A 119,003-nucleotide genomic window follows, 5' to 3' on the forward strand; every position below is an offset into this window, starting at 1 on the left:
CCTCCAGGGAATAAGCGAGGACTCCAGATTTTCTGTAGGAGGGCTGTTGGGGTGGGGAATTCAGTCTGGGAGAGAAGGCTTCAATCCGAGTGAAGAGCCCTTTGCACTAGCCTGGGAGGAGGCTGAATGTCATCCTGCCTTGACTTACCACATTACCCTAGAAGTTACAGTGCCACCCTTCAGAGGTCTACCCTGTGTGCACACATGGAGAAGAGGCTTAGGTTGTTAAGTCAGCATGCTAAATAAGTTCCTGAAATGCAACTATAAACTAGAACCCAGCTGACTTCCCCCACAGCCATTCTTACCTATCTTATTACTGACTGATTGGCATAATTACCAGTGTGTAAACTCCAAGAAGGTGCTTCATCTTATTCCAGTGCCTAGCATAGGCATATGGTGCATAGTGATGGTTTTAAAAATTGAAGTGGGGCCAGGCACCGTGGCTCACATCTGTAATCCCAGAACTCTGGGAGGCCGAGGTGGGCGGATCACTGAGGTCAGAAGTTCGAGACCAGCCTGACCAACATTGTGAAACTCCATCTCTACTAAAAATACAAAATAAGCCAGGCATGGTGGCACATGCCAATAATCCCAGCTACTCAGGAGACTAAGGCAGAAGAATGACTTGAACCCAGGAGGCAGAGGTTGCAGTGGGGTGAGATCATTCCATTGCACTCTAGCCTGGGTGACAGAGTGAGACTCGTCTCAAAAAAATAAAATAAAATAAATAAAATAAAATGGAAGGGATGCCAAGATTTGCCTCATTTAGGGATGGATCTATTGTTATAATCAGATTTCTGAAATCAGTGCTGACTTCCTCTCACATTTCACAGGAAGCTAGATTTCTTAAAGCTTGAAGTCTCCTTGGTGGATTTTATTTAAATTAAAATAATTATTTTGGCCGGGCATGGTGGCTCACACCTGTAATCTCAGCACTTTGGGAGGCAGAGGTGGGTGGATCACCTGAGGTCAGGAGTTTGAGACCAGCCTGGCCAAGATAGTGAAACCCTGTCTCTACTAAAAATAAAAAAATTAGCTGGGCATGGTGGCAGATGCCTGTAATCTAGCTATTCGGGAGGCTGAGGCACATGAATCGCTTGAACCCAGAAGTCGGAGTTGCAGTGAGCTGACATCAAGCCACTGTACTCCAGCCTGGGTGATAGAATGAAGGTTTGTCTCAAAAATATATATATTATTATTTTACAGGAAACACTTCAAAACACTTTGCAACTTTGGGGTGAAAATTAAATAAAACACTCTAGCCCCAAATTTAGTTCCCACTGAAATGAAACTTTTGCTCCTTTAAAAAAAGCATTCCATATATAGTAAATAATGACTTCGGCGATTTCACCATTGTGCTAACATCATAGCATTTACTTACACAAACCTAGCTGGTATAGCCTACAGCACACCTAGGCTATATGGTATGGCCTATGACTCCTAGGCTACAAACCTGTACTGTGTGTTACTGTACTGAATCCTGAAGGTAACTGTAACACAATGGCAGGTATTTGTGTATGTAAACATGGAAAAGGCATAGTAAAAATACTGTATAAAAGATAAAAATGGGGGCTGGGCACAGTGGCTCACACCTGTAATCCCACCACTTTGGTGGCTCACACATGTAATCCCACCTGAGGTGGGTGGATCACCTGAGGTCAGGAGTTCGAGACTAGCCTGGCCAACATAGTGAAAACCTGTCTCTACTAAAAATTCAAAAATTAGCTGAGTGTGGTGGCACATATCTGTAATCCCAGCTACTCAGAAGGCTGAGGTAGGAGAATCGCTTGAACCCGGAAGGTGGAGGTTGCAGTAAGCTGAGATCGTGACACTGCACTCCAGCCTGGGAGAGAGTGAGACTCCATCTAAAAAAAAAAAAAAAGACAAAAATGGTATACCTATATAGGGATCACTCCATTATACTCTCATGGAACCACCATCATATATATGGTCTATTGTTAACTGAATTTTGCAGCACACGATTGAGAATGATTTACAGAAAGATCTTCAGCAAAATATCCCCCACCCAAGATATATGGGAGATGTTGAGATCCAAGTAATAAGCCATACATGAAAGGCATTACAGTTTCTGAAAGCTGTAGCACAATCATTCTTAATGCCAGTTACCTTGTCCCCATATCTCTGGGATCCTGTTTGAAGGGAGTTCTAAAAAGGTCTGTGTTCAAGCAGCCCAGCATCCCTAATTCCTGGGGTGGAGGGGAGACTAACCCCTCTCCTGTGTCAACTAGAGTAATACAGTCCTCAGTTTTTTCTCCAAACTTCAAATAAGGGGTCAGAGCCAAGGGTCAAGAGTTCAGGAAAAGCCTCAGAAATACCCTGCACTCAAAAGCAGTTTCAGAGTTTCACGTTTTCCCAAGAATGAAACAAATTATCCTCCAAATTCTGCTGCTTGCTTTCAATTATGGTGACACTGGCTATGTTACCCTACTCTTGATTTTTTTTTTTTTTTTTTTTTTTGAGATGGAATTTTGCTCTTGCTGCCCAGGCTGGAGTGCAATGGCGCAATCTTGGATGTCCACAACCTTGGCCTCCTGGGTTCAAGCAATTCTCCTGCCTCAGCCTCCCTGAGTAGCTGGGATTAAAGGCATGCGCCACTATTTCTACATGTTGGTCAGGCTGGTCTCGAACTCCGGACCTCAGGTGATCTGCCCGCCTCAGCCTCCCAAAGTTTTGGAATTACAAGCATGAGCCACTGCTCCTGGCCCTGTTATCCTTGAGTTTATTTTATTTGATTTTATCTTTTTCTTTTTCTTAAATTAGAGATGGGGTTTCTCCATGTTGGTCAGGCTGATCTCGAACTCCCGACCTCAGGTGATCCGCCCACCTCGGCCTCCCAAAGTTCTGGGATTACAGGTGTGAGCCACCACGCCCGGCCTATCCTTGAGTTTTTATCTCCACATACTTGAACTACCATCGTAGTTCTTCTTCCCATCTGACATCTACAATGTCTTCACTGGACCTGTACTCCACAGCTGTTTTACCACTTTCTGCAATAAAGTTAGCAAGGATCAATTCAGAATCTTTTTAATTCTAAAACTTCCTACATATAATGGTAGCACCCCACAATGAGACATTCTTTTGGTTTCTAAAAGCAGAAAATAAGAGCATTTTCCTGGAAGTATCCTCACCTCCTCATCTTACACTTTAATTTTTTTCTTTCTTTCTTTTTTTTTTTTTTTTTGGAGACAAGGTCTCACTGTGTCACCCAGGCTGGAGTGCAGTGGCGCTATCATAGCTCATTGCTGCTGGAATTCCTGGGTTCAAGTAACCCTCCTGCTTCAGCCTCCAGAGTAGCAGGGATTACACCTCTGTGCCTGGCTTATTCTCTTTTTTAGAGACATGGTCTTGCTTTGTTTTCCAGGCTGGTTTTGAACTCCTGGCTTCAAGCAATCCTTCTGTTTTGACCTACCAAAGTGCTGAGATTTCAGGCACGAGTCACCATGTCTGGTCTCACACCTCAGTTTTTAACATATATATTAAATATCAACTGTGTTTTGTTCAAAGGACTTTATGATCTTACAGATAGGAACTAAGGAATAGTAACATAAGAAAAAAATATGGAAACAAAAACGTTCATTGATAATATGATTAAATGGTAAGGCTTCAGGTAGGGGGGTCAAAGTAAGTTCAAATCTGGAATAGAGAACACTGAGGTAGTAGACACTTCACATTAGAAGCAAGGCTAGGTGTCTACTCCCTGAGAATCAAAATTACACCAGATACAATGAACAAAGCCTCAGAGACAGAGCACATTTAAACATTTTATTGGCAGAAAATTGCCCACATATATATAGGCAATACAACTTCCTTCAAGGCAAACTACAGCTATAAGGCTTTTGGTCTAAGAAGTTTTGAGAGTGTGCAAGGGGTACTTTTGCATACTAGGGAGAGGAAAACAACCCATACATTTGGCTTGTTCTTAAAGGTTGTTACTCAGACTTGACAGTTGATGACCAAGGAAGTAAAACTTTCACTAGAAGGGCTGCCCAGATTGGAAAGCTGAGAGCAATCAGGGCTACCTCCTACAAGCAAATAAAGGTCTGTGGTAACTTAATTAGGATCGCTAAGTCTCTCATCCTTCAGGGCTGTGAAGCCGAAGAGCGGTTTTGTTCAGGGACTCTTTGCTAATCATTAGATTTCCTTTGGGCACAGCCTGTAGCATTTGCGTCATCATGGAACTCAATAGGGAATACAAGCAATGCCGTTCAATAGCATGAGCACTTCTAAGGCTCACAGCAAAACAACTGATTATTGCATAAGAATCATATTTGCCCAATATGCCAGTGCTAGCGATGAAAGCTAGAACTGAACCACTCCCCCTTCTTTCTTTTTTTTTCTAGAACTGAATTCTCAATTCAGGAAACATAATCTAATAAACTCTTCAGCAGAGAGTTTATTCAGAGAGAAAACAATAATCACAATAGTAGTTGACATATTTTGTCTGCTTACCTTGTAAGTATAGTTCTGCGTTTTTACATTTGTCATCTCACTTACTCTTCCAATAGCCCCCATAAGGTTGACTGGATTACTAATCCCAGTTTGCAGATAAAGAGATTGCAGCTTAGAGATATTAAATATCTTCAAATCTCTCTGGCTATAAGACCTAAAATTACATAAAAAAATCTAAGAGACAGAGTTAGGTCTCATTCGTGTGTCTAAAGCTTATAATCACTATTCTGTATGATAGGCATGCAATTAAAGAAGACTTGGCTCAAACTTTTTCTGTGTGAATTGAGGCAAGCCCTTTTACATCTATAAACTAGGGACAATATGTGCTGTCATTTTTTCCACAAATGTCACAAAGAACAATTTTTTTTTTTTTTTTTTTTTTTTCTGAGACGGAGTTTCACTCTTGTTACCCAGGCTGGAGTGCAATGGCGTGATCTCGGCTCACCGCAACCTCTGCCTCCTGGGTTCAGGCAATTCTCCTGCCTCAGCCTTCTGAGTAGTTGGGATTACAGGCACACGCTACCATGCCCAGCTAATTTTTTGTACTTTTAGTAGAGACGGGGTTTTACCTTGTTGACCAAGATGGTCTCGATCTCTTGACCTCGTGATCCACCTGCCTCGGCCTCCCAAAGTGCTGGGATTACAGGCGTGAGCCACCGCGCCCGGCGCCACAAAGAACAAATTTGAGCCTGTTGCTGTGAAAGAATTTAGCATACTATGGAGTGTTTTAGATATCGATATTTTCATCCAATTAACTTTTCAAAGTGAGTTTATTTGCTTAGTACTGAGTTTAAGTACTTCAGTTTCAATACAGGATGGTGACCATCCTGTATGATGAGTCACAGTTGAGCTTTTCTGGACAACCAGGAAACTTCAGAAGGACTCTGAAGCCCTGGGTGGTACAGACAGTTGTCACTTTGGATAACCTTGCCACAGTTCTTGCTAGCAACCATTTCCTTTCATTTCACTGAAAAACAAATGAACAAAAACCAAAAACCCACAAAACCCTCTTAGATGCCTTAAGTCTTTCCTAGATTTTATTTTAAAACATTATCTTTTTTCTATATTTATGAAAAACAAAAGACAGGAACTAGGTATATGTGCTTAAGCAGAAAAGAACACTTAGGCTGGGCGCTGCGGCTCTCACCTGTAATCCCAGCATTTTGGGAGGCTGAGGTGGGCGGATTGCCTTAGGTCAGGAGTTTGAGACCAGCCTGACCAACGTGGTGAAACCCTGTCTCTACTAAAAATACAAAAATGAGCTGGTTGTGGTGGTGGGCAGCTGTAATCCCAGCTACTTGGAAGGTTGAGCCAGGAAAATTGCTTGAACACAGGAGGCTGAAGTTGCAGTGAGCTGAGATCGGGCCATTGCACTCCAACATGGGCAACAGAAGTGAAACTCTGGCAACAGAGAGAGAGAGAGAGAGAGAGAGAGAGAGAGAGAGAGAGAGACAGAGAGAGAGACAAAGAGAGAGAGAGGGAGGGAGGGAAGAAATAACACTTGAACTAGATAACAGGGGAGATCACATAGTAACCCAAGGCTCTATGTTCAGTAAATAAATAAATCTAATATGAATGCCTTCTCCTCTCACCTATCTATTGATTTGCAGAACATTTCCTTCATTACTCTATCAGTGATGAAACTGTGCTGTGAAATTCTCAAAACCTAAAGCTTATGAAATGGTCTTAATGCCCAAGGAGCACTAAAAACTCATTACTTACAAAATGATGCCAAGTAACTGTTTCATAATCTTTACCGTACCTTTACAATATTTGAGTGGTTATGTGAAATGGTCACAGGTTAGAAACAGATCATTGTCCAAGAGTTAAATAATATCTCACAGGTGATCATTTCAGTCACAGGAAGTGGAACCAGGATTGAAGAAGGTGTTGAACAGGTTATAGAAATGGAGTTAGAATACCTGGGTCATTACTAAGCAGAGTTCTTAGGTTTGATCAAGGGTAAATCAATGAGGAATGGAATACAGACAAGAACAGGCAGCAAGATTAGCAGGAAGCAGTCAGACCAAGTAACCAATCAGGAACTGAAATGGTCCTTGAAAAGGGAAAGGTGATTGAATTGAGGCATACAATGAGATACCACTCTGTAGTTCTGGGAAAGTAAAATTGGTTGGCATGTTAATATGGAATAGGATTTCTATAAGGCCGCTTAAAGAATGTTCCCAACCTCTGAGAACTGAAGGGAGTTCCAAACAGGCAGTTTGTGAGTGATGATGAACATGATGATGATGATGATGATACAGTCTCCTTTATGTAGCAGCTGGCAGAACAGTTGGTCACACTCACACATGTTAAATTCACATAAAAGTAAATATATGGCTGGGTATGGTGGCTCACACTTGTAGTCTCAGCACTTTGTGGGGCTGAGGTGGGTGGATCACTTGAGGTCAGGAGTTTGAGACCAGTCTGGCCAACATGGTGAAACTCCCATCTCTACTAGAATACAAAAATTAGGCAGGCATGGTGGTGTGTGCCTGTAGTCCCAGCTACTCAGGAGGCTGAGGCGGGAGAATCTCTTGAACCGGGGAGGCAGAGGTTGCAGTGAGCCAAGATCACACCACTGCACTCCAGCCTGGGCAACAGAGACAGAGACTCTGTCTCAAAAAAAAAAAAAAAAAAAAAAAATGGCCGGGCGCGGTGGCTCACGCCTGTAATTCCAGCACTTTAGGAGGCCAAGGCGGGTGGATCACGAGGTCAAGAGATTGAGACCATCCTGGTCAACATGGTGAAACCCCATCTCTACTAAAAATACAAAAATTAGCTAGGAATGGTGGCGCGTGCCTGTAATCCCAGCTACTCAGGAGACTGAGGCAGGAGAATTGTCTGAACCCAGGAGGCGGAGGTTGCAGTGAGCTGAGATCATGCCATTGCACTCTAGCCTGGGTAACAAGAGTGAAACTCTGTCTCAAAAAAAAAAAAAGGAAATCTACCTGGCTGGGCATGGTGGCTTGTACCTAGCTACTTAAGAGGCTGAGGCAGGAAGATTGCTTGAGGTCAGGATTTAGAGACCAGCCTGGACAACACAGGGATACTCTGTCTCTAAAAAAATTTAAAAAGTAAGCATAAGCAGAACTCTTCTGGTGAAGATTTCATTCATTCATTTTTTTTTTTTAATTTTTGACAGAATAGGGCTGATGACATTCATTCATTTTTTAAAGACAGGGTTTCACTCTCTTGCTGCAGTGCAGTGATGCAATCATAGCTCACTCCAGCGTCAAACTCCTGGGCTCAAGCAATCCTCCCACCTCAACCTCCCAAATAGCTGAGATGCTGATTTTTTTCCCTTCCTTCCTTTCTTTCCTTCCCCTTCTGCCCCTTCCTTCCTTCCCCTTCTGTCCCTTTTCTTTCCTTCCTTCCCTTTATTCACCTTCCTCCCTCCCTCCCTCCTTCCTTCTCTCTCTCTCTCTCTTCTTTCTCTTTCTGATGAAATCTCACTCTGTTGCCCAGGCTGGAGTGCAGTGGTACAATCCCGCCTCCTCCTAGGCTCAAGCAATTCTCCTACACAATCAATCTCGCCTCACTGCAACCTCCACCTCTTGGGCTCAAGCAATTCTCCTGTCTCAGCTTCCCAAGTAGCTGGAATTACAGGCATGCACCACCACACCTGGCTAATTTTTGTATTTTTAGTAGAGATGGGGTTTCACCGTGTCGGCCAGGCTGGTCTCGAACTCCTGATCTCAAGTGATCCTCCCGCCTTGGCTTCCGAAAGTGCTGGGATTACAGGCATGAGCCACCGTGCCCAGCCTTAACTTTATTTTGTTGTTGTTGTTGTAAAGACAGGGTCTCACTATGTTGCCCAAACTGAGATTTCTTAAAAAGGGCTAGCATAAAATAACATGGGGTTTAGCATCAGTAGGTTCAGTTCAACCTTAAGCTTCCATTTCTTGTCAGGAACCTGAAGCAAGTCACATCCTGAGTTTGAGTTTCTTCATCTGAAGAAAATAAAGAACTGGAAGATGAGCGTGGCAATGCATCTGAAAATATTCTGGAAACGAGTGCTGGACAAATGCTGACCTATTATTGAATTCAGCACTTCATTCCAGCAGAGTTAGGAAGTCCGTATTTGAAGCCGCCTTGACTGGAGATTTCTGAAAAAGCTGCTTCTGATCGCACGCCTTTTGGGCTCTGTGGGCAGCCCTTGCTGAATAAAACTTAATGACGGCCTAGAAACCAGGATGGGCCACTGCAGCATTTAGGAAGGCCGGACTGAACACAGAAGGCCAAATTTTGAAAACGCTGTGAATGCTTGTGGGGGGGAGGGTCCCACGCCAAGTAAGTGCATGAAATCTCACACCCAGAAAACAAAACCGCACATGCTCTCATGTTCCCCAAACCTTCTTCGCGAAGGCTGCGATTCAAAACACTTCCCACCTGATGAACAAGTGTTTTTTTTTCTTTCTTTCTTTTTGAGAGGGAGTCTCGCTCCGGCGCCCAGGCCGCAGTGCAGTGGCGCGATCTCGGCTCGCTGCAACCACCGCTTCCCGGGTTCAAGCGGTTCTCCTGCCTCGGCCTCCCGAGTGGCTGTGACCACAGGCTCGCCCCACGCCGCCCGGCTGATTTCCGTATTTTTTGAGTAGAGCTGGGGTGTCGCCATGTTGGCCAGGCTGGTCTCGAACGCCTGACCTCCCAAAGTGCTGGGATTACAGGTGTGAGCCACGCGCCCGGCCACAAGTTTTCCTCTGAAAACCCTACACTTGAAGAAGCACTAGAAGGTAAGATGTGCTCACGGCGGGGCGGCGCCTCTCTGGCCTCTAAAGGCCGTTGCGGGCGGCGGTCAGCTGGGGTCGCTCTAGAGCTCAGTCCCTCAGCGGAGGCTGAGGCAGGGCAGGTGCTGAGGCGGGACCCCGGCGCTCCCGGTCAGCGGGAGGGCGGCTGCCTCCATCCCTCCCTCCACCCTGGCCCCGGCTCACGCGCAAAGCCTCGACCGTGGGTCCTGAGCTCAGCTCCGACACTAGCGAGGTTCTGTCACCCTCCGTGGGAGCCGGGCGACCTACCAGCTCCGCCATCCTGCTTCACTGCGCGCGTCGCGCGCGCCTAACGTATGCGCCTGCGCAAGGCACGCCGCGGGAGGCGGAGGGAGGGGTGGTTGAGACGGAGTTTCGCTCTTGTTGCCCAGGCTGGAGTGCAATGGCGCGATCTCGGCTCACCGCAACCTCCGCCTCCTGGGTTCAAGCAATTCTCCTGCCTCAGCCTCCCAAGTAGCTGGGTTACAGGCACCCGCCACCACACTCAGCTAGTTTTTTTCTATTTTTAGTAGAGAGGGGTTTCACCAACGTTGGCCAGGCTGATCTCGAACTCCTGACCTCAGGTGATCCACCCACCTCGGCCTCCCAAAGTGTTGGAATCATAGGCATGAGTCACCATGCCTGGCCACTAATTTTTGTATTTTTAGTAGAGACAGGATTTTGCCACGTTGGCCAGGGAGGTCTTGAACTCCTGATCTCATGTGATCCACTCACCTTGGCCTCCCAAAGTGCTGGGATTATAGGCGTAAGCCGCTGCACCCAGGCTGAAAATATAATACTTTTGATAAATCTGAAAATCTGGGGCGATTTCTGTCACCGAGGGAAGGTGTGTCTTTCCCCTTCAACTAGGTGTGTGTCGCTGAGGAGGCAGAGGCCTCAGTTCTTCCATCCACCGCCTTCAAGTGTCAGGCGGCTTCTGCTCGGACAAGATGGCTACCCTGGTGGGCTGGCTTCCTCTCTGGTCTCTTTTTCTGTCTAAGACTCACTCCTTACTGGCCTGAGCTTGGGACCATTCTTTTGCTTCTCCCATCCTCCTACCCCCAGAGCTGACAGATTTAGCAAATAAAATTTACAAGATCCCATTAAATTAGAATTTCAGACAAACAACCACCGACCACACTGACTCAGGGGGGTCCCTCAGAGGCAGGTGTCGCTGAGCCTCGGGAAGCAGGAAGCTCCATCCCTGCCTGTGAGCCCCCTCTCGGGGTCCCCTAAAGGAAGGCAGTGGTTCCAGAAGGTGTGCTCCCGCCCCCTTTCACGGCCTACCTCTCTCCCATCCTTCTCTGACCCCGGGTTCCAGCTGGCCCAGGGATTTCTGGGTGGATCCGTAAAACGAGGCCATCTGCAGTAGAAGCCTCCTTTTCCTCCCACCTAGGCTTCACCCCTGCCCAACTAACAGCTCTCCATGTTCTAAAGAAGGAGGGAGTGCTGGGCCACACTCTTTCTGGAACCCCAGTTCTGTGATATTATCCATCTCCTGGAAATATGGAGGTTTTTTTTTTTTTTTTTTTGAAATGGAGTCTCTCTCTCTCACCCACACTGGAGTGCAGTGGTGCGATCTCGGCTCACTACAACCTCTGCTTCCTTGTCAATTATTCCTAAGCAATTATCCTGTTCCAGCCTCCCGAGTAGCTGGGACTACAGGGACACGCCACCATGCTTGGCTAATTTTTTTTATTTTTAGTAGAGACAGGGATTCACCATATTGGTCAGGCTGGTATTGAACTCCTGATCTCAGGTGATCCACACACCTTGGCCTCCCAAAATGCTGGGATTACAGGTGTGTGCCACCGTGCCTGGCCAATATGTGGGTTTTAATAAAGCAAATTGGCCAAGCATCAGGCAGAAATAGCAGCTGGGCCTGGAAGGACAGGTGACGTCTATGAGGAAATGGCCAGGCGGGACAGGGTGGAGAGCACTGGCTGTTCCCTTCCTTTCTGGGAACAGTACCACCTTTGGGGAAACTCCTTCCCTCATGGGGTTTTGGGGGGCTGCCAGTCCCGGGGCCCTGCCCCCCATCGCCCCCATAGGCATAGGAACTCTTGTGCGCCAGTCACTACATTTGTAAGTGGAAACTGGTGAGCTGCTCAGTTTCCAACAGGAAGCCCGTGTGCAGGGCCAGAGGGCACAGCCTGTTGGAGACGCTAAGCTTCGGTGAAGAGGGAGTGGAGTCTGGATGGGATTCCAGTCTCATGGTCCACCCTTTCTGGGACCTGAACACACCCTTCCCCTTCCTTCAATTCTGAGATGCAATAAATGTCCCTACTTGCAGAACAAGTTTGAGTTGGGTTTCTGTCACTTGCAGCCAAAAGAGATCTGCCAGTTACAGTCAGCATCCGGTCAACCATCTATGACACGGTGACCTGACAACCTGTTCCCTCCCTGTGAAGGCCACAACACCCCAACACCATTAGTCACCAAGGAATTAATCAAATTTGTACATCAAAATGATTGAAATAAATCCATTTTATTTTGATTTTTGAAAACTTAATTAATTTTATTAAAATTCGTAATTACAGCATTCAATGACCACCTTGTCAATGTAAAGAATAAGCATCACAATTTGTCTGAGGGCTAGACATGGATACAAATTTGAGAGTATTTAAGAGAAATTTCTACCAACCGTAGCGAAAAAGGGGCAAGGGAGAAAACATTTGTCACTGACGGCCCACTCTTCCCTCTGAAACAGGGCGGCAGGATCTGACAGATAGGACAAGAAGCTGCTAAGAGGGCAGAGCTGGCCCATGCCCCTCCATACTTCTCTTCCCAGCAGAGCAGCAGCACATGGCACCCTGGGATAGGAGGCCTGCAGGGGTGGGGGGAGGCTGAGCATCCTAGGGGCACCACTTTATGAAGAACCATTTATGGCCAAAAATCTACAGGGGCCTCAGGTGACCTGAATGAACTCGCCTCTGTAGCGTGAGACCCCTGGGCAGGAGGAAAGGTTTCCATAGCTCAGAACCACGTGCTGGAAATTTGGTCTCTGCAGCTTAAAATTTGAGAGAAGATGGTCTCTGCAGCATTCAAAGGAGGACCAGACGGAACCTCCACCCCTGCCGCCCTCCTCCAGCTGTGACAAACATGAGCCCTGGGTAGATTCCTACCCATTCAAAGAACTGAAAAACCCAAGCCTGGGACAGAAAGAAGCAGCGGACCCCAGAACCCCCAGTTTTCATATGTATTCTATGCTATGTCTGCATCTTATTGTTGGCAACTCACCTCTCGGCTCATACATTGTGACATTACAGCAAGAAGTACTAATATAAACAGCACAAAGGAAAAAGGAATCCATGGGATTTTATTTTATTAACTAGGTGGGCATTGCGAATGTGGAGGGTGGGAAATGATCGGGAGATGTCGGTATCCCATGAGCATCTGCTGTGTATCAGGCGCTGTGCAATGTTCCTTACATACCAGACCCCATGGAATCCTCAAAAAAACACTGCAGAGGACTATCACTGCCCTCCTTTTACATACGAAGAAACAGACTGGACTGGGCGTGGTGGCTCACGCCTGTAATCCCAGCACTTTAGGAGGCTGAGGTGGGTGAATCACAAGGTCAGGAAATCGAGACCATCCTGCCCAACATGGTGAAACCCCACCTCTACCAAAATACAAAATCTTAGCAGGACATGGTGTCATGCACCTGTGGTCCCAGATACTCCAGAGGCTGAGGCAGGGGAATCCCTTGAACCCAGGAGGCGGAGATTGCAGTGAGCAGAGATCACGCCACTGCACTCCAGCCTGGGTGACAGAGCAAGACTCTGTCTCAAAAACAAAAAAAGTGAGACTTAACAGTTGCTCATGGGAAGCTGAACCAAGAGTCAAAACAAAAGACTTTCGAGCCCCAAAGACTGCGCTCTTTCCACTGCACAAAGTTGTCCGCACTGTGAGCGACACAGGAGAGGAAAGGGGACTAAAAACAAAGCCCCCAAAACAACAAATAACACAAAATAAATGAACTGAGCATTCAACTCAAAAGTTATAAGGACTAGAAGGGAAACATTTCCAAGGAAAACAGGAAGAAGCAAAGCTTAAGAGTAAAAGAGTAACATACACATTTAATTGGATTCAGGGGAAACTGTGGGGTGAGACATTAGAGACGGAGTTAGGAAGTGACTGGAGACCTTGTGTATTACATTCCACTCACTATGGACCTTGGGTCCTTCTCTGTAACACTAATGTTGGGCTAAATTCTTCAAAGTTTCCTTGCAAGGACAGGCCACTCTGAAGCCAATGGGTTACCACCAACCAACAGACTATTACTGTTTAATAATGACACGGTAGGTAAATTACCCCAGAAGGTAAACATAACTGATTATCTCATAGTAGCGGGTTTTAACACCTTGTTGTCTCAGAAGCATTGCTATGGGCCAGGCACAGGGGCTCACACCTATAATCTCAACCCTTTGGGAGGCTGAGGTGAGAGGATTACTTGAGCACAGGAGTTCAAGACCAGCCTGGGCAACATAGTGAGATGCTGTCTCTACAAAAAATAAAATAAAATAAATTAGCGGGGCATAGTGGTGTGTGTGTATAGTTCCAGCTACCCGGAAGGCTGAGGTAGGAGGATCACTTGAGCACAGCAGGTTGAGGCTGCAGTGAGTTATGACTGCACACTGCACTCCCCAGCCTGGGTGACAGAACGAGACCCTGTCTCAAGAAAGCATTGCTAAACGCTTCCTTTCATAAATTCTATTCGGCCCTGAGGGAGGCCCCCCAGAGAGACTGTGAAGTGCCAATCCCTGCTGCTGGCCCCTGAGGGCAGCGAGCAAGGAAGGAGTATATATCTCTGCTCAGGGAAGTGCCAGGGAAAAGCCCCTAGATTGGGTCGCCGTGAAATGTAAAACTAGTGAAATACAAACATACCTTTGAAAAGGCAAATATGGACCTTAGTGAATGAGTCTGGGTAATGGCTGGACTGGAGAAATCCCAGGCTGAGCCAGCCCAAACACACCATCCACATAATTAAAAAAGGAACATGGCACCCCAATGTCAGCCCTGTGAGAAACGCATCTTTCCATCCAGCTAAAATCTGCCTGCGTCCATCCTCTCTGCTCAACCCCAGTCCCCATGTGTTGGGCCGCAGAGCACTGTACCCTCCTGCATGGAATGGCCAGCCACTGGGCTTCAGAGCCAAACAAACCTGGGCTCAGTGCCCAGCTCTGCCCCACTGTTGTGTAATGTCCGTGACAGTGGTGCTAGTATTTGACGTGTTCATCTGCCCCACCTCTACCTGTGTACTTGTAGCTGGTACATGTATAGTATATAGGTGCCTGACGACGTCACTGTATGTTCCAGGGTGATCATGACTGAGCTTTTTTTTTTTTTTTTTTTTTTTTTTTGAGACGGAGTTTTGCTCTTGTTACCCAGGCTGGAGTGCAATGGTGCGATCTCGGCTCACTGCAACCTCTGCCTCCTGGGTTCAGGCAATTCTCCTGCCTCAGCCTCCTGAGTAGCTGGGATTACAGGCACACGCCACCATGCCCAGCTAATTTTTTATATTTTTAGTAGAGACGGGGTTTCACCCTGTTGACCAGGATGGTCTCGATCTCTTGACCTCGTGATCCACCCGCCTCGGCCTCCCAAAGTGCTGGGATTATAGGCATGAGCCACCGCGCCCGGCCTTTTTTTTTTTTTTTTTTTTTTGAGTCTCACTCTGTTGCCCAGGCTGGCGTGCCGTGGCACTATGATGGTTCACTAAAGCCTCAAATCCCCAGCTTTAAGTGATCTACCTGCTTCAGCCTCCTGAGTAGCTGGACTACAGACTTGCACCACCAAGCCTACCTAAGTTTTTAAACTTTTCGTAGAGGTCGTTGGGTGGAGGGGGGGCTCTGTTGCCCAAGCTGGTCTCGAACTCTTGGCCTCAAGTAATCCACCTGCCCCAGCGCTGGGATTACAGGTGTAAGCCATTACACCCAGCTTCCCTGAGCCTTTATACAGGACTCACCTTTGAGTTAGTTTCTATTTTATATTCTAGTTAGAGCATTATATTGATTTTTAAGATTACTGTCATTCTGAATGAATAACAAATTGCAGTACATTCACACAATGGAATAGAACACAGCAATAAAAAGTAATGAGGGGAGGTGGGGATGGTTAATGGGTACAAAAAAAAGAATGAATAAGGTCTAGTATTTGAGAGCACACTAGACTGGCTATAATCCATAATAATTTAATTGTATATTTTGAAATAACTAATGGCCAGGCACGGTGGCTCACGCCTGTAATCCCAGCACTTCCGGAGGCTGAGGCAGGTGGATCACCTAAAGTCAGGAGTTCGAGACCAGTCTGACCAACATGGAGCAACTTCATCTCTACAGGCATTTTGTATTTTTACAAAATTAGCCGGGCATGCTGGCACATACCTGTAATCTCAGCTACTCGAGAGGCTGAGGCAGAAGAAATACTTGAACCCAGGAGGTGTAGGTTGCAGTGAGCTGAGATCACACCACTGCACTCCATCCTGGGCAAGAAGAGCAAAACTCCATCTCAAAAAAATAAACAAAATTAAAAATTAAAATAACTAAGAATGTATATAATTGGACTGTCTGTAACACAAAGAAAAAATGCTTGAGGGACTGGATACCCCATTTTCCATGATGTGATTGTTATGCTTTGCATTCCTGTATCCAAACATCTCAGGTATCCCAGAAATACATACACTTACCATGTACCCACAAAAACTGCAATTAAGAATTTAAAAAGTAATGAACGATTGGCACATAAAACAACTTGGATAATTCTCAAAATAATTATGGTGAGTGAAAGAAGCCTGACAAAAAGTACGCATTGTATGATCCGACTTCTAGAAAGCACTGTGATGACAGAAAACAGATCAGGGTGGGGTGTGGTGGCTCACACTCGTCATCACAGAACTTTGGGTGGCCAAGGTAAGCAGGTTACTTGAGGTCAGGAGTTCGAGACCAGCCTGGCCAACATCGTGAAACCCAGTCTCTACAAAAAATACATAAATTAGCCAGGCATGGTGGCAGGTGCCTGTAATCCCACCTGCTTGGGGTTGAGGCACAAGAATCACTTTAATCCGGGAGGTGGAGGTTGTCATGAGCCGAGATTGACCCCTGTACTATAGCCTGGGCAACAGAGCAAGACTCCATCAAGAAAGAGAAAGAAAGAGAGAGAGAGGGAGGGAGGGAGGGAGGGAAGGAAGGAAGGAGGGAAGGAGAGAGGGAAGGAAGGGAAGGAGGGAGGGAAGGAAGGGAAGGAGGGAGGGAGGGAGGGAGGGAGAAAGCAAGCAGATCAGTAGCTGCTGTGGGTGAGGGGGAAGTAGAAAGGGCAGGAAGCAGGATCACCAAGGGGCAACAAAGAAACTTTTTTGGAGGATGGATACCTTCACTATTTTGATTGTGATAATGATTTCAGGTGCATACCAAGGGTCAGATATTATTAAATTGTAATCTCTATGCATAGTTTATTATATGTCAATACCTCAATAAATATGCCTAAAATGTTTAAAAATTACTGTAATTATACAAAATATATTTTATGAAAAGGAAGTTATGGGTGGAGCATGGCTGAGGATCCCAGCATCAGGTAGTTTTCAGAAGTGGGGAAAAGCATCTCCCACTTCAGGCCAGCATGCTGTGCAATTTATCCAGTGGCCGCTAGAGGACAGCAGCGACTCAGGTACAGAAAGTGGGCGTTGCAGGGCTTCAATACTCAGAATTCCCGGCTCTGTGCTGGCTACCCTGGGAGGTGGGCGTTAATACCCCCACAATACACAGTTAGAGCTGAGACCTGGGCCTTGGTCTCTGGCTCCTGGTTCCACCTTGTTGGTCCCCCAACACTGGGAGCACAGAGAGGTCGCCCAGGCTGTAGTGCAGTGGCAAGATCTCGGCTCCCTGCAACCCCCACCTCCGGGTTCAAGCAGTTCTCCTGTCTCAGCCTCCAGAGTAGCTGGGATTACAGGCGCCGGCCACCACGCCAGGCTGATTTGCGTATTTTTAGTAGAGATTGGGTTTCACCATGTTGGTCAGGCTGGTGTCAAACTCCTGACCTCAGGTGATCCACTAGCCTCAACCTCCCAAAGTGCTGCTCCCAGATCTTTTAAAAAGGATGTCCTACTCCAGTGAAGCAGCACCCATAGTTCCCTGTCTGTTGCCTGCAGGGCTGATATGGAGGATTGCAGATGGCACCAAAGAGTTGTGGTTCTCAAGGTGACTTTGGAAGGCCTCCCACCTTGCCTGAAACCCACGATTATAAACAAGTCAAAGTTGCATTATCAGACGCTGCAAGTCATAGGTTAGCATGTCACTGAGAAAATGACGTGCAGAAGGGTCATTTTTATAGGAGAGAGGGAAAGGAGAGAAGGTTCAATTGAGGGGTCAGGGACATGATGGGGAGCGCCCGGTGGAGTGCCCCTGGAGTGCTGGGATGGACGCTTCCCAAAAAAAGTAATCGTGGGCTGGACACAGTGGCTCAGGCCTGTAATCCAGCACTTTGGGAGGCTGAGGTGGGTGGATCACTTGAGCTCAGAGGTTCAAGACCAGCCTGACCAACATGGCACAACCCCATCTCTACTGCAAATACAAAAATTAGCCAGGCGTGGTGGTGCGTGCCTGTAACCCCACCTACTCGGGAGGCTGAGGCAGGAGAATGGCTGAAACCCGGGAGGTGGTGGCTGCAGTGAGCCAAGATTGTACCATTGCACTCCAACCTGGGCAACAGAGCAAGACTCTGTCTCAAAAAGAAAAAGCAAAAAACAAGCAATTGTGAACATACATCGAGCCATCCCAGTGTGTGAGGTATGATGCTCAACACTCTGTGCAGGGAGTCATCTCAGCTTCATAGCACTCTTGTTTTATTTTATTTTATTTTATTTGAGATGGAGTCTTGCTCTGTTGCCCAAGCTGGAGTGCAGTGGCACATTCTCAGCTCACTGCAACCTCCACCTTCCAGGTTCAACCGATTCTCCTGCCTCAGCCTCCTGAGTAACTGGGATTACAGGTGTATGCCACCACGCCCAGCTAATTTTTGTACTTTTACTAGGGATGGGGTTTTGCCATGTTGGTCAGGCTGGTTTCAAACTCCTGACCTCAAATGATCTGCCTGCCTCAGCCTCCAAAAGTGCGGGGATTGCAAGCATGAGCCACTGTGCCTGGCCGACAGCACTGTTACTAAATAAACTGCAGAGAGGTTAAGAAATGCATAAAGGGCCTGGTGTGGTGACTCACGTCTATAATCCCAAGGCTTCGGGAGGCCAAGGTGGGCAGATCATTTGAACCCAGGAGTTCAAGACCAGCCTGATCAACAAGATGTAGACCCCATCTCTACAAAAAAAATTACAAAAATTAGCCAGGCGTGGTGGTGTGTGCCTATAGTCCCAGCTACTCAGGAGGTTAAGGCAGGGGGATCCCTTAGCCTGGGAGTTCGAGGCTGCAGTGAGCTATGATTGCACCACAGCCTGGGTGTGAGAGTGACACCCAGTCTCAAAGAAAAAAAAGCAACTGTGGACACACACTGAGCCCTCCCTGTGGGTGAGGCAGGATGCCAAACACTGTGTGAGGGGGTCATCTCATCTTCACAGCGTCCTTACTAAATAAGCTGCAGAGAGGTTAAGAAGCGCCCAAAGTCACAGAGCTGGTAGGAGGCAGTGCTCGGATGTGATGCAGATTTGACACTAACTTGTGGGCTAGCTACTGCTCTATAGTACCTGCTTAAAGGGAAAGGTCTTTCTCGATTACTTAGTTCATGCGTTAAACTGGTTGGTGTTGGTAGGAGATGGTGAGTACTGTAGTTCAGCCTTCTGGAGAAAGCTTGTCCGGCTTCAAGAGAATGTGAAGCATCTGTGATGGTCCAGGAGGGAGGTTCCCCTCCACCCCTTCACCACTTCACATTGAGCATTTACAATGTGTAGTGTCCGTGCTAAAGGTGATACTTTCACGATGACAGTATCTGAAGGGCAGGTGGGCGGAGGCCAGCCACAAGGAATCGAGGGGTCAGTGATGCAGCAATCCAGTGACATTGTTCACTTGCACTCACAGGGGTGTGTCATACGCAGCCCAACTCAACTGGAGTCCTGAGAGGGTGACCAGACCAGGATGGAGGCCGAGGGAACTCACCAGAGGTCCCCAGGCATCAGAGTGAGGTGGAAGCATCCTGATGAGCAGATAACACGTGCCCAAAGTTTGCGGGAGGAAGGCCTCCGGCAGTTTCTCTCCCTCCCCTTGGCTTTGACCCAGCCTACCTGGGACTACGCAGTTGAATCTCCAGGCCAGGTGCCTCAGGGAGGTGACCCTTCCTGCTCTGGGTTCTGCAGAAGCTGACAGCTCTGAGCTGGTGCCCATCAAGTACTGTTCTGCCCATTTTCACTCTCGCGGATGCATGGTGGTGCTGATACAGGCCCCGAGTTGAAGGCTCCATGGCTGCCCATGATAGGACAAAGCCAAAGAAAGCCAGAGTTAAACAGGCCCCTTGGGTCCCCTCCTTCATTTCATAAATGGCAAAACCAAGGTCTCGGCGGGGAAAGGGACTCAGCCGAGGTCACATACACAGCGCACTGATGGCCGAGCTGGGATTAGGATTCCCGGCGCAGTCTGTTTCTCTCATACTCCACAGCCTTCTCTAATAATAGATTTTGCTGCCGCGTTCTTCTTTATCAAGGGTTGGTCACATATTATCTCTCTGTCTTTCTTAAAACAATTATTCTTTAACATCAGTATATGGTCAGTCAGTGTTCAAATTTCCAACTATTTGATGTCAAAAAGCATTTTCTAACATTTGTATTAAATCAAGATCCAAACAAGATGCACACAATATGATTAGGTGATGTCTCTTAAATCTCTTTTAATCCATGGATTCCTCTTTCATCTTTCTCTTTTCCCTTTATTCTTTTTTATTTTTATTTTTCAGATGGAGTTTCACTCTTGCTGTCCAGGCTGGAGTGCAGTGGTATGATCTTGGCTCACTGCAACCTCCGCTTCCTGAGTTCAAGCGATTCTTGTGCCTCAGCCGCCTGAGTAGCTAAGACTACAGACATGTGCCATCACACCTGGCTAATTTTTGTATTTTTAGTAGAGACAGGGTTTCGCCATGTTTCCCAGGCTGGTCTCGAACTCCTGAGCTCAAGCAATCAGCCTGCCTCGGCCTCCCAAAGTACTAGGATTACTGGCATGAGCCACTGCAGCCGGCCCAGAAATGGTAATTTCCTAATTCTATCATCCTGTCTTCATTTATTAGCTGGATTACTTCTTTTTTTTTTTTTTTTGAGACGGAGTTTCGCTCTTGTTACCCAGGCTGGAGTGCAATGGCGCGATCTCGGCTCACCGCAACCTCCGCCTCCTGAGTTCAAGCAATTCTCCTGCCTCAGCCTTCTGAGTAGCTGGGATTACAGGCACACGCCACCATGCCCAGCTAATGTTTTGTATTTTTAGTAGAGACGGGGTTTCACCATGTTGACCAGGATGGTCTCGATCTCTTGACCTCGTGATCCACCCGCCTCGGCCTCCCAAAGTGCTGGGATTACAGGCTTGAGCCACCGCGCCCGGCCTTTAGCTGGATTACTTCTAAAGAGAAACCCTCCTTGTAACTATTCCATTACTTGGGGTCTTATCTCATCAATTCTGGGAGGATTCTTGGTACATGGGATTATCCTCACTTTCATGTTAGGCCAGAGGTCAGAAGGGCTGAGGGAGCTGTAGCCAGCAGATCTGGCTGGCCCCAGTCAACCAACTAAAATCATAATAAATAATTAAAAAGTGTGGGCTGGGTGTGGTGGTTTATGCCTGCCGTCCCAGCGCTTTGGAAGGCCTGAGCAGGAGGCTTGCTTGAGGCCAGGAGTCTGAGGCTGCAGTGACCCGTGGTCACTGCACTCCAGCCCAGGCAACAGAATGAGACCCTGTCTCTACACAAATTGATAATAAAGTGGTTGTTTTAAGGCCCTAAATCCAGCAGCAGCCCATGGGTGGCAAAACCAGGCCTGGGGGCCCCTGGGCCATTTCCTCCCTTCACAGGAGGTCACATCTGCACAGAGTCATCAAGAGCATCTAGTTTAGCCTCAAAAAAAAAAAAAAACAAAACAAAAACAAAAACAAAAACCAAGCATATTCACCATTACCCTTTTTCAAAAAATATATTTGTCTCTCTTATTATAAAATATATTGCCAATTTTTTAATGCAAAAAAGAGTTGTTCTATTTTTAATCTGGGGAAATGTAAATGCCAGGCTGATCATGTGTCTTGGATGAAGTCTGGAGTGTCCTGGCACCCACATGCCTCTTTAAACATCTCATCTGATACTCTTCCTACTGCCTCCCCATGCCTGTTCCCCTGCAATACAGTTATTATTATTATTGTTATTGTTATTTTTGAGATGGAGCCTCACTCTGTTGCTCAGGCTGGAGTGCAGTGGCACCATCTTGGCTCACTGCAACCTCCGACTCCCATGTTCAAGCTATTTTCCTGCTTCAGCCTCCCGAGTAGCTGGGATTACAGGCATGCACCACCATGCTCAGCTAATTTTCGTATTTTTAGTAGAGACAGGCCACCGTGTCTCTACTAAAGGTTGGTCTCAAACTCCTGACCTCAAATGATCCGCCTACCTCGGCCTCCCAAAGTGCTGGGATTACAGGTGTGAGCCACCCTGCCTGGGCTGCAACCACAGTTTTGCACTCCTCCAGCCTCTGAGCCACTGCAAATGCCATTCCTCTGTGGAACTGCCCTTCCTGCCCTTCCCGTCTGATCTGTCCCACTTACCTTCTCTGACTCAGTTCTCCTTGTCACTGTTCCCCCAGCAGGTCACACCTACTGAAAGTGGCCAGGATCACTGTGTCCAGGACAGAAGGAAAAGAAAGAGCCACGTGGGATGCAGTTAAGTTTCACTGCGTGACCACAAGCAGCCTGGTTTTACCTCTCACTTCTCTGTGGTCTCAAACAGTCCCACAGTGTCTGAGCTAAACAGGGAACCACCAACCCACCCAAGCTCTGTCATTAGGAGTTGGCATCTTGCTGCATTCCCTTGTTTTGACGGCTGGCAGTGAGGCTTGTGAACAAATGGGCAACCCAGAAGGATCTTTCTTTTCCTTTTTCCTTCCTCCAGGCTTGTTCTTTCTACTCGGGAAGCCAGATGCTTTAGAGCTTAATTACACCCTGCAGTTGGAAGCACAGAATGTCAGAGCTGTAAAGGAAGAATCTTATTATAAATAATAGCTACTAGCATTTATTGAGCACTTACTCTGTGCCAGGCACTGCGCCAGGCCCATTTCCAGGCCTTACCTTGTTTAACCTTCCCAGCAATTCTAGGAGGCACTTACCATCATCATCCCTGGTCTATAGAGAAGGAAACTGATGCTTGGCAAGGCCCCAGGGCATTTTCCAAACTGTGCTAAATTAAATGTAGTGGCACAAAGAATTAGTTGGTGTTGGCGAAAAGGGATTCCTTTGACAAATGCTGTATACTGCATCCCCCCGCCAACTCCCAGAGAAATTCACAATGTACATCCACATACTAAAGTCCCTGAGAAGTCCTGTAGCAGTGAAACCTGTTTAGATCAATGTCTCTTCTGTTGCAGACCTCACAGAACTGTTTATCCAAAGAGCACAGTTTGCAGAACATTGGTATTGACTAACCTTCTCATTTTACAGATGGGGTGCCAGAGGCCCAGGCAGTACTTTTGGGGTAGACGAGGCACAGCTTCTGGCTGTCTTCAAGCCCACAAGAAGCATAGAGCAGAAGAAGACAGACTAGGGCCCATTTGGCCCACTATTTGTTTTTGTAAATAAAACTTTATTGAAGAGGTTCTGATTAAGCTCCCATAGTTAATGGATGAACCAATGGAAGCCCAGAGAGGATGGTTGACTTGCCCAATATCACAGAGCCATTCAGGGACAGAGGCAGAAGTAGATCACAGATCTCCAAAAGCCAGGCATGCTATTGGGTTGTGAGTCCCATGGCACCTGGACCCCTGCCTCACTCTCCTGTCTCTGTGTAGAACATACCCAGGTACTGCTCCTTTTCTGCGATTGTGCAGGCACCTAACCTGCAAGGCATTTCTTTAAAATTTCTTAAAGAAACCTTGGCGCGAACTACCTGGGTGTCTCCCTCGGCCTTCAACCTCTGCAGGTAAACAGCAGGGGCCAATCTCGAAGTCTCTTAGGGGGCAAAGGCTGAACAGGGCAGTCTATGTTTAATTCTGTACCAGATGCAGTAAAACCTCATTAACTTTCCCACTGCCAGTTTGAAACGTGAGATCTGGGCAAACAGGCAGAAGGTAACCTTTGCCCGTTCCAGGAAGAGTTTGTCAAATAAATGAAAGGTGTAAACAGGGTTCTAGGGGGGTTGTTTAAAACCACTTCATAAAATAAATGATGTTCAAAGGCTCTTGGGCCTCCTTGAAGTACACTGTCATCCAGTGGCCATAGATTCACATGTTTCTGAAGGTGCGTGGGTCATTTACAGTTGAATATTCAAATAAAATCATTCTTATCTCTTCATTAAAATGGCTCATACAAAGAACACTTGTTGAAAATGTGAACAATTTAAAATCTCTGCAGATGCAACCGTTTTCCTTCTGGCAGGTTCATCCAGCAGGTGATACTAATTGGGAGCTTTTATTAACCTTGAGATCTGGAGGAGAGGGACTTCTTACTGACTCTGGATGGCCCAGGCATGGCAGAGGGCTAAAGGTTCATCCAGAAACAGCTGCAGAGACAGCAGGTTATAAAGCTCCGGGTGGCAGCTCTTCCTGGGGTAGCCGAACTGCCCAGATGGCCCTTCCAGAGCTGGGAAATGCAGACTTGTCCCTGAGGTGGAGGGTAAAAATAGTCCCGTGTGGGTGGCGACTGGGCCCAGAGGCACTGGCTTTCTTTTCTCTAGGGCAGGGGAAGGGAGCCAGTTGACAGACTCCCCTTAGGCTCCTGAGCCCCGCTAAGCCTGGGCTGGGGGGAGTCTTTCCCCAACATTGAAGCAGCCCCACCCCCACCCCCAACAAACACACACTATGCCAAGTGCTGGAAAGAGTCTGCGCTTGGTGGTAAGGTAACTAAGGATTTAAATCCTGGCTGTGCTATTACCAGCTCTGTGACCTGGGGCAAGATCTTTCTCCTTTCCCAGCTTCTATTTTCTCTTCTGTCAACTGGGGCTAATGATTTCTTTCTACAAGTCTTTCTGTGAAGAGTAAATTACAATAAGAGCTGATGTGTTTCACTCTGCAACCTCGCTCTTCTGTCCCTCTCCCTTCCATCCAGGGGCTCACTTTCTAGCACATTCTTCAAGAGTGACTCTGAGGCAAGCCAGCCGCCATGTCATGAGGACACTCAAGCAGCCCCATGGAGAGGTCCAGTGGCGAGGAACAGAGGATCCCCCTGCCAATAGCCAATGAGGAACTGAGGCCTCCTGCCAACAGCCATGTGAGGGATCACCTTGGAAGCCACTGGCCCCTCCCTAGTCAGGCTTTCACATGGCTGCAGTCCTGGCCAACACCTTGACTGCAACCTCATGAGAGACCTTTAACCAGAGCCACCCACCTAAGCTGCTTCTAGGTTCCTGGCCCTCAGAAACAGTATGAGATCATAAATGTTTGCTCAATTTGGGGTATTTATGATGCAGCAATAAATAACAAATCCCCTTACCTTTCAGGGTTATTATAAGAATTAAGAGTTAATGCCAGGCACGGTGGCTCAAACCTGTAATCCCAGCACTTTGGGAGGCTGAGACGGGTGGATCACAAGGTCGAGAGATCGAGACCATCCTGGTCAACATGGTGAAACCCCGTCTCTACTAAAGATACAAAAAATCAGCTGGGCATGGTGGCACGTGCCTGTAATCCCAGCTACTCAGGAGGCTGAGGCAGGAGAATTGCCTGAACCCAGGAGGCGGAGGTTGCGGTGAGCCGAGATCGCGCCATTGCACTCCAGCCTGGGTAACAAGAGCGAAACTCCGTCTCAAAAAAGAAAAAAAAAAAAGAAAAAAAAAAAAGAGTTAATACACATCAGACTACAACCAAACTTGCTGGGCCTAGAGGCTCAGGAAAGGGCAGACAGGGCCAGGCACAGTGGCTTACACCTGTAATCCCAGCACTTTGGGAGACCAAGGCGGGTGGATCACCTGAGGTCAGGAGTTCAAGACCAGCCTGGCCAACATGGCGACACCCCGTCTCTACTAAAAATACAAAAATTAGCTGGGCGTGGTGGTGGATGCCTGTAATCCCAGCTACTTGGGAGGCTGAGGCAGGAAAATCACTTGAACCTGAGAGCTGGAGGCTGCAGTGAGCCAAGGTTGTACCACTGCACTCTGGCCTGGATGACAGAGCAAGACCCAGTCTCAAAAAAAAAAAAAAAATAAATAAATAAAAACAAATAAAAGGAAGGGCCTACTGAAACCTCAGAAGGAGGAGGCACTGAGCGGGGAGTGGTTGGCTGGGTGCAGGCCAGGTGGGTTTCCGCTCCTGATGTGGATGGGTCTGGGAGACCAAATATGCAAATGGACAATGGCCAGACCACATATTAAAGTAGAACTCTGTCCCAAAACCTGAAGCAACAGCCCAGAAAGTCAAGGAACAACCCTGCAGCAATCAGTCAGCCCCTAATGGCAGGAGTGGATGGTAACTGACAGCTTCCCTAATTTTGTCCCCACTTCCAATGCAGGACAAACTGGAGAAAGCTAAATATGCTCTGCTAACCAATTACTTAGGATGCCCCTTTTCTAATTATCCCACCTGTAGCCTTCCTGCACCAACAGCGAGTACCTGGGTGTACCTAAAGCCTTCCCCTTTTTCCACTATAAAGCCTTCCCCCTCTGCCTGTCTTTGAGTCTCCATGAAAAGCAAGTGATGGTGGCCGACTCCCTTACTGTAGCAAGCTCTGAATAAATAACCGTTGCCTGCTCTCATTTGGGTGGTCTTTGTTTATGTCCATAAGCCCAAGCTCTCTCTCTCTATCCCCTCCTGCTCCTAGGTCAAAGATGTCTTTGTCCCTCCCCTTTGACTTCCCCAGGGATGATTGAAGAGAGGAGGATGGGAATAATGAAGAGCATGGCTTTGGAACAGGACAGATCTGGGCTGAGATCCTGGCTCTTGATGCTTAACTAGCTGCATGATCTTGAGTAAGTCAATTAAACAATCAGTGCCACTGTTTCTTCATGTCAAGGGGACAGTCCAGCAGAAACCCAAAGGCTAGTGTGAGAACTCAGGAAGGAAATACATTTAATGCACTGGGCATGTAATAGGTGCTTAATAAAGGAAAGGTCAGCCATCACATCAGCCTCCTCACAACTGGCTGGAGTGGACAGGCCCCCATTTCGCATCCTCATTCACCCCACCCCATTCCTTTCCGTCAGGCTGTCTGACTTCAGCTGGATGCAATTAAGATACGGACTCCAAGTCCAGGGTCAAAGCCTAGGGTTGGTTTCAAGCCAAGGATGGGCAAAGAATATAATTGAGCATTTCTCTACAGAAATCCAACTGGGCCAAAGCAGAGGACAGAATGTCCAGGCCAGACACCTGATGACTCCCTGTTTTGTCCTGGCTCTGAGGGATGATCAGTGCAGGGAGACTCCCGCCCAGAAAACTGCCTGCCTTTGTGCCAGTCCAGCTTTCCCAGGACTGAGGAGCATGTGTCAGGTTGTTTCCCAATCTGGGGAGTGTGTGTGTATAGGCATCGATGTGTGTGCCTCAGTTTCTTCATCTTTAAAATGATCATTTTGCCAGGCACGGTGGCTCACGCCTCTAATTTGGGAGGCTGAGGTGGTAGATCATCTCAGCCCAGGAGTTCAAGACCATCCTGGGCAACATAGTGAGACCATGTCTCAACAAAAAATAAAATAAAAAAATATGGTGGCACATGCCTGTGGTCTCAGCTACTCAGAAAGTTGAGGTTGGAGGATCACTTGAGCCAGGTGATCAGGCTGTAGTGAGTTGTGATCGCGCCGCTGCACTCCAGCCTGGGCAACAGAGTGAGACCCTGTCTCAAAATAAATAAAATAAAAAGAATTGTAATAGCTTACCAGGATATACAAACACGCTTAATGTTCTAATAATGAGTATCGGGATGGGTATGGGTGTCTCAGTCTGCTTTGTGCTGCTATAATAAGATACTTGTTATAAAGAGGGCAAGTTATAAATAGGAGAAATACATTTCTCACAGTCTGGGGACTGGGAAGACCAAGATCAAGTGGCCAGCATCTGGTGAAGATCTTCTTTCTGCATTATAACATGGCAGAAGATATCACATGCCAGAAAAGCAAGAGAGAGAGAGAGAGAGAGAAAGAGAAAGAGGGGTGGAACTCATCCTTTTATAAGGAATCCACTCCTGAGATAATGACACTAATCTATTCATGAGGGCGGTGCCTCCCCTCCCCCGTCCCAAACAATGGCAGCATCACGCCCCAACCTCCCGATACCTCCACACTGGGGATCAAGTTTCTAACACATGAACTTCAGGAGACGTATTCAAATCACAACAACAGGGGCTCTGAGATGCCTTTGTGTTGGGGTACCCTGAACCCCTTCACTCCAATTTGCCAAGCCCTTTCCATCCCCTTGTCTCCCACTTCACTGCCACCACCAGCATTCAAGTCTCCAGCCAGCATCTTTTGCCTGCATTATTGCAATAACAAAGTGCTTTCCTTACTCTCCTGCCACAACCAAAGCATGCAAATTAACACACACATGCAGGGATGGTGAGAAACAATCCCTGTCCTCGCTCCCCACTCAGGCGAAGACTTTCAAAATAATAATAACGATGCTGTGGGGAGCCCTCTTTTCCCACAGGGCATGATTGTTCACTGGTACATTTCCGGAGAGCAATTTAGTAGGAAATACTTTTTGATTCTAGAGGTCCATTTTTCAAAATATAATCTAAATAAAAATCACAGTTTCAGCACAAATACTTTCTTACAAGGCTCTTTATGGTAATATTGTTTCTGATGAAAAAGAAAAGAAGGAAGAAAGGAAGGGAGGGAAAGGAAGGAAGGAAGAAAAGGAAGGAAGGAAGGAGGGAAAGAAGGAAGGAAAGGGAGAAGAAAAAAGAGAAAGAGGAAGAAGGAAATAGACATACAAGGGGAAACGGTGAAATAAATTGCAGTGGTCCATACCTTAAAATGCCATTCCTTTACTACAAATGATGTTGTAGATCAGTAGTTTGTGCATCATGTGGGAGCTGTTGAGGGCAGGAGGTGGAAGCAATCTGGGTTTTAATAAACCCTCCAATTTTTCAGAGCTGTAGTTGTAGCTGACCATCGCTATGGAAAGTTACACTGTTAAGTGACGAAAGGTTAACGAGGCAGTAAGCAGGAACAGTACATCCCAATTTCTCTTATCTGGAGGAGTTTATACCCGGGTGACAACATCGACATTCTCTATGAAGCCAGATTATAAGATTTTAGAACTTTTTCATTTTTTCTAAATAGTCTACAATGACTACGTTTGTGTAAAAAGGAAAGGAAAAAAACCCAGCAATTTATTTTTTAATTAAAAAAAAAGTAAATGGGACCGAGTTGAGGGGAAGGAGCAGGGAAGGAAGCCGAGAGCCCGCCTCATCGCGACAGCTTTCACCCCGGGAAAGCTGGGAGGCGGGACCGCCCAGGAGACCCGGGGCCGGTGGGGTGGGCAGCGCCAGGGGTCCCGGCGACTCCTCTGAGGTCTAGCAAGGCTTACAAGGGCTTAAATAACGACAGAAGAGTCAGGGCAGACTTCCCGAATAACTTCACTGCTAAGGGTATCAAATCCTGGAACGGGCACCTTGGGGAGGTTTCCTAGCGCATATCGGACACCGGGTGCCAGGAGCCGGTGGAGTTTCGCCGGCCGTAGGACAGAGGCTGTCCGATCTCCCGACCTCCTCCAGCCCCGGGACTCCAGAGAGGCTGCGCCCGCGGCGGGATTCCCGCCCCCCGGAGACGCCGCGGGGAGACCGGCGGGGCGGGGCCGGGCCGTTGCTAGGGGAGGGGCGGCCAAGCGCGCGAGGAACCCGGCGGGCGACCGCGACGCGCACTCGGTTCTCCGGCTCCAGCTCCCGCACCGCCTGTTGCTCGCTCCTCTTGGCGGCCGCTTCCCGCCCGGTGCCCAGGGGTAGGCTGCCCGAGAGGTGCCATCGCGCGGGCAGCCTCCCGCCTTCGTCCCTTCCCTGCACCGCAGGAGCTGGTCGGAGGCGCCTGGAGCTTCCCCGAGAGCGCGGACGCCGGCGAGCAGCCCAGTGCGCACGGGACTGCGCGCCGAGACCCCCGGCGCTGCGTGCGCGGCGATGAACGTGACCTTCCTGAACCACAGCGGCTTGGAGGAGGTGGGCGGCGTGGGCGGCGGCGCCGGGGCCGCCCTGGGGAACCGCAGCCACGGCCTGGGCACGTGGCTGGGCTGTTGCCCCGGAGGCGCACCGCTGGCCGCCAGCGACGGGGTCCCAGCGGGGCTGGCGCCCGACGAGCGCAGCCTGTGGGTGTCGCGCGTGGCGCAGATCGCCGTGCTCTGCGTGCTGTCGCTTACCGTGGTCTTCGGCGTCTTCTTCCTGGGCTGCAACCTGCTCATCAAGTCCGAGAGCATGATCAACTTTCTGGTGCAGGAGCGCCGGCCCTCCAAGGACGTGGGCGCCGCCATCCTGGGGCTGTACTGAGCGCCATCTGGGCCCGCCCTCGCCAGCGCGACTGCAAGAAGGACCCAGGAGACCTGGACCCTCGCCCTGCTCTCCGCGCTCTGCCGCCGCCTCCGAGCAGGCAGCGACGTGCCTGGGGAGTCCTGGCAGGGACGCGGCGAGACTCTCGGCGGGGGCGCGGGAAGGGACTTGGACGCCGGCTTGGTCCTGTGTACGCTGCACCGTTGCGGGATGGGAGAGTAGGGGGCGAGGGTTCTTACCAGGTTTTTTGTTGTTTTTAAGACATTCGGGCCAGGATGGGGGTGGATACAGGGATGCCATTTGGGGCTGCGGTCGCTCGCGTGGGAGTTTTGTGTGTACGTTGGTGCGGGTGGGTTGGGAGCAGGGTGCAGGGAGAGTGGGGATGATGTGAAGCGTCAGAGTCGCTGAGCTTCTTGGCCTGATTTTGCGTTTGGAAAGAAATCTTGTAATAAAACTGCAGCCGTAGGGCTTCGGGCAGCTTCCCATCCGTGCCTGTGGGGTGTGTGTGTTGGGCGGCGGAGGGCCTGTACCCTTCTGGCGGACACTTTGAGCCCCTTGGGAGACATCCAGCCCCTGCGTGGACGCTTGGCTGGGGAGCCGACTGCAGGTCAGGGAACCTGGGGCTCCACGCGGAGGCCAGAGAGAGGAAAGGGAAAGGGAATCGTTTTCTAAGGCCAGCGGCGGAGAAGGCACGTCCTCTGGGACAGCCAGACAGCTGGTGAGGTTAATTAAATCACTGGATATTTGAGTCTTCTATGAGATGAAACAAAATCAGTGAGCTGAGTCCAAAATGGAGAAAACAGGAAAATTAATAGATCAGGGCAGTGAACAAGGAATTCAATTTGGCAGAGGGGGAAAACTAGCTCTAGTTAAAATTCTCATTGTAAAGCCAAAAGCCCCTTCTAAGAGCTTGCTTTGTCTCTACCCTTATAGCAGGCAGGATGAAGTAGGCTGGGAAGAAACCCCCTCTTTGCATCCACTGGTGGTGGTGGTGGTGGTGGGGTGGCAGCTTTGTGGTGATGAAGTCCCAGGATGTTTATCATGAAGTGGAGAAAATGGCCTCCAAGCGCAGTAACCTGCAGGGGACTTGGATCCTCCCATTGCAGGATGCCCCAGCTGTCCAGAAACACTTGTCTCCTGCAGGTGCTAACTTCCTGCAGCAGTGTGGGGCAGCAAGAACTGGATACTCCCTGGCAGACAGGGAGAGGGCAGCTCTGCTCTCTGGAAGTGGGGACAGGGGGACCTGAGGACACTGGAAAAGAAAAGACGGGGCTTTCTGGCCTGTCTCACTACCCCAACCTTAGCCCTAGTGCCAACCCCACTCCAGTGGTTCTTGGAAGACTTGGTTGGGGAGAGGCTCTGGATGCCTCTCTTCTCTTTTGCTATGGGTGGAAGTGAAGAAGAACAAGGAGGAAGGTGGCTGAAGTCTTAGCTGGTTTTAGCTAAGAGACTCGAAGGAAATGCCATCTCGTGTCTTTGGCACTAGTTTCATTAGGGAGAGGCTTGGCACAGGTTTGGGGGTGTTATCTCAAAAGCACAGATGGTCCCTGGCTATGAAGGATCCAGAGTCGTCCTGGCTCCCAAGTGCTCCTGTGCAGTCAGAATCATCATGACCAGGATGTGCCCCATCTCCCCACCCTGGTCGTTCCAGTCTCAGACCTGAGAGAAGTTAGGCCGGGCCAGGCCAGTGAGGCCAGGAACTGAGGCTCTTTGTAAAGTCTCTAGGGGCAAAACCCCAAATGTGGAAACTGTTCTGTTGATGGTTTGGTGTGACTCGCAGGAAGTCCAGCCTGATCTGGGGATAGCAGCCTTCAGTGACTCAGGCAGCCTGGATAAGTGGCTTCATCGTGTAGGTGGTGCAGTCATCTGGAGCCTGAGCTGCCCCCAGTGGCTTGGGGAATGCAGCTCAGGCAGCTACAGGCATTCTCATAAAATGAGAATGACCAGAAAATGGTTTCAGAAAGAACACAGGCTTACACACTTTTCCATCTTGCCAAGTTATTGCGAACACTACGAGAACTCTCCTCCAATAAAATGGGTCTGCTACTAAATGTGATTGGGGCGAGAAGAGAATGAGTCAAGAGTCAAATTAAATTTTTTTTTTTTTTTAAATTCAGACAGAGTCTTGCTCTGTTGCCCAGGCTGGAGTGCAGTGGCGTTATATAGGCTCACTATAACCTCTGCCTCCCCGGTTCAAGTGATTCTCCTGCCTCTGCCTCCTGAGTAGCTGGGATTACAGGTTCCCACCACTATGCCCAGCTAATTTTTTAAAAATTATTTTTAGCCCAGCGCAGTGGCTCACACCTGTAATCCCAGCACTTTGGGAGGCCGAGGCAGGTGGATCACGAGGTCAAGAGATCGAGACCATCCTGGTCAACATGGTGAAACCCCATCTCTACTAAAAATACAAAAAATTAGCTGGGCATGGTGGTGCCTGCCTGTAATCCCAGCTACTCAGGAGGCTGAGGCAGGAGAATTGCCTGAACCCAGGAGGCGGAGGTTGCGGTGAGCCGAGATCGCGCCATTGCACTCCAGCCTGGGTAACAAGAGTGAAACTCCGTTTCAAAAAAAAAAAAAAAAAAAAAAAAATTATTTTTAGTAGAGACTGGGTTTTGCCATGTTGGCCAGGCTGGTCTTGAACTCCTGAGCTCAGGTGATCTACCTGTCTTGGCCTCCCAAAGTGCTGGGATTACAGGGATGAGCCACCATGCTCAGAGAAATTTAAAAAAAAAAACTTTTATAATTTTTCTTTCTTTCTGTCATAGCTCCTTGTCAAAGGAAAGTTAACTGTTTTGAATTTGCTAAAAAGGAAAGCCTTAGTGGGGAAGCTTTGCAGGATTTTCCCTCTGTTTTAAAAACAGATAGTGGCCGGGTGTGGTGGTGCACACCTGTGATCCCAGCACTTTGGGAGGCCAAGGCAGGCAGATCACCTGAGCTCAGGAGTTCAAGACCAGCCTGGTCAGCATGGTGAAACCCCATCTCTACTAAAAAAAAAAAAAAAAAAAAAAAAAAAAAAAAAAAAAAAAAAAATTAGCCAGGCATGGTGGCAGGCACCTGTAATTGCAGCTACTTGGGAAGCTAAGGCAGGAGAGTTGCAGAATTGCTTGAACCTGGGCGGTGAGGGTTGCTGTGAGCCAAGTTTGCGCCACTGCACTCCAGCCTGGGCAACAGAGTGACACTCCATCTCAAAAAAAAAGAAAAGGTGGTGAAGACACGGGTGTACTAACATGTGTTTGGGTCCCCTGTGGTGTACAAGTGTGTACACGTGGGCACATGGCGTGAGTGTATGCTCACACATGAGGCTCACACACAGGCACAGGCAGCTCAGGCCTCAGGAGGAAAACAGCCAGCAGGAGTGGGGTCCTGAGAAGGGGTGAGGGTGAGAGGTCGCATTTGTAGATCATCCTAGTTCTCCCCGGGAGTCCTGAGGCTCGCAGGGTGTTTACTGGGCTGCCTTATATAAACCTTAGGGCCGGGGTGGGAACACTGAGGTACATAAGGTAAAGTGAATGAGGAACAGTCCGGCACAGAGCCAGACAGATCAGAATCCTGAGCCATCAGGGTGGAGGATAAAGAAGGCGCCTAGTTCTAGACAGCCCCACTCACCTGTAACTGCTGTCCATTGACAGCTCTTCCCAGGATGCACGGTAAATCTCAGAGGGTCTTGGGTTCCCAAGAAAGAAGGCCTGGGATCCTGGTCTTCAAAATCCTGGCTGCACTGCTTCCTAGCTCTATAACTCTGGGGAAGTAGCTTAAGCTCTCTGTGCCTCAGTTTCCTCACCTACAAAACAGGAGCAATAGGGGACCCACAGCTTTCACGATGTGATGTGTTTAAAGAAGCCGGCACAATGCCTGGTGTTTAGTAGACACTCAATAAGGACAATGAGGATTATTGTTAGTTTTATTTATTGTATGAACTCTTTCCCTAAAGTACGTTTGGTTCTCAGAAATGGATTCCCAAACATTTGCAATTTTCAAAGCACTTTCGTAAACATGATGAAAATAGCAGCGAATGCCTAATATGCCAAGCACTGAGCTTCCCCTACCCCATGAAGAAGGTTTTGTCACTGCTTCCATTGTACAGATGAGGAAACTGAGGCTCCAGAGGTTGCTTGAGGTCAGGCAGCTAGAAAGGGGTGGAGCTGGGATTCAAACCAGTTTCACTCGAGGTGACCTCCTTTGCTCCCCACAACACATTGGTAAGAGGAGCAGATGTTCCTTTAATTTCCTGTTTACAGGAGAGGAAATTAAGGTTCTGTTTACTGTTCATTCATTCCACCAGTGTCTACTGTGACTCTCCTGTGGGCTAGCCACTGTGCCAGGTACTGGGGGAACAAGGGATGGCAGACCTAGAGTCTGCCCTGGCCTGCAGCCCCCGAAACCCGGGCACTTGCTTCGCTCCCCAGGTAGCTAGTTCCATGTGTCTCCAGGCCTAGGTCAAACCCTTCACATCCTGTCCTCTGAGTTGGGGATGGTACTTCTGGGGTCAGCTGTGCCCTTACTAGCAACATGTCCCCTAGAACGGGGACAGTAGGGAGGGCTTATGTCACCACATCCACTTACTTTCCCACTTGCTTGTCTAGGCCAAGTTCACTCAGTGCACGGCTGTGGTTGCTGGGGGTCATCCTCCCCAGACCCCAACTCAGTAGTAGATAGAAGCCTTGAGCATTGCGGGTGGCTTCAGAGGGAAAGAATGAAGCAAGGTGGCGGGTGCAGCAGACGTGGCCCGCATCTAGCATTCCAGTTTTGAGGGAAAGGCATACATGTACACATGTGTGTTGCACGCATGCACACACACACATTTAAATAAAAAGAACTTAAGTGGGATTCCCAAGCAGGACTCCTTGAGTACAGATTCAAAGGATGCTACTCGGAAATCCCACTTAAGTCCTTTTTATTCGACACTTTCTCACCTGGCCAAGTTAGAGCTGACACTATGAGAAGTTATACATACCTAATAACCTTGACGTACGAGACCTGGGTTTGCATGTCAGTGCCAGTATTTATTAGGTGTGTCCTATGTCACTCTCCTAGCGCTGGGTTCTAAGGAGGTTGCAGAGATGAAGGCAACTCAGGCTCTGCCCTCGCGATGCTAACATGACTGCAGAGATGACCATCCACACGGGAGATTTAGTGCTGCCATTCTCTGTGCCTCAATTATTTCTTTTTGGGTAGCCAACGCCAGTCAGTGGGGTACAGGGTTTGGGGCTGCAGACCAGCTGTAATCCTGGATTTCTCCTGGGGCCGGCTTTGCAGGGGAGTGTCTGGGCAGAAAGCCCAGGACACGGAACCTGCATGTTGACAGTGATGCAGCCAGATGGGCAGAGGCCAACATCCGTCACCAACGGTCACATTGCGCGGACTGCTGGTTCCCTGTGAGCTGGGCCAGACTGTGGGAAGCTGCCAGACCTGGATTCCACCTTGTGCTCCAAAGCTGGGGTTCAGCAAGGGTTTGGGGGGCCCAGTGTGCAACCCTAATCCCTTTGCGGGGATCCTTTCCTGTTCCAGGTCCTCCTTCCACCTTGGCCAAGAGCCAGAGCTCCTTACAGGGACTTCTTCCCGTTACAGCTGGACTGGAAAGGAAGGAAGGAGGGAGAGGAGGAGGAGGAGAAGGAGGGGAAAAGAAGAATATGAAAGGAGAGCAGGGAGAAGATGGGAGGGACGGAGAAGGCAAGAGAGGAGGAAGAAGCGGGTGGCAGGAGAAGCAAAGCAGGAAGCCAGGGTCTCGTCTCCTGCCCCAGCCCAGCCCCACGGTTCTATCAACACACAGCCTGGTCCCACCACAGTAGGCTGTCGCCTCTGGGTGTCTCTATAGGAAAATAAAGCAGGGAAGCAGCAACACTGAGGGTGATTCTGGTTGAGACAGTTCCCTGTCTTGGGAAGGTCTCTCCCCACTACATGTGCCCTGTGCCCTCTGCCCATCCCACAAACTCAAGGCCCAGCTGTAAGTGTGACCCTTCCCCAGAGCCGGACCCTGGACCCCACCTTTCTCTCTACTTCCGAAAGCTTCACCCTCGCCGGGGAGGGAGAGGTGCCTAACAGGTGTGGCCCAGCACACAGAACAAAAACAGGTTAGATGAGTGGCCTTGAACCCCACACAGATCCTGGCAGAGCTGCATAGCTCCATGATTACATGTATGCACTTAATTCACTGTGTTACCAGGAGCTTTCCATGCACTTTCTCGCTTAAACTTCCTAACGACCTAGAGAGTTCAGCTAGAGCACCTCGCTTCACAGATGAAGAAACAGGCCTGGTGAGGTGTGCGCAGAGCCGCAGAGCTTGAGGCATAAGAGACAAGTCTTTGATTCAGGCAGGTCTGGGTGCGGGACTTCCCTGTACACTTCCTAGCCATCAGAAAAAGTTGCTTCACTCCCCAAGGCCTGTTTCTTCATCTGTAAAGCGAGATGCTCTAGCTGAGCTCTCTAGATCATTGGGAAGTTTAAGTGAGAAAGTGCATGGAAAGCTCCTGGTAACACAGTGAATTAAGTGCATACATGTATTCATGGAGCCATGCAGCTCTGCCAGGATCTGTGTGGGGTTCAAGGTCAGCAAAGGATGTAGTTAGGCCAGGCCAGGGTGGTGCGCTGAGTCGCAGAGCCCCCAACCCAGCACTGGAGGAGCCAAGCCATGCCGGTACCTTGACTGTCAGCTCAAAAGAGATTGCAGAAGCCACGGAGTGCAACCCTATTATATTTTTCCTTTTTAATTAATTTATTTAATTTTATATTTATTTATTTTGAGATGGAGTCTCACTCTGTCTCCCAGGCTTGAGTGCAGTGGTATGATCTCTGCTCACTGCAACCTCCACCTCCTAGGTTCAAGAGATTTTCCTGCCTCAGCCTCCCAAGTAGCTGAGATTATAGGCGCCCACCACCACGCCCGGCTAATTTTTGTCTTTTAGTAGAGACGGGGTTTCACCATGTTGGCCAGGCTGGCCTCAAACTCCTGACCTGCATCAACCTTCTAAAGCGCTTGGATTACAGGCATGAGCCACCACACTCAGACTGTTTTTTTAAAGCAATGATACAAGTAATTAACATAGCGACAGAAGAAAAATATTGGCAAAAAGTAGCCGTATTACTTCAACTAGAAGAAATCACTATTAATCCTTTGACATGCAGCGTTTCATATTTTAGGGGATCGATAGAATTAGGTTTGAGATTTTTTTTTCTGCAGAACATGTTAGTCTAGCATATGCACAATTTTGAACATATACTGTGATACTGTTTTTTCTCTTACCTGTGTATGGTGATAGAGGTTCGTGCCAGGAACTAATATCCATATGTGCCATCCTTCTCAGGCCTGCACCCAGTTTTTTTTTCTTTTTTTTTTTTTGAGACGGAGTTTCGCTCTTGTTACCCAGACTGGAGTGCAATGGCGCGATCTTGGCTCACCGCAACCTCCGCCTCCTGGGTTCAGGCAATTCTCCTGCCTCAGCCTCCTGAGTAGCTGGGATTACAGGCACACGCCACCACGCCCAGTTAATTTTTTGTATTTTTAGTAGAGACGGGGTTTCACCATGTTGACCAGGATGGTCTCGAACTCTCGACCTCGTGATCCACCCGCCTCGGCCTCCCAAAGTGCTGGGATTACAGGCTTGAGCCACCGCGCCCGGCATGATGGTGATAGTTTCTGTTGCTCCAGTGGTCCCCGCATGGAGGGACACCCCAGGCAGGGCTTTAGGATGTAAGCATGGGAATGAGTCACACATTTGTTGGGCTGGGGCAGAGAAAGGATGCAGTGCTGTGAGACAGAGTTGGGGCATTTTTTTTTTTTTGAGATGGAGTTTCGCTCTTGTTACCCAGGCTGGAGTGCAATGGCACGATCTCGGCTCACCGCAACCTCCGCCTCCTGGGCTCAGGCAATTCTCCTGCCTCAGCCTCCTGAGTAGCTGGGATTACAGGCACGCGCCACCACGCCCAGCTAGTTTTTTTTTGTATTTTTAGTAGAGACGGGGTTTCACCATGTTGACCAGGATGGTCTCGATCTCTTGACCTCGTGATCCACCCACCTCGGCCTCCCAAAATGCTGGGATTACAGGCTTGAGCCACCGCGCCCGGCCCCGGGGCATTTTTTTTCCCTGATGATTCAGAAACAAGAGGAGAGCTTCAGGGGTGTCCACAGTGGGGAGGGAGAAGAAGAGGCTGAGTCTGGAATGGAGGCAGTTGGAGGGGGGAGGTCTCTGGACGCCTCCTTCCGCCTGGTTTCTCACTCAGGGGTATTCACTGAGCACCTGACTGGTACAGGGTGCTCTATTGGGCTTGTCGGAGCTGAAGAGAAGGAACAGCAGTGAGGGACATACAGGGGTCTGCATTGGGCCATGCTGTATGCCCCAAGCTGAAGAAGCCCTCTATCCCAGGATGGTCCTCTTCCTGGGGCCCCGATTCTGTAAGAGCACTGCCACTGTCATCTTTCCAGCCACCTGGTGGGAAACCATGTCTGACTCCTTCACCAAGCCTGGCAAATTCCGTGTTCAATGCGGCTCTCCCTCTTGATCACCTCCCTGCTTAAGCCCTTAACGTTTTTGCCTGGGCTGTGCTACAGCCCCCAAACATTCTCTGTGCCCCCTACCTCCCTCTTTCCTTATCCCTCCTTCACTGCCATCAAGGTGATTTGCCTAGTACACAGGTGGCACCACGTTGCTTCTCTCCAGTAGCCTGCAGTGGGTCTCTGTTGTCTATAGAACTGTCTAAATGCTTAAGCCAGTGTTCAAGACCTCCTGGGGTCTGTGCTAAACCTTCTGCACCAGTCCATTTCCCGATATTTCTCTCCATGTTCCTGTGATCCAGCCTCCATGCTCTACCTACAGAACGCTGCAGAATTCACACTCCATGCCTCTGTTCCTGCTGCTCTGCTTCCCCTAAATGCCTCTCTTCTCTTCTGCCCTTTGAGGACCACTTATCCTCCAAGGTCAAGCTCAAGTACAACCTCACCCATGAAACAGAATCATAATAGTTTCTCACGTATCTCCTCCACACAATCTTGTGCATCTTGGTAATGACAGCTAATGCTGATTGAGCCTTTCTATGTGTCAGACTCTGTTCATGTATTAACTCTCCTAGGAGGAGGCTTCTGTTACCATTCTTTACATTTGAGGAAACTGACGCCCAGCAAGGTTAAGAGACTTGTTTGAGGTCGTGCAGCCAGTAAGTGGCATAGCTGGGATCCAGAGCCAGGCAGACCAGTGTCTGAAGTCACACTCCACACCAGCAGGCAACATGGCCGCAGTGCATGGCGCGGGTCTTACTCTGCATCCTGCTATGGTTAGGTTCTCACGCCCATCTTCCCCACAACACTTCCCATGAGAACCAGAACTGTCTTCCCTGTGTTTGTATGTCCCACAGCACCCAGCACAATTCATGGCTGGAAGGCCACAAACCGTTGTTGAACACACAGCCCTGCTTTCAAGGGACTTCACACATCACAGAAATCAAAGATATTTAACCAAATAAGCAAAAGGAGGAGGGTGAGCACTCTCTCTAGTCAGATTCAAATACAATTTCATGGAAACAATTTCCCTTTGAGGTGCTAATAAGCATAATGGCCATTTAGAGAGGGCTGTTCACATGCCAGGAATGGAATGAAGCACTTTTCATAATTCTTTCTGATTTTTCTCATCACCCACATCAAATAATTCCTGCAAGGCAGATGCCGCTGTCATCTCCACTTAATGAAACAAGGCTCAGATTGCTTAGGTCACTGATCTGAAACCACAGCGAATAATGGATAGAACCAGAGTTCAAATCCAAGTCTGAGTTCAAAAGGTATTTGCAGGTCAGGTGCGGTGGCTCATACCTATAATCCCAGCACTTTCGGAGGCTGATACAGGAGGATCTCTTGAGCTCAGGAGTTTGAGTCCAGACTGGGCAACACTGTAAGCCCTCGTCTGTACAAAAAATATAAAAAATTAGCTGGTGTGGTGGGGTGCACCTGTACTTTCAGGTACCCTGGAGGCTGAGGTGGGAGGATTGCTGAAGCCCAGCAGGTCGAGGCTGTGCCACTAAATAAGTCATAAGGAGGCTGGGCACGGTGGCTCACAACCCCATCTCTACTAAAAATGCAAAAAAAAAAAAAAAAAAAAAAAGTAGCTGGGCATGGTGGTGAGTGCCTGTAATCCCAGCTACTCAGGAGGCTGAGGCAAGAGACTCGCCTGAACCAGGGAGTCGGAGATGGCAATGAGCCAAGATTGCACCCCTGCACTCCAGCCCGGGCAACAGAGACTCCGTCTCAAAAAAAGAAAAAAAAAAGTCATAAGGATGATGTATCTGACGGCCTTGAAGAGGTGTGAAGAGGTCACACAATGGGCCATGATCGTGCCATCACACTGTAGCCTGGGCAACAGAGCAAGACCCTGTCTCCAAAAAAGTTTGTTTGTTTTTTTGGAAGGTACATAGCTAGAACACTTCACGCTTTCAATTATATTTTTTAAATGAAGCCATGCCTTGATTTTTCTGTCTCATTATCTGAGATGCTGGTAGAACATTTTTGTGAGCACTTCTTACTTTGTGATGATCCCACAATCATGGAATAGTACTACTGCTACTGGTGATGATGATGAAGATGAGGAAGAGAGAAATGATCCATCATTAGACATACTATAAGTTGATTAGTACATGGTTATGTATAGACCATACAAAAGTAGAGAAAGAAAGAGGGTTATGTCAGGATGGTGGGCTAAATACTCCAGCTCTGCATCATTATAAACAGCAGGACATATTAAAGAAAATTCACAGAAGTCAGGCATGGTGGCTCACATCTGTAATCCCAGCACTTGGGGAGGCCAAGGCAGGAGGATCACTTGAGCCCAGGAGTTCAAGACCAGCCTGGGAAACATAGTGGACCCTGTCTCCACAAAAAAACAAATTTAGTCCCAGTTACTCGGCAGGCTAAGGTGGGAGGATCAGTTGAGCCCAGGAGGTCCAGGCTGCAGTGTGCTGTGATCGCACCACTGCACTCCAGCCTGGGTGATAAAGTGAGACCGTGTCTCAGAAAAACAAACAAACAAACAAAAAACAAAAACACACACACAAAAATCAAAGAACAAAGAGAAGGCATAGCATTGCTAGAAAACAGAAGGGGTACCCTGGCTGGACCGGAAACCATGGAGATTTCCCGGAAATTGGGTGGCTGAGGGGGATGGCCACAGTCCATAGACCAGATAAGCAAGGTCCACCACAAAAGCTGGGAACTGCTCCAGGGCGCCATAATCTGGGACACAGTGGACAGGGAAGCAGGAGGGGCACTCCCAGGGTGCCACAGAAATTGTAGTCAAAATGACCAGCCTTCTCTCCTTGCCCCAGCTCTTCTCATTAGCACAGGCAACATTCAGGCTTTGTCATGAGCAAGGCACTACAGAGGATGCAGAAAAGGAGAAATCATTTGTGCCCATGGGAGGCTGAGACGCACTGAGCTGTAAAGATTGGGACAGATTTGCAATTGCAATGAGAAGGCAGAGCTGCCCCCTGGGTCCTTTCACTATGCCCTGGGCCCTGCCCACCCTAGAACATGCCTTATTATTCTCCTGACTGCAGACTTGGATAATGAGATACTCCACTTCTAAAAATGTGATTTTATATTAATGTTTCTGGGATACACATATGGGCCATCACACATGTACTTATTAGAGGGTGAAAAACTCCAGTGAATTGCCATGGAGATGAAACATGGAATCAGGTTGCCATGGTAACGAAATTGTTTCTGAAAGGCCACATCACCTTGGAAAGTAGGAAGCTCCTGTCAAAGCACTGCAGTCAGAGCCCAAATCACAGACCTTCCCATCAGGGCCGGGTGCTCTTTCCATTTCTTTGATTTCTCCTTTTTTCTTTTCTTGTCATTTCCAAGGACGTGATTTTAATTTTAGAGACCTTAATCAATGTCTGGCTGTGCCCCTAATGTCATGGGCACCAGGTATCTGAGGGCCTTGAAGAGGTGTGAGGAAGTAGGCTGTCAGCCCCCATCTCTGGCTCTCTACTGATTTGCTATGTGACATTGGACAAGTCACTTCTCTCTTGTCCTGGGTCTCCTCCCATGCAAATCGAGGAGGCTGGACCGGGCGGTCTCTCAGATCTTTCCCATGTTTTCTTCTCTCTTTCATGACACTGTCTTGCTGGACAACCAGCCTCCCTACTTCCCGCCTCCCAAGTAATAGGCCGGTGAAGCTGTCCGTGGTGCTGAACACTTGGCTGTTGTGCTCCTAGGCCATGTTCTGTTCTCCACAGGTCCTGGCTGTTTTCAGCACTCTCAGAGGCTGCTGGTCTCAGATCACCTCCATTAGAAGCCTAGAAATCTGTCTGCAGCTGGAGAGGAGTATCCAAAGGGCCTTGAAGGTCAGAAAGCCCTTGAGGAGGAATCCAATGTGCCCTATCCTGATTCTGACACTCGTTCTCAGTGGGTTTTTGATGAAGCCACACCTCCTCTGTGGACTTTAATTTTCTTGTCTGTGAAACTGAGGTAGGGACAGATGGTCCCTAACACCTGATGGTCCCAGAAGAGTCCTGGAAGCTTGCCTTGGATACGGGGAAAGGAGAGCCCATACCAACTCAGCCTCACTTGTAATCCTGGCGCTTTGGGAGGCTTAGGTGGGAGAATTACTTGACGCCAGGAGTTTGAGATCAGCCTCGGCAACAAAGTGAGACCCTCTACAAAAAAAAAAAAAAAAATAAGAAAATTAGCTAGGTGTGACGGCACATGCCTGTAGTCTCAGCTGCTTGGGAGGCTGAGGCTGGAGGATTGCTTGAGCCCAGAAGTTTGAGGCTACACTGATCTGTTATTGTCATTGCACTCCAGCCTGGGCAACAGAGCAAGATGCTATTCTCTTTAAAACAAACAAACCAAACAAACAAACAAACAAACAAAAAAGAAAAAAAAGAAAGAAAAAAAAGGAGAAAAAGAAAAAAAGAGATTCAGCCAGTCCCCACTTGTCCAAAACTCAAGCTTCTACAGTGGTGACTGTGGGTGAGAAACAAGGCACACTCCCTTGTCAAGAACATGTGTTCTTTTGTCTGGAAGAAAAGACAGGCAGTGAGCAGATGTAGCATTTACATTTTCTCAAGTGACAACTGAACACTGAGGATGATTAGTGCTTGTTATGAAGTGTATCCAAACTATAACAAAATCTCCAACTTTATATTCTCTGCCTTTTTTTTTTTTTTTTTTTTTTAAGACCAAGTCTCACTCTGTCACCGAGGCTAGAGTGCAGAGGTGTGATCTTGGCTCACTGCAACCTCCATCTCCTAGGTTCAAGTGATTCTCTGCCTCAGCCTCTCTAGTAGCTGGGATTACAGGCATCTGCCACCACACCCAGATAATTTTTATATTTTTAGTAGAGATGGGGTTTCACCATGAAGGCCAGGCTGTTCTCAAACTCCTGACCTCAAGTGATCCACCCACCTCGGCCTCCCAAAGTGCTGGGATTACAGGCGTGAGCACCACACCTTGCCATCATCTGCCTTCTTATTTGATCATCTTTATAAAATCCACTTTCTGGCTGGGACTACAGATGCACACCACCATGTTCCAGTTATTTCATTTTATTGTTTTTTGTAGAAATGGGGTCTCACTGTGTTGTCAAGGCTAGTCCTGAACTCCTGGCCTCAAGAGATCCTCCTGCCTCAGCCTCCCAAAGCACTAAGATTACAGATATGTTTCTTTTCTTACTTCTTTCTTTCTTTTTTTAATAAAGACGGAATTTCACCATGTTGGTCAGGCTGGTCTTGAACTCCCAACCTCAGGTGATCCGCCCGCCTTGGCCTTCAAAGTGCTTGGATTACACGTGTGAGCCACCGTGCCCAGCCTCTTACTTCTTTCATATCCTCTACTAGTTTGAAAGTTATGCATTTTATTTGTCTTTTTAGTGGTTACCCTTCTATTTTTAAAAGCATCCTTGTCCCAAAGTCTGAAATTAATAAATTAATCAATATCTTTACCTTTATCCTTGACAAAACCAGAACTTTAGATGTTTAAATTCTAATTATCTCTTTCATCTACCAAGTTATTTTTGTCTAATATTTTATATCCACCTTGTTTTCTAACTCTCCCCAAAGTAGTCAATATAAATATCTTTTATTTTTATTTCAAATTTAGGGTAAAATTTACTTTTTTGACATAGAGCACTATAAATCCATCTGGCTTCTCACACTTATCTTAATGCACCCATGTTGTTTCACACAGCAGTAGCTCATTCCTTTTTCTTGCTGAGTAGTAATATTTCATTGGATGGATGTATTACAGGCTTTTAAGTATATATTTTCAATCTGTCTTCACAGTTGAAAGGATATTTGGGTTGTATCCTGTTTTGGCGATTGCAAATAAATCTTTATGTAGAGTTTTTTGTTGAATGCATGAACGAAAGTTTTTATTTCACTTGGGTAAATACCTAGAAGTGAGATTTCTAGGTCACATAGAAAGCGCATGCTGAACTATAAGACGCTGCCAAACTGTTTTTCATAGTGGCTGCTTCATTTTGCATTTCCACCAGCAATGTGTGAGCATTCCAGGTGCTCCATGTCCTCATCAGCACCTGATATTGTCAGATTCTGTATTTTGTTTGTATGTGTGCACTTGTATTTGTACACTTTCTAGCAAGTGTAGTGGCACTCATTGTGTGTCTAATTTGTCTTTTCCTAATGAATGATGATGTTGAGCATCTTTTCACGTTCTCAGGTGCCATATGTATTCTTCTTTAGTAAAATGTCTTTTGCTTTTTTAAAGTTGGGCTGCTTGTTTTCTTATTGTTGAGCGTTGAGAGCTCTTTATATATTTTGGATACCAGTCTTTTGGTAGATATATTATTCAGGAAATGGCATTCTGGTTGCCCATCTCTGAATCTGGTTAGCCTGAATCAGTACTAAGGGGCTGGGAAAGCACCCGCTGTTTAGCCAGGTAGGGAAGGAAACGTCCAAAATAGCTGAGATGTCTCCTTCCTTGGAGGAGTTAGGAGAAAACTCTGCTTCTCCAAGCTCCTGTGGTAAGGCCTGACGGCTGTCAGGTAACCCCAGAAACAACCAGGGGCTTGTCTCCATGTGACGCTGTGCTTCAGTGGTCACGTTCCATGTCAATCTCATGATCCAATTCTCCACTTGGTTCCTTTCTTCTTCTAAGAATTAATCAGTAAAAGTAACGTAAATCTTAATGCCTTTGTAACAAGTATGAAAAAAGTGCTGACACATTTTGCCCCTTACCTCATCGCGGCTACGGAAAATTCCTGAGCCCCTACTTGCATGACACATGATGTACTTGACCCCATCCCTGCCACACTCTCTTTTACCCTAACCCCAGTTGCCGACCACCATGTCCATGCCCTACCTATGCTCTACCTTCCCTGCCTCCAGCTTTTATACTCAATAAAAGTCAGAGTGTGCGGACACTCGGGGCCACTGTTGGTCTCTGTGATTTGGTTAGCAGTGGACTCCTGGGCCCAAACTTTTTTTCTCTACCTCTGTGTTTTGTGTCTTTTATTTCTACAGTTTCTTGTCTCCAAGCCAGCGGGGGTGGGGGTGGGGCTCACAGAACCCTGTAGGGCTGGACCCTACAGGCCACTCTAAAGTCCACCCCATGATGCCCTGTTTCAGGGTCCAGCCTGAATTCCTCTAGATGGGCTCTCTCCTGGATCGGCGTTCCTGCTCAGTCTAGGAGAGGGAAGAGTTGGCTCCAGTGGTGGGAAGAACAGCTTCTGAGCACCTCCAGGCATGGGAGGACTTTCCATGGTTAGGGAGACAAAAGGGAAGAGAAAATTTTGGAATAGAGTGGGATGACAAAGAAAAGATCTCGGAATAGGAAAAAATTCTCAGGAAATGTCCTACTGTAATCCTTTCCCACCATGGGAGTTGGTATGAAAAGTTCTGGGTGCGCTCTTGAGGAAAAATCACGTGGCTCAACAATTGTAATAGTCATAAGTGCTCGAGAATTTTCCCAAAAACCTGGGCTTCCAAATGCAAATGAAACCTGGTAGAACTTTTTTCTTTGCTCCAGAGATAAAGTCTTAGTACCCAAAAGACAGATGAAAAAGCTCTCCTTTCTCAAGTGATTTTAAGGCAATCTGAGCTCTAAGATCTGAAAGGTAGCCAATGGCTTTTGAGTACTACCAGACAAAAAGAAATACACTTAAAAGGATGTGGGCGGGGAAGGAGGTTGGATTTCTGTTTCTCCAAAAAGCAGAATGCTTTTCCTTTTTGAGCCAAACGTCTTTAAAAATGTTTGTAAACTGGAGGTTACACACTCTGCCGCCTGTTCTGAGCTCACAGTCAGTCTGTCCATCTGTCTGGCGGTAGATACAGGTGACGCTTCTGCTACTAAGCCCCACCTCCCATCTTCCCACCATCTCACCAGTAATACTACCTGGCCACATTCTAGGTTCCCACTACAGTCTTTGCACTGACTCTCACTCAACCTACGAAGACTCCTCTGCTTGTTAAGGAGAGCCTTGCATGCAGCAATCTTTCTCAGGGCACTCTTCATGGCTGCACTGAAACCTCTTGTCTTTGCATTGGCCGTGACTTTGATAGAAGCATTTCCCATGTCATGCCATTCACTCAGCCTTGTAATAGTTCTTGGAGTTAGGTTGTACATTTCACTGTGGAGGAAACTGAGGGGCTATACAGCATATCTGGCAGGGGAGCAGAGTAGGCTAGGGCTCGGTTCTCCTAACCTATGTCATGTGTGAGCTTTCTATGGACTGGACTCGGTCTTCAGGCTGACTCAAACACCCTAGAGTCTTTGACTTTGCAGGAAGTTGGCTCCATCTCTCGCTGTGCCCCTGTGAGGGCCTCTGAAGGCCAAGGAAAAGTCTTGTCCATCAGAGGGGGTGGTGGGAAGGCGATGCCCTGATGTCCCATCCCTCTCCCCTGAGCTGGCACATCCCACTGTGATGTCCCACACCCAGGCCTCTAAGTAGCTCGAAGGGAGCTCACACAGACATCTCTAAGGTTTCTTCCAGATCCTGCTTCCAATGGCTCTTGGCTTAGTCAGGCTGTGAGACACCTTGCTTCCTGCCGTCAGCACTTCCTTCAGTTTGAGAATAAAAGGAAGCCATTCTCTGAGCCCCCACACACGTTTCCCACCCCCAGTCTTCTTTGCTAGCTCCTGCTGTTCAACTGTCAGGACTGGATTTTTGGGTAATTGTTGCCATGGAGATCCTGTCTTGAATTATTGTGCAAATGTGTCCCATCTTCCTCCTTATTTGGTGTGCAATTTGGATGCCTGTAAAATGTGAAGGTTGAAGGCTCCACTTTTTTCCCCTGCCTTCCAAGTTGGTTTGCCTGGACCAAACCTTCCTGGCAGGCCTGCTCCCCACTCCCAGCATCTCTGAGGCCCCCTGGCCAATCGCTGCCAATGGAAAGGAAGTCCTGCACAAATGGGGAGAGGAGACCCACTCTCCATGGATTATGGGTGAGGTGACCCCAGGCCAATGACATGTGGCAGCAAAGACTCCCAAAGCAGCAGCCATAAGCTCCTTGGTGAGCATGAGCCAGAGCTCCCATTATCTTTCTCCAAGAGACAGAGCCTTTCTAAAAGTTAGGAGTCGCTCAGTCAGATCTCTGACCCCCTCCCACTTCCATCACCATGCTAGGCACACTGATCCCTGCTGCAGCATCCTGGGTGAGTGCCTTGCCTCTGTTTCCCCTGAGTACTCATCCTCCTCCACGGAGATGTCTGGATCATTTGGACTGATTATCATGTCTCTCTCCTGTCCGAGATCTGGCCCATTTCCCGATCGCTTCTTCTACCAAACTGTGTTCAACCTGCATCCAAGGGCTTTCATCAATTTCCTTCTCTTCACCAAACAAACCTGCCTTTGTGTCCTCTCTGCCTCTCCCCTCCTCCTCCTCACCTGGGCTTCCTGCTGTCCAGGGTTCTTTTTTTTTTTTTACTTGAGATGGAGTCTCACTCTGTTACCCAGGCTGGAGTGCAGTGGCACGATCTTGGCTCACTGCAACCTCTGCCTCCCGGGTTCAAGCAATTATCCTGCCTCAGCCTCCTATATTGCTGGGACTACAGGCACCCACCACCATGCCTGGCTAATTTTTGTATTTTTAGTACAGATGCGGTTTTATCATGTTGGCCAGGCTGGTTTCGAACTCCTGACCTCAAATGATCCTCCTGTCTTGGCCTCCCAAAGTGCTTGGATTACAGATGTGAGCCACCGTGCCCAGTCTGGGTTTCTATTTTTGTTTTTGAGGCAGGGTCTCACTCTGTTGCCCAGGTTGGAGTGCATTGCTGTAAACTCAGCTCACTGCAACCTCCATCTCCTGGGCTCAAGCAGTCCTTCCACCCCAGCTTCCCAAGTAGCTGAGATTACAGGCACGTGCTACTGTGCCTAATTTTTGTATTTTTTGTAGAGATAGGGTTTCACCATGACACCCAGGAAGGTCTTGAACTCCTGAGTTCAAGCGATCCACCCGCTTGGACCTTCCAAAGTGCTGGGACTACAGGCGTAAGCCACCGTGCCCAGCTCTCCGGAGTTCTGATTCAGTGGTCAGCAGGTAGCTTCGCCCAGCTTGCCCCAGCCACCTTTATGCAGCTACTTTTCCTTCTGCATGGCTTTCCCTGACTCTTCTGGGAATTCATCACTTTCCTCAAGGCCCTCCATTAGCATCCTTCCTCGCCACATGCTCATTGTGGAGCTGCTGTTTCAAGGATTTAGTCTTCGGGGGTGGTGAGGGGACTCAAAGAAAGGGCAGTATGCTGCAGACAGCAGATGGTGGTGTCCTTTCCCGCCAGCACTGGCAGCCACACAGGCTACTCCCATCCAACACGAGCCATGAGACAGGAGACACATGGCCACCCCCTCGTCGTCTACTTGTATTTGACAAGCTTCCCAACAAAAGGATTAATCATAACACAACAGTCAAGGAACAAGAGAAATAAGAAACACTGGCAAGGGCTGGGCGTGGTGGCTCATGCCTGTAATCCCAGCACTTGGGGAGGCAGGTGGATCGCCTGAGGTCAGGAGTTTGAGACTAGCCTGGTCAACATAGTGAAACCCCATCTCTACTTAAAAAAAAAAAAAAAAAAAAAAAAAATTAGCTGGGGGTGGTAGTGCATACCTGTAATCCCAGCTACTACGGAGACTGAAGCAGGAGAATCGCTTGAACCAGGAGGGGGAGGTTGCAGTGAGCTGAGATCGCACCATTGCACTCCAGCCTGGGGAACAAGAGTGAAACTCCGTTTAAAAACAACAACAACAGAAAAAAACCTGGCAAGGCAGAATTCTTAGGCGGGTAAGGATTTCTACATCAGAGGGGATAGGATCTGAGTTAAACCCTTGCAAGTGTCGTTGAATAACAGATTCTGATCCAGAACTAGCCTATGTGCTGTGAATCAGTTTTTCCGTGAAGTAAGTAAGACAGATCTTTCTGCTCCTGGCTGCCCGCTTCCTCCCACTCTCCATCTCTACAGGGGTCAGTCTCGTATCTTCCTGTCTTGCCAAGGAGGCTCCATGGGGCATGGAGAGATTGTTCCCAGTCTGATGTGAGGAGAGACAGTATCTGGATCCCAATCGAATAAGGGATTAGAGTCCTCACCCTCAGCGAGTTGCTAGTCTGATGGTGGAGACACAGCTCTTGCTCTAGGGAGTTCTAGAGAGTCACTTGGTAGGGGTGGGGTGGGGGGAGTGGGTTTGGGGTGAGAGAGATGAGACACACACACAGCTATACTCACTCATGGAACCAAATACTGCTGAATCAAAGTGTTAACAAAAGTGAGTGTTCACAAGGTAGTTGGGATGGAGGAGTTAAGACCTGGTTTGGAGGGCTTCCTGGAGGAGATGAGTGCAGAGGAATGGTTTGGTGAAGAGGAGGTAGGATTCCAAGCCATGCACTGCTTCAGAGGTATGCTTGGCCTGAGATCTTCATAGGGAGTTAATGAGTTTTTCCTCAATGAGTCTAGTTCTGATGTCAAGTCTTTTCAAGCCTTTATTAGACTCTTGTTAAGAATTGGGAGGGCTCAGTCATTTGAATGAATATTGTGTGGCAGCTTTGCATCTAGCATCTCATGCGGCGTAGCTTGGGAGAGGGGAACAGAGACAGGGAAAGACATGGGTTTGGTCTTGTGGAGGGCTGCATTGAGGACTTTCACTGAAAGAGATGGAGACCCAGTGCAAACCTGCTTAAGGAGGAAAGGGATTTATTGATTGGCTTTCCAAATTGGGAAGTTCTGAGGCTTCAGGCATGGCTCAATCCAGGGGCTTAACCGATACTGCCCTCTCTCTCTCTCTCTCTCTCTCTCTGTTTTGCTTTCTTCTTGGAGCACTTCATTCTCAGGTGGCCTCTCCCATGGCTGGAATAAAATACTTCAGGGTACGATGCCTCAATCTCAGCCATCAGTGAAGACTGGACTATAAGGAGCCGTGTTCCTTTTGAAACCCTTTCCCTGAAGTCTCTCTCAGCAACTTCTGCCCATATCTTATTGACCAGAACTGGGTAACATGACCCCACCTGCAAGAAAGTCTAGAGGCGCAAATATCTCCAACTGGACTTCTTGCTAGATCAACAAAAATTGGAGCGTAGCTAGTGAGAACAGGGGAAGAATGGAGGTTAGTCAGGAAACCAGCAGTGTCTACAGGAATTCCAGGGAAGATTCTGATCAGCTCACCACACAGTCACGTGGTCACCCTGGATTGACTGCTGCAGGCTGCTGGCACAGTGCTGCATGGACCAAGCCTGCTTCAGGCGCTGACCCTGCTGGAGGAGGCAGCCCTCACTGAGCCCCGTGGCACAGGTTTTCCACAGGAAGGAGAGACAGTGGCACCAGCAGAAGCGGATAAGGATTCGTAGCAGGCACGATGCTGGGTAAATGACATACACCCACTATAAGAATTTTCTGGTATAGAAAGAAGATGCACCAAAAAAATAGCTTCAGGAAAAAAAAAAAAAAAAACAAGCTTCAGAAATCTCCCCTTCTCCCTGATGCAATAAATACGAAGTTATGCTGCAGGAACCCAATATAGCCACTCTGAGAGGATGCAGAGAAAAACGGGTTAGAAAGGAAGATTTCCTGCTGGGAGTGAACACGGACCTGGGCTGTGAGGAGGGGATGTCCAGAGGGGAGAAGCAGGGAGCCCAAAGCCCCAAGGGAAAAGCCAGACTTCCTTGCAAGGCTGAGAGCACGGCTGGTGGACCTAGTGGGGGAAGAGAGGGCCCTGCGTGTCCTCCCACCCTGGGGCATTTTTCCTCTCTGAGTGTACCTGGGCCCTAGCAAATTAGGTCTCCTCTTCCCCTTGGGTCAGTATCTGAATTTGGGGCAACCCTGTCAGCATGACCCTGGCCTGGGAGGTTGTGCAGGGAGAGCGGGGAAGATCTCCAATGCTAAGCTCCAGAGGAATGAAGGGGGTGGCCTCAACATGGGGGCAAAAGAAAGTCCCTGGGAACAAATCCCTAATCCAATTAGGAAGTGATTATATGGTCATTTTCAAGGGCTATGCCAGTTACCAGGCACCTCCCAGGAGGCTCTCTCTGGCAGCTTGACAAGTCACTGCTAAACCTGTGATCTGGAGACGTGGGCTGGCGCGGCAGCTGGGCGAGGAGCCCAGGCTCAGACAGCTGGGGTGGGAGTCTTTAAAGATGAAAATGATGGGTAAGGAGCTTGCTGTTGTCATGGAAACGGGCTCTGGGTGGATGAGCTCCAGTTCGATGGGTAACCCGCGGGGAGAGCGCCACCCCCACCAGGCTTCACTGTGGGCAGCCAGCCGGCACCTCTGGAACCCGCCGTTCCAGCCAAGCCTGTGGGCTGTGTCCACCTCTGTCTGCCTCCTCCTAGGGACAGCGTGGCCTAGCAGTGTGTGTGCCAGTTTGTGTCAATAACTGGGGGATATGGGGAGATGTCCTCAGACCGGAAAAGCCTTCGGTGTGGCTCCTGCCGCCCTGAGTTAGCTGTGCCTGACGTGAATGTGGTACAGTGACAGGCCACGGGTGTGTAGCTGGGGGGAGGGCCACAGACTAGGCTAGGACAGCATGGCACGGCAAGACTGTCCCTGGGCAGCAGCACTGGACTGGGAGTCGTTGATTTCCCCTGTGACTCTGTATCTTTCATCACCAACTGACTGGGTCACCCTTGGCAAGTCATCTCCCCCAGAAAGTCCGGCTTGGTGGTCCCCAAGACCACTTCTAGCTCCACTTTCTCTCCATTCTGGGATTTTGAACTAGATGGTTTTGATCTCATCAGCCCCATGTCTCACCCACTGAACCACCCCACTACAGCAGAGTGCTCTGATACAGACCAGTCCTTGCCCTCTTAGGCCACTGAGCAGGGACCCAGGCAGGCAAGATGCTGGGGCAGCCCCATCCTCTTGCTGCTCGGCCTTTGCTGCTCAGTGTCATCTCCCCCCAAGTTCACACGGTGGAGGTTCCCAAAGCTCATGACTGCCCTGAATGCTCTTGGAGACAGGCCTAATAAGCGGCCTGTTGCAATTACTCTTCCATTTCCAATAGGTGCTACTTTAACTGGGGCTTTCCCTGGGACAAGTGTGAAGGAAAAAGCAATTTGCAGTATGGGCTTTTGGCTCTGGCTCTGATCATACACTTGGCAATTTCATCTTCTCCCTCTCCATCTCCTCCTTCTTTTCCCTCCCTTCCTCTCCATCCTCACCCGCCCGGCCCTTGCACTTCCCCTCTGCCACCTCCTCAGCCAGCTGCCTCCTCCTTACCTACAAGGGGCAGAGTCCGCTCTCTCTGGGGACCAGTATGGAGGGAAGAGGACCCGAGAATCCAGCTGGAGGTGAGGGATAGGAACAAGAAGTGACTCAGGGGCTGCTCTCAGCCCCCGTGAACTCTTGCAGAGACACTGAAAAGACTGGAAAGGCAACAGCTGAGAAAGAGTATCTCAAGTTCCTAGAATATGAACGAGGCTTCTCCCTGTTTTTGTCCCATGCTGCCTCCAGGAGGCCCCACTGCCTCTCTTTGGGATTTGGTTTCCTCGCTTCAACACACACTGCTCGCTCCAATTTCAATCAATATTTATAAAGTGCCTACTGTGTGCAGAGGGCCAGGGAATGAAGGAGGGCAGGGAGTAATTAATCTGCTCTCAGACACCGGTGCCTGGCCCCAGCTCAGCTCTGCAGCCTTTCTTCCCTCCGCCACACCCAACCTGAAGCCTGAGCTCCCCCTACAGAACCCCCCTGCCCTTCCCAAACCACACCCCTTTGCTAGATGACTCCCTCTCCTGAGACCTTCCTCCCAGGCTCCACCTGCTCCAGTCTGACTCATCTGAGATTCAGCTCAAAAGCCTCCCCAGGGTCCCAGGGTGAGTAGATGCTACTTCTGCCGTGGCCCTAAGCACCCTGTACCTGCCTGATGGTTTGTGCACTTTCTTGCTGCATGTGAGTGTGTGTCTTCCAAGCTAGACATGGGCATGATTCAAGAGAAGTGCGGCACATTGCACTTTCCCAAAGATGCCATCCCACCTGCTCTTCTTAGACTGTGACTGACATTCCGCCTGCTGAGAGAAAGTTAGGGGCTTGTGACTATGTAGCTTGTGACCACCATGGCCAAAGGAGTATGGCAGAACAGATGCCCTATGACTTCCGAGGCTTGTCACAGAAAGCACACAGGTCCCACCTGCCCTCTCCCTTGGGATATTCACCCTTGGAACCCAGCCAGGGCTGACGAAGCCCTGGCCCCAGGGAGAAGCTGTGTGTAGGTGTTCCAGGGCATAGCCCCAGCCCAGCGACACTGTGCCAGCCACATCAGTGAACCTTCAGATGATTCTCCTCCCAGCCTTGGATTCTTCCATCTGAGGCTCCAAATGTCGCTGAGCAGACACAGCTGTCCCAGCCATGCCTGGTCCCCAGTTCTTATACTCAGAGGCTATGAGGTGTAGCAACTGAGAGCTACTGCCGTCAGCCCCTATGTTTTGTGGTGATTTGTTACACAGCAGTGGATTGCAACACAGGTGGGTCATGTCTGTACTGCAAGGCCTAGCCCCACGACTGGTACCTGGTGGGTGCACAGTTAATAGCTATCAAAAGAACGAATGAATGACCTTTAGCAGGTAACGAATCCAGACTGACCTGTCAATCATCCTCATCTTTCCTGCATCCTCCCCCCAGGGTTCCACTCCTCTCATGGAACCCAGACAGTCCCGAGCCCTAAATTAACCAGCCCTGCAGGCTGCTCCACATCCACAAGTTCTTACTACATAGGCTCCTTAGATCAGTATCCAACCCCAGCAGTAAGATTCCGCGATTTCTGGCACTCGCAGCCTGGCACATCCTCACTGACCTATGTGCTTGACTGGTTTTGTCTTCATCACGGTTCTGTGAAGTAGGCCATTATCATCATGCCCATTTCCCCTACAAGGACACTGAGGGTGGCAGAGAAAGAGGGAGTGAGTGAGTCCTGATAGGTAACGAAATGGAGATTTGAATTCGGGTCTTCTGATGCCAAACACGATTATATCCACAACATCATAGCTTGTAACAAAGTCTGGGAAATAACTGCAGTCCTTTCTTTGGGGATATCAGCTCTATACTCACAATCACACCAGCTGAGTAAGAAGGGGTCAGACCTGGGTCTTATGCAATGCTAATGAACAACCACAACAAAACCTCGGTTCCTGTCTTTCTATGTCCTGGGCTGTGCGGTAGGACTTTATAGGTATGGCGGCATGCACCAGCCACAGCTGCCCTGTGAGATGGGCATTATTCATCTCCAAAAGGTGACAGAACAGAGGTATGGAGAGGTGAGGTGGCTTGCTCAAGGTCCCACAGCTAAGCGGCAGAGCTGATCTTCACACTCCACCTGCCTGACCCCAGTCACTAAAGGTCTTCTCTCTCCTGACAAAAATCACTTCTAGGCCGAGAGAGCTGGCTCACACCTGTAATATCAGCACTTGGGGAGGCTAAGGCAGGTGGATCATCTGATCATCTGAGGTCAGGAGATTGAGACCAGCCTGGCTAACATGGTGAAATCCTGTCTCTACTAAAAATACAAAAACCAGCTAGGCATGGGGGTGGATGCCTGTAATCCCAGCTACTCAGGAGGCTGAGGCAGGAGACTTACTTGAACCCAGGAGGTGGAGGTTACAGTGAGTGGAGATCGCACCATTGCACTCTAGTCTGGGCAACAAGAATGAAACTCTATCTCAAAGGAAAAAAAAATACACTTCTAGTAACAGACAACTTCTCAGATACAGGCACTTTTTACCTCCACTTGAGGTAGCTGTTGTCATTCTCATTACACAGACAGGACGCTGAGGTCTGGGTGATTAGCCCAAGGTCAAGCTGCTAATAAATGGAAAAGTCAGGATTCTAAGCCATGGCTGCCATCCCCATCTGAATCACCATCTCACCACCCCCATCATGCTACACTGCACCTCAAAAGATCATGTCCAGTTCTTCCCAGGACCATGGGGCCTGTCCACACCCACACCAGCCTGACAGCTCCTCCAGCTCTCAGCATCTCTCAGCAGCATGAATGGAAGTTGTGGGGAGCTCTGATGGTGTTGGCAGTGACGGCCTCTGCCCGCCTGGCTGGTGGTTTCACCAGATTTGGGGAAGGGTGGGGAGGGAGCAGGGGGAGTTCAGGTTGCCGGGTGCTCCTGGGAGAGAGACTGACAACCCACAGCCCAGCACGTCCTCTCTCCTGCACACACACGCCAAAGAGGAGGCTGCCCTCCTTACTGAGCAGTAACTCCTGTGGCCACAGAATCCAGGACATGCACAGGGTCCTTCTCCAGCCTTCCTGGTTTCAGAGAAAGCTGAGGGTTCCTGCATCTGCATTCATGCCAGGGTCCCCTGCCTTCCTCCACACCCGCTCCGGCTTCACCCTAATACTTCCCTACTCTTCCCACAGTTCACTCCAAACCCAGCCTGCTGAGAACCAAGCTCACACTGCTGCCCTGTGAACCTGGCCCCTGACCTGCCTTCCCCAGGGGCAGCAGTCAGCTGCATCCTCCAGGCAGCCTCCTCTCATGCTGGGTGGGCTCTCGGCCCTCTGGTATCTACCCCACTTGCTTGGCACCTGACTGCCGCCCCGAGAGGTCTCTCATAATTTTTGCTTTTTAAAAATTGAAACAGAGTCTCACTTGGTCACCCAGGCTGGAGTGCAGTGGCACAATTGTGGCTCACTGCAACCTCTGCCTCCTGGGTTCAGGCAATTCTCTTGTCTTCTTTTTTGTTTTGTTTTGTTTTGAGATGGAGTCTCGCTCTGTTACCCAGGCTGGAGTGCAATGGTGCGATCTAGGCTCACTGCAACCTCCACCTCCTGGGTTCAAGCGATTCTCCTGCCTCAGCCTCCTGAGTGAGTAAGATTCTGGGACTACAAGCACGTGCCACCATGGCTGGCTAGTTTTTGTATATTTGTAGAGATGGAGTTTCGCCATGTTGTCCAGGCAGGTCTTGAACTCCTGGCCTAAGATGATCCACCTGCCTCCAAACCAAAGAAATGGTTTCCAGGAAGAAATCACCATGGACACTGAATTTATACCCACTCCATGCATATAGTGACAATAATTTGGACAGCACCTAGGGGCGATCAGGGGTTTATCTCCAGGGTTTTACCTTTTGACATTCACAACAACCTGGTGAGGTCCTGGGGGCAGTGGCAATTATTCTCCCCTCCTATGGAGGTCCCCGATCCCTGAGCCCTTGCCTCAGTCCCTGCACAGGCCTGGGGCACAAGAAACTCTTAGAGGAGGCCAGAAGTTGCCGGGAGGTGAGCAGAGCCAAGTGGTCTTGGCCGAAAGAAAGTGAATCCCATTGCCTGGGCTGGAAATAAGAGAGGAGAACTGCTCCCTTCTGCACAGCCCACACCTGTTCCTCTTGGAAGAGTTACCACCGGCAAAGATTCAACTGTTCCGAGCTGAATACAGACAGGAAACTGAGGCTTGGGTGATTAAGCCCAAGGTTAGGCTGCTAATGAACGCCAAAGTCACGTTTCTAAGCCACGCTGCCATCCCCATCTCAAACACCATCCCACCATCCCCCTTCACACTACGTTGCACCTCAAAAGATCATGCGCAGGTCTTCCTAGGACAGTAGGGCTTGTCCACACCCACACCAGCCTGACAGCTTCTCCTCCAGCTCTCAGTGGCATCTCAGTGGCATGAACTCAGGCCCCTGAGCAGCCAGTTTCCCAGCTAGAGCACAGAGGATGGTGCACGGAGGGTGCTGTGCTGCGGACAGCTCATCAGGCCTCAGCGCCCACGGCAGCCAGGGCTGGTTAGAGCTTTCTCCCTTCCCCAGGCCTCCCCTGCCCCTCAACTGCTCCTCTCCTTCACACACCCATCACCTTGCTCTCTCGCAGAAAGCTCTTCCTTGTTAATGCCCTCACCCCAACAGCCACACGAAGCTGTCACCCTCAACTCCGGTTGTCACAAGTAGACCCTGTCTTTCCAGCTGAACAAGGATAACAGCCCATTGCACCTGGGACACACTGAGAGCCGTGGTTCTCAACCTCGACCTCACAGGAGACTCCTTAGTTAAAAATTAAGGCTAGCCGGGCGCGGTGGCTCAAGCCTGTAATCCCAGCACTTTGGGAGGCCGAGGCGGGTGGATCACGAGGTCGAGAGATCGAGACCATCCTGGTCAACATGGTGAAACCCCGTCTCTACTAAAAGTGCAAAAAATTAGCTGGGCATGGTGGCACGTGCCTGTAATCCCAGCTACTCAGGAGGCTGAGGCAGGAGAATTGCCTGAGTCCAGGAGGCGGAGGTTGCGGTGAGCCGAGATCGCGCCACTGCACTCCAGCCTGGGTAACAAGGGCGAAACTCCGTCTCAAAAAAAAAAAAAAAAAAAAAAAAAAAAAAAATTAAGGCTGGCCACAGTGGCCATGCCTGTAATCCCAGCACTTTGGGAGGCCAAGGCAGGTGAATCACCTGAAGTCAGGAGTTTGAGACCAGCTTGAACAATACGGTGAAACCCCGTCTCTACTAAAAATACAAAAATTAGCTGGGCATGGTGGTGGGTGCCTGTAATCCCAGCTACTTGGGAGGCTGAGCAGGAGAACTGCTTGAACCTGGGAGGTGAAGATTGCAGTGAGCTGAGATCACGCCATTGCACTCTAGCCTGGGTAAAGAGCGAGACTCTATCTCAAAAAAAAAAAAAAAAAAAAAGTAAGTTAAAAATTAAAAAAAATTCTGAAGCCCAAGCCCTACTGAGACTTGGTAGCTCGGCCTCTCCAGGGGTGAGGCCCAGAATCGGGACTTCTAAATTCTCTGGGAGACTCCAGGAAGCAGCCCAGCTGAGGGTCGCTGCTTCATACCTCTGGAATCTGCCAAAAGCACTAGATGATTTGGGCCTCATGTCCACCCCAGGAAGGGACGTGGACAGGTGTTACCCCCGTTCTAAGAGTAGAAAGCTGAGGCTGAGAGGTGTGTGGCCCATGGTTGCTGCCACAGGGCTGGGACTGGAAGCCGGCTCTTTGTCCTGGGCTCTGGCAGGGCTCTTTACTGCAGCCTCCAGCCACTGTAACCAGTGCCAGCTGTGGAGGGCTGCCTGTCTCCAACTCCTTTTCTCTGCCCTGAAACAGCTACCATTGGCACTGGGCACGTGCCAGGGCTCAAGATGGAATAAAAATGAATGTCCCCTCTTGTACTGTCAGCCACTGTCTTCTGAGGAGGCTGGAAGACTTCTCTCCTGGGCTGGGCTCAGCCTCTGCCAGCTCTCCAGGAGCCACCATGTCACAGATGCCTGGAAGGAAGGGCTGGTGGGACCACACTAATGGAATGGCTAAGTCAGGAGTCGGCCTCCGAGAGCCTCCTCTTCCTGGGTGCCCTGCATTAGTCACGCCTGTCCTAGTCTTTAGCTCATCTAGGGTGACCATCAGACCGAGGGGATCACCAAGATTCAGGACTTCCGGCTTTAAAACTCAGACAAGTTGGTCACTCTGTTTCCCTCTGCCCAGTCCTGAATGACATGGTTTCCCTCACGGGGCCCCATGCCTCTCCTGCTTTACTGTGGTCATTGCTGTTGAGGGGCTATGAACACATGGCTTGTGGCAGCCGTGGCCTTGAACCTTCTGGCTTCCTCCTGGCCTGCTACAACAGTTTTGCTGGCCCACTGCACCTAGTGCTAAGCCTGCTACCCGAATGGGCTGGGTTCAAGGGCTCTCCTGCAGCCATTTGCTCGATGGCACCTGCACCTACTGTGTGCCCGGGATGCACAAAAGCCCCTGCAGTGAGGAGCAGCTCCCATTCCCCAGGAAGCGTGCAGTATGAGAGCTATGTTGGGGGCAGGCTTCTTGGAGGTGACATGGGATTGTGGGCGTGTCTGCGGCACATCTCAGAGGAAGCATCTTGTGCAAAGGTGCAGCTGTACTAAGAGTGTGGCACATTCTGAGACCATGCAGTCCAGGGAGGACGGAGCACTGGGTGGGGTGTGGAGGGGAGGGCTGGGGCTGCACTGCAGGGGCAGCGAAGGCCTGGCCTGGCACATCCAGGTGCTTCACTCGGCAGAGAGGGGTCAGTTAATGAGGGGCACCCACTGGCCACAAGGGATCTTGCTCCTTCCTGATCCAGATGGGAGAATTAGGCTTCTACCCCTATCCCCAGCTGTTTTTTGAAAGTGGTTCCCCCATGTGGCCAGAGGAAAGTGCATGGGGGAAGGTCTGGCCTTGGGTTGATGTTCTTGTACTAGAGCCCTCGGTCCCTACCCTCTGAACATTACAATCACCTTGGGCAACTCCCAATGCCCAGGCTGCACTCCACGCCAATAAGTGGGTGAAAGGAAGACCCGCAATGGGCTTTAAAGCTCCCAAGGGAATTCCAATGCAGAGCCAAGGTTGGGAAGCCTGTGCTCGAGGGACAGGGAGACAAGGCAGGGAGGGATGGCTCAGAGGCTCTGTGGAGGGGGGCATTTACCAACGGCACCTGGGGGCCCAGCACCCCTGCCCACTCCTCTCCCGTATGTCTTCCATATGAAATGAAAAGGACACAGAAAACGGGGAAGGAATGACACTCTGCTTTCCTGGCTTCTAAGTACAGCAGGCCTACGGTAGAGGGTTCAGGGCCCATCAGCTGCAGACAGGGCTATGCTGCCCCCTAGTGGCAAGTTCGGAGAACAGCTTTCACTACTCAGATTCCCCCACTTCCAGTAGGAAATCACTTCTGAACAGAGAACTTCCGTGGTACCATCTGAAAGGTCTGCACCAAACGCCTTATAGCTCTATACCCGATGCCGGCAGGCTGCACTGTCTCGGCCTCCTGCATACCTCTCAATCTCCCCAGACTCCAGCAGAGCATCCCACGGGAAGCGTGGGAGGTAAGTGGGCCCGCAGTTCCAAGCTAGGCAGTGACGCTGGCCACACGAGGACCCAGATCCTCCCGAACTCCCCGTAAGGCCTTCAGTCACCACAGCTTAGCCCTCTCCCCTTGTCTTCACAATAAGGATAAATGATGGAGAACGTAAGTCAGAGGGTTCGAGATTGGCAGGGATGGAGCCAGGAAAATGCCTGTCTCACTTCCACTAAGGCCTACAGGTAAGCTGCCTATGAAAGGCCTGGGCCTTCCCTTGAGCAAACGTCACCCCAACTCGCGAGGAGACAGTACCAGATGATGCTTCCTTCTCTGCTTTGGCTACTGGAGCTCAAAGCCAAATTATGGCTCCCCCAAAACATTTCTTAGGGCATTACAACTTGAGTTCCTTTTCCTGGTATGACATTCTACTCCGACCTCCTCTGTTCTTGTGCCTCACTTTGTATCTCACTGTTTCAGTTATTTCCTCAAAGTCTCCTCAAATCTTCTCTGGATTAAAATAGGATATAAACAGTAGGACTTTATTTTGGACTTGACAGGTTTGGCTCTTTACACAGTGTATGCTGAGCCAGTTCAGCATATTCTTTCAAATCTTTAGGACAGAAGCTTTCTGTCTAGGAGACAGTGGTTCCAAAATACATACCTCAGAATCACCTTAGAGGTCAGGTGTGGTGGCTCACGCCTGTAACCCCAGCACTTTGGGAGGCTGAAGGGGGCGGATCACTTGAGGCCAAGAGTTCAAGACCAATCTGGCTAAGACAGCAAAACCCCATCTCTACTAAAAATACACACACACACACACACACACACACACACACACACACGGCCAGGCATGGTGGCACACACTTGTAGTCCCAGCTACTCAGGAGGCTGAGGCACGAGGATCACCTGAACCCAGGAGGCAGAGGTTATGGTAAGCCAAGAATGTGCTATTGCACTCTAGCCTGGGTGACAGAGCAAGACTCTGTTTCAAAAAAAAAAAAAATTCACTTTAGAGACTTTAAAAAGGCCCTAATTCAGGTCTGGAGCAAGCCCCAGGAATATGTAATTTTAAAGTTTTCAAAACCACTGCTTCTGAAGCAGCCAGCCCAGCTCCTGGACATGGAGAAGTGTTTGAGAATCTCTGGCCTAGAAACATAAAAAGGGGGCCATTAGTTACAAAAATGAGTATCAAATTCCTTTACAAAGTATGATTTTCTAAATAAAATAAACCTCCACTTTATTCAGCTGATGTGCTTCAGAAACAATGGTTGTAAACCCAAATTCGCAAATCAAACCCATTCAAATCACCAGGGCAAAGGGTAAACAGAACACCGCAGTGAAGTCTTCTACAGAATCCAGACCCCCTATACTCGGTCTCGAAGTTTGGCTTTTCTTACAGTGGTCACTCCTGAAGTAAATGTCCACGTAAGAAAGAGATCCCAAGCTCCTCTTGGCAACCCACCTGTTTTAAATCACAATAGGCACACCCAACAAGGTCACAGAGGATGCCTACTGAAGTTCTTCCCATCAGCTCGACCTAAGAAGTCACCCCCGACTCCACTAGAGGGTGCTCTTTCCCTGGCCTGGACTGTTTCTACACTCTGAGGCGGTGTAGACTCAGTGTTAGACGGAGATCTATCTTCACCAGGCACTGAAAGCAGATGTGTGAGGAAAAGTGGTCATGTGACAACAGGCATTATCAGTGCTCCTGGGTCTCCAGACACACTGGCTGCTGTTCAGCCCCATGCGGTAAAGACCTACAAACCACCTCTGCAATTTTTATTCCAAAGTAGAGACAACTGGCTCGGAAGGTACAGCATGAGGGTTCATCAAAGCCAACAGCTGTCAAGTGTGGAAACCCACTGGTGCACACCACGAAAATGTCCTATCAGTCCATGCATGATGGGTGCAGGGACTTCTGCCTCCCAGAGTTCAAGTCCAAATGGCTCAGCTCCTCCTTGCAGACCTTCCTCCCAAGAGTGCTGTTTGGCAGGATCCTTGGTGCCTGTCGCAGTCTCAGAATCCATTTTATGGACTACCAAGAGCCCTGTGCTAGGTCCCTGGCACCGCAGTGGTGCTGGGTGTAATGGAAATGTCATCATGCCTCCCCAAAGCTAGAGCTGGGTCTAAAGATGCTGCAACCACTGGGTCCACACCACCGCCACTGCTTTCACACTGGCAGGGCCCCAGCCCTTTTTAGGAGTCACAGATCCTCCTTTCTTGGAAACCTAGGCCCCATTTGGCCCGGAGGGATACGAACAATGGAGATCTCGTCTGACCAAAAGTGTGAAATCAGAACCCAGGAAACTCAGTTAACAATCTGGACAATTGAGAAAACTCACCACAGGGGCTATGCCACAGACTTGCCTGAAAAGACCAACATGGCTGCAGAGCAGGTGGGAGGGGAACAAGGGAGGTGAAGAGGAACACAGACAAGAAGGGAAATAAGACAAGACAGTTCAAGTGACAAGGAACTAACAGAGCAGGTGGAGCAGCACAACCAAAGGGGGGTTAATACTGAGCAGGTTTCCAGTTCTAAGGGATTTTGAGTGTCATGTCTGGCCATGAAGCTACTGTGCCCAGGGCTGGCAGGGCTGGCAAGGCCTGTGGTAAATGAGAAAATACATTCACCAGGTCTTTCTGGGACTTCAGTGATTAATCACGTTAGATGGACTTCAAGATACACTGGCTTTATAATAAATTCCACAACACACCGGTATTGGTACAGCCTGAATCCAGGGCTGGTCAGAGAATGGAAAAGGTGGTAGTCGCTGAAAAGAGTGTTACAAGGACACATGCACTAGAGATGTCTCCAAGGTGGCATCTGCCCACACTGGCTGCGCAAAATGGGGGTCTGGCTGGTAAGTGCTAATATATTTCAGGGAAGAGAAGAAAACCAAAGAATTAGAGATGCTGAAACTAGGGCTGAGACTGGAATTGGCAAATCACAAATCTTTGCTCACAGCTCCTTTCTGAGGGGCAAAGGCCCCCAAGGCCTGATCACAGGTGCTAAGCCGCTGTCTCTGAACCTTAAAAGCCAACCACTCTATTAACAACTAGAAAAAATCAGCGACTAGGGTCAAGACTGAACACTCCCAGGGAGTAACACTGGCCTCACTTTAGACAGGAGAAACTCCGAACTGCAGTGTGGAAAATCTTACTTGTTATCGGCAACAGCACTGCCATCTTGCTTCCCTTAGGTAGCTGCTTCCAGGGAAAGGTGACAGGTACGGCAGTTAGTCATCTACACATCACTGGGGTGCGGGAGAAGTGGCCGAGCATGGGCATGACCTACTATTTAATACAATGGGTGTGAGAAAACGAGGCCTCTTTCCTCCTTTTCACCTTTTTTTTTTTTTTTTTTTTTTTTTGAGACAGAGTTTCGCTCTTGTTACCCAGGCTGGAGTGCAATGGCGCAACCTTGGCTCATCGCAACCTCCGCCTCCTGGGTTCAGGCAATTCTCCTGCCTCAGCCTCCTGAGTAGCTGGGATTACAGGCACGCACCACCATGCCCAGCTAATTTTTTTTTGTATTTTTAGTAGAGACGGGGTTTCACCATGTTGACCAGAATGGTCTCGATCTCTTGACCTCGTGATCCACCCGCCTCGGCCTCCCAAAGTGCTGGGATTATAGGCGTGAGCCACCACGCCCGGCCTCCTTTTCACTTTTGCTCCAGCCTACCAGGAGCTGGAGAGGCCGGATGGTGACAAGGCTTGAACTGTGTGGACGGTTCTGCATGCAGGCCTCACTGTGGGCACCTTCCCAGGGCACGAATCAGCTGTGTGAACAGTCACCCAAGCCATTCTTTCCCTCCCCCAGTTAAGAGTGACAGTGAGACGGAACTGGGACTTCTTCCATTCCCTAAGCACCGGGCATCCTGGTGGCACTAGCTCCCCCTCCAAGACGTCACAGAAAACAGAGCAGGTTGGCAACTAGATCACAATCGCTCCTGAGTGTCTTCACAGTTAAGACAGGCACATGTCTCAAAAGGTGGCCTCTGGGCCCCCCACCCCGTTTTCACGCACGCACACTCACACATACTCGCACGCTGTGGGAATGCTGTTCAGCCGCTGAGTGTGGCTGGCTCATGTCAGGTAGTGCACCACGAGGAACATGACCGTAAGGGTCACCAGCATCCCGCCGATCATGAAGTACTTGTCCTGGAAAGCCCGCTTCTCGATGAGCCGCATCACTGTGTTGGACAAGCCCAGCATGTTGGCAATGTCAAGGATCTTCTTCTGAGTGCCCTGAGGCAGAAAGAACAAACAAACAAACATCAAGTTGCTTTGCCAAGGGTGGGTGAATGTCATCAGGAGATGGAGCTTTGCCAACAGACATTTTCTTGGTCATGCCCAGAACACACAGAAAGCAATGTCAGCCAGAAATAGAGCCACTTTCATGTGGTCGACTGATGTTTGATTAAGGTACCAGAGCAGGCCGGGCGCGGTGGCTCAAGCCTGTAATCCCAGCACTTTGGGAGGCCGAGGCGGGTGGATCACGAGGTCGAAAGATCGAGACCATCCTGGTCAACATGGTGAAACCCCGTCTCTACCAAAAATACAAAAAAAAATTAGCTGGGCATGGTGGCGCGTGCCTGTAATCCCAGCTACTCAGGAGGCTGAGGCAGGAGAATTGCCTGAGCCCAGGAGGCGGAGGTTGCGGTGAGCCGAGATCGCGCCATTGCACTCCAGCCTGGGTAACAAGAGTGAAACTCCGTCTCAAAAAAAAAAAAAAAAAAAAAAAAAAAAAAAAAAAAAAAAAGGTACCAGAGCAGTGCAAATAGAAAGAAAAGTCTTTTCCACAAATGATGCTGGAACGACTGGCTATATATCAGGTATGTATTATATATATATATGTATCACTCTCTCTTTTTTTTCCCCCGAGACGGAGTCTTGTTCTGTTGCCCAGGCTAGAGCACAGTGGTGCAATCTTGACTCATTGCAACCTCTGCCTCCTGGGTTCAAGAGATTCTCCTGCCTCAGCCTCCCAAGTAGCTGGCATGACAGGCATGTGTCACCATGCCCGGCTAATTTTTGTATTTTTAGTAGAGATGGGGTTTTACCATGTTGGTCAGGCTGTTCTCGAACTCTTGACCTTGCGATCCACCTGCCTCAGCCTCCCAAAGTGTTGGGATTACAGGCGTGAGCCAGTGTGCTGGCCCTATATGTATCTCTCTTATAGTTATATGTGTAAAAGCTAAACCTCAATTCACATTATATATAAAAATTAATTTGCGATGGGTCAAGAATTAAACATAAAAGTTAAAACCACAATTAAACCTTCTAGAAAAAAACAGGAGAGTATCTAAAAACTGCAAACAGGCCAGGTGCAGTGGTCATCCCTGTAATCCCAGCACTCTGGGAGGCAGGGGTGGGAGGACTATTTGAGGCTGGGAGTTTGAGATCAGCCTGGGCAATGTAGTGGAAAACCCTGTCTCTACCAAAAAAAAAAAAAAAAAAAAAAGTTAGCCAGGTGTGGTGGTGTGTACCTGTGGTTCTAGCTACTTGGGAGGCTAAGACAAGAGAATCACTTGAGCCCAGGAGTTCAAGGCTGCAGTGAGCTGAGACCACACCACTGCACTCCAGCCTAGGCGACAGAGCAAGGCCCTGTCCCAAAAAAATACATATATAAATACACACTGAAAACAATGGTGTCATTAGTCAGAAGATAAATGAACGAATTATTGTTTACCCGCACCAATGGAATACTGCTTCACAATAAAAAGTACCTGATGGCCAACATGGAACAAAATACGTAACAATGGGAATGAACCTTGAAACATAACTAGGAGAAAAAAGCCACACAGAAGACAGTAGTATGAATACCTTTATATGAAGTTTGAGTAACAAGCAAAACTCATCCACGGTGAAATAAATCACAATAGTGGCTGCCTGGGGCAGAGGGGTCAACTGACTGGGAAGGGGTCTGAGGGATCTTTCAGGGGTGATGAAATGGTCTGGACCTTGATGGGAGGTGAGTTACAAAGGTGGATGCATTTGCCAAAATTCACTGAACTGTAAAATTATCATCTGTACACCTGTCTGTAAATTATCTGTATTTCTGTAACAAAAATACTTAAAATTAGAATATTTTATAATAAAAAAAGAGGCAACATAAAAAAACTTGTTCTCAGCTCTCGAGTTCCAATAATCCTTGATACCAACCTATTTAGAGAGTAGACTCTTTGGGGTTTCTTCTGAGTACAATGGGTGGGTTGGATCATATTTACAAGAGGGTCTGAAGTGGGAAAAGACAGAAAGACACCAACGCAATGACCTAAAACCCCTTCCTTTTTTTTTTTTTTTTTGAGATAGGAGTTTTGCTCTTGTTGCCTACGTTGGAGTGCAATGGTGCAATCTTGGCTCACTGCAACCTGAGCCTCCTGGGCTCAAGTGATTCTCCTGCCTCAGTCTCCCAAGTATCTGGGATTTCAGGCATGCACCACCACATCTGGCTAATTTTGCATTTTTAGTAGAGATGGGGTTTCTCCATGCTGGTCAGGCTGGTCTTGAACTCCCAACCTCAGGTGATCCACCTGCCTTGGCCTCCCAAAGTGCTGGGATTACCAGCATGAGCCACGGTGCCTGGCCCTAAAACCCCTTCTATAAACGGCATCACCCACCCACCAGAAAAGGGCATTGTATTCCTAACCAGCAGCCCAAACCATCCAGCCTGCCCTTCCCTACTGCTTTCTGATTTTCAGCTTAAAGCATGTTCAACTTATTAAGTAACAAGTGTCAGTGAATGCCAGGCAGACCCTGAGTCGCTCAGCAAATATCACCCACTGCAACGTGTATGGATGGCATCAAACATCACGCCTCATATCCTTTTTCTTTCTTTTTAAAATAAATACACATTAATGAGCAACCGAGAGAAGCTAGGGAATTGAGATCAACATAAGGCATCACGGACAGGAATCCAAACTCTACCTTCTGCCCAGACAGCAATTAACAAGCCTCAGTTAGAGAAATTACAAGTCAAACTTCATTGCCATTAGACATCAGAGAAATGTTTTTTTCCAAGATAGTGGTAATACAAATTAGACTCTTGCTAAAGTCCTGCTTAGCTCTGAATACGCAGATTATTTCATCACTGTATGAAGCTAAGGATTAACCTTCTAAATCACTTGAAAATGACAATAAATTTCAAAACATGTATTCATTCTCAGCCACAAATCGGCCCCAGCCAGAGTGCTTCAGCCTAGCCCCTTCATGCCTGCTCCTATGTTCCTTTCAAATGGTGTAGGTGAAAAATCCTGACAGAGATAGGGTGGGGGGCAGGTGGAGGGAATCAAGAGACAAACACCAAGTAGCCACAGGTGTGCAGAGAAAAGTGAATAGAAACCTCGTCTCAACCTCCAGCCACCTCCCAGCCTTCCCTTCCGGTATCAGCGCGAATGTCGAGAGATGTGCAGATGCCCCAGTGTGGCCAGAGTTCAGTGGGAAGCTAGTAGGTGCCTTAACAGGACACTCTAACCCCCACTGGCTCTTCATCAGTATGACGCAGAGTCCTAAAAGGCCTCTAGTGTTTTTCTGAGATATGAAAAGGAGAGTAGCAGTTTTCTAAAGGGCAGACTAATCAACACGTATCAGTTCAGATCACCACAGGTGGCTCTCATGAAAGGGGAGAGCCCAGCAGGCTGCTGGAGACCACCCTTCCAGGCCATCTGAGACACTGCAACTGTCAGCAGGAGGCGAGTGTCACTTGCAGCTTGCCTGACCCTCTCCCCCGTAGAGATGGCAGGGACTGTTCAGAAATGTACTGAAGTCCTGTGGAGCTGACAGGCTCAATGTGGTCCAACAAAAACCAAGATAAAGCTCACACTTCCAAGGGACTGTTTCTCACAGCTCAGTGGCTGGGAGTGCTTCATTCACAGGGGACCACACCCTGATAACAGACAGAGCCCACACCCTATTATCCATTAGGGCTGATACAGGAAAAGGGCAGAGGCTGAAACATCATGACTGACATCAGAGTCTGTGTAATGTTTCTGTAAACCACTCCCAGGGGCTGAGACTTAGCAGTGCCAACTGGTCAGGGCTTCTAGGAATACCCGAGGCTAGAGAGTGAAGAGTCGCTGGGATCACCAGCACAGGCTTTAGAAGCTCTAATCTACTGCAAACAACCAGGCGGCCCTAATACCGCACAGTGGGGATTCAGTTACTGAAATACAAAAGGTTTCAGTTATAAGGCAGTCAGTCCACAGTAGGGGTCCTAAGGGAAAGCCACCTTAGAGTGAGGTACCAAAGGACAGCCACGTCTTCATTCTTCCAAGAGTAGATTCTGTAACACAATTTCTCAGCCTGTGATTGGACCTCTCGTAGTAGCAGTCACTTTCATGGTAAGTTCAGTAAATGGGAAAAGACTTGGATACTAAGAGAGGCCACTTTATGGTTTCTTTCAAGCACTGGCAAAGGAACTGGGTACGTTCAGTCTCACAGTAACTCAACTCCAACAGAAAGGATCCCAAACTCAAGGGCTCTGTTGTGTCCTCAAAATGTCACAATTTGAGGACACATATCAAAACACAAACACAGGCACCAAACTGTTCGATGAGGCTATAACAACAGGCCTTCTCCCTGTCCCCCAGCAGGGACCCCACCTTCAAGGTCAGTCTCTGGTTCCTCAGTCCATCTAAAATATTGTGCCCATCTAAAATGAGGTCATCCACGCCGTGGTGAATTTTCTGGAGGGAGGAGTTAAACTGCAGTGAGTCGTCCATTGGTATGGTGGTGTCAGAGTCCTGGGAAAGAAACACAGGCACTTTATTAACTTTGCTTGTCAGTCAGTCAGCTCCTGGGGTCTGACTGCTCTGCCTGCTGGCCGAGGCCAAGCCAGACCAGCCAGAGGGGATGGTGCAAGAATCAGCGGAACGAACGGATAAAAACGCCATGCAAAGGCCTGGGGTGGCCTCTGTCCACACAGAACAGGAATTTCCTCATATCTGTCACTCTCCAAATGAGTTCCACTCCACAAGTAGCATTCATTCTTGCCTCTGTATCATTATCTCCACTTAGGAAGAGGTATTCCTTCAAGATCTCACTGGGTGTCTCGTAAAGGCTTTCTCTGACTACTTGCTAACCTAGCTAGCTCCAAATCTTCCTTTCCGTGGCTTCCCCTTAATGTAGTGTTAAATGTTTGGTTTTGTCCTTTAGCTATTTTATCTACAGTTTAGCTCTCCAAGTAGACTAAGGATAAAGGAGGTTGTGCTTCTCTGTTTTCTTTTTTTTTCTGGGACAGGGTCTCCCTCTGTCACCCAGGGTGGACTGCAGTAGTGCGATCTCAGTTCACCGCAACCTCAGCTTCCTGGACTCAAACAATTCTCCCACCTCAGCTTTCTCAGTAGCTGGGACCACAGGTGCATGCTACCATGTCCAGTTTTCCTTTTTTTTTTTAGTATTTTTGGTAGAGACAGGGCTTCACCATGTTGCTTGGGCTGGTCTTGAACTCCTGTGCTCAAGCATTCTGTCCGTAGGTCTCCCCATTTTACAGATGAAAAAATGCCCAGAGAGATAAAATGACTTGTCCAAGATCACAGAGCTGGTAAGAAGTCCAGCGGACATGGGAGTCTAGGTACTGAGTGCAGGGCCTGCCCTGTTATCCATACTGTAGAGAGAAACACCAAGAGCCATCCTGGTGACTCTACCCGTGCACTAAAAGTGACTACAGACAGGAGCCAGGTCCTCACCAGCTGTAAGAGTGTCCTGTCTCTTTTCCGCCAATCACAAACTTTTGGTTTTTTTTTTTTTTTTTTTTGGACAGGGTCTCATTCTGTGACCCAGGCAGTGCAGCCTTGACCTCCCAGGCTTAAGTGATCCTCCTACCTCAGCCTCCCGAGTAGCTGGGACTACAGGTGCACACCACCATGCCTGGCTAATTTTTATACTTTTTTTTTTTTATAGAGATGAGGTCTCACCATGTCCCCCAGGATGGTGAACTCCAGAACAATCTGCTGCCTTAGTCTCCCAAAGTGCTGGGATCACAGGTGTGTGCCAGACTGCCCGGCCCTACTAGTGCTGTTTTTACCCCTAAACCCCAGTTTCAATTGTCAAAAAAAAAAAAAAAAAGTTATGCCATCGTTTCTTTGCTGCTCAGATTCGGAATCATTTTGCACATGTGCGCTTTCAACTGCCCCTGCTAACAGGGGAGCTCCTCACAGGCAGGAGTCAGGTTTCTGAATTTCCTCATGCGTTTTACTCCTAGCGCCTGAATTCACTAGTGTTCCACATGCAGCTGATGCTCAGTGCGTCAAAAGACACTAGTGTTTCAAAGGCTCAATTAGAGACACCCCTTCAGTAATCTGACAAGCGCTTATGGAATGCTGCTCATATACAAATCTTCCTACCCTCCTATCTAAAACGGTATGGCTGATGGGCTATTATCTCTCAGAAAAAATGTATTATAGCTCCAGATGGTAGAATGACCAGGAAGAAGTGTCATCTGGCAAGTCAATGTTTATTAGGAACCGACTGTATGCACAGCATCACGCCAGCCTGGCAAAAAAGCAGAATTAATCCTGAGCGATTATCCTTGGCCTAAAAAAGGCCTGAATGCTACATTATAACAATGTAAAATCCAAGCAACATCTTTTAGTGTGTCTTATCACTCATTGTAATTTTTGAATTGTTAAACACTGTGACTTGACTGCTGCTTACTCTGGAGAAGCAACACTATGTAGACACATTCTGAAACACCTGAGGCAATTTGTTGCAAAGCAAGGATACAGCATTGAGGGTTACACATACAAAGCAGGAAATGATGTGAATTTTAACGACAGGCTTAGAAAGCTAACATCTCTTTAGAAAATAAATCTCTGTAAAAAACAAAATACAGAAAGCCAAAGCACACTTCACCTAGTGGAATATATCATATAGGACACAGAAAAGGCCAGTATGCTCCACAGCCATGCGCAGGAAATGATCCGGTTAGGGATAATGGGTTCTGAGAAATCAAACGTGCAAACCAACACACTTTCAGGCAGACTCACGCAAGCAGTCCACCTAACCCTAAATATCTGTTAACAAATTCCTCCAAATTGCTGCTCAGACTAGAGGCAGAAACATTTTAATGCACCTGACACTGGAACCACACACATACTCGGTACAATGGCAACTGCCCGCAGGCAGCTTTGAAATGCTGCCTTCTCTACAAATGGCCTAAGTTCTAATCATCTCTCTATCTGATCAGAAAAACGTTTCCACCATGTGAACTTCCACCTTTCTGTCTCAGACCAGTCCAACCAGGTAATTTTCACCTCTGCCTAATTCCCTTTCAATTTAACTGCTTCCTCTTCAGGTTTTTGTCTTAGAAAAAGAGATTCCTCTGTGTAGGGCTAGTCTCTATGGCAATGCACAAAGTTCCTGTCATTTCCAGTTGGTTTCCTCCTCATCAGTCTTCTTCAGACACCCTCTAAAACAGATGACGCTCAGAGACCTGAACTCTGTCAAGTGCAGGCCGACCCTCACCGCATGCCTGGCTTACGTTAGTGGTGAAGGTTCGAGACAGAAGCTCTTCTCGCTGCCTCTCCTGCTGTTCCCTTGCATGGCGCCGATGCTGGAAGTTTCTGAGAGCAGTCTGCAGGTGCTGGACATCATACTTTAACTGGTCAACCCGACTGGAATTGATGGAGAGAGAGATTAAATTCCAGGAACTCAGGTCAGCAGAATCTGAGGGGGCCAGGCTTTGTACTGAGGAAGACGGTGGTTCCTTACTTCTCCCTACACCACCCCATGATATACTCCCCCCGCCCCCCACCCCTGCAAGATCTGATTTTGATCAATGATGTTGAAAGTAAAGAAGTAATTCGTGGTTAAAGTGAGACGGTAGCACGTAAGATTCCGGAAGCTTGACTTCAGTATCTGCTGCTCTCTGATTCTGGATGCATGACAGGGAACAGGGGACAGGAAGCAGGCTTGCTGACCTCTTTCTGACCTTCTATGGATTATATCGCTCTCCTGGAAGAAGCCCAAGGGCATCTTTGAGGCAAAGCATCCACGGTTTCATAAAACTTTTGGAAACAGGCGCTGGGGGTGGAGGTGGAGAGGGTGGTTTCATTTTAATTTCATGGTGGACTATCAAACATTAGATCAGTATTTCATTATAGGTGGACTGATTGAAGTGATTTTTCATTTCAACCCAAGAAAAACCCAGCAGGAACCAAAGAGCAGAACAAAACTCCATGGCAACATTAGGCTTCAGGTGGCCATGGGTCTACTCAGAAAAACAGAACTGGAGGCAAAATTTCAAAATGACACCAAAGAGGTAAGGGGTCACAAGGCCTCTGAGTCACAAACCTCATAGGCTATTTATTTTGAGGGGGTATCACTCAAATAGAATTGTGGCCTTTGAGGGGGCTTTTTATTTGCTTAGTCTTATCTTTTCAACATGTACGTGGGTTCTCAGAATATTCTATCGCCTGCCCCTGCGAGAAAGGCCTGTCTTGCCAGGCCTGGAGTATGAGAGCCATGTCAGAGGTCAACACTTACAGTTTGGCATTCTGCCTTTTGTTAGGGGGCTCCTTGCTGGACAAAATCTCCAGGCGTTCTAGACGGCTGAATATCTGGTCTATGCTTGCTTGGATTTCGTTTTCTACTACTGCACAAAAGAGAAAAAAGAATAATTGCTGGAAAAAAGACAGTGAATTTAAATTAGAATGATAAATCACACATTTTTTCAATAACCAATAAACTCGAAACATATTTCAAAAGGAGAAAAATGGGCCGGGCGTGGTGGCTCAAGACTAATCCCAGCACTTTGGGAGGCCGAGGCGGGTGGATCACGAGGTCAAGAGATCGAGACCATCCTGGTCAACATGGTGAAACCTCGTCTCTACTAAAGATACAAAAAATCAGCTGGGCATGGTGGCACGTGCCTGTAATCCCAGCTACTCAGGAGGCTGAGGCAGGAGAATTGCCTGAACCCAGGAGGCGGAGGTTGCGGTGAGCCGAGATCGCACCATTGCACTCCAGCCTGGGTAACAAGAGCGAAACTCTGTCTCAAAAAAAAAAAAAAAAAAAAAAAAGGAGAAAAATGTATACACTAATGAATAACAGAAAAAAATTCAAGTTATGCTGTAAATGTTGTTCTGAAAAAAGTACATGTATATAGCTGTTAATGACATATAATGCCAATTTTTTTTTAAAGCTGAAGGTAAATCTGTAGAAATAAATGTCCTATTTTTAGAAAATAAACATGTAAAGGTTGTCCAAATAAATACTTTAAGCTAAACTTTCTGTTATAGGTCTCTTTTCCTTTGGGATTCTCAGACATGGATTATAAGTAACTAGTAAAAAGACTGCCAATTGAATTCTCTATAGTAATGAGGCTTTTTTTTAAATTTTTTTTTTTTAAAAAAAAGCATAAAGGAAGGGGAAGATTAGTATGTGAAACATACAGAGAACAGTTCCCTTAAGGCTTTCTGTAAGAATGGGTGGGCTGAGCAATGCTGACATTCCCAAAATAGACCAAATATCAATAGGAAAGGCCCAGGAAAGAGTCCACAGAGGTAAAGAGATATGATAACTATGGTCATTTTCCCTATCCCTTTTGATAAGACTGGCAAAATGACCTCTTTCCATTTCTAATCATGTAACAATGAGATTGTTGAGAAGGCAAACAAAGTCCGATGAACAAAGAAACGAAAATGTGCACAAAAGAAAGCATCCAGACTGCTTCTTGCCCCATAAAGAAGTGACAGCAGTGACACTGCCCCTTCCTAGGCCTTTGCGCCCACAGTGAACAAAGAGAGTAGAGATTAGAACAAGGTGGGGCACAGAACCAAGAGCAGAGCAGCTTTTGAAGCTGTGAAAGGAGACGTGAGAGAACAGGAGGAATGGGCCCGGCGGGAGCCCAGCAGTGAGGTGGGAAGGCAGCCCCCGCAGGTGGTGTCCATATAACCGACTCAGAAAAAGGACCTTTCCTTAGAATAGAAACCCCCACCCACCGACCGCCCCGCAGAAAAAAAAAAAAATCAGCATGCTTCTCAAAAGAAACCATGCTGTGGGAACTAAACTAATTAATATTGCTGTTCGTTTCTAAATAATCCTCCTAAAAAGCCAGAGTTCTCAGCTCAGAAGAAATGGCCAATTCCAGTTAAACATCTCTGAATTTTTATGGAGTACATTCCTCTAAGGACTAGGTAATTAGATTAAGACAGATGGAGGCAAGCGCTTCCATTCCCATAGGGCCATGTCAGGTTGAGTGGAGGGGTAATGGGGGATAAGACTTGTGGGATTCTAAAGGGCACACTCAGGGAAATCAGTGACTTTGCCATAGGGTTTTTCTGTCCACCCTAACAACAAAACTCATTCCATGCTGAATCATTAAGCCCCCGAGGCAGAGTACAGTCAGGAAACCCAGCCCATTAGCACCCTGTCATCAGAGAAAGGACTCTGGCCTCCACAGTTAATTACTCACAGTGCACAGACTGCTTGTCTGCGGTCTCCAGCCGTCCCATGCGAGACTGGATCTCATGGACCTGCCTATCAAAGGAAGAGGGAGGAAATGAGTGAGATGGGAGTAATCAACAGCGCTTCAGTCAGGAAAGACAATTTTTCTGATGCCAACATGTAACTGATTTAAATTGACAGCATCACCGAACTGTAAAATTTGTATGTGGCACTTTAGGCCCCATGTTTTGGCATGGTTTCTAATATCTTAACTACTACTAATAACAATGATAGGCAGATTGTGTGTGCTTACCAAGTCCAAGATACTTTGCCAAGTCAATAACCCTAATGAGGCAAGTACCACTATCATCCTCATTTTATAAATAAAACTCTTAAGTCCGGAAAGGTTATGTAACCGTTCAAGGTCACACAGCAAGTGATAACCCTCTAACTGGACCCAGCCAATCCTACTCTCTGTTCTATGACCCAGTGTGCTAAGCACTGGCCTGTACTAGGAAGAGTCAAAGGGCAAGGGAGATATAATCCTTGTCCTTCAGAAACAACGTAATTAGGAATGACAGGCTGGGCAGACATGAACAAGCCCTGGGAAGATTTACAAGAAAAGCAATACACATAAGTGTAAACAAACAGAAAGGGGGTTGCTCTGCACAGTGGTGTCACATGCAAACAGACAGAGGGGTGGGGCTGAGAAAGAGAAACCAGGTTCAGTTTTGCGGACGGAGAGAGTTCTGAGCATCACTTTTGAAGAAAGGAGGCATCATTTGGCGAAGGAAGATAGAAGAATGATATGCAAAAATTCATACAAGACATGTCATGTGGATTAAAAGCAGGGTGCGCTGCTTGAAAGAGAATCAGTTCGAGGGAGAGGAAGATGAAGTAACTCACTGCAGGAAACCATTCAGAGGAAGGTCCTGAAAGACAGGGACCGCCTGTTCGGTAAACATCCTTCCCTGACAATATGAATGAAAGAAGAACTGCCACCTCATTTGGAAATGCAACACTATACCCTGGATCTGAGTCACACACTCTGGAGGCTTCCCAAGCCTCCTCAAGACCCTTCCTAGTGGTCCTCCGTGATCAGTCCTTGGGATAGTGCTTATGCTGGGCACACCATCCACTTCCTGGTGCTTACCCAAGCTAGAGCCCACATGAAGGGGGCCTGCTGGGCTCTCACATCATCCCCAACCCTGGAGGAAAGGTCAGTAACCATTCTTCACCGTGAGTACTACAAACCATGACCCCAAATTTACCAGTGCCAGCCAGGCACCCAACTTTGGCTTCAGCTTGTGCCAAGTCTTTTCCAGGGCTTCCTTGTGGCCTCCAGACATGCCCTCAGGCACCAGAAGAAGCTGGGCGAGCTGTCAAATGGCTCTCCAGAGTGCTCCTAGGCCTGTAGCCCTGAGAAGCAACTAGAAATCACTAGTAGAGTCCGAGACCAGACCATTGCTTGCGGAAAGTGCGGGATATTCTGGGATGATGCAGGGGTGTGGAGGTAAGGGGGCTGATGGAGGAATGCCGCCTGAGGTAGCTGACATCTGAATCAGGGCAACCATGGGAACAGGTATAGGGGACTGGATGGTAACGGGAATGGAAAGGAGAATCAGGACTCTAATGAAGTCCTGATATAGGCTGAGAGATAAATTTTCAATGGTGACTTAACAGAAAAATCTGAAAGTTGGTAATATTACCAATAGAAACAGTGACATAATAAAAAGGTGGGAGAGGTAAAGAATAGCCAAGACCACTTTGAAGGAGGAGGAGGAGGAGGAGGAGGAATGACTTGTCCCACCCACAAGCAGCAACAATGGAAACAATATGGTGGCAGTGCAGGTACAGACCGACAAGGAAAGGCAAACCCGACACCTGACCCAAGACAAAAGAGAGGGCCAGACACAGCCCCATGTATTTGGGAGCTTTTGAAAGAAGGGACTACAATCAATGCCAACAGCTCTGATTGGTTATCCCTACAGAAAAAGGACACCTCAGGTAACACACAAAAATAAACTCAAGCTTGCTTAAAACCTAAATGGGAAAAGCAGAGCTTTCAAACTTTCTGAAGAAAATGTAGATGCGCATAAATGACCTAGGTTACAGAAGGATTTCTTATATAAGACTAAGACAAAAATCCCAAAACTGCCCACCCCAACAAAACCCACAGGCTGCAAAGGAAAAAACGGATACAACTGACGACATTAAAACAAAAAACTTCTGTACACCAAAGCCACAAAATAAAAAAATAAACAAATGGTACAGACTGGAGGATATCTACAGCAGATTAACAAAGGACTGATGTGTAGAAAATATACAGAGACTTGTTACAAATCAATAGGAAAAGTCAAACAAGCCATTTTGTTTTCTTAATGAAGAAAGGGCAAATGACAGAAAAGAAAACCCAAATGGTCAATCGACATACAAAATGACAATCAACTAGAAAAACACAAATGAAAAGCAATGAGGTCACATTTCTTTAGCGCATCAAACTGACAAATATTTTAAAGGTTGAAGACATATGCATTAATAAGGATATAGGAAAACCAACTCTCATATTTATAATCCAGCTGGATTATAAATTGGTAAAACACTTAAAATGCTAGCAATAACTAGTAGAATAAAGTATGTATCCATCCTATGGCCCAGCACTTTGAGGAGTATGTCCTAGAGATGTCCTGACATACACTGAGGAGATATGCATGGCAGGGATGTTCATCAAAGCACTTTTGTACAGGTCCATAACCCACTGACTTTTCCCATCCAATATCTATTTGTTTTGAACCAATTAGAGAAGATGTAGACAATAATACAATTCCAATCGCTACATTTCATGCTAAGAAAAGATAAATGTGAAACAACAAAGCAAGTACGAATGGTAAGGTGGTAACTACTGAAGTGGAAAATCTGTTTTAAACTGAACTGGCAATTCTGACAACACAACATGGCGACTGGAAGTCAATTAGAAACAGGTGATACACAAGCATGACTTGGGAGCATGGACATGAGGAAAAAGAAGTCTTAGCCCTCTCCAGCATAGGGTCCATGGTGGGCTTGGGTGATAATATAACAGAGCAGAGAAATAGTAGCAAATAAACCAAGGTCACTGCAGCTGTCTCTAAAAAAGGTCTACAGAAGACCTAGGAAGAATTTTTGAATGGAAGTGCTTTTTAAATGTTCATGAAACTACTCACCATCCCACCCCCACCCCCTGTAACCCTGTAATACACACCACTAAGCATCCAGGCTGCCTCTGACCACTGTGAGCATGAAAATGCTGTGTAACCTATACAGTATCACGTGTTTGTTGTTACTTTAAAGCAGTGGCAACAATCTGGTCATTTTCATTTCAGTCACTTTGCCTTTACAATTAGCTCATTAAAGGGCAAAATCTATAAAGAAAAAAATGGTCTTAAGGTAATAGTTCTTAAGCCCAACTGCTTATCAAAATCACCTGGGGGGCCTGCTAAATGTAGTGCTTCTTGTGCCCTGGAGATACTGATTCAGAATCCCTAGCAATAAGGTTTACGACAAGGGACTAATCTTGGACTACACAGGGGACAAATGTGGGCACCTTTACAATCACTGGGATCTCAAAAATAGAAGCTTGGCTATTAGCTCCTCTATAAAGTTCATCTAAATGAAATATTTAAGTGTAAAATGTTTATTCTGTTTTTCATCTTTTATTTTCATTCATTCATTTTTCAGGTAAGTTCAGGAGTTTTCAAGTAACTTGAAAATGTCAATCTAATTCCAATGTACTCAATGTATTCAGGGCCATGGCAAGAGATAGCCACAAACTGGGTTCAAAGTTCCAGTAAAATTAGTATGCTCAGCTACTGTTGTGTCAACTCAGCTACAATCCTTAATTTCTGCAGTTGCGAAAATTCATTGCTGGTGCTCTCCAGACTCCATGTGTTTCCTGTGAAAGTAATTCAGTCACCAGTTCTGTTATCAGGGAACTGAAAGGAGCCTTACAGTTTAACCAGCCCACACTATAATAGTATTCTAAGGATGAGGAAAAACAAAGGAGGTCTAGAACCAGAACTCCTACTCCTAGTGCAGCACTTGAGAAAAAAGAAGATACTGCAGCATGAAAGAAAGTAAACTCCTCCAGGGCAGGGCTGTGCTGCCAGCACTGAGAATGGTACATAGCACATAGCAGGTGCTCAATAAATATTCATTGAATGAATGAGTGTCAGGGTAATAGAGAGCCTAATAATTATGAGGCAAAGCTATACCGCTGCTTGTTTTGATAAACTGTACTGGAACACAGGTACTCAATTAGTTTACACACTACGGCTGTTTTCCCGATATAACAGCAGAGCAGTCACTGCAGAGACTGTACAGCCCACAGAGCCTAAAATATTTACTATCTTAAAACTGATCCTTAACAGAAAAAAACTGGCAAACTGCTAGAGTCCAAGGGTGCGTTGCTGAAGCTGGAGGCCTACAGAGTTTATCTACACTCCACACACCTTGTTTGGGGCACCATTTAGCATTCCTCTTCCAAGCTATGCAGATTTCTCTGTGATTAGCTGCACTGAAAACAGGTACAGTCTAAGACTCTCTAAACAAAATTATTCTTGACTATAAAAAGGGTCATGGCCTTCTTGGCAACATCTTTTAACTAAATTAACTAGATAAGACCATACATAACAGATTAAATTCAAGGCACTACTATGCTCATTGTGCCCTGCTACTGTAAAAGATCTGCCCTTTCTCAGTAACATGAACATAGTTTTGCTTCACTCTTTTTCTAAATGACTCAGAGGCTAGTTTAAGTCCCTTCCTATAACGTTTATGTGAGAATAGGGCTCCCCAGTGTAAAAGAAAAGTTCTGTCATTACAAAGTAGGTTCTGTATTTTCGCCCACCCAAATGAAACACTTCATCGCCAAAATAAAAGAAACCCATAAACTTAGAAAATGAAAGCGTAAGAAGATCATCATCCTCTTATTCCTAATCGTCAGGGCCTTTCATTTCCAGGCCTTGGGAGTGTCATTTTAAGTGTTTTAATCAACAAAACTACAGCATAAGTCTGAAAGTTCTTAATAATATTCTTAACAGGATAGGTTTTTTTCCCTAAAAAATTGAGAGGAGGAACTAAAACTTGCACATGAGAGTTCACAGCAGTTATTATTCTCAATAGCCCAAAGGTGGAAATAACCCAAGTGTCCATCAACAGATGAATGGATAATAAAATGTGGTAGATACATACAACAATTATTCAGTCATAAAACGGAATGAAATTCTGATAACAGGCTACAATACAGATGAACTCAGAAAACATTAAGTGAAATAAGCTAGATACAGAAGGAGAAATTCTGTACGACTCCACCTACATAAAATATCTAGAATAGGTGAATTCATAGAGAGAAGTAGAACAGAGGTTACTAGGTGCTCCGGAAGGAAGAAATGAAGTGCCTGATTAATGGGCACAGTTTGTTTGGGATGATGCAGAAGTTCTGGAAATGGATCGCAGTGATGTAAGTTGTGAATGTACTTAATGTCACTGAATTGTACACTTAAAAATTGTTAAAATAGCAAATCTTATGTTGTGTATATTTTACAATTTAAAAAATCATAAAATTCTGTTCTCCCAAATTAGAGTAGGTATGGCCCCATTACCATACTCAACTACGTATCTCAGCAAGTTCCAAAAGTGCAGGACGATGCGAATAAAGGACACTACCAAGGAATTTAAGTTGTGAAAAGCTAAACTAAAATTCGATTTCCTTAGCGATAACCTGTAACCAGATATGATTAACAAGTAGTAATAGTGAATGCCACATGGACAGCAATTTCTTTGTACCATAAAAATGTGGTCTTTAGTATAAATCAAGTAAAAACAAATATTTTCCCGTACGTGCCTTGACTCTCCAATTAAGCAGTACACTCCTACCGACCATGTCTCCCCTGGAGCTCTACCAACCCGGAGCACCGAGTTAAGTGCCGGACAAAGTTTTATAACCTGCAGGTGCCACTTTCCCCTCACCCAGTTTACCCAGTAGGTAGTCACGGGCTTGCAGACCCCAGGAGCCATCTGCCCCACGTCTCCAAGCCCCAGGCTGGACCGGTTGATCTGGGCGTCTCGCCAGGGATTAAGTACTTCGGAGGCATCCCCAGCAATGCCCTGGCGGAAAAACTCGGCCTCTTGGGCCCCAGAGGAAGTCCGAGGCCCCAGCTCCAGAAGCAGGCCTCACCTGGCCTAGCCTCGCCTAGCCCCCGCCCGCTCCCCGACGCGGCCCTCACTTGTGCGTTTGCTGGTACAGGGGGTCCATGTCGCCGGCCCCGCAGGCCACGGATGAGGTTCTGGCTTCTTCGAACACGTCCTCACAGCCCCACTTCCGGCTTCCGGCTTCCGGTCTCAGGACCCTCCCTCCCCGGCCGGCCAGGGCTGCCCGCACGCGCGCCTCACTAGCAGTGGTTGCGAGATCGGAGAAGGGGAAGGAGAAATGAGGCCGGCGATGGAAAGATAAGTGTAGTCACAGGCTCGGTTTCACGTGAAGACCAAGGAGGTGTAGGCGTTCGCAGACGGCTAGCCTCAGTATTCGGTCAGGCATTAGGAAGGACAGTCGCGGGATACTGACGAGAAGTCCTCAGAGCAAAGTTGCAGGCAAGCAGGGACACCTGCTCTTCCCTGCCGCAGAGGAACGGGAGGTTCTTGCTTGGCTTCGCTTTAAACCATTTAATCGGGGTCTGGAGATTTCGCTCTCCACTGGATTCCTTGGCGCATGCTTTTTCTGTCTCGCATTTGTCCACTCACTCTCCCGCCTCTCTACCCCCATTCCTATTTATCCATCCAATAAACCCACATTGAATGAGTGATTATTTTGTGCCATGTGTAAAGTGGGCAAAACCGGTTTCCTCCTGCCCTCAGAGAGGTTGTGGTCTGGAAAAGGAAATAAGATATGTATACTATCAAAAGAGAAAATTACAAGAAATGTAGTTATAGATCTTAACTAGCTATTTGCGATCCTAGCATCGGGCAACACCTTATTCTGTAAAATAGAGTATTCTGACGAGCTGACTAGAGGAGATTGTTTCCATAGGCAGAAAAGGGCTGGGAAAAAAAAAAAAAAAGCAGAAACAAAGAACAAGTTTCAAAGTTATTTTACTTGCATTGGTTAAAGCAGAAGGGACTTCCTTTATCATGGGGATATGGCTATTTTCCCTCTCCTGATTTCTCCGAAGGTCAGATGAACAGTTTAATTTCGGCTATGTGGCTTGGAACTTCAGCACGAGTGACTCTATTTTGGTTTGGTCTGTTGGGCCTAGTGCAGGAGCTGATTCCAAACCAATGGCTTTTTATAAATTTTATGTATCAAGACAAACATTGTACAAGAGATTCCAAACATTGCAAAGACATTGAGCTGAGCTGGGGGTCGTCTCTAGGAGGAGATTTAGGAAAGACCTAATGAAGGGGTGGCATTTGAGCCGGGACTGGGATTTGGACACTTCTCTGTCTCCACATAGGCTATCCCATTTCCATCCTCCCAAGCTTATCTGCTATTCCTCCCAAGGGAGGAGACGTTCTTTTCTTCAACAAGTTAATACTTCTGTTTTCCTGGATCCTGAATCCCACCCAGTTATGTGTCCCAAGAGACTGTCCGCCCATGTACGTTCTTTTCCTAAAATCATGTTTTCACTGATTCTGTCATTGAGCATCTACTATGTACCATGCACAGATATGGGTGATAGGAACAAAAGCAAGACACAGCCCTCAAATCTCTGATATCTCTCATGGTCTGTTGGGAGGACTACTCATAACTTCAAGCTACATTATTAAGTAGAATACATGCTACAATTGATACAAAGTACCATTTCCCTGGGGAGGAGCAAGAAGGGATCATGGGCCGGGCGCGGTGGCTCAAGCCTGTAATCCCAGCACTTTGGGAGGCCGAGGCGGGTGGATCACGAGGTCGAGAGATCGAGACCATCCTGGTCAACATGGTGAAACCCCGTCTCTACTAAAAATACAAAAAACTAGCTGGGCGTGGTGGCGCGTGCCTGTAATCCCAGCTACTTAGGAGGCTGAGACAGGAGAATTGCCTGAGCCCAGGAGGCGGAGGTTGCGGTGAGCGGAGATCGCGCCATTGCACTCCAGCCTGGGTAACAAGAGCGAAACTCCGTCTCAAAAAAAGAAAAAAAAAAAAGAAGGGATCATGGACAAAATAGCACACTAATAGGACCTTCAAGAATCACAGAATCTTAACAGTTTCTTGCATATACTAACCACTCTGAAAATATTTATTGTATGCAGAGATGAGGAGGGCATTTGAGGCTGAGGGACTAGCTTGAGCAAAGGCAAACAGAAGGAAAGAACATGAATCTCCTCTGGCTGGATTCAGGGTGCTTGGGCAATAACAATATTCCAAGAAAGGTTAGAGCCAGATCATAGGAAATCTCTTTTTTGTTTTGAGATGGAGTCTCTCTCAGCTGCCCAGGCTGGAGTGCAATGGCACAATCTTGGTTCACTACAACCTCTGCCTCCTGGGTTCAAGCGATTCTCCTGCCTCAGCCTCCTGAGGAGCTGGGATTACAGGTGACCACCACTACGCCCGGCTAATTTTTGTATTTTTAGTAGAGACAGGGTTTCACCATGTTGGTCAGGCTGGTCTCAAACTCCTGACCTCAGATGATCTGCCCACCTCAGCCTCCCAAAGTGCTGGGATTACAGGCTTGAGCCACTGTGCCCAGCCAGGAAATCTTAAATGTCAGCAATTGGGTTTTTATTTATAGATTTTTATTTTGTAAGTAGTTGGAAGCTATTAGAAAAATCTGTCAGAGGATAGAAATATTAAAAATTTCTCGAATAATTTTTATGCCTATGTCTTATTTTCCTTTGGGTCTTATGGCATCCCTGGGAAGTGGGTAAGGCAGATAAGGAAATTAAGTACAGAAGATCTCCCTCCTGCCTCTCAGTATCTTAATTCTTTGCACACATTTAGGTCTTCCTCTAAATAGGAAGAAACTCCACTCTCCCATCTTACTGCTTTTTTTTTTTTTTTCTTTTTTCGTGATGGAGTCTCGCTCTGTCACGAGGCTGGAGTGCAGTGGCACGATCTCAGCTCACTGCAACCTCTGCCTCCCGAGTTCAAGCTATTCTCCTGCCTCAGCCTCCCAAGTAGCTGGGACTACAGGTGCAGGCCACCACTCCCAGCTAATTTTTGTATTTTTAGTGGAGATGGGGTTTCACCATGTTGCCCAGGATGATCCTCCCAGCATGTCCAGGAAGTGAGACATGAAATCAAAGGAGATTATTCTCTAGCTTTAAGACAATGTTGTTTTCCATGTTGGGTTTTGGACTCACTTGGGACCATTTATCCTCCTTTTCTTGCCTAGTTTTCTCTTTTGGAATGGGAATGTCTATCCTATGCCTGTACCACCATTGCATTTTGGAAAAAGATAAGTTGTTTTGATTTTACAGGCTTGCGGCTGGAGGAATTTGCCTTGGGATGAATCATGCCATGAATCTCACCTATACCTGGTTTAGATGAGACTTTGGACTTTGGGCTTTTGAATTGGTGCTGGGTTGAGTTAAGACTTTTGGGACTATCGGGATGGAATGAATACATTTTTTATGTGAGAAGGACATAAATTGGGGAGGCAGGGGGAGAATTTTATGCTTTGAATGTGTCCCTCCAAAATTCTTATGTTGGAAACTTTCAGCAGTACTGAAAGGTGGGGCCTTTGGGAGGCAATGGGGCCCTAAGGACAGAGCCCTCATGAATGGATTGATGTAGTTATTATAAGAGTGGACTTCTGATAAAAGGATAAGTTTGGCTGCCATTTTGTGTCTGTTCCAGGTACTAACTTCTTCTGCCTTTCACTTTTCCATCATGGGATGAACTTCGCCAGATGATGGTGCCATGCTCTTGGATTTATCAACCTCTGGAACTGTGAGCTGAATAAAATTATTTTCTTTAAATATTACCCAGTTTGTGGTATTCTATTGTGGCAGCAGAAAATGGACAGCTGATTATACAGATAATGCCATTTATTTAACGCTGGTTACATCATTACTCATGATGCTGCACCATTCTTCACTCTACCTACAAATACTGGCTTCATAACTCAAAGTTTGTTCTGTGCCTCTTTAGTGATGACATCTATGGCAATTTTGCCTAAAGCGTGCAGAAAAATGTGAATAAAATTTCACTGATCAGAGTTTTATAGTGTATGTTTACAATAATATATCATCCAATCACATCTTCTCCTGAATTATTTAGGCTGTAATCACTGAATTCCTAGAGAGCAATATCTTTCAGTGTTGACCTCACCCCTGCCTTTCACACACTGAAACCAGCTGGCAGGCGATGGGGTGGATAGGCTAAGGGCCCATAGGTGGAGCAAGTAGAGAAGTTCCATTCATGTAAGGAACATCTGGCCCTCACCTAGAACAGCTTAAGACCAACCTAGTATCTCATGAGGTCACTATATTGATCAGAGGCAAGAGAGGACATTGATTGTAAATGCTGGTTGGCATTACAGCATAATGGTCTTGAATGGAGAAGATAGGCATGGCCACCTCTGGAGGATTGTCTGACACGTGGTGCAAAGCCTTGGAGAGGGCTGGACACCCTGCACCAGCTGGAGGTGAGGAACCCCAGACAGGGTAAAGGATACATCTATTGTCATTATTGTGTCATGCCAGGGGTGGCACTGTGGTCATAACTGTGGTGAGAGCCATGACATTGACCCACTCAGGTGGCTCAACCTCAGGGATTGGTGGTGAACTGTTAGTAGCCCAGAATTCCGAACTCGTATATTCAATGTGAATTACCCCACATTAGCAAGTCAGTACCATTTTAGTGGCCCAGTATTTTCAATGCCGTAAAATAAATATTTTCTTTTCTTTTCTTATTTTTTTATTTGAGACGACGTTTCGCTCTGTCACCTAGACTGGAGTGCAGTGGCATGATCTAAGCTCACTGCAACCTCCGCTGCCCAGGTTCAAGAGATTCTCCTGCCTCAGCCTCCCTAGTGACTGGGACTACATGTATGTACCACCATACCTGGCTAATTTTTGTGTTTTTAGTAGTGATGGGGTTTCACCATGTTGGCCAGACTGGTCTTGAACTCCTGACTTCAGGTGATCCGCCCGCCTTGGCCTCCCAAAGTGCTGGGATTACAGGTGTGAGTCACCATGCCCAGCCTACTCTGTGTTTTAGGAAGATCTTTTGGGGAACTTTGAAGAGGATGATCGAAAGTGGAGGGGTTGGCTGAGGAATGGTGAGGGCATTTCATAGTTTAGTAGGGGAAGTGGAGCATATACACAGCTGGCACCAACTGCGAAAGGTGGCATGTGAGCACTGGCACAGGTGGGACACACAATAGGGGGGAAGGGGGCCCAGGAGGAAAAATTATTGGAAGGTGCACTGAGAAGGAGAGTGACCAGGTCAGGGGAGCAGAGGACCCACTAATAGTTTAAGAGAAGGGATAATAGAATTATTCTATTACAGCCAGGTATGGTGACTTATGCCTGTAATCCCAGCACTTTGGGAGGCTGAGGTGAGTGGATCACCTGAGGTCAGGAGGTTGAGACCAGCTTGGCCAACATGCTGAAACATGCCGTCACCCCTGAATAGCCAGGGGTGGTGGCGCATGTTTATAATCCCAGCTACTCAGGATGCTGAGTCAGGAGAATTGCTTGAACCCAGGAGGCAGAGGCTGCAGTGAGCCGAGATCACACCACTGCACTCTAGCCTGGGCAACAGAGTGAGACTCTATCAAAATAAATAAAAACAAAAAAATAAATAATTAAACACAGAGTTGGTGCCTTGCCATGCTAAGCCTTTTGATGGCACCCTGGTGTCTAGAGAACACAGTAATATTGTCATCTTGGCAGACAGAGCCCTCTGTACTGGCCTCATCCCTGGTCATTCCCCCATCCTAACTAGAATAATTGCTCCTCTCCTCGAAAGGCCTTTGTGTCTTCCAGCCTTTGCATGCACTGTTCCCTGTGCTTCAAACACCCTTCCCTCCATCTCAGGCCTAAGCTACTTCCGTTCATTCTTCAGGTCCCACTCTGAATTCACCTTCCTTGGCGTGTGGCCCCAACCCTTAGGCTGGGCTAGAACCCCTACCCATGCTTTCTTAGCACTGGTGCTCCTTCTCAGAACCTGTCACAGGAGCCCCAATTCTCCATCCACCAGCCCGAGGGCAGAAGATGTGTCTTGCATCTCTGCATTTCCCGGCATCCAGCTCAGTGCTTGGGATGAGGTAGGTGCTTACGAACTTCCTGTTGCCTGGAAATGGACTCCATTTCATTAACTCATTCTTCTAAGTGTCCTGCCTGCTTGGCATTTCAGAAACCTAGAATTATTTGGAAGTCGACTTTTAGGCAATTAAAAACTTCCCGCAGCGGTGGAGCTATTCTTGGTTGAAGAGCTGTCACCTGGAATCAGTGCAGAGAGCCAAACGCAGTGCCTCCTCTTTAGGCACCGGAACCGTTGCTCGTCCTGTGCCCCAATCCGCCTCATGGGATGCAGCACAGGCATCACCATGCCAGTTTTCTAGACAAGGACACTGAACTTCAGAGAAATTAAGTCACCTGCCCAAGCTGACCAAGCTTGCTGGTGGCAGAAGGGGACTAGGACCAGGCTGCAGTCATAAACCACCCTTCAGGTAGCTGCTGTATCATCTGACCTTTGTGACCTAAAGAGGGTCCAGTCACACAGATAAACAGGACACCTCTGATGGCTTCCACTTTGGACAGCAACAATGACCCCAGTCAGCCCCACCCCAAAGCCAGAGAAACATCATCTTGTCACCTCTGGATTTCTTCTCATCCTCTTGGGTTAAAGCTGAGCAAACAGGTGAATTCAGAGGCTGCAATGAGAGAAAGAAGCTTCTGTGGCCCCCTCCAGGACCCACCAGGTGGAGGGGATGTTGCCCCTGGTGCTGCAGGAGGTCGGAAAGGGACTCTAAGGAAGTTGCCCTCCCTGGAGAGTCCATCAGCAAATTGTCTCATGTAGCCATAACAGCCAGGAGCAAGGCAGAGGAGGAAGGTTTTGTCTCAGGAAAGCCAGTGTATTGTAAACAGGATAAAAGGGGCTGGAAAGCCCCACTTATCACTGACTAATGTGTCCCCAGGTCATGGGGAGCTGGACCCCTACCAGGAGCCTTGAGGAGGGAAAGAGAATTCCCGATTAACCCCATCACCTGTGAGCCAGGCCAGGGCAAAGGTCTGGCTTTTTCTCTTGCTAAACGATTCCCATGGTCATTAGGTATTCACAGGGCTCAGGAGCGTTTCTAGGAACCCCCCCAGACTGAAGAAATGCCTTCTGCACCCACTGCTCTTCGAGGCCACACAGAACAGGGTGTAGGTGTGCACATCCTTGGGAGGGCAGGAGGCAGGGGTGGCGTGAGGCTGGGGGAAGCTGCATGGGGAGAGTGGTGGTCTCTTGGTCAGTCGGGGAGGAACAGGCTTGTGTGTCACATCAAGCGGTGGGGTGGCTTAGTTTAGACTTGAGGGGCTGGCTGCGAAATCAATCTCTCTGGACTCTCACTAATAATGATCTCATTCGTTCCGTATGAGCCCCTCCTATCCAAGTATCTTAATTTATATTTATTTATTTATTTTGAGATGGAGTCTCGCTCTGTCACCCAGGCTGGAGTGTAGTGGCACGATCTCGGCTCATTGCAACCTCTGCCTCCCAGGTTCAAGCAATTCTCCTACCTCAGGCTCCCAAGTAGCTGGGACTACAGGGATGCGCCACCATGTCCTGGCTAATTTTATATTTTTAGTTGAGACGGGGTTTCACCATGTTGGCCAGATTGGACTTGAATTCCTAACCTCAGGTGATCCACAAGCCTCGGCCTCCCAAAGTGCTGGGATTACAGGCGTGATTCACGGCGCCCGGCTATCTTAATTTACAGATGAGAACACTGAGGCTCAGTAAGTTTACGTGAAGCATCTTAGGCTATGCGGCAGGCAGGTGGCCAGTTGAGACCTCAGTTTAGGCCTCGCTGACTCCCAGCTTCGGCATGTAAGCAGCAGTCTGATCAGACGCACCAGGTCAGTATTAAAGTGAAGACTTCCGAGGGATGCTGGGATCATCTGAGTTCTACTCTCCCCTGAATGTACTTCACCCCTCCAGTGAGCCTTCTTCGGTTATCTCTGTCTCCTTTTGGGACCCCATTTTCCTGGAACATTAGGATGTGGGATAGTAGAAAGAGTACAGTATTTTCAGACACAGAGCCTGAGTCTGATTCTGCAAGCTGCTTTCTTTGGACAAATCGATTACTTCCTCTGGAACTCATTTTCTTTATCTTTAAGATGGAAGCAATACTGCCCATTCTATGTATTTCACTGAGTTGAAAGAGAATTAATTGATAGAGGGCATGAAAGCACTTTTCATTTTGAGTGTTATTGTCACAGCGATAATCACAGGAGCTCCTGACCATTTCCCTGCACCCACCTTCCTCTGCACCCACCTTCCCTCTGCACCCACCTTCCTCTACAAGCACCCTGCCTTCACATTCACCTGCCTCCACACCACCATATGCTTGTCATGCTCCTGCTCAGGAACCATCAGTGGCTCCCTGCTCCTGCTTCCTTAGCTTGGAATTCTGCCTTCCGCAGACCAACCCACCCCTACCTCTCAAACTCAGAGCCTCTGCTTCCCTGCCCTGCTTGAGCTGACCGTGGGGTCAAGTTATGGATCCTACTCTGGCTGCTCTAATACACTGTGCGTTTTCACACCTGTGGGGCCTTTGCGGTCTCCCTAAAGTGATCTGTTCCCTCCTCCAAGCTGGCTCAGATCCCAGCTCCTCCTCCAGCAGCCTTCCTGACCACCCAGCCTTTGGCAGCCTTTCCACCCTCTTGCCTTGATTGTTCTCGGCGTTCAGCTCGCTGGTGTGTTGACTTTCCACATGTAATCAGTCTCTGGGTTGGATCACATGCTTCTTGAGGACAAAGAGGTGCTTACATCTTTCCATGAATCTGCTCAACTACCCCAGACTAGACAGGTGATGGCTAAGAGGACATCTTCAGGAATGACTCCATTTCCATGTGGGGTTAGGATGCCTTGCCCCACTGTGAGAGCCACTGGAACAGTGGCACTTGGAGGATCTGGTGCACTGAAGGGCTGAATAAACATCGATGCGGATCACAAGGTCAGGAGTTCAAGACCATCCTGGCCGACATGGTGAAACCCCATCTCTGTTAAAACACAAAACAAGGCCGGGCACGGTAGCTCAAGTCTGTAGTCCCAGCACTTTGGGAGGCCGAGGCAGGCGGAGCATGAGGTCAAGAGATCGAGACCATCCTAGCCAACATGGTGAAACCCTGTCTCTACTAAAAAAAACAAACAAAATTAGCTGGGCGTGGTGGCATGTGCCTATAGTCCCAGCTACTCAGGAGGCTGAGGCAGGAGAATTGCTTGAACTCGGGAAGCGGAGGTTGCAGTGAGCCAAGATTGTGCCACTGCACTCCAGCCTGGCACCTGGCGACAGAGCGAGACTTTGTCTCAAAAAAAAAAAAAAAAAAAAAAAAAAGTTAGCCAGGCCTGGTTGGGAGGCTGAGGCAAATGCAAATTGCTTGAACCCGGGAGGCACAGGTTGCAGTGAGCCGAGATTGTGCCCCTGCAATCCAGTCTGGTGACAGACTGAGAGTCTGTCTTAAAAAATAAATTAATTAACTAACTAATTAAATAAATAAAAAATAAACATTGACGAATTGACTCCAGCTGCAGCAGGCCAGTGTGGAGGTGGAGGTTGTTTTTGGCAGGTGGCAGAGAGTGCCAACCCACAAGTCCTCTATTCTACAGCCCCACAGGGCTTGACCTGAGCATGCAAGACACCCTGTGTCATCCCGATCCCAACTGATCCCTGCCACTCAATGAGTCCTTGGGGTTTCAGGTGGAGAGTGGGAGATGGGGATGTGCTCACTTGCCCACAGGGAAATAGAGGCCCAGAGCAGGGATGTGATCAGTCCAATTGCACAGAATTTAAAGACCAGCTGGAACCTGCATGTCCTGACCCCCATCCCGTGCCCAGCTTTCTACTCTACACTGCCTCTCAGGTGACACACACAGCAGCAAGTAAGCCCTGCAGACAGAGACATTCCAGACCCCCAGGCTTGGGACCAGAGCTCAGGAGCCATCCTCTCAGCTAGATTGCCTTCAGCCTGCCAAAAGGAGGAGCAGCTCAGCCCAGACTGAAATTCTCCAAGGAGGAAGTTCCATCTGCTTCTCCATGCCCCCAAGCCCACGGTACCGTAGTCATTCCATCTGGAATTTTCTCCTGTTGAAAGGAAGGCACTGGGTGGGAAGAGGAGGGAGAGGATCAGGAAAAATGATAAATACTAGGCATAACACCTGACACAAGTCTACATATATAACAAACCTGCATGTGTGCCTGGATCTTAAAATGAAACTTAAATAGAAGTAAATGTGCTATTGCCATGACCCAAGCCACATTGTCTAGAGCTGTGCCATCCAGTACACTAGCTGTTAGCCACATGCAGCTCCTGAGTACTTGAAACGTGACCAGTTCAAATCGAGATGTGGTGTCGCTGTAAAGCATACACTGGCTGGCTTTCAAAGACAGAACCGAAAAAGGTCAAATATTAATATGCTTAATGCTTATGTTTATGTTGAAACAAAATTTTTCATCTGTATTGGATTAAATAAAATATATTAAGCTTAATTTCACCTGCTCCTGTTTTCATTTTAAATATGCCATCTAGAAATTTAAAATTAACTATGTGGCTCATACGAAATATCTGCATCTTGCCAGGCACAGTGGCTCACTCCTGCAATCCCAGCACTTTGGGAGGGGAATGTAGGAGGGTTGCTTGAGCCCAGGAGTTCAAGACCAGCCTGGGAAACACAGTGAGACCTCATCTCTGCAAAAAAAAAAAAAAAAAAAAAAAAAAAAAAAAATTGAAAAATTAGCCAGGTGCGGTGGTGCATACCTGTGGTCCCAGTTACTTGGGAGCCCAGGAGTTGGAGGCTCCAGTGAGCCATGTTTGAGCTACTACACTCCAGCCTGGGTGACAGAGTGAGGCTCTGCTGCATTTCTATGGTTCAGAGCTGGTCTGGATTGTAATCTTTGGCCTCTGTTGAGACTACAGGGTCCTGGAGGGCAGAGCTGCCTTGGATGGTACTTCTTCTACTGGCCTCACCTCTCCCAGCCTGACAGCTCAGGGCCTGCACATGCTACTGTACAAAGTGGGTCCTCAGTTTTCCAGACTGAATAACTCCTCCATTTGGGCTCCTGTGAAGTCCTCAGATCCAAAGAGTGGATCTCAGAGTGGGGTGTGAGGGCAGTCCAGGTGAGCTTTCTGTTGGAGGTGAATGGGGCTTTAGGGTTAGGGCCAGAGTGAGGCACGGAGGCCCCTAGGCGGCACTCACTCTCCGGAAGATGCAGGTGCTGACCCTGGGGATGTGGCCCATCTCCCCATGCTCCCGGCATGTCAGGCTTCAAGATGGTTCTTTCATTGGGAGTCAGGTGGCAGCCACATCTCTGCAGAAGTCCACAGCTGAGCTCACAGCAGTCCCGAGGGTGGTCCTAATAGCTCCCACCCCCTAGGGCAACCCCCTCCACAACATCCACCAAGCTAGCCTGTGCCCTTCCCTTTCCCACACCCAACCCCAAATAAGCCAGCCCAGTGCAGGTTCTCAGAAGCCAGGCACTCAGGGGCCCTCCCTCCCTTACCCTATTTTCAGCACCTCCAGGAGACAAGCTGCATTAAGGGTGATCATTTTGCAGCTTTGAAAGGGAAGCTCCCAGGACCCTGAGGCACAGGGTGAGAGGAGCCCTCTTGAGGAGAGGGCCAGACGGCAGGCATCTCAGAGGCCCCTTCCCGCTGCAGGCCATGGGGCCAACGTGTCCCGACACTGACAGGCTTCCTTGCACAAGCCAGACCTCACAGAGTGACGGGGGTGTGGGAGGAGGGGGACACAGAGACCGGAGGATTGGGGGCTCATCCATCATGAACCGTCAAACAGCAGGGCCATAGCAGCCTCTGCAGCTCACCCACCCTCCAAACCTTAGCCTCCTGGAATCAAGCGCATTCCACTGGTGGGGGATTAGGGGGTCGGTAACCCAGGCTGGGCTGGCCCCCAGCCGGCTCTCCCACCGTGCCGAGACTGAACTCCCCTACCCCCCATTCCTAAATGGGGTTGTGGTTAAGGGGCCCAGGGCAAAATAGAAATTGGTGGGGCCTTTTTGTCTGCCCCTGTTTTTAAGAAAATAGCACACACTCTGAGAGGCAATCTTTATCTTTTTTTTTTTTTTAAAGACAGGGTCTCACTCTGTCTCCCAAGCTGGAGTGCAGTGGCTCGATCATGGCTCACTGCAACCTCAAACTCCTGGGCTCAAGTGATCCTCCCGCCTCACCCTCCCAAGTAGCTGGGACCACAGGCACGCACCACCAGGCCTACCTAATTTGTGTGTGTGTGTGTGTGTGTGTGTGTGTGTAGAGATGGAGGTTTTACTATGTTGTCCAAGCTGGTATCGAACTCCTGGGCTCAAGCAATCCTCCCACCTAATCCTCCCAAAGTGCTGGAGCTACAAGTGTGAGCTCTTTTTAAAAAATTAAATTAAGGAGCTGAATTGTACTGAAGATCTCCAAAGCCTTGTTTTTGCCAAGAGCTGGGGCTGGAGGGAAAGAGGGGCTGCTCAGGTAAGAGCAGAGGACCAGCAGTCCTCTCTGCCGAGCCCCACACCTGTGCCTGAAGCATGATGGTCAGCTGGCCCCAGGTGCCCCAAGTACTCACTGCCATGGTCAACCCCTCTTTAGCAGGTGGGTCCAAAGCATGAAATTTCCACTTCCTCCTCCAAGGGAAGTCCTGCCTGGGGAACTGCAGTCCTGAGGACAGAAGGGCCTGGAAGAGGCCCCATCCTTGGCAGTGGCTCGTAGAGGCATCAGAAAGGCCATGTTTGAATCCTGGCTCAGCCCCCTGCTGTCTGTTGACCTCAGCAGGCTACCTGAATGATCTAAGCCCCTCTTTCCTTCACTGGCAACTGCTCCTGGGATACATATTCCTGGTGGAGTGGAAAGCTGTCTTGTCTTGCCATCAGGGAGACCCGGGCCGGTGACTGGCTGTGCATCCTCATGCAACTTAATTGACTCTTCTAACCTTCAATTTCCTTACGAGTTTTTTGTGAGGAATAAATGAAACCATGTATTTGAGAGTACCTAATTAGTGGGCTCCAGGCAGAAAGAACCCTGTGACAGTGCCTGGCACACACATGGTGTTCAAGCATGTGCCTTGGGAGGCAGCGTTTCATTTTTGTGCCTCTGGGAAGTGGCGTTGCATATTAGGTAATAGCCTCAACTCTCTGCAGCCTGAATGTAGATCTGGGCTCTGCTGCTCAAGAGATGAACGATCTTAGGTAGGTTGCTTAACCTCTCTGTGCCTCAACCTCTTCCTATATAAAGTGAGCATAATCAGAGCACCTTTCTCCTAGGGTTGTTATGAGGCTTATATAATATCAGTTCATAATTATAAAGGGCACATGATACATAGTGTAGGAGTGTTATATTAAATAAAATTAAATTAGCCAGGCATGGTGGCATGCACCTGTAGTCTTAGCTACTCGGGAGGCTGAGGCAGGAGGATGATGGCTTGAGTCCAGGAGTTGAAGGCTGCAGTAAGCTGTGATATTGCCACTGCACTCCAGCCTGGGTGATAGAGCAAGATCATGTCCCTTAAATTAATTTGATTTAATTTTAAAAATAAAATTTATTCCCCACCTTCCTGGCCTAGACATGCTCATCACCCGTCTGCTGGCCAGGGTTCAGGACTTTTGCAGGCGCTGTCCTGTTAGTTCAGGGAAGTCCTTTACAATCTTGTGACTATTTTTTGTGGGAGAGGTGAGGGAGCCATGCTCCAGAAGAGGCTGGGTGAAGACCTTGACTCGGCCTCTGGTCCTTGCCTCCTACCCCACCCGTCAGCCTGGTCAGAAGTCAGGACACAGAGCTCCTTCATGGGCTGGTTCTCTGGAGTGGGGGCTGGGCTGGGCCAAGAGAGCTGCTCCTCACTGCTCAGGAAGAGAACGACAGGCAGGGAACACATTCGTAACCACCCAGCGGTCAGCACAAAGGTGGCGCAGGAGGAGCTTCCTCTCCAGGAGGAAGGGAGAAGGTCGGGGCCCATATCCGGCCCTGCCCATTCCTCCCAGATGCTGTGGAAAGATGTACTGGCCACTCCGTCATTGCTGGGCGGGGTCTTTCCTTCACACTGGGGCAGGTCCCTTTGAGGACCCTGGTCTGCAGGGCTGGGCACACATAGGAACACAATCCCCTTACCCCATTCCCCAACACACACACACACACACACACACACACACCCCTGCACATCCCCCAACACACACACACCTGCACACACACACAGAGTACAGGGGCTGGAGGGTAAAGCAACTGATGAATGACTTGGCTATTTGTCTTCCATGGGGCTGTCCCGGCTGCAAGGCTATACCATATGATGTACACTGGGCTGTTGGGGAGGATGGCTTAGCTGTCAGTGCTCATTGCTCAAAAGGTCAAGGACATGGATCAATCCCTAGTATGGCCCTAGATTTTCTTCTCTTTCATAGCCTCAGATGCCATCCTGCACCAGGGCTTGCTCTCTTCTTTGTGTGTGACATGTGCAAAAGGGAACAACTTATGATTCGGCTGAAGGATGAAATGGCGTCTTTTTGCTGCTGCTCACTCTTGCTGGAAGTGACTTATTTCAAGCATGATCTTTAAAGCGGACTATAAATTCTGTGATGCAGGCTGTCTAAGAAGGTCATCTCGGCCCAGGAGGTGACTCATGTCTATAATCCTAGCACTTCCGGAGGTGGAGGCAGGTGGATCATGAGGTCAAGAGGGCGAGACCATTCTGGCCAACATGATGAAACCCTGTCTCTACTAAAAATACAAAAATCAGCTTGGTGTAGCGGCACATGCCTGTAGTCCCAGCTACTTGGGAGGCTGAGGCAGGAGAATTACTTGAACCGAGAAGGCAGAGGTTGCAGTGAGCTGAGATTTCGACACTGCACTCCAGCCTCATGATAGAGCAAGACTCCGTCTCAAAAAAAAAAAAAAAAATTAGCCAGGAGTAGTGGAAGGCACCTGTAATCCTGACTACTCAGGAGGCGGAGGCAGGGAGAATCCCTTGAACCCAGGAGGCGGAGGTTGCAGTGAACTGAGATGGTGCCACTGTACTACAGTCTGGGCAACAGAGTGAAACTCCATCTCAAAGGAAAAAAAAAAGAAGAACGTCATCTCACTAGAGACACTGCTGTTCTCCTTTATCCAGTGTAGAAACTGAGGCTCTGGAACAAGTGGAGACCTGCTTAAAGATCCCACAGCTGGTTTCTTTACAGTGGGGATGGATAGCTCCTGCTTTGTGTGTTGGGAGGCAGAGACCCGGGAGGCCCCAAAGAGTGCCTCATCTTCCACGGAGAAGCAGAGATCCGAGTGAAACCCCTGGCAAGGACACTGTTTCTGGGGTCTTTGTTGGGAAAGTCCAAGTTTCCTGTCAACTCCAAGTAGAGCACAGGCCTGTCCGTGTGAAAGCTTCACACAAGTCTCCTGAGTTTGTAACTTTATGCCTCTTCAGTCTACTTTAACTCAAATTGAGAATACAGTGAGAACTAGAAGAGCAGATGCTGGGATAAGGGAGATGGTGAGCTCCATCCACACATGCATTCATCCATCTACCCACCCACTCACCCACACATCCTCCCACCCACCTCCCCATCCATCCAGGCAGCCAGCTAGCTAGCCATCCATCCGTCCATCCCCCCGACCACCCACACCCATCCATCTATCCATCCAGCCATCCATCCAACCATATGTCCATCCATCCAGTCAGCCAGCCACTTACCACCCATGTACCCACCCACCCATATGTCCACCCACCTGTTGAGCACCCACAATAAGCCAGATTTGGTGTAGGGTACTGGAATTCAGAGAGGCGGAAGCCATAGTTCTTACCTTCCAATTACTTTCCAGTGAGAGAGACAGCATCAATCAGGATACGAGTACCTGGAAGCCCGACCTGAAACAAGAAGAAAAACTTATTTCACATAAGAAGGCCAGAGGTAATGAAGCTTTGGATTGGTCAATTGAGGGGCTCTGTCTGTCTTTCTGCTTGACCCACCCTCCAAGTGCCTGCCAGGTCAGCTCATGGTGCCAAGGGGGCTGCCACACATCTGGGGACTGCAGACCATTCCTGTAATAACTGACTTATAAGAGGAACAGTTTCTTCTTGCATCTTTTTTTTTTTTTTTTTTTTTTTTTGAGATGGAGTCTCACCCTGTCACCTAGGCTGGAGTACAGTGGCGTGATCTCGACTCACTGCAACCTCCACCTCCCAGGTTCAAGCAATTCTCCTGCCTCAGCCTCCCAAGTAGCTAGGATTACAGGCACATACCACCATGACTGGCTAATTTTTTGTATCTTTAGTAGAGACAGGGTTTCACCATGTTGGCCAGGCTGGTCTCAAACTCCTGACCTCATGATCCACCTGCCTCAGCCTCCCAAAGTGATGGGATTACAGGCGTGAGCCACTGTACCCGGCCCCTTCTGGAATCCTTTTTTTTTTTTTTTAAGACGGGAGAGCTTTTCTACAGTCTCAGGCAGAACTTACCTTCAGCTGTCATTGACTTGCACTGCATCACCTGCTCCTGTGCAAATTAGCCTCTGAAAAGAAAAAAGGAACAACCACACCTGGCTTAGGTGAGTCATGATTTACCCCTTAGCTGGGGATGGAGATCCCTTCCCTAAGGGAGAATGGGTATCTGATCAAAACCAGGGCTCTCTCTATCAGGAAGAAGAGGAAACTGACTATTGGGTTGGCTACTCACGGTATCTGTGGGCAGCCAGATGAAAGATCTGAATGTTTTGTATTTCTTCCTCACCCCAGAAGCAGCATGGTAAACTCATTCCCGGCTTTCTCAGCAACCCCCGGCCCAAGCCCTGACTCTGCCTGTTTGTTTTTCCCCATGGACTGACTGCTTGACCACAAACTTCTCCTTGTTTATTGTTAAAACTTGGCCAAGTGAGAACTTCCTGCCATAGTATTTTCTCTCTCTTACACACACACGCACGCACGCACGCACACACGCACACACGCACAATTCCTTTTTCTACATTTCAACTGAATTACTCTGAACATCTCATCTTATGGGAAAAGTACGTTTCAGCACATTGCACCCTCCCTGTCAGACTTCCCCTCATCTATTTCTGACAAGGTTAGCGCAAGTAGGCATCTATAAGCCATTTCTTCACAATCAATTTACAGCTGAAGGCTGGGCTTGACTTAAAGCAAGGGAAAAAGAAAACCTAAGCTCACGTGTACCACCCGGCCTTCCCAGAAGGAAGATGCTTTCGGAGGGCAGCATCCAGGGAGGTAAGGAGGCTGCTCGCCTCAATGGGTCCACACCAGGCACCAGAAGGAATCCCAATGGTAAAGATCTTGCGGCTGGGTGCCGTGGCTCACACCTGTAATCCCAGCACTTTGGGAAGCCAAGGTGGGCAGATCACCTGAGGTCAGGAGTTTAGGACCAGCCTGGCCAACATGGCAAAACCCCATCTCTACTAAAAATACAAAAATTAGCTGGGACCAGTGGCAGGCACCTATAATCCCAGCTACTCCAGAGGCTGAGGCAGGGAGAATCACTTAAACCTGGGAGGTGGAGGTTTCAGTGAGCTGAAATTGCGCCATTGCACTCCAGCCTGGGCAACAGAGTGAGACTCCATCTCAAAAAAAAAAAAGATCTTGTTCCATATATCCCAAAGATAGTAAAAGGCAGCCAACATCATGGGGGAAACCAAAAAATGTGTTGCGAGTAACTCCACCCTCACTCAATGCCTTAAACATGAAGAGACATCAGACTAGACCTATTGCTTGGGATTCTGTGGTTCTCTTTAGCTTCTTTCCCATTAGAAGGCTAGAGAACTTTCCTATGCCACCTACTGAACTGAATACAAAAATCAAGTCCCTCATACAGACCTGCTTGCTCTATGTAACAGGTCCCTGCCTTTCTCATGGGTCTTACCTTGTATCGCTCACCCTGGCTGCCCCAGCTCCAGCCACATTAGCCCTCTTGCTGTTCTTTAAATGTGCTGGGCTAGGCGCGGTGGCTCATGCCTGTAATCCCAGCACGTTGGGAGGCTGAGGCAGGAGGATCACCTGAGGTCAGGAGTTCAAGACAAGCCTGGCCAACATGGTGAAACCCCATTTCTATTAAAAATACAAAAATTAGCTGGGCATGGTGGTGCATGCCTGTAATTCCAGCTACTTGGGAGGGTGAGGCAAGAGAATCACTTGAGATCATGCTACTGCATTCCAGCCTGGGTGACAGAGTGAGACTCCATCTCAAAAAAAAAAAAAAAAAAAAAAAAAAAAAAAAAAAAGTAATAAAAATAAAAATAAATAAATAAATGTGCTGGGCTTATTTTCACTTCGGTTCCCTCTACCTCAAACATCTTCCTCCTGTCTTAGCTCAGAAGCCAGTTTTTCAGAGAAATCTTCCTTGAATGCCTATATAAGGCAGTCCTTTCCCCTTTATTTGATTAATTTCCATTGCGTTACAGCTGATTGGGAAATACATTGTTTTTGGCTTATTTCTTTCTTATCCACCTCCCCTTCCCACTAGAATGTAAGCCTCATGAGTGCCAGACCCTGACTATCTTCATCCCCACTCTGTCTTAGGGCCCAGAGCACAGAGCTTGGCTTATAGATGGTGTTCAGTAATGAATAAGTTAATGGTATCTCCAGGCCAGACCACCTTTCTGGGATGGCATGGAAAGAATAAAAACCATACATCTGCTGCCAAAGTGCCTAACAGAAATTAGCTGGTATTATAGTCTCCCCACTATAAGTTGCAAGTGACTCCACCCATTACAAGTTGCAAGCATGTACTGCACTGCTGAACACAGCGGAGTAAGTTGAATGCAAGAAGCAAGTGTAGACTCTTTCCTAAATGCTGTTCTTTCTCCTCACTCTTCACCATCCTCATCCTCTAAGGGTGATTGTACTTCCAGGGAGCTCCAGAAATAGAAAAGGGCCAGGCATGGTGGCTCATGCCTGCAATCCCAGCACTTTGGAAAGCCAAGGCAGGTGGATCACTTGAGGTCAGGAGTTCAAGACCAGCCTGGCCAACATGGTGAAACCCCATCTCTACTAAAAATACAAAATTAGTTGGGTGTATTAGTTGGAACTGCACGCCTGTAGTTCCACCTACTCATGAGGCTGAGACAGGAGAATCACTTGAACCCGGGAGGTAGAGGCTGCAGTGAGCTGAAATTACCCAACTGCACTCCAACCTGGGTGAGACAGCAAGACTCTATCTCAAAAGAAAGAAAGAAAGAAAGAGAAAGAAAAGGATGGGAGGAGGGGAGGAGTGGTGAAATTGTATTACTATTGAATACCTAACAGTACCGATGCCTGTGTACTCCCTGTGCCCTAGCAACTGTGCTGTGTGGATAAGATGCAGATCCTTGTGTCCATTCTACAGATGAGGACTCTGAGACTCATGGAGGTTGAGTGACTTGTCCAAGGTCCCTGAACTAGAAGGGAATGAGCTGAGGTTGTACCCCTATAGTTTGACTGGAGAGTCTATGACCCACAGTGTATTTCCTTAATCCATGTGGGGTCACTGTAAGAATGAAATGAGAGAGCAATCAACCTGCCTAACGCAATTTCCTAGCATATTCTAAATAACAGCTCTATTGAGATACAATTCACATAAAGTTCACTCTATTAAAATATACAATTCAGTGGGTTATGTATACTCAGTGTATGTTCACAGAGTTGTGCAACCATCACCACTAATTCCAGAACATTTTTCATTACCTCCTCCCCAAACCCATACCTATTAGCAATCACTCCCATTCCCTCCTGCCCCTGGTCCTAGGCGACCGCTAATCTAGTGACACACTTTTCTGTGTCAACGGATTTTTCTTTTCCGGACATTTCATGTAAATGGAATCACACAATACATAGTGTTTTGTGTCTGGCTTCTTTCACTTAGCGTTATTTTCTCGAGGCCCATTTATGTTGGGTGTGTGTCAATAACAGTACTTTTTTTTTTTTTTTTTTTTTTTTTTTTTTTTTTTTTTGAGACTGCATCTTGCTCTGTCACCCAGGCTGGAGTACAGTGGCATGACCTTGACTCACTGCAACCTCTGTCCCCTGGGCTCAAGCCATCCTCCCACCTCAGCATCCTAAGTAGCTGGGACCACAGGCACATGACACCATGCCTGGCTTTTTTGTATGTGTTTTTAGTAGAGTCAGGTTTTTGTCACATTGGCCAGGCTGGTCTCCAACTCCTTAGCTCAAGTGATTCACTCACCTCAGCCTCCCATAGTGCTGGGATTACAAGTGTGAGCCACTGCAAGCAGCCATGTGTCAGTACTTCCTTTTTTTTTTTTTTCTTTTGAGATGGAGTCTTGCTCTTGTTGCCCAGACTGGAGTACAATAGCGTCTCCGCTCACCACAACCTCCACCTCCTGGGTTCAAGTGATTCTCCTGCCTCAGCCTCCCGAGTAGCTGGGATTACAGGTATGTGCCATCACGCCTGGCTAATTTTGTACTTTCAGTAGAGACAGGGTTTCTCCATGTTAGCCAGGCTGGTCTTGAACTCCCAACGTCAGTTGATCAACCTGCCTCGGCCTCCCAAAGTGTGGGGATTAGAGGCGTGAACCACCATGCCTGGTCCTACTTCATTCCTTTTTATGGTCAAATGATATTCAACAGTATTGACATATCACAATTTGTTTATCCATTCAGCAGTGGATGGACATTTGGATTGTTTCCGTCTTTTCCTTGTAATGAATAATGCTGCTATGAATGTTCCTGTGGAAGTTCTTGCATGGACGTATGTGTCAATTCCCTTGAGTAAATACCTAGGAATGCAATTTCGGTGTCATACGGTTACTCTATGTTTATCATTTTGAGGAGGCTGCCTGACTGTTTTCCAAAGAAGTTACACCAATTTACATTCCCACCAGCAAGGGACTAGTGTTACAATGTATGAGGGAGGCTAGGTGCTGTTGTTATTACCCATACTTACTACCGTTGAAATACGCAATTGTCTGACTCTCCGTTGAATCTGGCTCCATTAGGCCAGGATCCTACCTGAAATGCGAGGATTCCCAAGGCAAGAATCCCCAGCGTGACTTTCATTTTTTGTTCAGTTGTCATTCCTCATCCTCTGCTTCCTATCTTTCCTCCTGGCCCTAGTCTCTAACACTCCTTCATCCCCAAGTTTGGTTTTCTTCTCCAGATCTCACCTGTGCCCTCCTCACATATAGTAGCAGGCCAGAGATGAGGCCAGGTCTCATAAGAAGAGGCCATGGCCATCGTGGGCAGAGAACAGCTGAGCAGCCCCTGGGCACCCTTGAACTTGGCAATGGAAACCCTTGGGGTAGCAGGCCAAAGCATCCCATGGGAATAATTTTAAATGTACGACTTTTTTTTTTTTTTTTTTTTTTTTGGTCGATACTACTAAGATTTTGTTTGTTAACAGTTTGGAACTTTTTCTGTGCATGTTTTTGATGCTTTAAGGATGTCTATTTGTTGGCTGGGGGAGGCGGAAAAGGAAAAGTCCTTTCCCACATTTTCCTTGGGGTATCTCAACAAGGTCACAGTAGAGCCCAAGGCTGAAAAATGTGGAGAAAGGTTGGCCCTTGGGTGAGCGGGATGGAGGGGATGCAGTTAGGATGGCCCCAGCCCCATGATCCATCCCCAGTAATGCTCTGCTCTGTCTCTGGCACATTCATACAGCCTCCTCCAGGACACCCTTTGGCCTACTTTCCAAAGTATTTTCTGGAAAAAGAGGAGACCACATTAGAGGCCATGTACCCCTCCCTCGCCAAGCAGTCCTCACCCGGGGTGCGGGATCCACCCACATGACACCTATTTTCCTCTTTGGAAAGCTTACAGTCATAACCCAGGACTCAGCTAGGCGAGAAGCAAGGGGTACGGAGTCTCCATGATATTTTGCTATAGACCAGAGTTAATAAAGAAAGATAGCCAGCGTGGTGGCTCACACCTGCAACCCCAGCACTTGGGGAAGCTGGGGCAGGAGGATTGCTTGAGCCCAGGAGTTCGAGACCAGCCTAGGCAACGTGATGGTGAGAACTTGTCACTACAAAAATAAAAATAAAAATAAAAATAAATTAAAGGTATACTACACCCAGATCCTGCACAAGAAAAGCCATTCACCAAGCATCATCACAGCCCCTCCAGGAAGCTCTTCAGTCCAGGGTAAGTCCAAGGGTGGACTCCACATCAGTGACCCTGGCCCAAAACACTGGCTCCTGGTTACCTAGAGTTCTAGTTTATGGCAGCCCTGGGTGGGCTCCTCCAAGGCTCTGTGTCTTATGTCCTGTGGTTCAGGTGGTTACAGATGTCAACAGCCCCAGAGGAAGGTGGCCGTGGCTAATGGTAGCCTCAGGTTCTAGGTGTCAATGGTCCTCTTTGTGACTATTGGAGACTGTGGCCCTAGACTTGGGTAGCCCTGGGCAATCCAGGAGCTAGTGATCCTGGGCATTACCAATGGAGGCCCCACAGTTCCAGGTGCTGGCTGCCTTCTGGAACAAGGTCTCCAGCCTGTAGACATTGGCTGCAGCTGGTCAGGAAGAGAGGCAGAGGCACCTAGCCAGTGTCTGCTTGGTGCTGCTGAGCTGCTGCGCCAGGCTTCCTGGTACCCGAGCCATCGCAGTGGGGTTCTTTCTTTTCTGAAGTTCTTCTCTTTCTGTTTGTCTAGTGACCTCCTGCCAGGGCACATCCACTAGCTCATGGGTCTTCTGTAGTCCCCTCAGGAACCTGTAGGAGAGTCACAGTCTGCAGCATTTGACTTGAAGCTGCAAAGCCCTAGTAAGACCTAAGAGTATTGATTCGGGCATTTCTCTTGGCCTGGACTCTGGTGGGGGGTGTCCAACCCTAGATGCCCTCAGGGGCCCAGGCCCATGCTGTGTGACTTTCTCCCCTACTCCCCTCCTACTTGGGTGCTGGAATTCAGGAGGAATAGGGGACAGTGAGAGGCAAGGACTGCCTTGTGTTGGGAAGGACGTCATTAGAAAGCAGCACATAGTCTGTGGATGGAAGGAAAGAGGCAGGGCTGAGCTGTCGCTTTGCCTTGAGAGTGGCCATGATGGAGCTTGGCCAGTTCATGACCTGTGCGCTAACCTCGGTATTTTTGTTAATGTGCTTGTTTGAGACAGGGTCTCACTCTGTCACATAGGCTGGTCTCAAAATCCTGGGCTCAAGCGATCATCCCGTCTCGGCCTCCCAAGGTTCTGGGATTTCAGGTGTGAGCTGACACAATGCCTGGCCTTGGTCTTTCTTAATCCCCAGATGGAACCCTCTCTGCCCCTACCAGCTTACCCCTCAAGACCCTGCCCAGCACCAGGCTCCCACCCCTCAAGCTCAGATCAGGCCCACTCGCCTCCCAGATCCTCACACCTGCAGTAGGACCAGGGGTTTGCCCAGCAGCAGATGGTTCCAATCAAGGCAAGATTCTTGGAGTAGCAGAAAATATTTCTGCAACCACCACCTTCCCAGCATCGAGCCCTACGGAAGCTGCTTCTCTGCAAAATGGCAATAACAGGACCTGCAGTGCAACGTGGCTGTGAGGACTGGTTAAGTCAGTTATCATGAAGAAAATAAAACTTGGCTGGGCGCGGTGGCTCACGCCTGTAATCCCAGCACTTTGGGAGGCCAAGGCGGGCAGATCACGAGGTCAAGAGATCAGGACCATCCAGACCACATGGTGAAACCCCATCTCTACTAAAAATACCAAAATTAGCTGGGCATGGTGGCATGCACCTGTAGCCCCAGCTTCTCAGGAGGCTGAGGCAGGAGAATCACCTGAACCTGAGAGGTGGAGGTTGCAGTGAGCCGAGATCATGCCACTGCACTCCTGGTGACAGAGTGAGACTTTGTCTCAAAAAAAGAAAAAAAAAAAAAGAAAGAAAGAAAGAAAAGAAAACCTGGGAAAGGCATGACCTTTCTGAACCTCTGCAAGACAGGGTAACAGCAATTATCTAGAGGCCTGTCGAGAGAACTAAACAGTGACAATGGCAGAGGCAGAACGCTCAGGCAGGCCAGGCACCGTGTCAAGCACCTCACTGCATCATCTCACTTAATCTTCGCATCAGCCTCCGAGGTAGGCACCACAGCCACCATCCCTACCTCACAGGTGACGTAGCTGTGGCACAGAGAGGTTCCATCCTCGGAACACAAATGAGGAAGTTAGGATTTGACTCGTACAGCCCAGCTCCTGAGCCTGCGTGGTGAAGACTTGGGCTGCAGCTACCTCAGAACTGGAAGCGCTTGGTAACGCTCCGTGTACAAGATAGTTATTAGAAGTCACTGGAGGGGCAGGGCAGGGGTGGGGGATCCCAGCCAGCAGCCTCTGCACTGACCGGTGGCTGAACTCAGGCTGGGCTCTCTGCCCTGGGAGCAGGGCGATGCTGGGGGACGGATGGCCCTGTGTCCTCCCGGCCAGGCGCTGCGATGGCCTAAGGTCACCTTCCTGCGGTCTCTGCTGTGATGCCGGCAGAGGCCACCACTAAGGAAGGTGGGATCCGGCAGGTCCAGGCAGGTCTGCTCTGCTGAGCCCTGGCCAGCTCCCCAGTGGCTGGGATGCCCCAGAACGGGCCGGCGAGCACGTCCCGAGCATAGGCCCCTGCCCGGGAGGCCCCGCTAATGACCCCATGCATTCCGAACTGCATGGGCCGGGAGTTGGCTGTGGGCAGGCCCATTAGCTGGAATCCTCCCAATGCTCACACATCAGAGTGGAGGGGGAGAAGTGAAAAGTTGAAAAAGAGCTAATTATCACTTTTATCAGAGCGGGTGGGTTGATGAGTCCTGCCTGAGGGCAGCTGGGACTGCATTAAAGATTAAACACCAGGTGGGGGGAGTGAGCTCGTCATTCCACAGGAGGGGGGCTGGCAGGCCACCCCATGGAGACCCGGTGGCAGGCGGCAGCCTTAGATCTGTCAGCCAAACCCTCGGTCCCAGCACCCACCACAGCCACATTCCACCAGAGGACCCCTGCAGCGCCGGCACATCCGCCCCTCAGAGAGGGCAGCTGAAGTCCGTATCTGCTTCCTCAAGGGCTGAGGGTCAAGGCAAGCCTAATTATCCAATTGGTAGGTTTCCTGGCACCTGTCTTAGGGGGACTTGATGGCTCCTGCACACCACCCAGTGACCTTCTGTGTAAACTTCCATTGGAATCGTCTGAGGCCTGGCCAAAATCCAAGGTCGGATAGGCTGACCCTCCTTGTTATTACAGGGCAAGAGCCCAAGGCCCAGAGATGGAAAGGGACTCTGTCAATCACATTTCCTGCTGTGTCGTTAGTCCCATGAGGTTGCAAGTCCCTTAAGGATGTGGCTGCATCTTCAGCACTGGCCTTTATACCTAAGGCATCGACATTAAAGGCACAGGGTGACTTTTTGATACCCTTGCAACCCAACAGTGTTTTGGACGTACGAGGTGTTTCATGGGTGTTTGCTGGCCGTGTGAATGATCAGGGGTAGCACCTACACAGTCACAGTAGGCGTTCCCCAAATCTTGGGAGTGAATTCACTGGCTGTGAAGAGCAGATGAGTATCCTGGTCTGGAGTTACAAACCAAGGCACTGGTGGGGCCCGAGGCTCTGAGTGCCGCAAGCAGACTGAGCGTGGTGTCAAGGCAGCCAGCTGTGCTAACCCCGCTGTGCTCAGCATCATTGTTTGTGTCTTGATGAAGATGTCTACCAAGACACTTCCACGCCCACTTGAAGCATGACATCCACTGTCTGGCCCCACCAGGGATCCTCGGCCTCTGGCCAGTCTGGCTCTTCCCAGGCTCTGCCCTTGCTCGGGAGAATGAACTGGGCTCCTTGCTTCTTCCTCTTGCCGACAGTTATAGCAATCTTTCTAGATGCCTCTAGAAGCCAGGGCCTTCCAGTTTTTTTTTTTTTCTTTTTCGGGATTCCAGCCTCATCTTGGAACTCAATGACTGTTCTTACATCTCTCATGGTGAAAGATTCCACAGGTGACTTGTAGATACCCAAGTCAAGGGGGCCTTGGCCTCCCCTACTCTGCTCACATACACTGTCCCACAGGCAGACACCCTCCACCCAAGATGATCTGGGCTAGACTGCCCTAGGAGAGCACCATAAACGCCTGGTGGGAAGAATGAATGAGTCTGAGCAAAGACAGACAAAAAGGATCAGAAGTCCCTAAAGGACCCCAAGCTGAAACTACAGTGGTAGTCCGAGAGACCAGCCAACATGATGCTGGATTGTTATGAAAGATTTGAATACAGGAACCTACTCCTCAGAACCAGGTACTTCTTAAGAAAATTCAGAAGCCAGGCGTGGTGGATACTAACAAGACAAAAATTAGCCAGCCATGGTGGTGCACACCTGTAATCCCAGCTACTCAGGAGGCTGAGGCATGGGAATTGCTTGAACCTGGGAGGCACAGGTTGCAGTGAGCCAAGATCGCGCCACTGCACCCCAGCCTGAGTGACAAAGCAAGACTTCATCTCAAAAAAGAAAAAGAAAAAGAAAGGTCAGATAGTCCTGGATGTACGAGGTGTTTCATGGGTGTTTGTTGGCTGTGTGAATGATCGGGGTGGCACCTGAGCCAGCACTCTGCAGTTCCTCAACACACACCACAGTGGTGATGAATCTTATGATCAATTGTATGCATATTTGATGATCTACATCAACCACTAGATTGAAAATCCGTGAAAACTAGGACATGTCTTTTTTGCTCATCCCTGACCCCCACCTGGCCTGGCACATCACAGGACTGTTTAAATATTTATTAAAGGAGAGTGGAGAGAGGGGAGGAAAGAGAAGGGTAAGAAGTTTTTCAGGGATCGAGGTGGCCAAGAGTCAGTTCTTGCTCACAGAAAGCTCACAATCCAGTGTAGGGAGAATGACGATGGATAGATGGACAGACACCTAACAAGGCAGGGGTGGTTAGTGCAGGCATAAAAGGAAAAACAGTCTGATGGTGGAAGCTCAGAAGAGGAAGTGATTCAGGGAAGAGTTGGGACATGAGTCTTTAAGGCTGAGCAGGAGTGAGTTGGATGGACAAAGGCAGGAAAGCCATTGTCAGTAGGACTGGCACATACAGAAGCACAGAGCTGGGAGCATGTAGCCAGCATTCAGGGACAGGTGATTCGGCTCAGGGAATGGAGCTGTGGGGGGCCTTGAGGGGCATTGGAGGTGTGGGTCTGGGAGGTGGTCTGGATGGTGGGGAAGAGCTGAGGGGCTTACCTGGGATTTTTAGGCAGGGGTGTGACATTTCCAGCCACCAAGGGTAAAGGGAGGAAGCTGGCGCAGTGGCTCATGCCTGTAATCCCAGCACTTTGGGAGGCCAAGGTGGGTGGATCACTTGAGGTCAGGATTTTGAGACCAGTCTGGCCAACATGGTGAAACCCCATCTCTACTAAAAATACAAAAATCAGCTGGGCATTGTAGCGGGCACCTGTAATCCTGGCTACTCAGGAGGCAGGAGAAACACTTGTACCCATGAGGCGGAGGTTGCAGTGGGCCGAGATGGCACCACTGCACTCCAGCCTGGGTGACAGAGAAAGATTCTGTCTCAAAAAAAGAAAAACAGAGTAAAGGGAGGAACTCAGAAACTCTAAAGACTGCCATTAACTTTCACTAGAAACAGGGACCATTTAGTTTGGAGCCAAGAAAGTGTCAGGGTCCCTGAAGCCTCTGCGGAGCAGTGTCCTCTGGCCAGAGGATAAGGAAGGACCAGATCAGGTGATGGGATGAGACTGGGCCACATGCAAGGGCATTTCTGCCCGGAAGGCTGTCAGGTCGCGTGGAACGGGAGGCATTTCACATGGCGGTGATCATTTTCTCCCTGGTGTTCTGTACAGACAAACTGACATCCTCCCAACTCAACTGATGGCCTTGGGAGGGGGAGTTTGTGGTGCCCAGAAGAGAGCCCGTGGCTGGGTGCACCCTGGAAGCTTCTCAACTCCTGACCCAACTGAGGATGCTGCAGATGGTGGGGTGAATGCCAACCGTCCATCCAAAAGGTCAGAATGTGGTGTCTTGACTGCACAGCTGGGCCCGGGAGACCTTGCTTTGGGTTCTGGCTGGGTCATCTTCCACCTGTGACCTTGGAAAGAGGATTCATCTCTCTGATCCTCAGTTTCCCCACCTCCCAAAGGGGACAGACAGTAAGGCACCCCCATGGGCTATGGTGAGTCTCAAAAAGAACGGTCACGGAAGACACTTTATAAACAGAAATGCATTGCAGAGATGTTTTTTTTTTTTTTTTTTTTGAGACGGAGTTTCGCTCTTGTTACCCAGGCTGGAGTGCAATGGCGCAATCTCGGCTCACCGCAACCTCCGCCTCCTGGGTTCAGGCAATTCTCCTGCCTTAGCCTCCTGAGTAGCTGGGATTACAGGCACGCACCACCATGCCCAGCTAATTTTTTGTATTTTTAGTAGAGACGGGGTTTCACCATGTTGACCAGGTTGGTCTCGATCTCTCGACCTCGTGATCCACCCGCCTTGGCCTCCCAAAGTGCTGGGATTACAGGCTTGAGCCACCGCGCCCGGCTGCAGAGATGTTAAATATGATTATTAATACCCAAGTCACAGGGCAGGGAAGACCCAGACACAGAATTTCAGGGTCCAGACCCAAATTTTCTAGAGGCTGGGACTAGCCAGAGAGCCCTGAGGCTGCCAGGGGGTCCCCCTGCTGTCTCTCCACGTCAGCTGCTTTGCAACCTGAATTAAAAATCCTGCTCTTCCCCTCCCCAGCCGTAGGCTGGGACCTGAGCAAGGGCCTTTCATTTCTCTGTGCCTCAGTTTACTCAACTGTCAAGTGGTGACTGGAGCACCTACCTCGGGGGCTGTTACGGAAATTAAATAGGATGAGGCGGGCAAAGTCCTGGCTCAATGCCAGGCCCACTGAACGTGAACATTAAAATGGGTGGTTCTTGGCTTCCTTCCTTCCTCGCATCCAACCCCCATCCGTACCTCTTGCTCCTGCTTTTGTCTCTTCCTGTGAGTCTTGCCCAGGGCTCCCAAGGGACCCATGGCTGGTGAGACCCTTGGAGCTTGGGCCAATGGAAGGCAGGCTTGTGACAGGGTCCAAAGATTACTAAGGACAACACCATCCCAAAGACAGGCCACACCTCTGGCTGAAGGAGGTAGACCCCGGTTCAAGGGCTGAACATAGCGGTTTTGCCAGGAGTCTCTCAGTTGCAAAATTCCATAGCCCTGGGAATTCTCAAGTGGAATGACCAAAATGTGGTCCCAGAGCAGTACTGTCACACGACACTGGGCTCTCAGTCTACCCCAAGGCAGTGACCCTGGGATGCCAAGACCTCACTCCCAGCTCTCGGGCCCTGAGCTCCTGATGGTGGGCCAGAAGGGACTGACTGATCCCCTTTGCCCACTCCCCATCATCCAGCCTCTTCTCGAATTGGCAGAAAGGAGGAAAGCCCACCAGGGCACTCAGAGACCCAAATTCTTCCTTTTGAAGCATCCTCCAGCTGGGCAGCCCTTGCCCCTCATGGAGCACTTTAGACAGAGTTGGGAAACCACAAAAATTTTAAGCTGAGATGAAGGAACGTAATGGGCTCTAATCTGAACTGACAGCAGCATGATTAGTGGGCACAAGGCTGCGGGAACAGCGGGGGACTGGCAGGGAGGGAGGACTAGGAGGAGGGTGAGGGACAAAAAGACATAGAGCAGACCAAGAATGAGGCAGGGCCTCAGGGGTGGAGATGCAGGCAGGGCTGAAATGGTGGCGTGGGAGGGGCCGCTCAGGATAATATTTACGGTAATAGTAGCAGTCACAGAGAATGCTTGTTTAGAGCTGACAACGTGCCAGGCACTGTTCTAAGCACTTGTATTAACGAATGTGATCCTTGAGATGTAGGTGTTAGTATCTCGATCCTCATTTTATGGATGATGTAGACATAAAGGCACGGAGAGATCCGTTGATAAAGAATGTCAGCCCTGCATGCAAGGCTGGAGTCTGGTTGCTAGTAGAACTGCCTTCTGTTCTCTAGAGGTCAAAAGCCAAAGGTCCCGCTTAGAAGTCCATGAAATGCAACTGACACTTTCAGAATGAACGAGGGCTTGGGGTCCGAGGCGGGGAGGGTGAGGGAGGGCTGTGTGGAGCCCCTCCCTCCAGGGTTGGGAGGGAAGAAAAGGCATGCTCTAATAACCACAGCACAGGTATAGATGACAGGGGACCAAGAACCCAGAAGTCAGAGGTCTTAATTAGCCTTTTAGGACTCAGAGGCCAGAGGTCCATTTAGCCAACTGGGGGCTGATGGCCATGACCCCTGACAGCTGGCTGGTCTCCACTAAGGCCGTGATGAAGCTGTGGCTTAAGACATGACTCCCATGTTCTTTCAAGAAAGGACAGAGGGGCCGGGCGCGGTGGCTCACGCCTGTAATCCCAGCACTTTGGGAGGCCAAGGCGGGTGGATCATGATGTCTAGAGATCGAGACCATCCTGGTCAACATGGTGAAACCCCGTCTCTACTAAAAATACAAAAAACTAGCTGGGCGTGGTGACGCGTGCCTGTAATCCCAGGTACTTAGGAGGCTGAGGCAGGAGAATTGCCTGAGTCGCGCCATTGCACTCCAGCCTGGGTAACAAGAGCGAAACTCTGTCTCGGAAAAAAAAAAAAAAAAAAGAAAGGACAGAGAGGACTTGGTCTCCAGCTCTGCTTCCCTGTGGCTAGCTGGCCCCACAGCTCTCTGGGTGTCAGACGTGCTGAGCCACCGACCCCCACCCTCAGGGAAGCACTTCCTGCCTGGCTAAGGCAGTCACACCCAGAGGTCTTGATTCTGAAGGGGACATCTCTGAGTGAGTGGTTCATTCCCTCCCCAACCTGCATCTAGATATTGTCAACCTCCTGACCATCTGGCCCCCCGGGAAATCAGATTTTCAAAATCTTATTGGTGCCGTGATGGGTTCTAAGTCTAGAACATGAGTAAAGGGTGAGTTGTACTTAGTAGGCTCTGCAGAGTCAGAAGAAATGGTTCTCTTCCTGCTGCAGGGAAGAGCTGGGCAGGCAAGCAGAGGAAATTTTCGACATGAGAGCTCTGCTTTAGGGTCAGGAAGGGGATAAGAGGCCACCTAGAGTCAAAGCTTGACAATGTGACTGACTTCATGCAGGTTACTTAACCTTTGCATGCCTCAATTTCTTCATCTGTAAGGTGGGGGTAGTGATTACAGTAGCTTGCTCCTGGTAGGGTGGTTGTGAGCTCCATAATTTAATCAAATCCGAGTAAAGCATTTTGCACAGCACCAGGTGCATTGATGGTGCCAGGAAACACTGGTTTTCATTGCTGTGAACGGTATGCTGCTGCCTTGGGTCTAAGGCAAGGAGAGATTTCTGTCCCTTCGTAGCATAGAGAGATTTCTTGGTCTGTGACATAAGATGAGCAACCAGACAGTGTGGGGTTGTTCTGGTCCTGTGCTTGACAGGGAGCTGAAGGCGGATCCCCCTTCAGTGGGGCACCCTGAGCTTCAAACTTCTTTGCCCTCCTGTACCCAGGATTGGATTAGTGTAAACTGTAAAATTCCGCAGCAGTTCTAGGAGCTCCCATCACCAAGAGCCTTTCAGAGGTCCAGGAATGTATCAGTAGAGTCAATGGCAGCTTTAGGGTTCCCTCTCCCTAGCTTCTGCCAATGACAGCAACCATAACTGGGGAAGAATAATAGCTACCACACAGCCTGCACATCTTGTGTGCCAGGCACTTTCTGGGGACACCTTTAATCCTCCCGGTGGCCCTGCAAGGTTGGTGTTTATCACTCAACGCCATAAACTTCCATTGACATCTGCATCCCTCTCCCGCTTTCCACCTGACCCATACTTGCCTAAGCTTCAGGCTGTAGTTGCTTCTCTGGGAAAGTTTCTCTGACATCCCTTAGGCCTGGTCTGTACCCCTTCTCCCTACTGATGTTCCCATAAGCACACTCTACTTCCTGCTTGTGAAAACTCATCACATTTTATTTTTATTGATTTGGGATCAGGAATACATTCACACAGTTCAGAATTCAAAAGCAACAGGAAATGGAGTAAAAAGTCTCCCTGTTCTCCCTATCCCCAGTTCCACTGAGTACCCAGCCACTGAGTATGGCTGCCTGGGGTGAGTAGGGTTGTCAGTTTCCTCAGGCTGAGTAGTGATGACTTCTTTATCTGTCTTCTGTGCTTTAAGAGCAGGAACTCTGCCTGCCTCACTAATTGCTTCATTCCTGGGGCCCAGCACAGTGGCTGACACATAGTAGGAGTGCTACATGTGTTATCTATTTCTCTGAGAGATTTCTTTTCTTCTTTTTCTTTTCTTTTTTTTTTTTTTTGAGTTGGAGTTTTGCTCTTGTTACCCAGGCTAGAGTGCAATGGCGGGATCTCGGCTCACTGCAAACTTCTCCTCCTGGGTTCAGGCAATTCTCCTACCTCAGCCTCCTGAGTAGCTGGGATTACAGGCACGTGCCACCATGCCCAGCTAATTTTTTGTATTTTTTTAAGTAGAGACGGGGCTTCACCATGTTGACCAGGATGGTCTCGATCTCATGACCTCGTGATCCACCTGCCTAGGACTCCCAAAGTGCTGGGATTACAGGCGTGAGCCACCGCACCTGGCTTTTCTTTTTTTTTTTTTTTTTAGAGAGGGAGTCTTATTCTGTCACCCAGGCTGGCATGCAGTCACGCGATCTCGGCTCACAGCAACCTTTGCCTTCTGGGTTCAAGGGATTCTCCTGCCTCAGCCTTCCAAGTGTCTAATATTACAGGCATATGCTACCATGCCCGGCTAATTTTTTGTATTTAGTAGAGATGGGGTTTCACCATGTTGGCCAGGCTGGTCTCAAACTCCTGACCTCAGATGATCCACCCCAACCTCAGCCTCCCAAAGTGCTGGGATTACAGGCATGAGCCACCATGCCCACCCTTCTCTGAGAGATTTCTATAGAGAGATATCTATATAGAGATGTTTTTAAAGGAATGAGGCTCAGAAAAGAAAGGTGACTTTGCCTGGTTAGTTCCAACTCCCAAGACAGTGCTCACTGGGGACTCTGTGTATCTGAATTTTAATGACCACCTGTCCCTTCTTGGACATTTGACCATCCTCTGTGAAATGGATCCCGATTTCACTTTCTTAGGCTTAATTTTTAAATGGGAACATAAACTTTATCCCTCATTAATTATCAGGAAATAGACCAATGCTCCACTCCCAAAGTCCCCTTGGCACCTGCCCAATCCTGACCTCATTTTACCACGACTCCTACCAAGGATGTTATTGCTGGCTGGGCATAGTGGCTCATGCCTGTAATCCCAACACTTTAGGAGGCCAAGGCAGGTGGATCGCTTGAGGCCAGCAGTTCGAGACCAGCCTGGGAAACATGGTGAAAGCCTGTCTCTACTAAAAACACAAAAATTATCCAGGCGTGGTACTGCATGCCTGTAATCCCAGCTACTTGGGAGGCTGAGGCAGGAAAATCTCTTGAACCCAGGAGGCGGAGGTTGCAGTGAGCTGAGATTGCACCACTGCACTCCAGCCTGGGCAACAGAATGAGACTCCATCTCAACAAAAAAAAAAAAAAAAGGAAAGAAAGAAAAAGAAAGTTATTGCTGCTACTGTTGCTCACCTGGCCTCACTTTGCCCATCTGTAAAACGGTGTCAAAAGACAAAATGACAACAAATTTTGTTTAAAGGTCTGAACTGGCTTTTATTCATGATTCTAGAAGTGGGCAGCCCTCCGAACAACAGCATGCAAAGAACAGAGAACTCTGACCAGCAACATGATCAGGCAGTATTTACGGTTAGAAAACAGAAGTGAGATGTAGAGACAGCTTAATAGGTTACAGCTTGGTGAACTTAATTGAATTACCTGGTCATCTACATTGAGGAATGCTCAGCTGCTTTAACTGCCCCAAAAGTCAGCTATTTATTTGTTACAACTTTTTGTATCTTTTTGTACCTTAGGAGTATACTCCTAAATTACTTGCTTTTGGCATGAGTGACTCCACATTTGTTTGGTCTGTTCGATCCAGTACAGGAGCCCAGTCTAAACCAATGGTCTCCTGCAGATTGTATTTAACAATTGGAAGGGGCCCACGAGGTCTATGCATCTTTGATGTCTTTAGTTTAACCTCCACCCCCACCAACTGATATAGGCTTATGCCTGCAGTAAATGAGATGGTAGCTTCAGAGGCCTCATAAAGCCAATGCTCGATACCGATGCAACTGGTGCATGAAGTGAGGACAGCTTTCTGTCCTGAGCTCCACATCAGCCAGACTGGCTATGTCCCCAGCACTAGCCCAGGCCAGGGGTCAAGTACACACAGCTGTGGATCCTCTGAAACGCTGGAGGGAGAGGAAGAAGCTCATCTGGGGAAGCGGGTGTAGGTGAGAGGTGGGGACCACCATGGGGACGATGGGTTGGCCCAAGCGTCGTCTCTCCAGGGACCAGCAGGCTGCTTTCCAGCTGGGTCAGCTCATTCTCCACCTCATCTTGCAGAAGCTCCAGGTTCAGCCTTCTGCACAGCCTTGTTCTTGTGGTTGAGGCAGCCAAGGATTCTGAGAGTTGGGAAGTGGGGGAGGGAAGGTGGAATGAAGGAAAGGAAAGGGAGGAGAGAAAAGGGCAGGGAGCATGGGCAATAAGGAGCCCGGGTGTCAGGGAGGGACGTGGTGCCAGCTACACCAGGAAGCCTGCTTATGGCAGGACACTACCAGGGAGGGAAATTAGGATGGGTAAACAGTATGGAGAACAGGATTTATAAATTCATTTGTTCATTCATCCAGTAAAACAAAGGACGTCAATATTGACAGATGACTGTCACTCAAGACGTACACAAAATGCTAAGGCAGACAAGCTCGGTGGCTCACGCCTGTAATCCCAGCACCTTGAGAGGCTGAGGCCAGCGGATCACTTGAGACCAGGAGTTCAAGACCAGCCTCGCCAACATGGTGAAAGCACAATCTGTACTGAAAATACAGAAACCAGCTGGGTGTGGTGGTACGTGCCTATAGTCCCAGCTACTTGGGAGGCTGAGACAAGAGAGTCACTTGAACCTGGGAGGCAGAGGCTACAGTGAGCAGAACTCATGCCAGTGCCCTCTAGCCTGGGTGACAGGGCAAGACTTTGTCTCAAACTAATACAATAAAATAAGCTGGCCGGGCATGGTGACTCACGCCTGTAATCCCAGCACTTTGGGAGGCCGAGGCGAGTGGATCACCTGAGTTCGGGAGTTTGAGACCAGCCTGACCAACATAGAGAAACCCCATCTCTACTAAAAATACAAAATTAACCAGGTGTGGTGGCACATGCCTGTAATCCCAGCTACTTGGGAGGCTGAGACAGGAGAATTGCCTGAACCCAGGAGGTGGAGGTTGTGGTGAGCTGAGATCGTGCCATTGCACTCCAGCCCAGGCAACAAGAGCAAGACTCCGTCTCAAAATAATAATAATAATTTTAAAAAGCCAGGGGAGCAAAGAACTAGTTGATGGGTTGCAGGAGTGGGGAAGTCGTGGGAGTTCACAAATTTCACTGGAGGTATTTGAGCCAAGTCATAAAGCAAATACAGGAGAGGCCACCACAGTCTTCCTCAACTCCATGGCCTCTCCCTTCCCAGACCTCCCAATCCCAGTCCCGTGGTGGCCCTCACTGAGTCTGAATGCTGGTCCTGCCACATACTTGCTCAGGTAAGCAGTCTTACCTCTCTGAACCCATTTTCTCAGCTGCAAAGGAGGCATGACGCCAACCTGGAGGGTTGTCCTAACATTGAAATACAACAAGGCACTTGTGAAGCATCTGCAGAGGACTTGCTACCTGTATGAAGCCTGCACAAAACAACTGCTGTGGCCATTGTCAGTATTGACAGAGCAGCAACTTCATTTACCAAACCCTGGGCTTCTGTCTTCGGGCTGGAAAGGAAAGCAGAGGCCATTCCCAGCATCCCCCATCCCTGGCCCCCGGCCCTTGGGGAAACATGAGAAGCAAAGCTTGAGGATCTCCTGTGTGCCCCCCCACGCCCCTTAATCCTTCCTGAACTTGGGGAGGGGGTGGGTGTGGAGTGGGGGCGGCACCACTGCAACACCTGCAAAGCTCTGACATCTCCCGCCTCTGGGCAGAGAAAGCAATTTCAGAAATGACATGTTGCCAACAAGCAGAAATCAGCTTCTGAATTAAAATGTGTCGGCGTCAGGTGACCCCGGGCTCGGAGGGCTGGCTGCATGAAGACAGCTGAGATTAGAGCTTGTCAGGCTCCGGAGGCACGGTGTGGGAAGGGGTGGGGTCCCGGGGAGCTACCGCTGCTCCCCAGGCTGCTGGCCACCCTGGACTTGTTGAGACAGGGGGGCAGGAATTCGGACACTGGGTCAGGCCCTCCTGTGCCTCTGCCTGGCCTCCACCACTCCACTGCCCACTCTCCACGGTGGGAGGGCGATGGGGCAGGGGTCGGGGCTCTGCTCCCTTGAGAGGGCTCCAGCATAAACACACTAATGGGCCCAAGAAAGCCAGGGAGGAATGTGGGCCCCACAGCCCCTGGGGACTCAAGGTGGGATGGGAGTTGGGGGGATATGACCGTGAGAGGCATCAGCCTCCTCTCTGCAGGTATGCAGGGCAGGAAGAAGGAGAGAGAGGAGCAGACAAGGAGGACCAAGCAGCAGGGACGGAAGAGGCCACCAGTCACCCTGAACACTTGCAGCTCCCTGATACCCCTTCTCTCTGTCCCCAGGCCGCGCCCTGCACTTCCTGGGACGAGGCAGTGAAAAAGCTGTTTCGTTTGTGGCCCTGCTAATCGTGTGGCCAGGAAACGTCTCTGAGCTTTAGTTTTCTCATCTATAAAATGGGAATCATAGGCCGGGTGCAGTGGCTCATGCCTGTAATCTCAGCACTTTGGGAGGCCAAGGCAGATGGATCAGGAGTTCAAGACCAGCCTGGCCAACATGGTGAAACCCCAACTCTACTAAAAATACAAAAAAATTAGCTGGCCATGGGGGCGAGTGCCTGTAATATCCAGCTACTCAGGAGGCTGAGGCAGGAGAATCGCTTAAACCCAGGAGGTGGAGGTTGTAGTGTGCTGAGATCATGCCACTGCATTCCAGCCTGGGCAACAAGAGTGAAATTCCTTCTCAAAAAAAAAAAAAAAAAAAAAAAAAAAACACATTCAGCATCACCAGTCACAGAACAAACCAACAGCCTGTGGCTTCTGACAGCATGAACAGAGAAGGAGGATACACGTCACCCAGGGAGCTTCTTGCCAAAATGTTTAACCTGAATCCAAGTCTAAGGAAATGAGCAGGCAGATCTCAGTTGAGAGGCAGTCTACGGGACATGTGGCCTTCACTCTTCCAACTATCACTGTTAACGATAGCAAAGGCAGGGGACTGTTCTTGGTTACAGCAGGCTGGAGAGACATGGCAACAACATACCATTCCTAATTCTTACGTGGATCCTGGGCCAGAAAAACATGTTTAAAATTTTTTTTTTAATTTTAATTTTTTAGTGACAGGGTCTTGCTCTGTCACTCAGGCTGGAATGCAGTGTTGCAAAACTATAACCTCAAACTCTTGGGCTCAAGCGATCCTCCTGCCTTGGCCTCTCCAATCACTGGGATTATGGGTGTGAACCTGAGCCTGGCCAGAAGAAAATGCTATAAGGGACATTTTGAGAGAGAGGAAGTCTAAATATTAACTATGTAGTAGATATGGGTGTTAATGTTACATCTCTTCTCTGTGGTATGGCCTTGTGGTTCTGTTGGAGAAGGTTCTTGTCCCTAGGAGGTACGTGATAAAGTCTGTAAGTGTTTTGGTGTCTACAAAGTTCTCACAAATGGTTCAACAAAATAGATACTGCATATGCAAAGAGAGCTAACAAACGTGGCTGTTTTTAAAGGAGGGGATACTGTGGGTAGGGTACCCACCTAGTGATTGTCTCAACATGCCCTGGTCCTCCTGGAAGCTGGTGGCACCCAGCAGCTAGAGGTGGAGGAGTCTGCGGGCCTGTTTGGGGACCAGTTTATGAGCAGGAACAAGGTAAGGCTCAGATGGGGGCAGGAGGAGGGGAGGATGGTGTATGGTAGAAAGAATATGGGGTTTGGAGCAGAAGGCCTGGATCCACTTGCTAGCAATGTAGCCTCTGGTGAGTCACTTAACCATTTTGTGTCTCAGTTCCTCATCTCTAAAAAGAGAGGGGTGTCCACCTTGTGAGGCTCAAGAGAGAAAATAGCTGAGAAATCCCTTGGTACACTGTAGCCTGCTGCTGCATGTGGACGTCTGATGTTGCTCAGAGCCAGCTGGTCTCCGGGCCCAGGACACTGGGCAGAAGGAACATGTTAGGACAGGGATGTGGGTGGAAAAGTAGCCTCCGCAGAGTGGGACTGTGGGCCACATCTGCCTCCTGCCCTGGGGAGCCCAGGTAAGGCAATGTGGACCCCAGCAGCGGTGAAGAACTGGGGCCGGGCAGGTCTGTGCCAGGAGATAGGCACTGTGCTGTGCTTGGCTCAGAAAGAGGCTTCCTCTCCTGTCAGACCCCCAGGAAGATCCTAGTGGGCGAGGCCTCCCAAAGCATGTTGGGAAGTCACTGTGGCCAGAAAAGGGACTCAGGGTTCATGCAAAAATGATCCAAATCACTGCATGGCTGTGCTGCTCATTTCTCCTGTCGGACTGTAGGTCCCTGAAGACCCCTGC

At 48.6% G+C, this 119,003-nt stretch overlaps 2 protein-coding genes and 1 long non-coding RNA gene across 10 annotated transcripts; 2 read left to right on the top strand and 1 right to left on the bottom strand.

The window, feature by feature from the left end:
• Positions 1-29,119: 29,119 nt before the first annotated feature.
• RPRML (reprimo like) lies at positions 29,120-30,276 on the top strand. Its single transcript, XM_003943613.4, has one exon. It carries the CDS (start codon positions 29,429-29,431, stop codon positions 29,789-29,791), a length of 363 nt encoding a protein of 120 aa, XP_003943662.1. The 5' UTR covers positions 29,120-29,428; the 3' UTR covers positions 29,792-30,276.
• A 9,289-nt stretch (positions 30,277-39,565) lies between these two features.
• GOSR2 (golgi SNAP receptor complex member 2) lies at positions 39,566-80,707 on the bottom strand. 8 transcript variants are annotated; one of them, XR_012514676.1, is made up of 8 exons: positions 80,609-80,707; positions 74,374-74,438; positions 72,444-72,552; positions 71,440-71,572; positions 68,561-68,701; positions 64,000-64,205; positions 48,836-48,932; positions 42,673-44,886 (listed from the first exon to the last, which is right to left on the bottom strand). XR_012514676.1 is itself a non-coding variant. In XM_074388785.1 (7 exons), the coding sequence occupies exons 1-6, from the start codon at positions 80,635-80,637 to the stop codon at positions 64,044-64,046; spliced, it is 639 nt and encodes a 212-aa protein (XP_074244886.1). In that variant the 5' UTR covers positions 80,638-80,707; the 3' UTR covers positions 39,566-42,430; positions 64,000-64,043. The 8 variants fall into 8 exon arrangements, 6 of the variants coding, with proteins under 6 accessions (XP_074244886.1, XP_074244887.1, XP_074244888.1 ...); XR_012514675.1 differs by lacking the exon at positions 48,836-48,932 and adding an exon at positions 52,432-52,496; XM_074388785.1 differs by lacking the exons at positions 42,673-44,886; positions 48,836-48,932 and adding an exon at positions 39,566-42,430.
• A 6,359-nt stretch (positions 80,708-87,066) lies between these two features.
• On the top strand, positions 87,067-90,685 carry LOC141581731 (uncharacterized). The gene is made up of 3 exons (XR_012514477.1): positions 87,067-87,913; positions 88,241-88,379; positions 90,264-90,685. It is a non-coding gene; the product is annotated as an uncharacterized LOC141581731 (long non-coding RNA).
• The last annotated feature ends 28,318 nt before the right edge of the window (positions 90,686-119,003 follow it).

This window comes from Saimiri boliviensis, chromosome 17 (genome assembly GCF_048565385.1).
Source record: "Saimiri boliviensis isolate mSaiBol1 chromosome 17, mSaiBol1.pri, whole genome shotgun sequence".
In the NCBI taxonomy this organism is placed as follows: domain Eukaryota; kingdom Metazoa; phylum Chordata; class Mammalia; order Primates; family Cebidae; genus Saimiri; species Saimiri boliviensis.

Bases quoted from the DNA above. Each gene is read 5' to 3' on its own strand.
- RPRML (XM_003943613.4), top strand. From the start codon at position 29,429: ATGAACGTGACCTTCCTGAACCACAGCGGCTTGGAGGAGGTGGGCGGC.
- GOSR2 (XM_074388787.1), bottom strand. From the start codon at position 80,637: ATGGACCCCCTGTACCAGCAAACGCACAA. The intron at 74,439-80,608 runs GTGAGGGCCGCG...TTCCTTTGATAG, and splicing joins CTGTACCAGCAAACGCACAA to GCAGGTCCATGAGATCCAGT. The intron at 72,553-74,373 runs GTGAGTAATTAA...TCTTTTGTGCAG, and splicing joins AGACAAGCAGTCTGTGCACT to TAGTAGAAAACGAAATCCAA.